The 142,654-nt window shown below is 39.7% G+C and overlaps 13 protein-coding genes across 18 annotated transcripts; 6 read left to right on the top strand and 7 right to left on the bottom strand.

The window, feature by feature from the left end:
• Positions 1-868: 868 nt before the first annotated feature.
• LOC128736979 (sugar transporter SWEET1) lies at positions 869-2,711 on the bottom strand. Its single transcript, XM_053831503.1, has 3 exons — positions 1,997-2,711; positions 1,817-1,936; positions 869-1,639 (listed from the first exon to the last, which is right to left on the bottom strand). Exons 1-3 carry the CDS (start codon positions 2,453-2,455, stop codon positions 1,529-1,531), a joined length of 690 nt encoding a protein of 229 aa, XP_053687478.1. The 5' UTR covers positions 2,456-2,711; the 3' UTR covers positions 869-1,528.
• Positions 2,712-11,315: 8,604 nt separating this feature from the next.
• On the bottom strand, positions 11,316-12,506 carry LOC128736575 (uncharacterized). Its single transcript, XM_053831063.1, has one exon. It carries the CDS (start codon positions 12,504-12,506, stop codon positions 11,316-11,318), a length of 1,191 nt encoding a protein of 396 aa, XP_053687038.1.
• A 1,930-nt stretch (positions 12,507-14,436) lies between these two features.
• On the bottom strand, positions 14,437-16,461 carry LOC128737911 (uncharacterized). Its single transcript, XM_053832681.1, has 3 exons — positions 15,880-16,461; positions 15,704-15,820; positions 14,437-14,857 (listed from the first exon to the last, which is right to left on the bottom strand). The coding sequence occupies exons 1-3, from the start codon at positions 16,324-16,326 to the stop codon at positions 14,768-14,770; spliced, it is 654 nt and encodes a 217-aa protein (XP_053688656.1). The 5' UTR covers positions 16,327-16,461; the 3' UTR covers positions 14,437-14,767.
• Positions 16,462-17,239: 778 nt separating this feature from the next.
• LOC128734645 (mitochondrial inner membrane protein OXA1L) lies at positions 17,240-18,773 on the top strand. The gene is made up of 3 exons (XM_053828930.1): positions 17,240-17,373; positions 17,432-18,485; positions 18,551-18,773. Exons 1-3 carry the CDS (start codon positions 17,308-17,310, stop codon positions 18,712-18,714), a joined length of 1,284 nt encoding a protein of 427 aa, XP_053684905.1. The 5' UTR covers positions 17,240-17,307; the 3' UTR covers positions 18,715-18,773.
• Positions 18,763-19,476, bottom strand: LOC128734646 (MIP18 family protein galla-2). The gene is made up of 2 exons (XM_053828931.1): positions 19,211-19,476; positions 18,763-19,148 (listed from the first exon to the last, which is right to left on the bottom strand). The coding sequence occupies exons 1-2, from the start codon at positions 19,326-19,328 to the stop codon at positions 18,796-18,798; spliced, it is 471 nt and encodes a 156-aa protein (XP_053684906.1). The 5' UTR covers positions 19,329-19,476; the 3' UTR covers positions 18,763-18,795.
• Positions 19,477-20,526: 1,050 nt separating this feature from the next.
• On the top strand, positions 20,527-29,283 carry LOC128738002 (UPF0605 protein GA14893-like). The gene is made up of 6 exons (XM_053832799.1): positions 20,527-20,588; positions 27,319-27,457; positions 27,523-27,816; positions 27,921-28,092; positions 28,808-29,048; positions 29,214-29,283. The coding sequence occupies exons 1-6, from the start codon at positions 20,527-20,529 to the stop codon at positions 29,281-29,283; spliced, it is 978 nt and encodes a 325-aa protein (XP_053688774.1).
• Positions 29,284-36,304: 7,021 nt separating this feature from the next.
• Positions 36,305-41,670, top strand: LOC128733751 (TOM1-like protein 2). 4 transcript variants are annotated; one of them, XR_008411944.1, is made up of 9 exons: positions 36,305-36,900; positions 37,930-38,381; positions 38,440-38,520; positions 38,583-38,758; positions 38,820-39,290; positions 39,366-39,414; positions 40,035-40,085; positions 40,178-40,443; positions 40,544-41,670. XR_008411944.1 is itself a non-coding variant. In XM_053827524.1 (8 exons), exons 1-8 carry the CDS (start codon positions 36,831-36,833, stop codon positions 40,391-40,393), a joined length of 1,560 nt encoding a protein of 519 aa, XP_053683499.1. In that variant the 5' UTR covers positions 36,305-36,830; the 3' UTR covers positions 40,394-41,670. The 4 variants fall into 4 exon arrangements, 3 of the variants coding, with proteins under 3 accessions (XP_053683499.1, XP_053683497.1, XP_053683500.1); XM_053827524.1 differs by having other exon boundaries at positions 38,589-38,758; positions 40,178-41,670; XM_053827522.1 differs by having other exon boundaries at positions 40,178-41,670.
• A 4,556-nt stretch (positions 41,671-46,226) lies between these two features.
• Positions 46,227-57,025, top strand: LOC128734023 (succinyl-CoA:3-ketoacid coenzyme A transferase 1, mitochondrial). Of its 2 annotated transcripts, XM_053827989.1 has the most exons (5): positions 46,227-46,327; positions 46,432-46,645; positions 47,863-48,055; positions 55,396-56,366; positions 56,432-57,025. In XM_053827989.1, the coding sequence occupies exons 2-5, from the start codon at positions 46,571-46,573 to the stop codon at positions 56,744-56,746; spliced, it is 1,554 nt and encodes a 517-aa protein (XP_053683964.1). In that variant the 5' UTR covers positions 46,227-46,327; positions 46,432-46,570; the 3' UTR covers positions 56,747-57,025. The 2 variants fall into 2 exon arrangements, with proteins under 2 accessions (XP_053683964.1, XP_053683963.1); XM_053827988.1 differs by lacking the exon at positions 46,227-46,327 and having other exon boundaries at positions 46,375-46,645.
• Positions 57,026-71,279: 14,254 nt separating this feature from the next.
• Positions 71,280-81,351, top strand: LOC128734127 (cuticle protein CP14.6-like). Its single transcript, XM_053828152.1, has 2 exons — positions 71,280-71,425; positions 80,837-81,351. The coding sequence occupies exons 1-2, from the start codon at positions 71,411-71,413 to the stop codon at positions 81,254-81,256; spliced, it is 435 nt and encodes a 144-aa protein (XP_053684127.1). The 5' UTR covers positions 71,280-71,410; the 3' UTR covers positions 81,257-81,351.
• A 41-nt stretch (positions 81,352-81,392) lies between these two features.
• LOC128734126 (ribosomal protein S6 kinase alpha-5) lies at positions 81,393-125,887 on the bottom strand. 2 transcript variants are annotated; one of them, XM_053828150.1, is made up of 8 exons: positions 125,419-125,887; positions 109,341-110,339; positions 91,275-91,343; positions 91,074-91,207; positions 86,557-86,757; positions 85,892-86,495; positions 85,705-85,820; positions 81,393-85,640 (listed from the first exon to the last, which is right to left on the bottom strand). In XM_053828150.1, exons 2-8 carry the CDS (start codon positions 110,128-110,130, stop codon positions 83,634-83,636), a joined length of 3,921 nt encoding a protein of 1,306 aa, XP_053684125.1. In that variant the 5' UTR covers positions 110,131-110,339; positions 125,419-125,887; the 3' UTR covers positions 81,393-83,633. The 2 variants fall into 2 exon arrangements, with proteins under 2 accessions (XP_053684125.1, XP_053684126.1); XM_053828151.1 differs by lacking the exon at positions 125,419-125,887 and adding an exon at positions 110,915-111,056.
• Positions 125,888-127,576: 1,689 nt separating this feature from the next.
• Positions 127,577-129,611, bottom strand: LOC128737441 (iodotyrosine deiodinase). The gene is made up of 2 exons (XM_053832076.1): positions 129,330-129,611; positions 127,577-128,604 (listed from the first exon to the last, which is right to left on the bottom strand). Exons 1-2 carry the CDS (start codon positions 129,526-129,528, stop codon positions 127,895-127,897), a joined length of 909 nt encoding a protein of 302 aa, XP_053688051.1. The 5' UTR covers positions 129,529-129,611; the 3' UTR covers positions 127,577-127,894.
• Positions 129,612-129,971: 360 nt separating this feature from the next.
• On the bottom strand, positions 129,972-130,631 carry LOC128737731 (CCAAT/enhancer-binding protein homolog 2). The gene is made up of 2 exons (XM_053832429.1): positions 130,459-130,631; positions 129,972-130,369 (listed from the first exon to the last, which is right to left on the bottom strand). The coding sequence occupies exons 1-2, from the start codon at positions 130,534-130,536 to the stop codon at positions 130,046-130,048; spliced, it is 402 nt and encodes a 133-aa protein (XP_053688404.1). The 5' UTR covers positions 130,537-130,631; the 3' UTR covers positions 129,972-130,045.
• A 5,840-nt stretch (positions 130,632-136,471) lies between these two features.
• LOC128734426 (CCAAT/enhancer-binding protein zeta) lies at positions 136,472-139,829 on the top strand. The gene is made up of 4 exons (XM_053828625.1): positions 136,472-136,489; positions 136,560-138,363; positions 138,432-138,681; positions 138,751-139,829. The coding sequence occupies exons 2-4, from the start codon at positions 136,563-136,565 to the stop codon at positions 139,631-139,633; spliced, it is 2,934 nt and encodes a 977-aa protein (XP_053684600.1). The 5' UTR covers positions 136,472-136,489; positions 136,560-136,562; the 3' UTR covers positions 139,634-139,829.
• The last annotated feature ends 2,825 nt before the right edge of the window (positions 139,830-142,654 follow it).

The raw sequence follows: 142,654 nt of genomic DNA, 5'->3' as shown, positions 1-142,654 counted from the left end.
GTGCATAGATGCCAGATACACAGATATTTGTGCATGCTTACATTTGGGACCCACCAAATTATTTCTCAAATTTCTCATTCGGTAATTTGACTACAATAGACGAAAGAAGAGGTACAATTTGTGTCTAATAATAATTCAACCCGCCAGTGCTGGTGGAGTTTGAAATACGTCGGGTTGCGGAGGCTCATTTTTATCCAGTCCGCTGTGGTTCAAAGATTCACCAATATCTGCGATCCACAGAGCCGAAGTGGAGAAGTGGGGTTGAATCCGGTTGTAACTGGCTCCGATTACAGCTTGTGTCCTTTCGCGGATCCGACTAGTTTGAGGAGTAAAGAGAAACGATACACTACTTCTTAAGCGTTGTCTCAATGACCCTCCCTTATCTAATTTTCCACATTTTTCCCTTCACACCTTCTCCCGTTGTGTTTGGAGCTGTAGAATAACAAAAACATATTTCAAAAGTTCTCTTAGAAACAGAAGAATTAGAAACTGTCGCGTAAAATTTTAACTCAGCAAGCTGTCACTATGTAAATTCCATCAAACAAGTACAACGGCAATGGCGTCGGTCCCCAAGGGGTGGAATCCGGGCGATCCCTCGGAACTAAACCCGATTGAAGAATTCTAGTCGGTTATAAGGTGGAATTCGAAAACTAAGGGTAGAGCTAACACTTCTGAAATAATGGATCTCTGGAGGTCACACCTACTCGCGAAAAATCTAAATTGATTCGTCAAGAAATCAACAATTTCTAGCTTCTCAAAGTGGCTCGGAATAAAATTGTTCAAAAGTACAGACAAAGGGTTAAGGGTACTTTCATTACCACACAGTTATGTTAATAGTGTACGTCTTATTAAATCGATCTATTTTTATTTATCTTAACATCCGCGGAACTGTTTTAGATTTTGATCTTCTATACAAGCAAACATAATGAAACATTTCGAAAATTTACTTCACTATGCTACATGATCTACATCGGGTATTGAGCGAAATTATTTTTCATGTTTATTTGCTATATTTATTATCATACACATTGAAGAATAATGAATTAAGATAGTATTTATCAACATGCCATCAAAAGCGGCTGAAGTGAAGTGGATTGTTTGAAAATGCGATAAGAGGTATTCAATAACCAGAACTATAATAACAATTCATTTACTCTACACCGGAATTTTATTTACTTGCATAAACTTTATCACCAAAAATATGTATTCTGCTCCATGCACTTTTAATTATTGTCTTATCTGCCAAAAGTTATTTTTCCTATAAATCTATTATTATTAATAGTACGCTGCAACAATTAGCTATCACTGTTCGGAAGTTTTTTTTTTGAGCTGTAGACAATTACTCTGTAAATTGCCCACAATTTTATTAGACTTTTGGTCTAACTATAACTAGATATATAAAAATGGGTTCAAATTTATTGTCCGCACGGTAACATATTATTGTCAATCGGTTTCATCCAGCTTTTTTCTCTATCACGTTGCCGCAAATAATCAGTCCTTTTATCCAGCATATGCAAGATTGTTTTGCTCAATTTGTCTTCTTTGTTCGCTTCGTCTGTTTCTTAACCGGTGTGTTGGGATAAATGACGAACAACGCAAGCTGCACTGCGCCCAGAGCCAAGGCGAGGAGGTTTTGTATCTGGAATGTTTAAATGTTTGTTGAATATTTATCAATAAATACTGAAATGAAATGGTTATGAAATCTTAAAATCGGATGTCAGTAACTGATTTCACATTAAGTCAGCATGCGCTCAACCAGCGCTCATAAAAACAATGAAAACGAAACACACAAAATAACAATTTACGCTAGACTTACCACGAGAAAGTCACTTCTGAGTACAACACCGTACAGTAGCCATGCAAGCGACACTACCGATCCGGCCAAAATGATTGGAAACGGTAGTCCTTCAGTGCTCTTCTTTCTGATAATTTCCCCCTGAAATGTACCGAAACGTTAGACGGAGCTTAACGGTGACTTACGGTGTGTTTCACTTACCAAGCCCAGCAGCGGCATCCCAACCAACAGCAGCAGCACACCCGTCAGTATGATTCCGAATCGAAACTCGACCACCTTCGGATCCTCGTACTGCACGTAGGAAAGTATTCCGACGGCCACCGCTCCTGCAGCTCCGATTTGTCCCCAAACCTTAGCCTTGCCATAACCGGCCGCCGTGTATATGTAGAAAGCGCACACATACACTACGTTCAATGCAAGTCCGATGAAGTTGACCTTAATCATGGCGTCATCCTGCAGCATCTGACCGAACTGAATGTTCAGCAGGGAAAAAACTGCTCCGCCCAGGAATGGACCAGCAGAAAAACCCTCGGTGTTTCCCTTCTTCCGGATGTCGTTCACCACAAATACTCCACTGAAGAATTGCAGCACCGTAATGATGGCTGCTGTCAGACCCACCGTGTTTTTGTGCGGTTCCAGTGCCACGGCTAAGGCCTCCATTTTCGACACGTTTAAACTAGGTTCGACAAGGAGGATGGGAACAAATCTGGCGAGCTGCGATGCCGCACGATGCAGTGCACTATAAGTATTATGTAATTATTTAACTTTGACACTACTCGTGGTAGACCATGTAATTGAAATGAAATGTATCAGAAACAAAACTATTTCATTCGCGTTGATAAGCGACGGAATGTGAGAGCATGGTGTGGTGGTATTTACACGAGCACGATACGCACCAAACCATAGACTAACCAACTTCTCGTTGGACTGGTGCCGATTTGGCCGAATGTTGAACGTAAGTAGGACGTAAACAATCGTAACCTAGCGAGTGTGAGTGCAGCATTTTAATATTTACGAATGGTGTGTGATCACGTGGTAAATCTTGCAAACTTTTGACTTGGGAGGGTGTGTGGGGTTTCGGTCGGTTTATGCATATGTTTGGAGTACCGCAAGCTTTTGAACATTCACGGTGTAACGGTTGCTAACGGTTGTTGGACCCACGAAGCTTTTTTGGAATTGGATTTTTTTAAAGTTCCTAATCATTGAGTATTTAAAAATTTCTACTAAAAGTTACTTGCAGGTCATTGTAATGCTTCAACAAAAATATGAACGAATACAGTTTGTCAAAATTTTGCCGTAGGGTTTCTAAAAGGATTTTGTGATGCTACTTAAATACTGAAAGTGGTGTCTGTATTCGTAGCAACAAGAGAAAAAATAATCAGCTAAGCATCCGGTTGTCCGAATCTGAATTGCTAGGCCCGGTTGCATTGAAAATATCGCTTTTCAAGCTACCACAAGAACAGATAGCATGCAACACATACATTTCTTAGGGAACTTCAAGCATAGTTTTATATGCTTGAAAATGTCTGCCAGCTTTCCCCGTATAAACCTCCTGCTTGGCCAAGAAGCTGTTTAAAGTCTGTCTTGACGTAGGCTTCATCATCCATCACAACACGCAATTAAACATCTTAACATCGTCGTGTACATCTTCTGGTGTCATGTTTTGGCTTGTTTTGTTTTTCTCCGCGTTTTTCGAGTCACAGCCTTTGCGTTTTTGTACGTTTCTATAACTTTTCAACCAATCTCACTCTCTAGAGCCACAAGGTGCGGAAGCTAGTTATAATTTGTCCTTGGGACAAAACGACTTCATACACTCTTCGAGCCCTGACAAACGGATTTTTATATGTTGTATTGTAATATGGATGCAGTATTCGATATGAAGCATGAATGTGGCCAGAGAATAATCCCACATTAAATGCATTTTCAATAACATTCTTAAATGTCCATCAATCTCAAACATCACTATAGATTCGGATAGGTTATTGAATTTTCTGCAGCAGTTTATGCCTTTCGTTACATAGTGGGTACAAAAACGCTTCTTTGAAGACAAATACTCCTGACGGTACAACGAACGCGGAATTTGCCACTTTTTAAACTTTCTTACAAAGTGTGGAAATGCTTCAATTTCACCGATTTACATCAATTAGAAAGAAAATACAAAGTGTGGAAATAATACTCAATCGGATAACTGATTTGAAAGAATATGAGTCTACTTTTACTGTTTATGGTGTAAGAAAACTTTCACTTTCCAGGTCTGGGACGACAACCATACGCACCTGCAATTCCATTCGTTTCCGTTTCTGAAAAACAATGACAAGGTCTTCCGGCAGTGATGTCAGGTTTTGTTTAAGAAAAATCCGTAGTTTTACCATCTGTGATTTATTACAGAAGAAAGGTACTACTATGGTACTACCACCTGCCTTTGCAGAACATCCGTTCATAGCAATAAGCCTATCATGTCAAAAAGTCTGGTCACGCTTCCCAACTCTTGTATGAAGGGCTAAAAGGGAATCGGTCGATAGGCAACATCACTTACACGTACCAGGGATTTAGAGAAACTCCTTCCAAGGGCTAAGTCGTCTGAGTCAATCGTTGAATAAACCGTCAATGCAGAATGACTCCAGTAGGTGGGGAGAAAAGCTCACTCATTATCCACGAAGTGTTGTTGATCGGGCCAAGATTAACCCTAGAAAGTTGACTGTTTCACTTTCCCTAGGCACACCGCTTCAAACAAGTGCTCTGACGGTCCCTCCCGCTTCCCGATTCTAGTTTATTTATGAAATGTGATATATAGTATATAGGATATATAGTATATAATGTGATATATAGTTAATATTCGTATTGGCCAAAGTTTTCACTATATAGCAGGAGGTGCTTCATAAGCTAAAACGAAAAAAATAATTAAAATAACTTATATTATGCTTACCTATTAACAAGGTCGTATGGCTCCGCCGTCTGCCCAAAACCGCGGTTTTGAGATCAGGCAGCCGGGAACCACCCAGTATCGCACCTCCTAGCTTGGCTACTCAATAGAGCATTACCGGGTATGGCCACGTAGAGGCGCTAGGTAGGAGCTTGGGATAGATAGAGCTATATTATACGCTTCTCATTTGCTTTCCCCATTTCATACCCAGATTCAAATTTGATGTCCTGAAAACAAAAGCGCCAGAAGGATAAAGATCGTGAAGAATTAGAACAATTATTTCGAGCTAATAACACGTGCATGTTTTACGAGAAGCTGAACTATACTGGTAAAGGCTACACACCGAACCCTTACATGTACAGGGACAAGGGATTCTGATCACAAACGAACAAAAGGTGGTCAACATTTCATCGATGAAGACTTCAATAGAGTTTTGCACGGGAGAACCTAACTTCGCTTCTTTAACGTCTATCGGTGGTTTGTTTACATAGACTTAGAATGTGGGTTAACATGATGAAAGTGAATATTGCTTAAGGTTTTAACGGCAAGTCAGAAAAGCACAAAATCTGCCATTACAAGAAGTTTGGAGGGCAACACAGACAAGTTTTGCAAGGTGACGTCACGAATGAACCCGATTCACCCATTTGACATCCACTCGTGATTTTTTTACTAATTGTTAGTCGAATTTTGCAAACGCGGTATGCATAAATTGGAGTTAAACGTCTTAAACGCGTATTGTCCAGCAGTGTCGCCCTCTAAACTTCTTGTAATGGCAGCTTTTGAACTTTTCTGACTTGCTGCTAAAGCTTTAAGCAATATTAACTTAATCATCATGTTAACCCACATTCTAAGTAAACCTCGAAGTAAACAAACCACCGATAGACGTCAAAGAAACGAGGTTATGTTCGTCCGTGCAAAACTCCATGGTGAAGTTGCAGAAGAAGGCGAAACAGAAGTTAACCTAGAAGTGGTCGAAGAATGTAACAATTTCACAGTACATGATCTCTAAAAAGTCGAACGAGAAATCGGGTTGCTGAAGACCATCAAAGCCTCCGGTAAGACCTCCTACCAGCAGAGATTTATAACCATGCCCGAAAAATGCTGGCAACGGCTCTGTACTAGGTTATTTCTAAGATTTGGAAGGAGGAAAAGCTACCGGAGAAAGGATGGAAAGAGTTGTTTGTCCCATCTACAAAAAGGGCGATTGACTCGACTGCTGCAACTACCGTTGATAAACGTCACCTACAGTCAACCAAAAAAGTATTCGGACAGCAGCGCATAAAATTTTCTTTTAGTAATTTTGCACAGTATTTTTGCAAAGAATGGTAACACATATTTTTTAAAACAATGTTTAACTAAAGCATATTCAGATGCACAACAAAAATTCGGGGAAAAGCTTTCCGTTTTGAAGATAGGGTACATATAGTTTGAATTCCTCAAAAATGCAGCCAAAAAAGTATTCGGACAGTTAACTATTAGTTGAAACAAATGTCCTTTCTCGCTCATCTACTACCTCGTAGGACCATTTACAATCTTGATGACCTGTTTTAATCTGTTTGGGATAAAATTAACAATTTTTCAAATATCCCTCTGTGAATTGCTGACCATTTTTTTACAAGAGCTCGGTTTAAGTCATTGTGATAAGAAATCGAATGATTTCTCATTTAGAAATAAAATTATCTAAAAAGATGTTCAAAAGGGTTCAAATTTAGACTGAATGCTGATGTTTCGATAGCTCTAGGACAATTGTATTGTGCCTACCGGTTACAATTATCGACAGTATGTTTAGTTTCAACATCCCGGTACAATATGTATGTACCGCACAATTACAATTTTGCTTTAATTTCACCTGAAATTGTTCAGATAATTGAGTTTACACTTAGTTCTATCCAAAAATATATATCTTTGCTACCTCGGAGCTTTCCAAGCATCCCAACAAGGTATGACACTAACCGCATTGCTTGTTTACTTGCTGACGAGTGATTTTTCACTTGTAACCCGTCTCTTTTAGTTATTCTTGCATAAGGGTTGTTGATGTCATACCTTGTTGGGGTGCTTGGAAAGCTCCGAGGCACCAAAGATATATACTTTTGGATAGAACTAAATGTAAACTCAACTATCTGAATAATTTTAGGTGAAATTAAAGCAAAATTGTAATTGTGTGGTACATACATATTGTACCGGAATGTTGAATCTAAACATACTGTTGATAATTGTAAGCGGTAGGCACCATATAATTGTCCTAGAGCTACCGAAACATCAGCATTCAGTCTAGATTTGAACCCTTTTGAACATCTTTTTAGATAATTTTATTTCTAAATGAGAAATCATTCGATTTCTTATCACAATGACTTAAACCGAGTTCTTGTAAAAAAATGGTCAGCAATTCACAGAGGGATATTTGAAAAATTGTTAATTTTATCCCAAACAGATTAAAACAGGTCATCAAGAATATAAATGGTCCTACAAGGTAGTAGTTGAGCGAGAAAGGACATTTGTTTTAACTAATAGTTAACTGTCCGAATACTTTTTTGGCTGCATTTTTGAGGAATTCAAACTGTATGTACCCTATCTTCAAAACGGAAAGCTTTTCCCCGAATTTTTGTTGTGCATATAAATATGCTTTAGTTAAACATTGTTTTAAAAAATATGTGTTGCCATTCTTTGCAAAAATACTGTGCAAAATTTCTAAAAGAAAATTTTATGCGCTGCTGTCCGAATACTTTTTTGGTTGACTGTATAAGCTACTCTCCCTGATACTGTTACGCTGGCTGTCACCGCTAGTAGATGGTTTCGTAGGGAATTATAAGGTGGGCTTCATGGGGTTTCACGCAACTACGAACCAGATTTTTACCATCCGACAGATCTTGCAAAAATACAACGTGCCCATGCATTACATTCTTATTTACTTTAAAGCAGCATACGGTACAATCGATCGAGACTAGTTATTGCAGATAATGTACAAACACGGGTTTCCGGAGAAATTGACGAGACTGATCAAAGCTACATTGAATTGAGTGATGTGTTTCGTGTGCATCGTTGGGGACACTCTCAAGTGCCTACGAGACGTGGCGGGGATTGAGACAAGCTGGCGGTTTATCCTGCATGCTGTTCAACATCGCTCTTGAGGGGGTAATCCGACGAGCGGATATCGAAACGAGAGGTTCTACTTCAACAAAGGTACTCAACTCCATCTTTGCAGATGACTTTGATTTCATAACCAGAAACTTTACGACGATGGACGCAATCTACGCCAGACGGAAAGTCTAGGAGGGGCTAAAAATAAGCGAGTCGAGGACCAAATACAGGAGAGGAAGGCTCAAAGGAGACCAATACGCGCCTCCCACGGACGGTAACCGTTGACTTCGACGAACTAGGAGTAGTAGTTAAGTTTGTGGTGACCGCGCCATATTGACAACAACACTAGTATTTAAGCGGAAAATGCTGCGCACAATATTTGGCGGAGTACAAACTGAAAGCGGAAAGTGGTGTGTTGTGACGCCGCAGAATAAGAAAACGATCTTTGCAATTCGAGCCTTTTTAGCGTCGATCAAAACTAAAAATATAATTTGACCGTTAGAAGTAATTTTGTCTTCACGTTATTCCTGCTTCCTACTTACATTATTATTTTCTATCTGCCTTTTTTATGCGAACTTATTTCCTGTCTGTCGTACCATTCACGTTGAACCACCCTAATAAAGGTTTTTCCGGCTTTAGTTTTCAATGTTATCGTTATTCATTATACAGTAGACTCTCGGAAAAGTTAACTCTCTAAAAACTTAATTGTTCAGAAAAGTTAAGCGAATATCAGCTCTCATGTAACGCTCTAAAAGGTTAATTTTTACCCTAATTTTTCTGAGAGTTTGAATTTATTAGTTGTCCAAGCGTTCGTACACACACGTGTGTTTACCTTCTATCTTTATTTCTCATTTTTCGGTTTATTGTCGCCTTTCCACAGTCATACAGAGTCATACAGAGTCGCATTATAACTGGGATTAAATAAAACTCTTGTATCGGATAGTTGCAACAATAGTGTATTGAACTATTTGCGTATATGTGTAACTTTAGTTACTTCAGGATTATTGATAACATACTGGAAAAGCGCAAACTCAGATTGAGTTTTAAATGCAAAAGAAGGAACAGCAAGAAACTAAAAATAAGCGCAAACATTATCAAAACGTAGTGGCAGACTATACGAAAAAAACAAAAGCAAACTAGTGTAACCGACTATTTTAAGCTTACTGAAAGGAACTAAGTATTATTTCATAAAGATCTTGCTACATATTTCTTTTCATTACAATTTCAAAATACATAAAAATGTGTGTCCGATATCCCGGAGTACATTTTCCGCTTTTGTATTTATCATTTTCAATGATTTTTAGGACTACTCGGAAAAGTTAATATTTCGGAAAAGTTAATCGACCCATTCCCCAATCGATTAACTTTTCCGAGAGTTTACTGTAATCTACTTACTGTTCCAATATTTTTCAGTATATGTATTTCTACCTATCCGTTTCTAGCTATCCGTATCTTCCCTCGTACTTGTGCTCGTACCTATAGCTTTAAATCAATCGTTTAAACACTTCAAAGCATAACATTGTTTTACATTTGACTTACTCGTAACTATTTTTCTTCCAGCAAACACTTTTCTTGTCACTACGAACAGCTATTTTCCTTCGCGCTATCTTCTAACTCACTCGAGAAATCTTTCCAAACTTTATTCTTCCAAAAACTCTTCAACTTTTACTATCAACACTTTTTTATCCAACTATTTAGCATGACTTTCAATTTTCTATGCTCTATATTTGCTTCTATCACTATGACACCACTTTGTTTATCTTCTTCTGTCAACCTCACCAGTGTGGCCAGAACATTCCCCGGCCCGTAACCCTGCGCCGGAAGTCCAATCCGGATCAGAGTTACCCTCCGAAACCTCTATCACGGTTAGTCATGGCGTCGCTCGCTTGCAACGTCCTTTCTTCGCTTGTATCCACGCCTGTCGTATCCTTCCATCACTAGACCCAATGGGTTCCTCTACGACATCACGAACGCCGCATTTCTGGTTATTCCCATCCACCAAATCTCTGGCTCGCAAAGACTTAGCTTCGCTCAACCACATGGTCCCCTGGTTCAACGCTGGATCTTTTTCCAGCTTCCGTCGAACTGCTTTCATCCTTCGAACGGTCGTCGGATAGCTATCGGTAAACCGGCGTGTATTTCCTCTCCTCAGTAGTCCCGTTTCAAGACGATTTCCTACACTTCTCGTCGTCGCTTCGAGGATTTCACAAGCACGCTGCTCACGAACTGGTTCCGGTGGAGTGAAAGAAGTAACCGCTGCATCTTCCAATACATACTGATCCCGCATCGTGGCCTGCAGCCCCTGATTGCTGACAGTTTGAAACGAATGTAGATTCAAGTGGCTGTGAATATACGGCTTTCGCTTCTCCGAACCATAGACTGACCATCCAAGTTCCGACCGAACTGCGATCGGCTCACGAGGTTTGCCGATTCTTGACTCCAACGGCGCGAACAAATGTAGATTGTCTAAACCGATGAGAATGGTAGGCAACGCTTGTGGATCGTCCTCTACGGGAATTCCAGCCAAATGCTGGTAGCGCTTCACAACATCCACGAAGCGTACGTTCTGCTTCGGCAGCTGCAATTCCGACACGGTTCTGGTGTTATACAGCGGAAACTTTTCCCTCGATCCTCTCGCTGAAATCATCAATTCCACCTTCCTGGAATGATTTTCGACGCGGTTGATATTACCGGTCCACGTGACGATTAGAGGCTCTAGCATACCTTCCGCTCTCAGGAGGCTAGCCACTGAATCGTCCACCAACGTTGCCGAGGACCCTTCATCGAGAAACGCCACAGTATCTAACTGTCGATTTCCCGCATACAGCGTAACCTGCATCGTGCGAAAGATTATCAAGCATCTCTCCCCGTTATTCACGCTATTCTCAGCCTTCTGCAACTGAATCGACTCTTCTACTCGGTGTAACAGAGGATGATGGTTTCCCTGACAATTTTGCACCGTGCACCGCATATTGGACGCGCAACGTCCGCTACCGTGTTTCTGGAGGCAGCGTTCGCATAACCCCTGCCTCTCGACTTCGTGCAGCCGCTCCGCAATGTTCATTCTCCTAAACTCATCACAATACTTCATAAGGTGGCCCGACCGCTCACAGATCCAGCACACATTGCTGTTCAACTCGCTTCGAAACCCATCATTCCACCTTTGCTCCGCTTCGTGAACATGCACAAACTGTCTACTTTTAGGGTGTCCTCTCCCAGAATAGCTAGACTCGCTGATCGACAACCCGGTAAACTCCGCCACCTCAGACACATCAGACACAATTTCGTTCATGAAATTTGTAAACATTCGCAACGGACTCTCTACTTTGTTGCGCTTATACCGCACCCAATCGAGCTTGTAAGAGGGTGGCAGCTTATCAACTAACTCCTGCACCAACATCGGATTATTCAAATGGTCTTGTAGACCGGCGGCTTCGAGATGGTCGCACAATTGCTTGACCGTAATCCCGAACTGGAAGAACGTTTCCAAACGATCTGCTCTTGGTGATGGTGCATTCTTTACCTTTCCCAACAAAGTCTGAGCAACTTCTCCGGCTTTCCGAACAGATTTCGAAGATCTTGAATCACGTCCGGAACAGAGTCTGGCATCACCAGCCGACTCCTAACTGCTTCGAGAGCATCGCCCATCAAGCAGTCCTGTAACCGCTTCAGATTCTCTAGATTAGAAAATCCGCAAGCCTCTGTCGTATACACATAACTACTAATAAACAGGGGCCAAACTTCTGGTTCCCCCCTGAACTTAGGAAGACTATGCGATACCGCCTTCCGAGCGGCCAACTGATCTCTTGAGATTCGACCTACATTTCGCCCCGGCCCATCTATCGTGGTACGAATACTGCCATGTACACTATTTTTCACATTCTTTTCGAATACAGCACTGCATGCACTCCCATCACTATCTACCTCGCTGCCTTCTGTACCCTGCTTTTTTGACTGTGGAACCTCCGTTTGGTTACGCCGCAGTCCTGCTTTTGGAGTAGCACCCCGACTTTTACCTACCATTGACTCGGTAGTCACTTTCTCCTGCAGCCATGTTGTCACCTTCTGCTTCGATTTCTCGTCCGGTACACCACCGACTGCGCCCGCAACATCAGCTGCGTCATCCTTTAGCGCGTGTACCCTCTGAATGCTATCGTCTATCTCTCTTCGAATAGCATTCCTCTTACGCAGGAACTCTTTTTCTGCGGCAAGTTGCTGGTCCAGCACTTTCCGTTCCTGTTCCAGTTGTAACTCCTCCATCTCACGCTGGAACTGGAGCTCCTGCTCACGCATCTCCCACTCTTGCTGCATTTGCAGTTCCAACAGGGCCTTCTTCCTGGCGAGCTGCGCTTTCCGCGCCTCCATTTGCTTTGCAAAGGTCTCTCTCATCAGCTGTTCCTCTTCCGACTGCTGCTCAGACGGATCCTTGGCGGAACCAGCTCCTTGGTCAGACCCTGCATCACTTTTTGCGCCGGATTTCTTGGCCCGCCTTTTTGTAGAAGGCTGCGGAACTCTTAACTGCTGTACATCAGGCCGCACACACTGCGGGCAATGCCAATCCGTTTTGGCTATTTCCTGGTCAACACCAGCACAAGAAAAGTGAGCCCAAAACATACACGCAGAGCATTGTACCCAGTCGATGTCCGTGGATTGAGCCTCCGTTTTCCCGCAGAACAGGCACTGGTCTTCATTTGAACTCGACGAACGCATCTCCGTTGACATCAAATAATTTTTGATTTTGTTGTGACGCCGCAGAATAAGAAAACGATCTTTGCAATTCGAGCCTTTTTAGCGTCGATCAAAACTAAAAATATAATTTGACCGTTAGAAGTAATTTTGTCTTCACGTTATTCCTGCTTCCTACTTACATTATTATTTTCTATCTGCCTTTTTTATGCGAACTTATTTCCTGTCTGTCGTACCATTCACGTTGAACCACCCTAATAAAGGTTTTTCCGGCTTTAGTTTTCAATGTTATCGTTATTCATTATAATCTACTTACTGTTCCAATATTTTTCAGTATATGTATTTCTACCTATCCGTTTCTAGCTATCCGTATCTTCCCTCGTACTTGTGCTCGTACCTATAGCTTTAAATCAATCGTTTAAACACTTCAAAGCATAACATTGTTTTACATTTGACTTACTCGTAACTATTTTTCTTCCAGCAAACACTTTTCTTGTCACTACGAACAGCTATTTTCCTTCGCGCTATCTTCTAACTCACTCGAGAAATCTTTCCAAACTTTATTCTTCCAAAAACTCTTTAACTTTTACTATCAACACTTTTTTATCCAACTATTTAGCATGACTTTCAATTTTCTATGCTCTATATTTGCTTCTATCACTATGACACCACTTTGTTTATCTTCTTCTGTCAACCTCACCAGTGTGGCCAGAACATGGTGAATTACTTGGAAAGATTCCCATCGTACATCTGGCGAAAGTAGGCTAATATAGGCCGGACGCGTCGTATGGATGGCCGGACGTCAGTGCGACGAAAATGGTTCTCTTCAACAACCAAACGGGTACCAGGAACAGAGGGGCTTCGGTAATTGGCAACGTGTAGCCCAAGATCGAGTTGAATAGAGACAACTGCTTGAAACAGAACGAGCAACCCCGGCTCTACGCTGCTGAAGACGACGCTATTTTGAAATTTTAACAGCATTTAACTCGAAGATGATAATTGTTGGAAGAAAAATTGAACGGTCGCTTATTGATACTGAAAAGGAATCGAAGAACCATGAGTTGATTAAATAATAATAGGCATTCTGACGACAACTTCTCATACATACCATGTGGATGTACACCTTCAGGTTTTAGCTTGATGGACGGTTGTAGCTTGTATGCGACATCATGGACGAGAAAGCTGACGTTTCGCTTGAAAACACTGGCCACACTTTGTTGTACCTGCGGTGCGTGACCTTCGATTTCCTCCTACCGATCTGGGTTTGTTGGCTGTTAGAGATGGTCGGGTATGAAAATTTGAATACCCGAACCCGACCCGTACCCGATCAAGAAAAAAATTGAAAACCCGTACCCGACCCGAACCCGCAGGTTTATTATTTTTGATACCCGAACCCGATCGCAACCCGACGGGTACGGGACGGGCCCGGGTACCCGACCATCTTTAGTGTTAAATGTGGTCAATAGAGATACCCGACCCGACCCGTACCCGATTTCGAAAACAAAAATTAAGAACCCGTACCCGACCCGAACCCGCAAATTATTTTTTTTTCAATACCCGAACCCGGCGGCTACCCGACCATCTCTATTGGCTGTCAGCGACTGTTCCCCGAGCACTTTTATTACATGTGTGACAACTAATTTCGCCAAAAGTCAACGTATGCGTATGGAGTAAATGACCGGTTTTTATCTGTAATTCAGATAATGTCGGAATCCTCCAACTCTAATGCATCAAGTCTTGATCCAGTGGATCAAAAGTTACCGTCATGTCACTGTAGAATGAATCCACCATTATTTATTGTGCGAACACACGGTGACACAAATTTGATCAGATTTTTAAGTACTGCACGCTTTGGGTGGAATCTGTGCTGATCGGTTGAGGTGTAATTGTTACATCTAGACGATATTCTCGGGATTTTTTTTTTAACTTTTATTCGTGCGCTTCTCGAAGGCTAATCAATGATTTTTACATAAATGTCAGTCTTATATAAACTCTACTTTACGCTATGCCTACTAAAAATTTCGTTTATAAGAATAATTTCCAAATTTAATAACGTTATTAAATGATGATCTCAACTTTGGATCAGTTGTATAGTTTTCGAGCAATAAAAAAACGTCGCATAAAAGCATTTTTACTGTACACAAAAGCATGCGTAAATGAATAATAAACAATTCGCTCACTCAATAGCGATTGTAGCAAAAAGGCAATACAGGTTTACGGCAAACACTCGAGTGACGATCTCTGTCGTATGATATGGTGCATAAAATAGTTCAACGACTCCAGTTTTACTCCCTCAACCAGCGGAACTCACCGCCATATGGTGAATGTACACTTATAATATACATATAGATGATCATCGCGGACAACTTTTCTGCCTGAAAGATGAACAATAACAGATATTCAATCATTTTTCATTCAACAAATTGTCTTTAAAAACTGCATTGCGTAACATGCGCGACTGTACAAATCGTAGGTCATTATCCTTCTACCATCGCATGAGAAAGGATAAGAAAGTTACTTCAACAGCAACAAATAGTGGAGTAAAATGAACAGAAAATTTTATGTTACGAATCATTAGGGGAGTTGTATTAGCCTTCGCCCCCTCACCAATCTTCGCCCCCCCCCCCCCCCCCCCCCCCCCCCCCCCCCCCCCCAGGTAAAAGTTGCTTTTACTTTATATCTCAACCCAATGACACAGAAAATATGCAACCTGATTCTGTGATAATGACAATGGAAATGTATGGTAGCACTAAGTCAATTGCGGTTCGAAAATCGAATAATATCGCGAAAAAAAGTAACGGCGAGTCTTTTCCATTGATGTTAAAGTCCTGAAATCCTCAACGAAATTAAAGTTGAATATTTAATATTTAAATATAAATATTTCTATGTAAAAACGGCTAACGGCTCGCCTTTCCGCATGGGGGCGAAAATGTAGTACATATGGGGGGCCAAGATTGAATATGGAGGGCAAAGAATCAATTATTTCTGATGATTTTAAATGTCAAATTCCAATAATAAGACGTATTCGATTAATGATATCAATCAATAATACTTGTAGAGAAAAGGTTAACCATAATTAGTAACATAAATTTGGAAAAATCCAAACTAAGCTAGCTACACTCTCAAAATTCCTTGGCAGTTGGGTTCTAGGGGGCGAAATATAATACATTTACCCTAGTTGTTGCATAATAGATTGAAAAAGTAATTATTGCTAGGCATACCACGAGAGTGTGATTCCCGAGTAGTAAGCCATACAGCGCCCATGAAAGCATCGCTACAAATCCGAGCAATAGCGATGGAAACCATAAATCCTCTGCCCTCGCGGGTCTGCCATCTCCCTGAAACGTTAGTAAAATGTTAGACATTTTAAAGTAAGCTATGGTTACATTGCTTGTACAAAGAAAATCATCGGCGTCGCAACTACCAATAATTGCACAATCGTTCGTATAATTCCGAATCGGAACTCGACCTCGGTTGGATCCTCGTATCGTACATAGCAAAGTATCCCGCAGGTTAACGCCACTGCCACTCCGATTATTCTCATATACTTAGCTTTGCCGTATTCTGACGCCGTGTGATAGCAGATAGGACACATTAGGACTATATTGACCAGCAATCCCACAGTGTACACGAGTGTCATTGTACCATCCTGTAACATGTTACCGTACTGCATATACAGCATAGAAGCAACTGCACTGCCCAAAAATGGAATGATAGGGCAAGTTTTACAATAGTCTTCCAACCAGACATCTTTCACTGCATGTAATACAAACGCTTCGCTGGCGAATTGCAAAATAGTCACGACTCCTGCTGTTGTATGCACCACATTCACCCAATTAATCATTTTTAGCTGTTCCTGTGCCACGACTGACGGTAGCGTCCTATAGATGGAAACAAAAGTAACTTAACTGGTAATATAACGAACTTCGGGTACTATGAAATTTATAGAATTATTTAAGTTTGCCGCTCTCAGCATAAACAACAGCTCATCCCATCCATCCCACCGTATTTATTATGTTTTTGCGGTTTTTGTTTTGTTCCCATTTTGACAACTCGAACGCATAAGTAAAGAAGGAAAATAAGCGATCATAAAAACCATAAAAACTAGGCACGGAAAGGAAATGTAACTTTATATTGCACATTTTTTCAAAGGTATGGAATTAGTATTTTGGACCCATCAGCAGCTGTACATAATTTGGACACTTACAGCAAAATCAAATGAAAATGTTCAAATTATGTACACCCTATTACGTACATTGGATACCCTATTATGTTTAATCCATCATGATGGCCCTTGCTACTAAACGAGCTTACGGAGCAACGAGCCAAATTTGAAGAACAGTTTTTTATGGTTGAAACCAAAATTCTGTTCATGAAAATATATTCTCTGTATTCAGATTGCCAAGAAGATGGCAGCAAATACATTTCTAAAACCGAAGCCTCTGTTTTGGGCCCAAAAAATGCTTCCGAAATTGGGCTTCCCGGCGAAAAGTTAATGACTGCTCATTTCTCTTTAAGCGAAAAATTCTGGCTTAGGTTTGAAAAGGTCGTATCACCCATGTAAAAGCCAGCCAGCAAAAAAAACTAAAGCAAGCGAATTGTTTTACAAAAACTATTTTAAATTTTTATCGCTTTTATAATCAACTTAATTTTTTTTCTCAGTGCTTTCCTGTCTATTTTGACCATTTTGACAGTTTTTTTCATACGCACAGTCTTGCGGTCTTGCATTTTGCTTGCTGTTGTTCTGTTGCGTGATTGGTGTATTAATCGCATATTCTCCGAACAATACGTTTTTTAAGTACAATAATTCTATACCTGTGCAAAAATGTTAACGCGCGCTGGACAGTTTCTTTCGAGAAATGCTTTATGCGGGAGACTTCCTTTAACTTCAGTAAGTACGGCACTAGTTTGTGGTTTGGTTTCATAACCGCATTTTCATTGCTTTTTAGGAAAAGCTTGCTTTGCCGGTTGTAAGCTACCGTAATTATCATGTCGGAAGTCAGAATGGCCAGCGTCACACTTTGTACAGCGCACACAATGTCAGATTGCACAGTAAATTTACTGCACCTCTTTCGTCGGCGATCCTGTTGAGGAACATCAGTACCAACGAAGTAGACAAAAGTATACTAGAAACAATTCCGGACCCACCGGCGATTCCAGAGCCTCCGGCCATTCCGGCTGTACAGGATATAACAGACATAGTTGCAGCCGGTGCAGAACCTACTTTCGCTTCTCTCGGCCTGGGAGGTTGGAGTCCAGTTGGAATCGTACAGAACTGCATGGAATTTATGCACATTGGCTGTGATTTACCTTGGTGGGGTTGCATTGCAATTGGTACGCTATGCGTGCGGACATTACTGTTCCCACTGGTCATTGCCAGTCAACGCAACGCTGCCAAAATGAACAATAACATGCCCCAAATGCAACTTTTGCAAATGAGAATGACCGAAGCGCGACAAGCCGGGAATGCAATTGATTCTGCTCGTTATGCCCAGGAAATGGTCCAGTTTATGAAGGAGAAAAAACTTAACCCGTTGAAGAATATGCTGGTTCCTTTGGCACAGGCACCAATTTTCATTTCATTTTTTATGGGACTACGGCAGATGGCGAATGCTCCGGTGGAATCCCTACGGGAGGGAGGCCTGTTCTGGTTCATGGATTTGACCGTATGTGACCAGTTTTATATACTACCGATAATAACCAGTATGACCATGTTTCTGACCATCGAGCTGGGAACGGACAGCGCTCGGATGTCGGGTCCCAACATGCAAACCGTGAAATACGTTCTGCGGGCAATGCCGCTGTTTATATTTCCCTTTACGATCAACTTCCCGGGAGTCATTCTCTGCTACTGGGTGTGCAGCAATTTCTTCTCGCTGGTGCAGGTTGGTTTTCTAAGAATTCCGAAAGTGAGAGATTTCTTCAAAATCGATCGACTGGTACATTTCGCGCCCGAAGCGTTGCCGATCAAGAAGAAAAAGTTTACCGAAGGTGTCAAAGAGTGTAAGATTTATCATTGAATTTTAGAAAAGAAAGTGCATTTATCAAGTTTTTTTTATTGTTTTTAGCATGGTCAAATATGAAAATCACGAGAGAACTTCAAGAGCGAGAACGGATTGACGAAATTAGGTTCCAAAAAGCTGGTAAAGGCCCGCTGGTGAAAACATACAAATATGATCCGACCGCTGCTAGACCTACGCCAGCCAATACGATCAACGCAAAAAAGCGGTAATCGCTTATTTAATGTGAGTTCGGACTGAACACAACCAATGTCTTAATATTTAAATAAAATGATAGTTTATTGTTTATTTCGTTATTGTATTGGAACCGCTATGCATTGATTGATCACCTCAATCAGATGTGTGTTTTCCAGCGCTGCAGCAACTCGCTCTTTGTCGGCCAGTTGTTTGTTGATGGCAAACTCGGATGCGTGTGTCCCTGGATTAACTACGACCGATACTTTAAATCGTGGGGGAAGCGCGCGCAGTAACTTAACCCGAATCGAAAGTCCGATCAGCGTAGCCATGCTACAGTGCGGAATAGTGGGTGTGAAAAGGACTTTCACCGTGTTTTTCTCGTTATCCACCGTTACAAGGCTCTGCTCGAGCACGTGTAACTCTTCCAGAGTCAAAGGGTGCTCTGGGTCGTTTATGTTACGGATAAGATCTGAAAAACAAGTTGAATTATAGGACGAGTGGTTTTCAGAATTAAAGTCCATTCCGACTTACCGAATATTTCCCGTTCATCAAAAGGGTCAACAACGTCGTCATTTTCCTCATCTTTGGTTATTTTGCGATCGTCGCACTTCTGGTACACGTTTGGGTTTATGTTTTCTAACTCACTCATGGTTGTCTAGGTTTTATTTAAGCTGGTTCACGTAACACTAATTCACTGGGATCCAGCAACCCAAGATGCGGCTTACAACTTACAATATTTGTCTCAATCTCAACAATTAAGTTTTTGCGTATTTCACAATCAACCCAATGAATAACAAATCAGACACCAGCCAGTACGCAAACAAGAAACAACTGGATGTATTTGACGTTTGATCGCATACACGTGCTTTTATATTGTTACAACCGTTACAGGTTACAGTAGTACTGAAAGCTTTCTCAATCTTTCAGAAAGCTTTCAGCCAAAAGCATTTAGCGGCGTTACATTTCATCAATGCAACAAGGAAAAGGATCGAAATCGAATTTTCCTGTTTTATTTTTATAACAAATGCCTATTGCTGTTTCAAGATAAAATTTATCAAAAGAAACAAAATGGACGGTGAAATAAATGCTAATAAATTGCTCTCGAAATCAGCTTGATAAAGCTTAAACTAGTCAAAAACCTGCTTGTGAACATAAACGAACGGTGATTGCATGCTAACGAACCATGGAATTGTACTGGTTTTGTTCCTTATTTTGCATTGTGCCATTAAAATACATTACGAAAAGATACCTTTTTACATGTCCCAATGCTTCAAAATCGTATGTCAGCAAGTGGAAGACACTTTGTCAAATATGATAAGGCATAAGTAGGCACTAGGCCTCCGTTGGGGCGGGTTTCGTGTCGACAAATGCAATATCGATGATTTGCATACCGGCGGGAAAAGGTAAACCTGGATTCTCTCTTACCTTGCCGAGTGAAGAACAACACTTCAAGTGCATTATTGTGCATCGGCAATGTTGGCCTACAAATTGAGGTGCGGAGTCAAGGGTTATCACGAAGACAGCTCAAGGACGGTAAACTCCCACTTCCGCCTCCTGTGCCGAAAAGTGTGCTTTTAGCATTCCCAACGAATGGTCTATACGAGTGAGTTTCGGATACCTACCGCAAGCAGGTGAGCAGCTATTCATTCTGAATTTCGAAACCATTAGAATCGCGCGCTCGGTCGCTGGCTCGCCTGTTGACTATATTGGTAGTTGGTAGTTAGAGTATATTCGGTAGTTCATCGTAGTGGGCCGTTAGCTTTATTTAGTTATTTGACGTGAACTTTTACTTTCGCTTCAATTGTTTCTAGCCTAAATTAAAGTGTTTTAAAAATTCTTAAGCAGTGATGAAAATGCCGGCTCTCAATGTAGGACATATAAGTACACCGGAACCACACTATATTCCAGGGTAAGCAGAAGAGAAAATTACATTTTTTTCTGTATTTAAAAGATTACTCGAAAATAAGAACCCACAAAATTAACAAAACACTCAGTAATTCTATGATAAGAAGTGCTTCGATTTTGTTCAAACTTTGTGCGGTTTCTTCCTTTTCTGAAAATTTCAAACCCGTATTTTTATTCAGCTTTCCAAAACGAATAAGTAATTTCATGAAATTACTGAGTATGTAGTACATTTGTACCCGGTGGAACGGGTTATGAGACTTTGACGATCGAAGACATAAATTTTTTTGATGTATTCCCATATAAACTTAAAATTGTATTTGAAATTTGACTTAAATTTAGAGTAATTTGGACTGGAAATTTTACTAGGAATTATAAAGTCAGACTTGTAAACAAAATTTAAAATGTTTATTTGAAATTGGACTTGAAATTGTATTTGAAATCAATCTTGAACTCGAGCTTCAAAATGGAATTGACATGGGTCTTGAAATTGGACATAAATTGGATTCATATTGGACTTGGGATTAGACTTGGACATTTGAAATTAGACTTGAAGTTGGAAATCTAATTTTACTTAAAATTCAGTTTAAAATCAGAATTTTAAATTGACTTAAAATTGAAACTAAAATAGACCTGAAATTGGACTTAAAGTTAGACATGCAAATTAAATTTAACGTTGGACATTATCCCTCTAACGGGCAACATCGTAACAACGTTGCGATCTACCAAGTGACTACCTTGTCATGAAAGCTCAAAAGAAGCTCGAGTGTTGATTTTCATGGAAAAATATTCATCTGGAGAACCGCCAGGTATGAAAAAGTTCAATTTCCCTTTTTTTGTTTTTCATGCCTAACGCTCTACTCAAATATTTTTTCAGTTCAAATATATCACAAAATTGAAATAAAGCATGTAAAGCATTCATAGAAAAAATTTGAGGTCGAACATTTTGCTCTATATGTTCTTTTTCTTCAAAAGTAAAAAAGGGAATATTCGCATAATAATTTTTTGGGAATTCTTGTTTTTGAAAGATGATAACTTTTAAACGCATGGTCAGAATGTTGTGATATTGATATCAAAATGCCAGGAAATCTGTTCTGAATATAGTTTTCATATTGTCAATTCAAGACAAATTTCGTATGTGGCTGGAGCTCCAAAAGCGAAGGTCGTCTACAGACGTTAGAGGTTAAATTAGATTTGAATTTGGATTAATTAGAACTTGTTTGGAAGTTGTATTCCAAATCGGACATGAATACGAAATTAGAGTCATGAAAATTTGCTTAAAATTAAAATCGACATTTTTCGTTTTATTTTCTCACACCTGTTTTCTCTTTTCCAGTCCCATTTTTTCACTTTTTGTTCCATTTTCTTTTTCTACTTCTGTACCGTTTCTTCGGTTTTATTTTGGAAATTGACCACTATCCTTCCATGTTTCCTATTTTTCTCTGGTTTCCCTTTTTTCTGTCCCGTGTTTCCTCTTTAATCCTTTCATTTTTCTCCGTTTGCTGTACCATTTTTTCTTTTCCTTCCCGTTTTTTCTCTTTTTCTGTCCAGTTTATTCTCATTTTCCTTCTCGTTTTTTCCGTTTTTATTATTTTCCTTTTTTCTTAAATTTTTCTTATTTTCTCTTCCATTCTTCAATTTTGCCTCTGCAGTCTTCTAGTTTTTTGCATTGTTTTCTCTCCCGTATCCTTTTTTCCACCTTTTTTATCTTTTTATGTCCTACTCTTCGTTCCATTCTATCACGTATTTGTTCTTTTCCTCGCGTTTCTTTTCTATTTCTAACTCGTTTGGCCATTTTTTATCATGCTTTTTTCCTTTCTCCCGTTTTCCGTATTTTCTTTTCTCTGTCCCTTTTTTCGTTTCCTGTTTTCGTCTTTTTTATCTTTTTTCGTTCCGGTCAACGTCTGTTTCGTACTTTTTCTTTCGTTTTTCGTCGCTTTCAGATTCGTTTCGACTTTCTCTTTTCTTCGGTCCCGGTTTTCGTCTTTTTTCACTTCTTAACTCGTTTTTTCGCTTTCATCTGATATTCGTTCCTTTTTGGTCACTTTCTGTTTTTCTTTCCGTTTTATCCGTTTACATTTCTTTCCATTTTCATTCTGTCCTATCCCGTTTTTTCTGTTCTTCAAATCCATTTGTCCAACTTTTTGTCACGTTTCCGTTTCTTCATTTTCCTGCTGCCGTATTTTCCCCTGTTCGTTTGCACATTTTCTATCTCATTTTTTCTACTCTTTTATTGCTCCAGTTCTCGTTTTCTGTCCAATTTATGCTCATTTCTTCTTGTTTTCTTCCATTTTTCCTTCTTTTCTTTCATTTTTCGAATATCCAAGATATAAAAAAGAAAGAAGTGGAAACGAAGGAAACAGGAGAGAAAACGAAACCAAAAATGAGAAGACAGATAGAACAAAAAAATTTGAACAATGGAAGAGAAAAGAAGAAAAATTTAAGATAAGAAAGAGAAATCATGAAAAAGGAAAGAAAATGAGGATAAACTGCACAGAAAAGGAGAAAAAAATGGGACTAAAAGGAGAAACACGGGATAGAAGTCGTTGAAAAGAACAGGAGAAAATACGGGAGCAATGGAGAGGAGGAGGAAAATGAAGAAACGAAAACGTGACCAAAATTGGACAAATAAGATTAAAAAAGAGGGAAAACGACACAGAGGGCAAAGGAAGGAAAGCATGACCAGACAAAAAGGAGTGAAAAGTGGAAAAAAAGGCGAAAATCAGGACCGAAAAAAAGAAAAAACGAAGAACGAACAGAGGAAAATCAGGAATCAGGAAAAGGGCGAAACGGGACAGAAAAAGAAGGGAAAACAAATAGGGAAACAGAAAATTGGGTAGAAAAAAGGAAAAACGAGAAAGAACAAAAAACAGAAATGAGGGAAAACGAAACAAGATAGGAAAGAGAAATCAGCAAACAAGAGAAACCAACGAGAAAAGAAGAATAACTAGAGAAATAAAAGAAAATCGATAGAGGAAACGAGGAAAAGCAAGAGTTCAAACGGCATCTATCATATTGCAATACACTTAAGGTTTACATTTGTTTAATCAATAAATAGACATAATAAGTCAAAGATGGGGCAAGAAACGGCAGAATGAGACACAAAAAAAAGAGAAGAAAAACGGGAACGAAAAACAAAATTTAAAAAAAGTTAAACGGAAAAGAAAAATACGAAAAACGGTGGATAAAAAAGTTAAACCGGAGAGGGAAGGGAAAAAGGAGTCAAAAACAGAATAAACCTGATAGAAAAAACGGGGCATCAAACAGAGGAAAAATGGAACAGACGGTGACTAAAAACTAGAAGGAAAGCAAATAAAAAGGGTAAGCGAAAGACGAAAACTGAAAACAAAAAAGGTACAAAGAGAAGAGAAAAGACGGAAAAGAAATTAACAAAAAGATAAAACTGAAAACATGAGGAAAGACAGCACTGAAAACAAGAAAAATGAGACAGAAAACGAAGAAAAACGGAATAATTAAGCAGAAAACACGGGAAGAAAAATAGTGACCGAATTGCGGAACTGGGGTACCGAAATTATTATATTTTACACTAAATTTTACAGAGAGGATGGGGCAAGTGTCCCAGTGTGGCTCAGCCTGGACACGCCAGTGTTTGATACTCCTTCCAGGTAACTCCGCATTTCACCGCCAGCAAACAGCATCTTGAATATAATGTTCCGTTGTTCTGTTGATAGTGTGTTGAGTTGAGATACATTCAGAAAAATTTAAATGATCCATTCTTTTTATTCGGGGGAGGGGGGTCGATAATAACCGTCTCAAGGCAGCGGTACTAACTCTGTATCACACGTACCACTCGAGAGGAATCCGTATGCATATCTGGCAAAAGTCAGTGGGTTGTAGTGACTCGGAAGATATCGGAAGAAAATTCGGTTAAAAAGGTTCATTTCAGCAGTAGCAGTAGTAAGCGTCAGAAATGGAGGTGGCAAGGTATACTTATAACCGAGATGAATGGAGACCGTTTCTCGATACAGCGCGAGTCCTTTTCTTGTGGCAGACAGTCTAAACGAACCGTTATCTTTAGCTTGTTTTCCGACACAAACGAGGTCGAATACAGGTATACCTCGATAGTACATACACCTTTGCTTCGTTTAACGTACGTATTATCGAAATGTGCGTACTATCGAATCACAACCTTAGGTTTTGAAGCATTGTTGTATTATGCTTAAAGGAAAGCCGTGGGATTAAACATCCTTCCTAAGACTTGACCCTTATTTATGGACATACTTCGCAGCCGGCTATTGGAGTACAGGGCAGTTACGGGGCTAGTGCAAAAATCCTACTGACTCTATCTAGCACAAAGTGACCAGATTTTTTTTGAATGAATGCGGGACATATTAAATGGCTTATTTGCTAAAACGAACCAAAGATTGCGATAGTAAACATGGGATCATTTAGAAATTGGGCACTTCATTCTGGCGATAGCGGCGCTCCCAGTGGCCGTGGATGCTAGCTTTTGGTAGTATTATGTTATTTATAAACAGTTCTGTTCGGTTTTTTTTTCGCAGTTTCGCAGGTAACGTGGTTTCGAGATATTCATCATACAGGAGGAGAAATGAAAGTAATTGTTTGTGGTCACCTGCAGAATCCATCAGCGTCGGCTCGGGAGCTGGCGGAACTAGCTTGCAGCATCCTAAAAGAGCAGTGGTGTGAGTAATTGAGGGTTGCAAGGCAACTCTCATGACTGTCCGCAAGACGCAGGCTAGACGTTCGAATTGAACTCTTGATCGTCAACTGCGGTCGAGGCTCATTAGGAAAGTCAAGGTTGATCTCAGCATAATCAGCATCAGCATCAGCATGCTTTGGAGAAAATACTGAATACTAACCGCTGTAGTGAATCCGTCTCGGAATGGCTACAAGTGCTACTGAGCAAATGGGGAGCCCAACAGAAGCCTCAAACAATAAACAAAGGCTAGAATCCGGTCTAGCGGGCTACGCGGCCGGGTGATGACGAAACCAGTAGAATCGAGGGCGAAGATGAAGAAGAAAAGAAAAAGTAATGCAACATTTTTATTCCAGTGCGCCACTAGGTCTCACGTGCAGCTGATTCCTCAGGAATTATTTAACTCCCGAGTAAGCTTAGCAGAAAGACGATGTGAGTATGTGCATGCGCGAGTGTGTGGGTAGCAGAATGTCTCCACACAGTACCGGCGACTGTTTCTTTTATGCCTGCCTGTGCGGCGTAAGCGTTGAATGCTATGTTTCTCATACTCTTTCGCGTGTGTGTAGGCATGGTTGACTTCTTGCTCGATTCGCAACATTGGACGAAACGCGATATGTGTCTGACTCGATGATGAATAAACTTCAGAGAAGGTAACATGTAACATAATTTCCTATGTTTCATCCTTAGAAACTGTTTCGATTAAAAGATTAATTAATGCGGAACTTTTTCGCCAAAAAATTTTTTCGCCATTTTTTCAACATTTTTTCCGCCATTTGTCACAACTTTGCACTGTTGAAAATACAGATGAAATGACAAAAACTGACAAATTATATCACACACACATCAGATTGATGTCTTATCTCTCTTGTAGTGATATATTAACAATGCTAACTGTTGAAATTCAGCAGTAAACAGGTTTTGAAGACGAGGTATGATATATCATACGCTGGGTCATAATGGGTTAACTATGCCTGATGTAACCAATGTACCCATGCATATTCCTAAGCAAAGAAACAACCCGTAGAAAGAAAGATTGATGTGAAGAACATGTAAATCTATCAAAAAAAATACTTAAGCGCTCATAACTTTTAAATCTTTTTTCTTGGCGGGCGAGTTTCCAGATTCAAACTTTTACGTGCATGTCCGTAAGACGTCCTGTAAGACGAAATCCTATACAAAAAAAGTTCTCTTGTGTAGCGTTATTAAACCTACCTATGTTGGATTCCATGAACTTGAGCTTTCAGCTGAGTCCTTCCGAACAACACGTATCTTCGAAGTAAAGTAAGGCCACGTCAATCCACGGGCTTCGACGTTTTCGACAGCAAATCGAAAGCCATTGAGCGCGGTTAAACTTGAAAATACGGTGTTGATCGTATATATAAGTAAAGTAAAATATAAGTACTCTATACGTATGTATCATCTGAAGCCAGAGTAACAATTTCTGTTCCCATAAAATACAAATTAACACATCACATGCATCCTGAATGCACCCACAAACCGGTAGGAAAAAGTTTTCGAGACCAATTTGCCTCTGGCAAACTGTGTTATTGCAATCTAGCACATTAGTTAACACCTTCCTGCCGGCGGCTATTTCCGCTTTAGAAAATTAGTTTGCGGCAACATCGTAATGTACAATTTGGTTAGCAATAAAAACCAGGTATGCCTGTACATTTCTTGCTGCATGTAATGAAGCCAGCCCGTCCTTTCGTTGTTCGTAGGTTCTGATGAAACCGACGCTTGTGGATGAAAATGATTTGGAACAAATAGTCACGCAATCTGTTCACAGTCGGAGGGTATGCATAGCAAATAAATGCCATGTTTTGATGTGTATGCAAATGTGTAAATTTTTGTTCGCATGCAGAAAAACCTGTCCCAGTCTCGTGGTGTACCACTTGTGGTGGTTTATCAACGGCAGGTACAATTTATGCCATGGAAGTGTTTATTTATCCCACGTGCGTTCATTGCTAAGATACATGTCCAATAGTTACTTGCAGTTGGAGTTCGTTGATTGAATTCTACAAATGAAAAACTATTTCATGTTTTTTTTCGATTATTGTAGTTACACCGGCTATTGCCCACAATTGATGTATCGAATCGGCAATACGTACTCATCGCTGTCTCACAAATTGCTATTAGATCCGTCAGTGGCTCATTCGGAAAAGTTGATACTATCTAACCGTTCAACCGATGAATACCAGGTAATTTATAAATAAATCAATTTACCTCACCATGATGTTCAAAACTTATATTGCACTTTAAAAAGGTACACCGTCCAACCCTGAAAGAGATTGATGCTACCGGAACTATCATCCCGCGGCACGAGGATGAGGATTTACGTGATACCATCTACCAGAAGCCGCTCATGCCCGGCTACGAGGGTTACATTCCGCGGACGCAAAGTAAATTCGGTCGGCGGTATGCCGTTGTGACTAGCGAAGGTTTGAACGAATTCGAGCGGGATTGTTTGCGCACCCGAGCGCAGATGAAAAAACTGCGGCACCGGGTAGCGCAACCCATTTCGACCATCTCCGAGTTCAGTTTGGGGGACAGAATGCAGGTATGCATGGGTGCGGTTTTAGCTGCATTTTTATTAATGAGCAGATAATCAACAGATTAATCGAGAATGGAATCAATTATATTTGTCTAACGTAATTTTTGCAGTTTCATAAAAATGACTACCGTTTTCCTCTGGAGGCCACTAGGCCCGATGCCATGGGAGTTTGCAAGGAGGTACCCGTAGAAAATCTGCCGCCACTTCCAGCACTGCCATACAGTCAACACACACCACCACTTTTTATGGAAAATGACAACGAGCAAAAGTATACCAAATTAGGTAATTTAGCGTGGTAATTGAAGGTTTTCGTAAATGCCTAACGAACGAGAACTCATAATGGTAACGAATGCAACAGAATAGTGAGCAAGTTTACCAGTTATTCTACGAAGAATAGTTTATGAATCATGCCATATATCAAACTTACATTTAAGGCCATGAATCATTATTAACTTGCTTTTGCAATTTCAGAAGCACTTTTAAGCACAAAAAAGTTTTGTTTTAAAAATTTATTAAATTTTTTGGATTCTTGGCAAAAACATATAACAAAAATTTACTATCGACTATTATCTATTTTAAATTTAGTTCTGATTAGTAGCGTGTTCTGAGGATTTTAAATTTGCTTCACTCAATTTGTGCAATTTGAAAACGAAGGGGGGGGGGGAAATATAACCGTGCCAAAGGTGCCAAACGAATAAGCAGGAATAAGGGAATAACTGTCAACGGATTGTAACCGCTTCTCTTCCGAACAGAAAGTGAAAACAACAAATAACTCTACATTCGCACTCCGCATAACAGAGCACTACTGCACTTCGAGCCAGCAGAAGTAGAGTGTTTGATCGATAAAGAAGGCACATATTTTTTGGGCACAATCGCAATCGGAATGTTCCGCGAACTGTTCCATCGGTTTTAAGATGTCGTATGCAACTCGTCCGTTCCGCTATGTTTTTTAGTCGGACAGCATGTTACTAATCGTCTGGTATCTTTTCCATTACAGGTTACACCGGTCATAAACCGTTTCTGTGGCCACGGTTTGGCGAACCTAACGTTGCGCTGACGAAGAAAGCGTTGTGTGACTTCACTAACAGCTACCAACATCGAAGGAGTACCGAATGGGTACCGATTGCCCCGGCGGGCACTGGAACCTGTCAGCCAAGTGCAGCCATACACGAAATATATTTGAAAAATATTGGACTGGTACCAAGCTACAAGGGCCACGTACCAGGGGCGATGTTCAGGTAAGTGAAATAGCTGCAGTTGCAGCCGACGTATTGATAAAAAGTAGTTATTTTGCAATAGCTACTGTAGGTATTTTATTAGACTTATTTTATGACCATCAAAATAAATGTATAAAAGTAAGTGAACAATTACATGTGATATTTCACATTTCGTGGTCGTTTTAGGTATGGCAAGACATTTGGTAATGATAGTAAAAATGCTAAAAAGTGCTTAAAGAAATGCTATGAGGATTAAATAGACGATGGCTTTACGCAATGTAGCACGAAGGAAAGTATTATTGTTGGAATATCTTTGAGCTGAAATGTAATAAACACTTGTCAAGTTAAAGAACTTTTCTATGATTCCAATAATGAATTTTTCAGTTATTCTTTTTCGTTAGAGTCAGTCTTGGCATATCACTGAGGTGCAACACCAATATGTAAGTGTATTTCTTACACTGCGGAGATCGATACAGTCGCACCGGCGCGCATAAAACGAACGCTTGCTTAAAGGGATTAGCAAACAAAGTGTATAGCTGTGTATGCGTGAAACAACAGCGGTGCAATTTAGAGTCACACACCCAACAAATACGCCACTCAAGAGCCCGTATGTTCTCTCACCACAAATCGCACTGGTGTGCACTACTCTGCAGAGCTTTCACTGGCGCTTCGTTTTCGATGCAGCAGAGCATTCACATTCTGTCTCTGCAGAAAAAATTCAGGTTGTCTGTATGGTGTGTGGTCAATTTGACCGCAAAATTCAAATTGCCATATCTCAGTCAAAACTTAGAAAGGTATTTTAATAGACTGTTTGCATATTTTTTGTACCCAGGTGCCACGACCGCGATAACCATTTCTTTATAAACAATTAATTAAGGACGATAAAAAACTTTGCTATTTTGCTAGATTTTTTTCTAATTCAGGGTGTAAATCAAATTGTATCGCCGATAGGAGTATGAGGTTATGCTGATTTTTGTAAGTTTAAAGTTTTCTCGCGCGCCTATAAAATGCAGTGGAATTTCGATTTTGGCACGGACCGATTTTGGCAACAAAAGTATTCGTTTTTGGCAACAAAACGTATTTCGCTTCCAAAGATATGCTTAAATACCAATCAATTTCCGCATGCATGATGAAAATGACCCAAAATGATGACATCAGTAACTGCGTGAAAAAACAATTGTAGTTGTGGAATGTTTTGAAAGGTAATATTCTTATGGACGTAGGACTACGTCTTACCGCAGGGTGTCAAAAACTTGCTTGCGTCGGCTTGATAGCTTTCGTCGGATTTTTTTAGTATAAAATGGTTGCAATCGTAAAAAATCATTTATGTATTAACTAGTTTTGACCCACTTTTATTAAATTTTTCAATAGGTTTGCACTTCCAAAAAGATGCTGAAATATTTATCAGTTTCCGCATACATGTTCGAAAGGACGAAAAAATGATGCCCTCAGTATATTCTTGAAAACATTTTGTGGTAATAGAGTGTTTCAAATAATATTTTTATTGCCGTAGGACTACGTCTTACTCGAATAGCTCTCGAATAGTTACAATCGTAGAAAAATCGTTGATTATTCATATTTAGTCAATTTCTAACGCATTTATATTCAATTTTTTCATATCAAAAATGGATGTCAACTTTGGCATAGGCATAGGTGACACGCATTTGTTGTCAAATTCTGAATCCCACTGTATTGTCGTACAAAGTTATTGAATATGTACGGAGCCCACCAAAAGGCGGTGGGGAGCACCAGATAGAGAGTTAAAGAAACACGAAGGCTCTGATTTAATCCATCTAATGTAAGAATTTTTATTATGCCACGAATTTCATAAATAAAAATGTAGGATATTGAACTATTATTTTATTTTTATCAAAATCAATATATACAAATAATTGCAATTGCTAATGTGCACCTATTTTATTGAGTTACCAAAAATTTCTTAGAAAGTGAGATCTTTGAAATAGTTTCAATTTAAATCTTATAATTAAATAAGAACAACTCACAAATCGTTTAATCTTCTACGCATACTTGGTATGATGATATATAGGTACAAGTCGTACAAGAATGACAATAAGCCAGTCGTCGTTTTTTCGAACCATAGCTAGAGGAGACTGTTAGAAAGTAATTTTTGGAGCATTGAGATCTCGTAGTCTCAACACTAAGCCCAATGGAATCGGTATGGTATCTCGACCAATTGAATTATTGTTTGTAGGGTGCTAAAATGATTCAAGTTTGAATAAAAATTTCTGTACTAACTTCTGAACGAAACTTGTCGTCCGAAAGGCATGTAATAACCTATAATAACCAGAAAGCTAAGCCATCTGTAAAAAAAGATTTGGCCCTCCTAAAATAATCAATTTTTTTTAATTTAAAAAACTATACTTTTAGATAACTATTAATAATAAAAACTTGAGTCATTTTTATTCACAGAATTGTTATAAGATCCCATGCACTAATATGCATTTGATTTAATTTTACAGTACTTTCAGTTGCAGTTGGCAGTACTTTCTTTCCAAAATGTCATAAAAGTCTTTTTCAAATTTAAGGAATAACTTGCACCGATACTTACATAACTGATATTTTTAACAGTTATAACAGTGTATAATGAAATAAATTACAAATTGCATAAACTGTTAGTTAGGACTCGGCTATTCGGGTGAAAAAAAAATTTAAATGGGTTTTTTGAAATTTGTTTACGTTCAGAACGTGACTAACATTATAAAAAAAAATTTCATCCGAATAATCGAGTCCGTCCTGTAATAATCAAATTAAAGTAATGAAATAAATGGTGCAACAATTATTTCTAATTTTGAGAACTATAAATGAGACATTCGTTTGTATATTTTTCTCAGCTGAAACATTGGAATGATTTGCTTGTACAGTGGACTCTCGGAAAAGTTAACTCTCTAAAAAGTTAATTGTTCAGAAAAGTTAAGCGAATATTAACTCGCATGCAACACTCTAAAAAGCTAATTTTTGGCTTAACCTTTCTGAGAGTTTGAATTTATTGGTTGTCTAAAGCGTTTATTCATACAGGAATGTTACGGGCACATAGTTGCTTCGGGATTTTTGATAACATATTGGAAAAGCGCAAACTCAAATTGAATTTTAAATGCAAAATAAATGAACAGCAGGGAACAAAAAATAAGCGCGAACACTGTCAAAACGTTGTCGTAGACTACAAAAAATCAAAAGTGAACTAGTATAACCGACTATTTTAAATTTACTGAAAGGAACTAAGTATTATTTCATAATATCTTGCTCTCTTTACATTACAGCTTTCAGATACTTAAAAATGTGTATCCGAGAATATATTTTTCGCTTTTGTATTTATCATTTTCAAAGACTCTTAGGACTACTCAGAAAAGTTAATATTTCGGAAAAGTTAATCGACCCATTCCCCAATCGATTGACTTTTCTGAGAGTCCACTGTATAACCTTTATGCATGCATTGTTAAATTTTATGTGTAGGCTATTCATTTTATAAATCCATAGTTTGTTTCAAATTTGGCTTTCTGCGTATTTAAAATTGTCAAATGTTGCTACAAAACACGACTGATTTATTAAATGCATCAATAAGGTATACCATTCAACAATGCTTAGAGGACTATCAAATTGCAGTTTTTGCTTGCTTGCTTATTTCGCAGAAGTGCTCACTGCGGTGCGATCAAAGCAGAGTTATTCTCCCTCGTTATTCCGCTCACTGGTGATTCAAAGCAAGGGTGTGTGTTGAAAGTAGGCAATCCAAACTTCAGTGCACATGCGGGACGTTAGACAGTGGTGTATACGCCATCGCACGCTCTGCTGTCGCTAGGAATGGAAGTGTGTGGTGATTTTTGCGCGCGCCTCTTGCATACACTGAGGGGAATGCCAAGACTGAACGATTACACAATCAGTCCGAAATAAAGTGTACAATATTTCCCAACCACATTTTCTTAAGTAAAGCATCGAAGCAGCGTTGTCTAAGTATGACATAACACTCTGGGTAAATACTGAATTACTTGTGGCATAGCCGGTAAATGAAACATAATTTTAAGCTTTTTTTGTTATCTAATTTATCTTAAAAGAAACTGCAGGAAATGTTGATTTTATGAAATTATACATTCATGCCAACTGCCAAGCTTCATCCTATGACTCTACCTAGCTCTACCTACCTATAAGCTAACTAATACATCATTTTTAAAAGAAATTCGGACCAAAACAATCGGAATGGAGCTTGTTAAGATAGGCCCAGAAAAACTGGCCTCTTTTTCTACCCATGTAAGAATATAGGAAACAGAACAATCTGAGTAATGGAACGATGAGGTTATCTGCCCGACTTATAAGAATATAAGAAAGGCGTTAAACTGGACTGTGAGAATTATCGTGCGATCACCGTTCTAAAAATGATCTAAATCATTTTCCATCGATCCTTACCGGATATATGGGAAGTTCTCTCTGGTCGGCTTCATTGAAGGGCGGTCAACGATGGACCAAATCTTTATGCACTACAGCATATTCTCTAAAAGGCCATGAATACAGAGTCCCCACGTACCAAATGTTCATCGACTACAAAGCTGTATATGATAACATCGACCGCAAAGAGCGGTGAATATTATGGACGAGAACGGTTTTTCCGAAAGTCTGATCAAACTACGGTCGGCCCCCGTACAAAGTGCACCTGGTACGAGCAGTATATAGCATATAGGCTGGTAAACGGCTTAATAATGCGTACGGTCGGTGCCATACGCACCTGTATGCATAAAATAGACCTTACAATGGTTCACAGCCTCTTATTCAGCAACTCCTATCCCTACCTCCTTGATCCTCCGGAGATCGGGTCATCAACCCCGGTGGAAGCAAAGGTCATGTGCTGACAGGGAAGGAGGCTCTTTCGAGTTTCGTTGGTCCTCCGGCAAACAGAGGGTTGGCGTTGCAGGTCCATCAACCTTCGAGTTCGAAAACAGACACTGATGAAGCTTGCAAGTCGTAGGCGAAATACGTATTTGTCGCGAATAAATAAAAATAGTAGAATTCAATGTGGAAAATTTGCGTATTCTACTAAGACGCTCCAAAAAAACTTCAGTCAAAATGCGCAGTGCCACACGTCAGAGCGTGGAAAGACACAAACAGAAGAAGATGCAGCGAAACCAAATCTATCGGGAGAAAAAGCGCTACCAGGAATATGCAGAGTTAGAGCGACTGCATCGTTCTCAAGAAACGCGAAAGTTCTACCCGAAACTAAACGAATCCTGCAAAGGCTTTGTGCCGCGAACTGAAGAAATGTGTCGGGATAACAATAGCAGTGTTTTGACGGACGATCATAAGGTGATCGAAAGGTGAAAGCAGCACTTCGATGAACACCTGAATTCGAACCCAGGCGGTGAACTATATGGTGGCGGGCTATTTCGACGGTGCAACAAACGGGGAAGTGGTCCCAGCCCCAACGATATGCGGCGTTAGGTCTCTTATGCCTGCTGTTCAACATAGCGCTACAAGGTGTTATGAACCGAGCGGACTACTTTGCCGATGACATGGATATTATCTGCAGAACATCTATGGCGGTGGCTGACTAAAGCGTAAAGCAGAAAAGATTGGGTTAAAGGTAAATACGTCTAAAACAAAGTGCATGCTGACCAGCGGAACCGATGCCGCTTGGACTGTATAGTATAATCATCGAACGACGATGAGTTTAAGGTAGTCGCAGAGTTTGTCTACCTTGCTCACTGGTAACGACGGACAATGATACCAGCCGTGAGATTCGGAGGCGTATTATCAGCGCAAGTCATCCTTATTATGAGCTTCATAAACCTAACCCAAGGAACTTTTTTGTTGTATAGCAGCTTATCAAGCGGTTGTTCCATTGGTTTTAGCTATACAAAAGTTGAAAAAGCTACTCTTAAATAAAAATGTTTGTTGGGAAGTCCTCGTACATAATGTACCCTGTACAAGACGCTTATTAAACCGGTTCTCTACGGGCATGAAACATGGACAATGCTTGAGAAGAACCTGCGAGTGCTCGGAGTATTCGAAAGACGAGCACTAAGAACGATCTTCAATGGCACACAGGAGAACGGAGTATGGAGACGGAGCATGAACCATGAAATTGCATAGCTCTATGGCGAACCCAGTATCCAAAGGGAGGCTAAAGCTAGACGGATACGATGGGCAGGACATGTTGCAAGAATGCCGGAAAACTACCCTGCAAAGATGGTGTTTGCCTCAAACCCGATAGGAACAACACCGGCCAGGAGCGCAGGGAGCAAGATGGTTAGACCAGGTGGAGCGAGATCTGGCGGAGAACACTCGAGGAATTGGACAGCGGTAGCCCAAAACCGAGTTAACTGGAGAAACCTTGTTCAACCGGTTTTGTCTTTGGGACGGAAAGCCACTTAAGTAAGTAAAGTAAGTTTTCATCTACCGAACTTCCCTGAAAGCGGAGAGTGGCGGAGACGTATGAATCACGAGCCACAGGCACTGCTTGGGGAGACTCCCATCGTACATCTAGCGAAAGTTAGCAAGCTACGGTGGCCGGACACGTCGTAAGGATGCCGGACGACAGTGCGACGAAAATAGTCCTCCTCAACAACCCCACCGGCATCAGGAACAGAGGACCTAACGTGCACGATGGACCAGGTCGAAAGCGATTTGCGACTTCTGAGACGACTTCGAAATTGGTGACGAGTGGCCCAAGACCGAGTTGAATGGAGACGAGTACATAATAGCCTAGATAATAGCGATACGATCGACGCGGAAGAGGCGTGCGAAGAATGTGGCCCAAAAAACATTGTTAAGGATACCGAATGAGGAGATTGAATAAAACATGTGACGATGGCTTATTTCAAATAATATGATTGATATTTTAAGTATAAATATATTTTTAAAACAATCTGAAAAATTGTTTTTTCGAAATGAATTTGCATTTGAACCATAAAAATGACAGTTTTTAATTAAAAATAGTATTAATTAGAATTTCACATTGATATAATAATATATATTTTTATTTCAATCGTGTATTTTAGTTGAAAACAAAATTAAATTTCTTTTTATACCCAAAACACCCATAAATATTCTCGAAGATACAATTTTTTTCTCCGTGAAGTTATCCACTGATGGCGCCGCTCTACAGAATTACAGGCTCCCTAGTGATATCGATTTTTTTTTTTCAGTGACATCAAAATGTTTCGATCCCGCAGGGATTTCGATCATTTAGACAGATCTGTCACAACAAGAAAATTTTCTGCTGAATCCTCGCAACATTCGTCGTCGTCGTTTAGTAGTCTTTTCAGTGCCATCGTCCGTGTTTAATGTTGGTGGTTCGACCGATGAAACCATCGTAAATGAAGCTATCATGCTAGATTTGGCCTTTTTGTTTCCATAGTTTAAGTAAACATACTCGACAGGTTATTCGAACGCGATACTCGGTCCCTCAGGTTCTGGCAAAATTCTTCGATTTTTAAGGTGCAAGCTGCTGAACAAAAGAAAAACATTGAACCACTAGTGAAGACTACTGTAGTTTACGTCGGATTACGGATGATTCATAGCCATTCCTGAGTTAGTGGAAGTTTAGTGTCAGTTTTCTTTATATGTATGCCGATAGTGTGAATTAGTGTATTTTTGTTGCGTAAAAAATAAGCAAAACGTATTTATTGCGGTTGGAAGAAAAACGTTTTAAGGGTGTAATTTGAGCAGTTCCATAAACTCACTGCGGAGAATAAGTGCAATTGCGAAATCAGTTTCGTAACAAGCAAGCAAATCTAGATCAACAGTGAAATTATTGGAAAAAAATAACATTCTCATCCTCCGGTTAAGACCAGCAACGCTATGACCTCTTTTTTTAATGTTAGTGCCCTAGGAGGCAATCCTTTCTCCACGCCAGTTGGACAGAGGATAGGTAAGTGCAGTGGTTTTCTGCTTAGGCAAGCTAATCCGTGCGGTGTTGATATGAATTTTAAAAATAATCTGTCACTGGCTCTGCTGATAAGATTTACCTTCCTCGTACCTACTATACTATTGATAATACAAAAGTAGATACATGCTGTTGCAAGTACTGCTACATGCCCAATTATGAATATTAAAATTGCACAAGCAGCCTTTCAGTTTTACGCTATACGTACAAACATTGATCAGAGAAAGCAGTGCAAGCTTAGACAACTTAGTTCAAGTTCATGCTTTAATCTAGTTGCGATCGATTCACTGTTAGGATTTTGCCTTATGTTTCTGTGTCAGGTGTGCCGCCCATGCCTCGGTATTTGGGTAAAATTTGTCTGCATAAACATGAAAAAACAAACAAAGTAGGAAAATGAACAAAGCAGAGCTTGCAGCTGGTCAATACGTTTATGTCTTTGGAAGCTTCAAGGAAAAAAGCCCAATTTTACAGCGATTTTGTTGCTTTTCTTCGCTTAAGCCACTAGTAACATAGGCTCGATGATTTCATTATGAATCAGAGCATCGTCTCTTTTTCATATAATTTGTTTACGAATACCGGTGTATGGTTCCACAACGATAGTTTTGATTTCTTTGCGTGAGGTTATCGGTCTATAAATTGCAAGACTTGTGTTGAAGCAACTGCAATATTGCCATCGCGATGAAAGCTTTTTGATATCCAAGCTGACTGGGATCTGATCACAAGGAATTATTTAAGGCAAACGGTAGTTAAATTTGTAGAAATACTGAACACATACTTAGACTTAGAATTTATTTGTTCGAAAACTATCAATTGAAAACAATGTTGCAACGATTACCGAAAGTTTCAAGAACATCAGCTTAGAAGTAAAAACATTCGAGGTTTCATATATGTATTCTTCAAACACATGATAACAGCATGGAACATTATCTTATCGTATATTGAAAAATTCGGAAACCGCTTTAAAATGACTCATCAAATGAAACCAATCACCAAAAACTTTTCTCTCTACAACAGAACAAGCCACCGATGGCACTTTGGCGTCAGAAAATTGGGCCCTCAACATGGAGATATGTGACATGATCAATGAATCTTCCGACGGAGCACGGGATGCGATGAAGGCAATTCGTAAGCGCCTCACACAGAACGCCGGCAAGAATTACACCATCATAATGTACACATTAACCGTACTAGAGACGTGCGTGAAAAATTGCGGCAAAGCATTTCATGTACTGGTTGCTAATAAAGAATTTATCCAAGAGCTGGTCAAACTGATCGGACCGAAGAATGATCCTCCGCCTATCGTTCAGGAGAAAGTGTTAAGCCTCATTCAAATTTGGGCCGATGCTTTCCGCTCGCAGCCGGATCTAAATGGCGTTGTCCTGGTGTACCAAGAGCTGAAAAACAAAGGCATCGAGTTCCCCGCTACCGATTTGGACTCATTGGCACCGATATATACACCACAACGGGTAAAGCCAACAAGGATGAATCGCTTAACAATGTCAAGATCATATTCTTCTTTTCTAGAGTGTACCAGATGGTGCCGCTACTGAGAGCAGTATATCACTTTCGCCTCATCATGTATCGCAAACGCCTAACTCCCCCGCTGTTAGCTAACATTTGCATTTAAGTTTTGGTTTAGCGAATTCTATTATTTATATTCCAATCAGTTACAGATGCCTCCACCATCATCGATGTCACAGGAACAAATCGCCAAACTACAGTCCGAGCTGGATATCGTCACAATGAATATGACTGTTTTAGGTGACATGTTAACGGAGCTCAAACCTGGCCAGGAGGATCCAGCCGATTATCAGTTACTATCCGAGTTGGTAGCAACTTGCCGGTATGAGGGTGATTGTTGTAAATTTCCAGACAACGTTATAATCTGTCGATTCGTTTTTCAGTGAAATGCAAAACCGCATTTTCGAGTTGATCGGCAAGGTCAGCCACGATGAATTGACGGCTGAATTGCTACGGCTCAATGACGAATTAAACAATCTCTTTCTGAGGCATGCTCGGTTCGAAAAGAGCCGCGATCCCAAAACAGCATCTTTGACTACTCCGTCAGCAATTCTAGGTGCCGCTATGGGCGTTCCCCCGTCGGGTGATCTAGGACCGGCAGCTGCTTCCACCGACAAGAAAGAATCGCTGATCGATCTTAGCGATGAAGCTAGTGGTGGCGGTGGCACGACCGCTCTCAGCTCACAGCTGGCTGGCCTCAGCGTTGGGAAGGGGGCCACCGCCACTTCACAGCTATCTCAGCTAAACAGTGTATCAGCCCAGTCGGGAGGAGCCGCAAATACGAAGAAAGTAATTCCACCGGACGTCGTATCCGATGAGTTTGATATATTCGCGCAATCGCGCAATACTACCGGGTAGGACACAACTCAGCGCAAGCGCTCGCGAAGTGTTGTTTTTTTTATTGTTGGCTATTTTTCGTTATGTTCTAGCGACGGCGTTAAAGATTCTCCTAAGATGGATGTACTGGGACCAAACAAGGTATGTACGCGTAGCAGATAAATATTGTTTGTTCTGTTGTTTTCCCAAGTTTGTGTTTGTATATCTTGTATTGCGTGTAATCATAAGAGTTAAAGAGGGATAACCTAGTACGTACAGGGATATAACTTAAGTAATAAGTATAGAAGTTTAAGTTTTGGAGTATAGAATTACGGGTTTTCATCGTATTATTCGTAAATTATAAAATTATGCAATTTGCAAAAATTATTAGCGAGTTTTTGCTAATCTAACATTCCATTTTTATTGTACTAACTAAACAGTGAGTGTAAACATGTTTCTGTTTTTACATTAATATAAGGCTTATTGCTTATGCCGGGTTTAAATCGCTTTAATTTTTATATCTGGAAAAACACAAGTCTTCAAAAATATACACGCAACTAGAACACAAACATAACACGTACACTCTACAGAAAGCAACATATGATCAGCCGAGTAATTGTAAATACTCATCATGACGCTTTTCGTTTTCTACCTCTTTGTTGGCATATTCGGTATTGCACCTACTGTCGAATATCCCATGTTCGCTCTTCTATCCGATCATGCCAATCGTACGCTCTCATCCCAACATTACTCGGTTAATCTGACACCCACTAAAAACTCAGAACACACGCGACACCGAGTTTGATGAAATGGAGAAGTGGCTCGGTAATCCGGTGAGTCAAAATAATTTATGATCGCTTATTACTATGGTTGGTAGGTGCACTTCTCCAGAACAAATGTACTTATCTTCTATCGTATTCCCCAGGAGGACATTGACTCGGTGGAGCCAACCGAAAATGGTGGCAACATTGGCGGTGCGGAAGAAAGTCTAACCAGCAAGGAGTTTGAGAAATTCTTAGCGGAACGAGCGGCAGTCGCCGATAACCTGCCGTCAATTTCCAGTCAGATCGGCAGTGGTAACACCAATGCAACGAAGGATCGTAAAAAGAAAGACGACGACGAAGGACTACTGGCACTGTGAACGGTGGGCGCGTCGATGGTTTTACTTTTCTTCAATGGACGGGGCTTATTGTATGTGATAGATGTTTGTTTTATTAGCAACTCAGAGATAGAAGACATTTTCATCAGATATATATTATTTATTTTCGATGGACATTGTGACGCTGCACAGTATGGACCCGCCCATTGTGACAGCTGTATTCCTGGGCCTTAACTGCAAGCATGCGCCATACTCTATACGATGTACGATGATTGTATTTATATTCTTTACATTTTACTTTTTTAGTATAGTGATTATCGTAACAAATTTAACCTTTTTATTCTATAAGCAGATATCTATATAGTTGTGCTTACCAGTGGTTAAAAGATTAACAAGTGTAACTTGCCGTCAAAGATGAAGATAACTTGCATTCTAGCATTTCCTTCACCCTGAACATTACTAGAGTCACAAGTTATTAACCTATTGTAACACATTAACAAATGAGCTATTGATTCAACACAAAAACGCTAGTATAAGCATATTTTAGGCCAAAAAATATTAAACATTTTTAGTCATCTTGTTGATACAAACAAAAATGCTTGAAAAACATCAATCAAGAACGTCAGAAAACCAACCCAATGATTGGTGTTACTTAAATCATGCAGTTTCTTACGTAAAAGAAAGTTATGTTTAGTCATTCTCAAGAGAGGATTGAAATATTTTAAACCAAAAACAATTATTCTAATACTGTGTTTTTCACTAATTTATGTAAGATCAAGCCATTCTACTTTTTGGTAGCAGTGCAGCCATATTAAGGTCATAAAATTTATAAAATTTATACATTTTAGCTTTAAGCCTGCGGTTGAACTTCTTTATTCTTTATAAATTGTTGCCAATATTTCAGTTATTTGGAATGAACAGTAATCGAAAGTAAACAATTTGTAAAAAAAACATTCGTAAGCTTTGTCAAGCGTCAAGTTCTGATTCAACCTTTAGAAGAATATTTAAGCAAACATTGTATAGAAGCTACAACTAACATCTGTTCAAAGCCTTACAGATAAGCAAGTACCTATATTTCTTTAATCCCAAAAATAGCAGAGCAGTTTTGATTCGTTAAAGATTCTGCATATTCTGGCATGTATCATCAGTAAAGTACGTTACGCAATGTAGCTGCCACGTACCTAACATTTGATTTGTGACAAACATGGGTTAAACGACTTTTAACGTTTTGGGATAAATTCTTCAACTGGGTTACGAGGGTTACGAGAGACGGTATCTTACTAAATGCAAAATGAAAATAATAATGAAAACCCCATTATGATGAGATTGGCTAGGCTTATATATTTTTGCTGGAAGTATCACAATTTCCATCCTATGTTAAGATATTTGTGCAAATGCAGTTGAAAGTCTCTGCCGTGTGGATGACATCGATTAGAATACGGCAACAGGTTAATACATAGGGCCACGACAAGCTCGCCAAGTCACGCGAAGTTCACGTAGTTAAGTCGGATGAATCTTTTTGGTGGGATACACAAATTTCAAATCAACTGATGTGGAAACCAAACCAAATTGCAATTTTCCAGTAATGGACAAACCAGAGAGAAATAAATATTTTTCATAAAGTGAGAAGCCTTAAAATGACGGGAAATATTGGAGATGAAACAAAGCAGCGTGTTGTAAGTGCAATGTGAGCCTAGAGTCCAGAACAACACCAAGATCACTCTCTCTAGCTTCGGTCCGTCGAGAGTACGGTGAATCGTCATGCTCATCAGCCTTCGAAATTATTTAATAAGGCCAATACGACGGCGGTCATTCTTGGTTCCAAATACCATGTTAGATCGTCACAATACTCTAATTTGTGGGTATGAAATGAGGAAGGCAAAAAAAGCGACCAACATAGCTCTTGTCATCTCAAGCCCCTACCTAGTGCCTCCACGCGGCCGTACCCGGTAATGCTCTATTGAGTAGCTAAGCTAGGAGGTGAGATGCTGCGTGGTTCCCGGCTGCCTGATCTCAAAACTACAATTTTGGGCAGACGGCTGAGCTACAGGGCCTTATTGGCAGGTAAGCCTAAATATGTTATTATAATTATTTGTTTCGTTTTAGCTCATCAAGCACCTACTGCACAATGAAAACTATGGCCGTAATAAGTGTAAATAATGCACATGGATATCAGAAGGAAAAATTAAACTAATAATTGGATATAAGATGCACCGATGGAAAATCAAATGACGCAATTATATTTCATTCGAAGGGTTCCAGGTGAGATTGTTCTATTTTTGCCCATATATGCTCCATTTCATTTCACTTTTTACGCTTATATATTCATATTATATTTATTTTACTTGAATTATTGTTCGTTTTACATAACCAAATATCAATCTAGTTAGGTCAATTAGGCATATACGGTGCAAGAGATCAGGGGTGTTAAACTAATGAAGAGCTGAAGGACGGATGTGTGTGATCTGCCTGAATCACCTGGGAGAGGGTTCCTCCTAAAGTCCCGATAGCTAGTAATAGTTTGAGGTCGTTGAAGAACAGCACGATTAATACGGGACCCATATTACTTACTTGTGGAACTTATGAATTATCGGTAAATTTCAAAGAATAATGCCGAGCATAAGGCTCAAAACTTAACTTAACCTTTCAATGAATCGAGAAGCTTCAATTCTTGAAATTTTTCATCATTGTTCCATGATCAACACGATCGAAGGCCGCTTTTTAGAACAGTGCAAAGTTGAATTTCCTAATTCATTTTCGAAATATATGACGAAGTGACCTTCAGCTAGTTAACACAAAAGCAGCAAGCTGGCACGAATCAATTTCGAAGATTTAATTCTTCGTACGAGAAAGGATGATGATACGATCATTTCTGACGTACTGACGGTGCTCAGATTTTAATAACAAACATAAAAGACTATGTACTATATTTCCGGAAAACCGGTCACGGTGGCCATACAGACAAATTTTCGAACGGGAATATAAAATACGTAATTCATCAGAATATATAATTATATTTGAAATCAGCAGGTCTACCTATAGCCCAAGCCTTGAATTTATGATAACTTTAATTACCCGTATTTATCCAATAATTAACCCTGCTAACTTCAATGAACTATATCTACTTGCTGATTACCATAAATGGGATTAGAGATCGTAGAGAATGTTATTAACCTTTTTCCAATCTTTGCGGTATGTAGTGAATCGGCTGCATTGATATTGATTTAAATACATTGCTGCAATACTAGTAATTAGTTAAAGGCCTATCACATCCAGATTTTGTTTCATAGTAATTATTTTTCTGATCCAGGACGTAATATAAATATTTATGCTTTCCTTCCTTCTATAGTAGCATAGACCCAGGGTGCCGTACAAACATTTCTCTCCACTGTACTCGGACCTGGGCTACTCACCGCCAATTCGTTGAGCGCAAGTCGGCTTCAACCTGGTCCAACCATCCAGCACGTTGGGTTCCTCTATTTCTGGGGCAGTGGGGTTCTTGAAAAGAATGGATTTCACTACACAGTAGGCCGGCATTCTTGCGACGTGGCCGGTCCACCGTAGTCTCCCAACTTTCGCCAGGTGTACGATGGGAATCTCTCCAAGTACTGCCTGCAACTCATGGTTCAAACGCTATTGCCACTCTCCGCTTTCCATTCATACTCTGCCAAAAATAACCCGCAACAACTTTTGCTTAAATACGGCAAGTGCACGTATGTCTTCCGTAAGCATAGTTACTGTCTCAAGTCCGTAGAGGACTACCGGTTTGATTAGCATTTTGTACATCGTCAGCTTTGTTTGTTGGTGTATGCTCCTTGATCGAAGCGTCTTGTGGCGACAGAAGTAGGCTCTACTTGCCCCAATATATTTGTTTTTCTACGCATTGACTTTTAACCCAATCTACCTAGCCTCCGTTTTTAGTGTGGCGTAGATTACTTCCGCCGTCCCGAGGTTTTTAGTAATAATATCGAGGTCGTCTGCGAAAGCTACTTTTGCCGAAGATTGTTCCTCTCGTTTCGATGCCCGCCCACCGGATCACACCTTTAATAGCAATATTGAATAACATAAAGGACAGCCCTTGCCGCAATCCTCTGCGCGATTCGAAAGGCCTCGAGAGTGACCCCGAAACGCGCACGTAGCACATCACTCGCTTTAGAGTAGCTTTGATCACCCGCGTCAGTTTGTCCGGAAAACCTTATTCGTATATTAGCTGCCATAGCTTTCAACATAGCTCGCGTTCAACTGTATCATATGCTGCTCTGGAGCTATAAAATCCGCCTGCCCTACGAATTCTCTTGCTATTGAGGATAGACCACGCAGCAAAATCTGGGAGAGCACCTTGTAGGCGACGTTGACCAACGTGATGCTGCGGTAATTACAGCAATCTAGCCGGTCGCCCTTTTTGTAGATGAGACAGACTGCAACTTCCATCCACTCCTCCGATAGTTTCTTTTCCTCCCAAATCCTAGAAATTACCCAATGAAGTGCCATGGCTAGTGGTTCTTGGCTTTTTTTGAAGAGCTCTGCCGGAGCCGGTACTTTCCGGCGGTTCTATTATTCTTCAGCTGACGAATTTCTCGCCAGATCTCTTGGAGATCGGGAGCCGGCACGCTGTTCTCATTTGTAGGCACTTCGAGGTTAACTTTCGTTGCGTCTCCTTGTGCTATATTGCCGTTGAGGTGCTCATCGAAATACTGCTTCTACCTGTCGACCAGCTCGCGCTTGTTTGTGATTAGATCCCCTCCCTCGTCTCTACACATGTCAGGTTTAGGTGTGTAGCCCTTACGAGTTTGGTTCACCTTCTCGTAAAACTTGCGCGTGTCATTAGCCCGGAAGAGTTGTTCCAGCTCCTCACGATCTCTGTCCACCTTCTAACACTTTTTCCTCCTCAGGATCGTGGTCATCTCATTCCACGCTCGTCGATACTTGGCCAAGTTTTCTCTCGTGGATATGCTTTTTTCCAAGCTCTTTTTTGCCTTTCTATCGCTTGTTGGTATTCCCTGTCAAACCAATCATTTCATGCACTCAAGGTTTCCACACCTAGGAAGGCAGAGCTTCATCCAGTACGCACGCGTAGTTTTCGGCAACTGGCGGGTTGTTTAATTGCCGAATGTTTAACCGAGGAGAGCGGCTTTGTCGCGAGGTAATAAACCGTCGATAGTTTTGGGTGCGCATGTACTGCTGCTATATAATGATCGGCACCCGTATATAGCGCACCCGGTATATAGCGTACGTTAGTGATGTTCGAAAAAAACCGGCCCTCGATGAGAATATGGTCGATTTGGTTCGATGTTCGTTGGTCAGGCTAACTCCAGGTGGCTTTGTGGAAATATCTTTGAGGGGAAAGAAAGTGCTTTTGATCACCAAGCCTCGGGAAGCTGTAAAGTTGAAACATTGCTGGCCGTTATTGTTCGTGTCGGTGTGCATGCTATGGGGTCTAGTTTTGAGCGCAATTGTGCTACTAATAGGCAATGATCCGAGTCGATATTACCCCGTAGAGGGTCCCTATAGCAGTTAAATTCATTTCTATGTGAAATCCTTCCAAAACAAACATGAAAGAGCCTTCATTTTACGATTTTATCCCCCTGTATCATCGCGATGATTGGAATTCTACTTCTGATCTGTGGTTGAATTACACATTCAATCCACCAGAGTGCTAAACTTTCAAATCAAATCCATAGTTCGTGTATTACGACCTTTTTGGAAGTGAAGTTTGAATCATCGCAAACGGAAACCTGACAAAAACATCGCACGTTAAATGTCAAAACAAACCAAATTACTATCGAGCTGCTGCTTGTGCTTGTGTTCCATCTCATCAGTATCAGTAAAATATTTCCTTAATGTGTAAATTCTACGCAAGTCGCAAGTGATTACTAAACCGACTAAAGCCAAGAATCGCGATTAGAGTTGCGGATTTTCACATTACCTTCGTATGCATATTAGTGTGTGCTGCTCGCCGGAATTGTATAAGATAAGGTACGGCTCCCCCGTGTATTGAGCACTCGGATGGGTTTAGCATACCATTCCAGATGGTCGGCAGTCGGCACGGACGAAATATTTTTTACTCATTCTCGTTGCAGACCAGTTTCTGACTACACGCGCTTCGGACGTCATCAGTCGTTACGTTGAGGCTCGGCCGAATACAGCTCGAATAGCCCCTATCTTGGAAAAGTAGGAATTCGGTGTTTAGTGTGCCTTATCAATTGAAGATCTACTAGAATGGCTCTCTCGCAGTGCACCAGTAAGGTATTCACTACCTTTCGAATCAACCAGCGGACGTTCGAAATCACAAAGGTAGGTGGCGATTTAATGTTATCCAAAATAGTTTTAGTTTCGTTCTAGAGAAAGAAAAATGTTCGCTAAATGTAACATTTTTTGTGGCAGTATAAACAAGCTAAATATTTTCTTAATTGAATCAGTGCTCGTTAGCGAATTACTGATCAAACCGACTGGGACTCGCTTCTAAATTTGCGCACGCATGTAATTGAGAAAATAACTCAATTGACTCTAGTTCCTCTGCACCTAATGTTGATGTGTTAAAATACCCATTGAAAAGAATGACCAACGTGTGTGATATATGCAAATTTGCACATTTTAACTCATTACTTGCCGAGAGGAAGCAGTTTTTTCTAAAATAACTTGAGGATCTCGCTATACATTCACTATAAGTCGCGTTCTAAAAAACACACTCGATGGTCAGTTAGTCGGTTAAGTAAATTGTATTGAGAATCAACTAAAATATCCTATATAGATTCGTCATGTCACATAAGAGCGATTGCTTCGCGTCACACTGTAAGAATTTTCATTGCTGACGTGCGTAGACCAGCCTTTTGTCGTTTTTTGTGCCTTCTCTGCTCGCGCGTGTTTTTTTAGTATGCAGCAAGGTCACGCATACAGGAAGAAACTTTATCCACCTAATACCAAATAAAGCGGGCTACCTGATCAGAAATAGATGTTTAAATATTTTAGACGTAATAAAAGGTAAAAGCAAAATGTCAAATTGCGGTTTATTTGACGAAAGTTATGCTATAATTGCAAAAGAGATCTTTTTCTTAGCCATTTTTTTCTCTTTATTTTCGAGATTTTCAGCCGTGGGCTTAATATTGTTTAAAAAAAGGTCTGAACATACGAAACTGATTTAAGATTGTACCTACTTTATTTCGATTTATTCAAAACTGCATTAACAAGATAGATTGCGTCATCTAGTGATGTGTCATTTTTCCTAATAAAATCATACTCTAGAAGTTTAAATCAGTAAACAAGCAGAATTGCAAAACAACTTTGTTTTGATCGGAAACAATTCAGCGTCAGCAACAGCATCGCTTTGAACAGGAGAATATAGTTGAGCCAGGCCCCTCTTATAAACTAGTGTATAAATAAATATACACCATACGATGGAATAATAAAAACAAAATGCCAAGCCCTCGTTGAACGTGTCGTTAACGCCAGCTTGTTATCAAATCAGCAAGTGAATCTAACGATAAATTGGCTTTCATTTACTTTCTGCGTAGGTTTTGGCCTGTAGGTATTCCACCAAGAAGCGATCGAAAATCTATGATAGCGCAGACGAAGCAATTGCCGATATACCGAACGGGGCCAAGCTACTAGTCGGCGGATTTGGTTTGTGCGGAGTTCCTGAAAATCTCATCGGTGCATGCGTGAAAAAGGGGGTTAAAGATCTGACGGTTGTGTCCAACAATGCCGGTAAGTGGAAATTATAAATCGGTCAATCATTACAGTCATTAAAGCAAAAGATTAACGGGGTCCCCATTTTCTTGCAATGGAGGCAAGGTTAGTGATAGGGTCAAGAACTGTAAACAGCAGATTTTTTTAATCAACCGCATGATACTCACGTGTGTGACTTTTATTGCTCGCTCATATGGTTCAACGGTGAAGTTGCGAAGCGGTTTCCGCGAGTCAGTAGATTATGCTAGTGTGCGAATCGCAATCGCTCTTCGCTACCACACCGTTGGTCGAAATGAAACAGACGTGTGTATCAGGTCGTTGTCGGCTGGTTTTACAGTGCTTGCATTGAGAAAGGTATTGAGTTTGATTGGATCACGCACAGAGGAGATAAATTTTATCAGCAACAGAAGGTGCACTGCATAATGTTCATTTTTTCTGATTCGTATTTTTTACAGGCGGTGGTACGTAATTGGCGAATTTTTTTTTTGGCTGGTCAAAATTGATAAGATGATAAGATTATTTTCTATTTTTCTGTCATAGCTTTGCTTTCACATTCAAGCCATGCTGTTGAATTCTCTACAAATTAGAAACATTTTTGAGACAATTTTGAATGATTTGTAGTTTTTTCTCAGCAAGTCGATACGCGGTGGTGGGCTTTTTTCAAAAACTTTATTTTCATGTTTATATACTTAGTCTATCGGCACAGGCAATTTAAACATCCCATGATTTCTCATCATTTTATGTTGAATTTTAGTTTTACAATTCGACGATTCTCTATAAAAAAGCAATAGGAGGTACATCATAAAAATACAAGTTTGTTGCGAATCACTTCTAATTGAATAGATCGAAAAACATGCCACCCGGCTGTCGGCAACAGTCTCCCGTACAAAGGTGTACCACGTCTGCGCGGGAGCTTTGGCAGTGATATAACTATGTGTTTGCGCAGTTAAGCCACTCGGAAGCGGCAACTTTGGAAAAATCTGGTTTACTTAAATTTATATAATATTATCTTGTTAAGGATGTATTGGACTCGACGCCCAAATTTCGATTTCTATGTGAAAAGCATACAAGTTGAATAGGGCGCAAGTGCTAGTTAGTTAGTTAGTTAGTTAGACTTCATTAGTGAGACTGTCCACTATGAGCTGCTGCGCCACTATTTTTGAAGATTTATTTCACCGCAGATTGCATTCACAATCACATCGCAGGTCTGTCTGGTGATAACAGGTTTATCGCTCACGGTATCCTGTCGTGATAATGAAATGGTTGTCCGTTATCATTAGCTTGTCACTTGAATATGGTCATACCATACAAAATACGCATGATAACAGTTATTGAACGAAAAAAATGGAATCATGAATGAACTGGAAAGATTCGTCACACCACCCGGAATACGCATGATAAGAACTTTTGGAGGAAAGTAATACATCATATGATTGAACCGGAAAAATCCGCTTTGCTGATCTTTGCTATATTTATTTTTCAGTAGCAAACATTACCACATCTATCGGTTTAAACCAGCTCATATGAGCACGAACTTAGTAGGTGCTAAACATTGTAGATCTGCGACAGAAGCCAAAAATATTATATATTCAAACAGCAAATATTTGGTTCATCGACCGCTTTCGCGACAGACGGGTTCTCTTTTACAGTTGGCCACAGACGATGTTTGTGTGCTAATTGAATAATTGCTTAAACAAGGTGTCAAATTACATACAGGTTTGTGAATTTGGGCTTCTGTTTTATTCCAATGATTGCATCGAAGATGACGAATATCTGCTACCTATGTTGGTTTAAAAGTTGAGAATCCAATCAATTTGTTGGCATCGACAATTAGTTAAAGCTCAATCAATTGAAATATGCTTATAATCCAAATTAATTACTTGATGACAAGCTAGGCTATAACCGTTTGATAATCAATTTATTATGATGATCAAAGTTTGCAAAAAATAATTGGGCCGAAATATTAAAATACAAATGAGGTGTCCCACGCGCATTCGCAAAGCGTATCGAAACTACCTTTGATTTGGCAAAAAAAAATTGTCATTGTTATTTTAATTTATTAGTGCCATTTTTAATTTCGAAACCAGTATACCTAACTGTTGACCACAAATTAAAATGGGCTTATTTTTTTTTGTTTTTAGATGTTAATAAAAAGTCTCAAGTCTAAGTACAAATATATTTATTATTGGCGAGAGAATCTTCGTTATAAAGCATCGGAAGTCGAATTAGTCCCCTCTGTCCTAGGGGTTTTTGGTCATCTGAAAGAGTTGTGCTTCAACAATGCTCATTTTGAGGTAGAAATGACCTTGTTTCAATGCCTTAAAAAATGTAATTGGCTGATTTTAGTATCCGAAGTCATGGTTAAGTAAGCTGCACCGTTCTTCATACGACGGTATGTTTCTGAAATGACGCCGTAGAAAATTGCGCAGAGCATAACAAAACTTTTTTTCTGGCCAGATTTGATTCTCGTGATTCAAATTTATTCATAAAAAGGATACCAGATAGTAGCACCGAGTTCCAAAATAAACTGTACCAGTGAACAGTACAATGAGCTGAGGAATAATTGATCACGCATATGATAGACAAATTGCAAAAAATGTTGTAGCCAAACGTGATAGACTTATTTTTTCGGTGGTAGTGGGAGAAGGTAATGTAGCACTTCGAGAGATATTGGTAAACATGTCTCTCAAGCACAAATCTTCAATCTTGTTTATTAGGCGGAACAGTTGCACACAGTTGGAGTTCGTTCTAATTACTTTAAACATCGTCGTCTACTATGTCGGCATCAAGTGATCGACAAGCAGATGGCAGAACAGCTGACAGTTCGTTTATATAAAGAGTATGCGCTTTACTGTTCAAGGTTGCTCCCTTGCAGTACGACGGAGATTACTCACAGAAATTACGAACGCTGCAGGAGTGCAGGCTAACGCTCGTTGAATCCGAACTCCATGCCTCGCAATGTTCACTATAGGTTTGCTTCAAAACATATTGACTTATCCATCAAAATGTTGTGGCACAGGCAATACGGAGATTTATCAACAAGAATGTTTGCTACCTTTCATCAATCAACGTGCAGTTGTTCTAGCCAGATTAAGCCAATTGCCATCATACTAAAGACACAATTGCTTGCTATAAACAAAATAACACTATTTACGTGCAATGACTCTAATTCACCTAATTTTCCACAACTCCGGACTCAAAAATACTGGTCGATTGTGAAGGGAAACCAGAACTTCGATCTAAGTGGCTCAACACCTCAAAAAAGTTGGCAAGGACACTGTGCTAAGACTCTTGCATATAAATACAAATGCAGTTAATTAGTTACTTATCCTAGTGCGATGTCCCTCAGGATTCGACATGCATAATAATGTTCCGGCAGCAAACTCGGTCTCCAATTTCTCGACTGTCCCACACCATTCAGGTTGTACTCCACTTGGTCTAATCATCTACCAAGCTGCGCCCCTCTGCGTCTGGTACCAACCGAATTTGCGGGGTGTACCCATTGTAGCCTTCCAGCTTTAGTAACTTTCTGGATACTAGGTTAACTGAAGAGCTGCGCCAGCTCGTGGTTCATCCTTCTCCATACACCATTCTCACCTACCCAAAGATGGTCCTAAGCATATGACATTAAAAAAAGAACAGTGCTTTCATGCCCCGTCGGGCATGTTTCGTGCCCGTAGAGGTCTACCGATGTTATTAGCGTTTTGTACATGGTACAGTGGTGAAGCTTACCAGACCTCAGGGTCTTGTGGAGTCCGTAGTAAACACGACTTCCGGCAAGAATAAGTCTGCGTATTTCTCTGCTGCAGTTGTAAATGGAAATTCACTAGATCTACAGAAGGTCGTACCCCGCATATTAAAATCCGCACGTTTCATAACACCTTTTAGCGCGATGTTAAATAGGAGACAGGAAATATCATCGCCTTGTCAAAGTCTCTTGCATGTTTCAAACGGGCTTGACAAGATAACGCACCCGAAATTCTCAGCACCGAACCCCATCCGTAATGGCCTTAATCAGTCTTGTCAGCTTTCTAGGAAAGCCGTTTTCGTTCATAATTTTCCATAGCTCTTCACGGTCGATAGTATCGTAGGTGGCCTTGAAATATATGTATGTCCCTACGCACCACGGACTTGGTATTCGCGACACTTTTGGAGGATATGTCGCAGCACAAAGATTTGGTCCGTTGTTGATCGCCTGTCCACAAAAACGGCTTGACAAATTCCCACGAATCTACTTACTAGAGATGATAGATGCCAAAATGATCTGAGAAGGCACTTTATAGGCAGTGTTCAGAACGGTGACCACTCGATAGTTTTCCCATTCTACCTTCTTGACAAGAAGTTCTTGTATATTGGGCATATTACTCCCTCCTTCGCTCCTTCGGTAGCTGTTCTGTTTCCCAGATCCTGGCTACCAGCCGGTGCAAACAGGTAGCCAACCTATCCGAGCCTATCTTGATAAGCTCCGCTACGAGCTGCCTTATTGTTCTTGAGCCGCTTGATGACTTTGATCACTTCACTTATTGTGAGCGTCGCCACATCACCATCATCCGCCGTACTGATGTTGTCATTTCCTCCGCTGTCTTAGTATTCCGTCAACGCATTATTCAGGTACTCATTGTAGTGCTTTTGATCACCCCTCGTTCATCCAACAAGATGTCTTTATCTTTATCTCGACATGTTTCGGCTCCCGGCACGAATCTTCTGCGAGATACGTTCAGTTTATTTATTTATTTATTTATTTAATATACTTGTAGATTAAGAATACATTCTTATCAATTTCTACAATCGGAATTGACAACCACATTCATCACTTGCTTGTTACTCTCTTGTTTACTGTTTCTTGTAAAATTTTCGCGTTTCCTGAGAACGATACATCTGTTCCATGTCCTCGCACTCCTTTTCTTCCAAGCGGCGCTTCTTATCCCGGAAAAAGTGGGTTAAGGTATCGCTTGGTGACTTAACAGCGAGATCTTTAAAATGGGCACAGATATTGCACGTTTCAATCGACAAAGACGCGCGTTTTCCCACTGAGGATTGCAAGCAGGTCAGCGCATGGAAACATATTCGGCAATTAAAGTATTCATATTGCGTTTCGAATGATTCATAGATCGGGAAAAGGTCGTTAGAGCAACTCAATTTGCTAGAGACGGTGATCAACACTTCCTCGCCATGCGATTTTCTGCTGTTCGACGTTCGGCTACGACCACAAATGCTTTCGAATCAAACTGTCGAGATTGAAACTTTTCACCAAGCCAAGTTTCCATCAAAACGCAATAAAAAATAATAGAAGTCCACGCACGTTCTGGCCGTAAATCGGCGGCGGATTTGAACAGTTCGCTAGCCGTAGACGTAGAAGGAATAATGGGAACCGACGTTATCATTTGAATTGTTATAAGAGTTGTTACATTTCTCTTCCTCTGTGAACACATCAGTATTTTGCCGGTAAGGATTCTAGAGGCTACAGGGGCGGAGGCAATCTATTTCACTTTTTTGGAAAGCTGATCTATTTGCTTGCTATTGACAAAATGGCCTGCTTTAAATAACTTATAATATCGCCATCAGTGGCGGAAATTGATGAAGCTGCATGACCGGTCGACTATAACGCTCTTTTAAAGTAAGTCGTATTCATCAAGTCGACGCACTGGTCGCACATCCAGAAAAGATTACTGCGCTCTTGGAATATTTTCACAACAGACGTATTCAACCGTACGCATTTTCCATAAAAAATATACTCGCATTAGCCCATGATCCCCATCATCCCCTCTAACCCCTTTAACCTAATGAGTGCAGGTAATCTCCATGATGAGCAACCTTTTACCGCCTTAATCTAGGATGATTATTATCGTTAATAAACCACCTATTCAATCTACTTTGCCGCTGTGGCGCTAGTAGAAAAAAATTTTAACGCATGGGTAATTCTAAAGTTTCTTTAGAATTCTGGATAAAATTAACAACCAAACACCAATTATATTCTTAAGTTAACGTGGCTCATACTCCACTGTTTGTAGGCTGAGTGTGATCTTACTTACTGGCTTTTTCGCAGGAAATTTAATCTGATTCATTTTGTCACTAAAAATTCTCTGATTGCTTTTGATTAAACAAATATTGTCAAATTAGCTTACTTTCAAATGCTAAAGAGTAAAAATTTTGAAAAAAAATACACAGGAAAGTTGCCCATAAAAGCCCAAGCCGTGTCATACACAAGAGAACCGTTAGTACCGGTTTTGAGATACGATTTTTTGAAATTATGATGTTTCATGGTTTATTTGCGAATTTAACTTGTTTTATAATAAAAATGGCCGAACAGACCCAATTTTTGTTATGAATCGCGGTATTATTATTACGTTACGAAATTGGTAATTGCACCTTTTTCGTCGTTTCCCTAATTATTTTCCAACATCTCTAGTGTTTGCGATTAGAGGTGGGCAAAACGGCTCTTTTGTGTGAGCGGCTCCGAACCGTTCATTTGCTGCTGCGAACCGATTCAAATGAGCGGCTCATGGCTCACAGTTCGTTGTTCGGCAGGTTGACAGTTCGGTAAATTACGATTCCCGAACCAAACTTCGTGTCGCCTTGGGGTGCGTTTGAGGAACCGTGGTTCTTTTTCAAGAGCCGTTCGTTTGAACGTTCTTTTTTGTGAACCGGTTCATTTGAACGGCTCGTGAGCCGTTCGCCCATCTCTATTTGCGATGGTGGAATCAATAACAATAAGCCTAGTGCCTAGATAACGAACGCCATATGCCCATTTCGTCATGGGGGTCAAATATTTCTATTATTACTGAGCGTACAATATTCTAGTTCACAGAATATGTTATCAACTATAGTTGAGCACGCCTCATATCGACTAATTGTTTTGCCAAAATATATCTTTATTGCAGTCGATAACTCCTTTCAATTTGATGAACTGAAAAAATATCGTTTTTTTTTAATTTTTCTTTTACGAAAACTTTTTACTTTTACGAAATTCTCTCGTTGAATTGCATGTTTTTTCAAAAGAAAAATCATGAAATAAAAGGATGTTATTTTTTTCAACAAAAATGAGTTTTGTTACTACGTGGCTGTACTATGATTTAAATACGAATTTTTATGCCCATTTCTATCATTCATCGTTATTGCATCAGTGTTAACTGCTAACCTCTCGAATTCACTTCGTTGTTGTCTATTCTTCGACCTATCTCCATCTGTGTTCTTACCGATATCGTTTGGAGAGCTTCATATCTATGTATGTTGTACACCATTCTCACCAAATAAATTCATTATTGCTTCTAAAAACCGCTACTGGTATTAACATAAAAGAAGAAAACGCTTCAATAATTTATGTTTGTCCTGCTGCTTACTCCCCAACATGACACCAGGTATCGACGCATTCGGACTCGGGCTGTTCCTGAAGCAACGTATGATTAAACGTATGATTGCCTCGTACGTCGGTGAAAATGCTGAATTCGAACGGCAGTACCTGACCGGTGAGCTGGAATTGGAGCTCACGCCTCAGGGTACTCTGGCAGAAAGGCTCCGTGCCGGTGGTGCTGGCGTTCCGGCTTTCTTCACCCCAACCGCGTACGGTACGTTGATTCACGAGGGCGGCGCCCCAATCAAATATGGCAAAGACGGCTCGGTAGAGATTGCTAGCGAACCACGCCCCATGCAGATGTTCAATGGAAAGCCGTACATCATGGAAGAAGCCATCGTAGGAGATTACGCCCTGATAAAAGCCCACGTTGCAGATGAATCGGGAAATCTGATCTTCAACAAATCCGCCCGAAATTTCAATCCAACTATGTGCAAAGCAGCTAAAACAACCATCGTCGAGGTGGAAAATATTGTGCCCGTTGGCTCGCTAGATCCGGACCAAATCCATATTCCTAGTGTTTTCGTACACCGCATCATCAAAGGTGCCAAATACGAAAAACCCATCGAACGGTTACGAATTCGCGATACTAAGAAGGCAGGATCTGTTGTAGCATCAACACCGGCTGCAAAGCAGCGCGAGCGAATTGTTCGCCGCGTAGCGTTGGAATACAAAGACGGAATGCATATTAATTTGGGCATTGGTATACCGGTATTGTCATCCAACTACATCAAGGGTATTAATGTGTTACTACAGTCGGAGAATGGCATTCTTGGACTCGGGCCATTCCCAGAGAAACACGAAGTTGACCCAGATCTGATCAATGCCGGAAAGGAAAGTGTAACCGTTCTTCCAGGTGCATCGTTCTTCTCGTCCGATGACAGTTTCTCGATGATTCGTGGTGGACACATTGATATCACCGTGCTCGGTGCAATGCAGGTGTCGCAGTTTGGGGATCTAGCTAACTGGATGATTCCCGTGAGTGTTATTTTAATCTACTGTTTGATTCACCATTCATTTTATTTTTTCTATTTACCACACAGGGAAAGCTAGTGAAAGGAATGGGAGGAGCGATGGATTTAGTTTCCGCTCCGGATACCAAATGTATTGTGACAATGGAGCATAATGCCAAGGACGGTTCCCATAAGATTCTTGCCGATTGCTCTCTGCCAGTGACGGGCAGGAACTGTGTCGACATGATCATAACCGAGAAGGCAGTCTTTAACGTAGACAAGGAGCGAGGTTTAACACTGATGGAGGTTGCCGACGGTGTGACAGTGGAAGAAGTAATCACCAGTACCGGGTGTAACTTTGAAGTTTCGCCCGATTTAAAACCGATGGGACAGGTTGAGGAGTAGACTTTGGTACCTTGCAATGTAAAGCGATAGAGAGCGGAAAAATATGCATCATAAGTATCTCAGGAAAGGGCACATTTTTCTCTTTGCAGTTGTCTTTGCTTTTCGGTTGCCGCATTAAGATTACTAGCATTAGTTTACACTATCGTGTAAGTGTATAAAGCAGTTGTTTTGTTAAAGCGATGTTGCATCGCGTGCAGAATAAGTCGTATGAATCGAGTCAATTTTAATCTGAGTATACAATTTATGTCGAACGTAATGAATAAATAAAACTTTAGTTTCAAGCACAAAATCGCAATTCTTATAATTGGTATATACGCATATTTTGCCAAATTAGTTTTTAAGTAGCATTTAAGGTGACTTAAATGCCTATTGCTGATGCATTTTAATTTTTTGAAAAACTCGATTAAATTGTGATGAACCTCGAATACGTCAGGCTGCCGTCAAAAGAGTGAACATGTGCAAATCTACTACCTCTGTCCATCTATCTTATTCTCCACCCGGGTGTCTGGGGATGGGATACGCAACGGTGCATGTCGTATGGACATAGGAAAGGAGAACTATTCTCCTCGGATAGTGCAGTTTATTCGAGCGTCGGTTTGCCAGGTTAAGCGTCTCTCAAACAGCGCCTCTCTGGGAGCGCAAGGTTGAATACGAAACTCGGTTCCGCCCACTCCATCTAGGGTTCAGGTCCACCTGCGATATAAGGACTTCTGGCCAACATCCTACTACACCTGATAACTTTATTGCAACAGAAAATGAAATCGATCTGGATTTTTGGAGACGACCTTTAGCATGAAAACACGGACAAGAATCGGAACATGGAATGTCTTAACACTTTTCCCCTAGCCGAACAAGTTCTGGGCTTAAACGTCTTTCTAAGAGTTGATCCTCCTTTGTCAACAGACTTCGCAGTCAGCTGTTACAGTACAATTACGGAGCTAGTTCAACGAGCCTACTGAATCTATAAGCAGTCCCGACCAGCTGAGATTCATACGACGACTGGCTTGTTAAGACCAGCATTGTACCTCGAAGCAAACTGGGCGTTTGCAGTTTTCCCCTGGCCGAACTCTGTTGGATACAAGACACTAGCTGGCAAGTTCCAGTTGTGAACTCCATCGATGTCACCGGGGCTTGGTAAAAACTGAGATTCGAGGGCGCAGGAGGAGATGAAGCAGACACATCTTGAGAAAATGCGAAACTCAGAGCTCAGAGCTTCAAGGTTGCGTGGTAGCCTATCCAACTAGACCAACCTCGTGCTCGACCTTTAATGCGATTAGTCATTTGAATTAAATTTAAAATTTTTATAACGGTAGTTTTTACAATCGACAGAGGGCATGGCAAAAGAAAGCAATGGAACAAATGCGATTATAGTATCCAAACAGAGTAGGTACCTAGGTAATAGTGGGTCATTTAAGTAACGCTTGTTCTATTCTATTGCTTCACTATGTTCTTCTACCGGCCCCTCCGTCGATTGTAAAAACAAACGTTATAAAAAAATGATATTCAATACAAATGCTTCTTATCGGTGTATCGGTAAATGGCTTAGACACATTCAAACCGTATGCCATGTGATTAAAACGTTCAAGGAGCTGCAAGCTACCGAGAAGAATGGTAGCGGCAGGAAACGCGGCACCACAGATTCGAAGAATCCCAGGATTGTAGATGACTAATTTAAGCGTCAACCGATTCAGAACCTAGCAAAAAAGGCGCAACCATTTGAATCGTTTGTTTGAGAAACCCGAGAAACCACACAAGTGCCATTTGACATGAGTCTATTTTCATTGCTTTTTGGTAGCTCGACAGTTTTCTCAAATGTTCCACCGTGACATAGATATGAAATGAAACACACTACATTGCAGTACGTAAAGTGGCGGATATTGGCGGCACATACCTGCGCCCTTTTAAAATAAAGCTCCTTAAAACTTGATTGAAAATTAGACAAAATCTGGAATACTTCGGAAACCCAGAAGAGTAGAGTTACACTTCTTTCAGCAAAAAGGTGTATTTTCATAGTATGTTACACTGCGTGAAACATGAAAACTGCGTAGGAAGGAAAATAACCAAAAAAATTAGAAAAACTGGTATTAAGAGGATACATTAGTTTGTAGCACTATTACTTCTTTCCCTTAAGAGATAGAAGTTTCCTCTTTTCGACAAAAATTGCTTAAATAACATTTTGTACAACTTTTTTTAGGCTTTGTTTATTTTTGGCTTTAAATAAAAAAGTTAAATTGATTATTTATTGATCCACCCCCTTAATGCAATTTTTTTTATATAAGAGAAAAGTATTTAGAAAATCCCTACAATAAAACTGAACCTTGTCGTGGTGTAGGGCTTTTTAACTAATCAGTCAGTGAACATCGGTCACGTTTACTTCTGAATGTGGGTATATATCAAAATACTTTTGTGATTTCAAGTGGGACTCGGGGTAAACATTTATCAAATGTGATTGTTGCGTTGTTCAGAAAGTGCTTTTATTCCGCTTAAGAATAATGCCAGTATGGGGATCTCTGATAATTAATAGATGAATGTTTCTGGGATTCATCCCTATTTATCACAGCTATCACAAATATTTCCGAAAAATGTCGGATTGATTGGGTCGGTCGGGGGTTTAGGGTTAGTAGCGGGGTGGTAAGCGGGATACCAGATCCAGTTGAATGCCGAAGGACCACTCTACAATTACTTGTAATAAAAGAAGTGCTTAGATAGCAGATGGGAAAATTAGGTCAATCCGTGTCGTGTGTTCGAGTCTCGGCTGGGCGGTGCTGCTAGATAGAGTCGAAGGATTTTTGCACTGGCCCCGTGGCTGTCCTGTGATCTGGCCGCGGGGTCTGTCGATGGGAAGGGGTCGAGTCTTAGAGAGACGTTTAAGCCCACAGCTTTATTGCACTAGCTCATTGGTCTCGGGGGTTGGAAGGCGGGTCCGTCTCTATATTTTAAAGCTGCTGTCGACTACCGCGAACGTCCAGCTTGTGCTGCGTTCAATATACTTTGCATCTTGGAACAGTGCATAAATGCTAGGGAATGAAAGATCAAATTTTCCCTGATAAATTGATAACCACTAATGCTCCGAAATTTGTCTTTCCTATTAGCTCATTTGTGGTTGTTTGTGTTGGAAAATTGATAGGGGTGCGCGGTTGAGGACCAGTGCTAGTGCCTGAAAACCTTCTGCTTCTGCTTAGTGCTAGGCGGGGATGCCGAATTCTCCACTTCTTCACTACTCAAGTAGTACAAAAAGTCCAAAGCACATTTACAAATTCGATCTGCCATTTTTCTTCTTATCATCATCATTATCATCATCATCATCATTATATTTAAAATGTGACATTCCGACGTTTGGCAGAGAGATCTTAGAGTAGGCTGACCAGACGTCCCGGATTATGCGGGACTGTCCCGGATCCGGATGACTTGTCCCGGATTACTAAGCGTCCCGGAAAGTGTCCCGCATTGATTAATTTTTGAATCGAAACAATTTCTAACTTAACTTACTGCTGACACCACGTGTCAGCTGGCACCCTTCCCAGTCACGGCCCCGGCCAGCCGGCACCTCGAAGTCTTCATCTGAACAATGTCGCTGACAACTGTACTCTTCATCTTCAGCTTTCGCTTCATTATCCCCCCGTATTTCAATACTGGACAAACTCGGGGATAATTTGGTGCACTCAGCTCTTTCGAGATGGACTCAAGTCCATTGTAGCATGCATGCTGAAACTGCGGCAGGCTATCATGGGACTTAATGAAGGGCAAAATCCACCTGGTGAGGCATCTACCTCTGTGTATCTCCGAATTCCTTTCCGTCACAAAACACTGGTTTTCACACGGATGCCAATGAAATAGATCCCTTGCCAAGTCATGAGCTTTTATCACGAACCCATCCCCAAAGCCAATCTCGAATCTGCTACAAATCCTACCGCCAGTCAAAGCACCCCTGGATTTGGTTAAAATCGACCTTCGCTAAAGCTTATTCATCATCGAGTCAGACACATGCATCGTGTTTCTTCACCATCCGGCCGCACAGCCCACGAGACCGCATTTTGGCCTTTGTTTATTGTTTGAGGCTTCAGTTGGGATCCCCATTTGCTCGTTAACGCTTGTAGTCATTCCGAGTCGGATTCGTCGTTCGTTTTCGCCAAAGCGCTATGCCGTGACCCTCAACCGCAGTAGACGATCAAGAGTTCAACTCCAACGTCTGGCCTCCACCTTGCGGATAGCCCTAAGTTTCCTTGCACCCCTCAATTACTCACACCACAGCTTTTTTTAGGATAATCCGTCAATCCCACCAGCTCCCGAGCCGACGCTGATGGATTCTGCAGGTGACCGCACACAATTACTTTCATTTCTCCTCCTGCACGATGAATATCTCCAAACCACGTTACCTTTATACTGCGAACAAAATATACCCAGCAGAACCGTTTACAAATAACACAACGCTACCAAAAGTTAGCATCCATGACCACTGGGAGCGCCGCTAGTGCCAAAATGAAGTGCTCAATTTCTAAATGAACCCATCTTTACTACTGAATCAATTTAGTAAATAAGCTATTCAATATGTCCCGCATTCATTCAAGAAAAATCTGGTCACTTTATCTTAGAGTCAGTTCGTGGAGTCCGCGCAAGACCGGAACGCCTTCGCCTGCGGGCATAGGCATGACGGCTATGCTTGGGGCTCTGCCTGTGTTTTAGTGGGCGACATTGCCTGTGTCGTCAGGTAGAACTGCGTTTGAGGTCTCCCTGATACTTTGTTGACATCTCAAAAGGGCCCAGCGCAAAGTTTTATACGCTATTAAGCGACCAGTTGGATAACCCGAAAAAAGGAAAAGAAAAGTTAACTAATGTTTATTTGAGCGTCTTAGTAGAATACCTGAAACAATAAAAAAAGAAAACAAAAAGTTATTTATATCCTTTAATTCTACTACTGTGTGCACACAGTAGTAGAATTAAAGGATATAAATAACTTTTTGTTTTCTTTTTTTATTGTAAAAGAAAAGTATTTAGATTAATAAGCTAATAACAACAACAACAAGTTTGTTGATTTTCTAAGCACTTTTTCTGTTATACCAAAAATCAACAAACTTTTGTTATGACACAAATGCAGAAAACTTAGTAGTTTCTACGCAAAAAATGAACTTGAATTAAATAAAATGTGAAGAAGAGGTTTAATTAAGCTACAATATCAAAACGTAACCATATAGTGTTACTTAGTTTCCAGAGAATTGAATTTTAGTAAAATGTATTGTAACCTGGTTTGTGCGTCTATTGTTTTTCGGAATACGGTTATTATTCACTTATGAAGAAACCACCATTAGTATCTAGAATTACATTCAAAATTGACCTAGTGATTTTGACTGACGACTAACTCCATCCTGCAGCCACTATAACCAGGAAGAGAGAACTACTAAGTGGTACTAAGGGAAGGGGGCAAAGGCTCCCTGAGAGAGATATAGCCGCCCTTATAAATCGTTCTCATCCTCTCTGCCAATTTGATGGAAATAATTGTAAATTGAAAAGTTATTAAATATCATTATAATGCTTACCTAATAGTTGAATAGTTGTCTTATCCTTCCAATATCCAATATCCTTCGCCTCACTGGCCGGCTTTGTCGCTGCTCTTCAAATTCTTCGGTTCCATAGGTCGCTTCATTTTTATAAATGAAATACATATTTGAGTGGAAAGAAAACAGAAAATAAATATGAATATTAGTTCGTATTTAATGCGGCATGTATGGAAGTCTAGTTTTATTAGTGCGTTTAGGGATAAAGTATAACCAGGGCGTGACCTGGATAATGATGATGATGATGACGATGGTCCCACCTCATACCCCTACAACGGTTTGAGCGAGACGATTTATCTATTAAGGTGAAATTAGTCGTCATCGATTCTACCAATTTCAAAAGCATTTTTTTTTTGTTTGAAACAAAAATTCTGTTCATGAAAATGTTCATGTTCAGATTGGCAAGGAGAATGCAGTAGGTATTTACATTTTTATGAGCAGAATCCCGCTTTTGGACCCAAATACTGCTTCCGAAATTGAGCTTTCCGACGAAAAGTTAATGACTGCTAGTTTGCCGTTAAGATATTTATGTAATAACAATGTAGCCAGATGTAAAATCAAATAACGAACTGGTTTGTAATACAGACATATCAAACTTTCAAGCAGGGATGGTTCGATCACTTTGACTCAATTTTGATTCATTTGACACTACCGTCTCAGCCGAGCAAAATTTGTCAATTTGATGTATGGGACATTTGTAGATAATAACTAGATCTACAATTTTGCTGAATAAAGTGTTGCTGTATCTTTTTTAGTTACGGTGCTACAATGCTAGTACCTCATTAGTAACTAAATGAACGTTCATTTAGTTACTAATGAGGTACTAGCATTGTAGCACCGTAACTATAAAAGATACAGCAACACTTTATTCAGCAAAATTGTAGATCTAGTTATTATCTACAAATGTCCCATACATCAATTTGTCAAGTTTTGCTCGGTTAGGACGCTACTGTCAAATGAATCAAAATTGAGTCAAAGTGATAGAACCATCCCTGCTTTCAAGTGAATAACAAAATATCAAACAATGTCCAAGGCTCGTCCAAAACGTTTCCAACCCGAAAATTATCTGGATTTGATTAGGAATTGAACCTAATATTTAGGAGCTCAAGCTAGTCAGAATTGGTTCTAGATGACGATCTAGAACTACGAGGGAGATCCTGCAGAACTTTGGTGCTCGATATACAACTCGGCAACAAAGCGATGGTAAAAAAATAAGTGGAAAAGACTGCAGAATCAAAACCTGAGATAAAAAAATAATGATTTTTTCAAAAATTTTAGACGTTCATGTCCCCTTAACTTGTCATCAGTGATTACTCCAAGATACTTCAGTTCATATACGCGATCATAGTCTCACCATCAATTTCAATGTTTACGTCTGGCTTGGAATTGGCTGAAAAAATTGAAGATTTTGTCTTGCTAATGTTGAGCTTAAGCTGTTTAAATTTTAACCAATTCGAAAGATAATGTAAATCTTGGATTAAATGTGTGACAATTTCATTAGGGAAGGACCCTGCCGCAATGAATAGAACAGTGTCGTCCGCAATAAAATTTATGTCGCTTTCAAACCATTTAAATGCCATCCCTACAATACCAAATCGCTTCAAGGTTTGCAACTATAAGGGCGTAGAGATTGTTTTAAACGCGCGTTTTAGATCCAAAAATACAGCAAAATTTTTTTTTAACTTCCATTTTGCTAGCCTACCAGATTTAATGCAATTTCACGAGAGTGTCCCTCTCGATAGCCTGATTGCTCTAGAATTAACAAATTCCAGTGTAGCAGGCTTTGCGGGCCGTCACCACCAAAAACACTAAAGCACGGAACGAAGAACAAATACATTCTTACTGGAACAATCGGAATAGACCCACGCGACGAAAAAGGACTATGGATTGGAAACTCGGGACGTGGAACTGCCGATTTCTCAACTTCCAAGGGAGCACTCGAGTGCTCTCCGACGTATTGAAGAGCCGCAAGTTCGACGTCGTAGCGCTGCAGGAGGTGTGCTGGAAGAGCTCAACGGTACGTACGTTCAGAGATGGACATACCATCTACCAGAGCTGCGGCAACACACACGAGCTGGGTACAGCTTTCATAGTGATGGGCGAGATGCGGAAACGGGTGATTGGGTGGTGGCCAATCAATCCTCGAATGTGTAGGTTGAGAATCAAGGGCCGATTCTTCAACATACGCATTATCAACGTGCACAGCCCTCACCTCAGAAGTACCGATGACGACAAGAATGAATTCTACGCGCAGTTGGAGAGTGAATACGACCGCTGCCCAAAACATGATATCAAGATCGTCATCGGAGATTTCAATACTCAGGTCGGCCAGGAGGAGGAATACAAACCGGTGATTGGAAGGTTCAGTGCACACCAGCGAACCAATGAAATGGGCCTAAGACTTATCGACTTTGCCGCCTCCAAGAATATGGCCGTACGTAGTACCTTTTTCCAGCACAGAATCCACCATAAGTACACCTGAAGGTCACCAAATCGGACAGAATCACAGATCGACCACGTTTTGATCGACAGTCGGCACTTCTCAGACATTATCGACGTCAGATCCTATCGAAGCGCTAACGTTGACTCGGACCACTACCTAGTTATGGTTAAGATGCGCCCAAGACTCTCCGTTGTGAACAACATTCGGTACCGACGCCAGCCTCGGTTAGATCTCGCGCGGCTGAAGCAGCCAGACGTCGCCGCAAACTACGCGCATTCACTCGAAGCTGCGCTGCCGGAAGAGGACGAGCTGGACGAAGCCCCTCTCGAGGACTGTTGGAACACTATCAAAACAGCCATCAGCAGTGTAGCGGAAAGCACCATCGGGCATGTGGCCCGGAATCAGCGGAACAATTGGTTTGACGATGAATGTAGGAGGGTGATGGATGAGGAGAACGCTGCGCGGGCGGCCAAGATGCGCAGTGCCACACGTCAGAACGTGGAAAGACACAAACAGAAGAAGATGCAGCGAAACCAAATCTTTCGGGAGAAAAAGCGCACCCTGGAAGAGCAGGAATATGCAGAGTTGGAGCGGCTGCATCGTTCTCAGGAAACGCGAAAGTTCTACCAGAAACTGAACGGATCCCGCAAAGGCTTTGTGCCGCGAGCCGAAATGTGTCGGGATAAGACTGGCAGTATTCTGACGGACGATCGTGAGGTGACGGATAGGTGGAAGCAGCACTTCGAAGAACACCTGAATGGCGCCCAGGCGGAAAACCATGGCGGCGGGGAAAGCGATTTCGACGGTGCAGCAAACGGGGAAGAGGTGCCAGCCCCAACGATAGGCGAAGTTAAGGAGTGAAGTTTTTGGAGCGTCTTAGTAGAATACGAAACCTAAAAATAAAAAAATAAGAAAACTTATCCAATTTAATTCTACTATGTGTATTTTATTCAATGACAGATACGTATTTCGCCTACGACTTGCAGGCTTCCTCAGTGTCTGTTTTCGAACTTCGTTCTCTGTTCGTGTCTGTTCGAAAACAGACACTGAGGAAGCCTGCAAGTCGTAGGCGAAATACGTATCTGTCATTGAATAAAATACACATAGTAGAATTAAATTGGATAAGTTTTCTTATTTTTTATTTTTAGAAGTTAAGGAGGCCATCATGCAGCTAAAGAACAACAAGTCAGCTGGAAAAGATGGCATCGGAGCGGAGCTTATTAAAATGGGACCAGAAAAGCTGGCCGTTTGTCTGCACCGACTAATTGTTAGAATTTGGGATACGGAACAGCTACCGGAGGAGTGGAAAGATGGGGTTATCTGCCCGATCTACAAAAAGGCCGACAAGTTGGACTGTGAGAACTATCGAGCGATCACCGTTCTCAATGCCGCTTATAAAGTGCTGTCCCAAATCATTTTCCGCCGTCTATCACCAATTGCGAATAGATTTGTGGGAACTTATCAAGCCGGCTTCGTCGAAGGTCGGTCTACAACGGATCAAATATTTACACTGCGGCAAATCCTCCAAAAGGGCCGTGAATACAGAGTTCCCACGCATCATTTATTCGTTGACTTCAAAGCCGCATATGATACCATCGATCGGAAAGAGCTATGGAAAATCATGGACGAGAACAGCTTCCCCAGGAAGCTCATCAAACTGATTAAATCTACGTTGGATGGTACACAGTGCTGTGTTCGGATTTCGGGTGGATTGTCAAGTTCATTCGAATCACACAGAGGGCTTCGTCAAGGTGATGGTCTTTCATGCCTGCTGTTCAACATAGCGCTACAAGGTGTTATGAACCGAGCGGATATCAACACGCGGGGCACGATATTCAACAAATCTAGTCAATTCGTCTGCTTTGCCGATGACATGGATATTATCGGCAGAACATCTGTGGCGGTGGCTGAACAGTACACCACTAAAGCGCGAAGCAGAAAAGATTGGGTTAAAGGTAAATACGTCTAAAACAAAGTACATGCTGGCCAGCGGAACCGAGGCCGAACGACACCGCTTGGGCAGTAGTATATTGATCGACGGCGATGAGTTTGAGGTAGTCGATGAATTTGTCTACCTTGGCTCACTGGTAACGGCGCACAATGATACCAGCCGTGAGATTCGGAGGCGTATTATCAGCGGAAGTCGTGCTTACTATGGGCTCCACAAGCAATTGCGGTCGAGCAGACTAAGTCCCCGTACAAAGTGCACCCTGTACAAGACGCTTATTAGACCGGTTGTTCTCTACGGGCATGAAACATGCTCGAGGAGGACCTGCGGGTGCTCGGAGTTTTCGAACGACGAGTGCTAAGAACGATCTTCGGCGGCGTACAGGAGAACGGAGTATAGAGGCGGAGGATGAACCATGAACTCGCACAGCTCTATGGCGAACCCAGTATTCAGAAGGTAGCTAAAGCTGGACGGATGCGATGGGCAGGGCATGTTGCAAGAATGCCGGACAACTACCCTGCAAAGATGGTGTTCGCCTCAAATCCGGTAGGAACAAGACGACCAGGAGCGCAGCGAGCAAGATGGTTAGACCAGGTGGAGCGAGATCTGGCGGAGAGTACTCGGTGTCCGAGGAATTGGAGAGCGGTAGCCCTTAACCGAGTTACATGGAGAAATTTTGTTCAACAGGCTTTGTCTTAGGACGGCAAGCCACCTAAAGAAAGAAGAAGATGTGCAATATGTTAATAGGACGGTACTCTTCGGCTTTATCCGTTTCATTAACTGGAATCACAAGTGACTCTTTCCAAACTTTAGGCACGTGCCCAGTTTCCAACGATTCATTAACAAAGTCCAGTAAGTCGTGTCCAATGACATGAAAGCATTCTTGTATTACTTTTGCGTTGACATTGTCGATACCAGCCGATCTCTCTAAAGAAAAACAAATATCTTTCAACTCTGCAAAAGTAATTGGCCGGAAATCAGCAAATCTAATATTATTAGGGATCGGTTGTATTATTTCGTGAGGTTCACTGACCAAATCAATACCTTGATTGATCAGCTGAACACTATCAACGAAATAACTTAAATTTATTTGCTATAACTTGCGTCAATTGTTCTTCAATACCTGGAACATCTGAAAACGTCAGGAAATTGCCTGTTTAGAACAGGAAAATCAGGTATTAACAAATAGGATCAGTAAAATTATAGTCACATGATAAACTTGAACATATAATAAAAGATTTAGTTATGAAAAAGCCGAATGATTTCATTAAACCATTTTTCAAAAATTTAGATAAGATACGTTAATTTGCATGAAATTATCGTCATTTGTATACTTCTTTGATGTTGTGAAAATTTCTCTAAATTTGAAAAACCTATTACCAGTTGCTCCAATGGCTATTGATTAATAGCATCGGGTTTTAATGTTACGCATTCACTGTTGACTTAACTTCCATTCTAAAAATTAAATATCTATTTTGCAACGGGGCTTAAAAAAGTTGGAATTTTTCTTAGATTTTTTGCAAACAATCAATGCTTTTGAAGTATGTTTAGTTTGCTTGGCATCCGTTGTCATTTTGTATCTTTAAAAACAACATAAGCATAACATAATAAACATCATCGTTAATAAGGTAATCTACTAGGCACTGCGGCTTAGCTGTTTTTAATGTGTTTTATGATTTTTAATATGTAGTTTTTTACGTTCCAGCCTGTTAAACGAATAACGAACTAAAGGTCGAAATAGTGGCGTCAAGATTCGCTCAACATTGGGCCAATGAACAAAGCTACCATTCTCCGGTTGATCACAGACACATTAAAAAGGCAAGCCGATTAAACTAATTTAACGAAGCCAACCATTTTCCGATTTGTTTTGATTCGCGCCAACATAAATTAAAAGATTATTCAGTTACAGTATGTGGTCTGAATCGCCATGGATTAAGCGGTTATAAACAGTTAGGATGTCGAAAAAAGTAGATTTTTGTAGAGAAAATCATTCAATTATTTAAAATGAATATTTCTATACATCTTATGGCAATTTTAAACTAGGTTTTAACATATTTTATTTGTAAAATAGTTATTTGAAATAGCGGCTAAAGCTGATCTGCTGACACACTGGCGTCTTGCGGTAAGCGCGATATCTATGAACCGGAATCATTGGAAATCAGAAAACCAAAAAGAAATCGGTAAAATAATACATTATCTTGTAGGACTTGATCACAGGAATAAGCAAAATAATAATTTTTTTTACAAAATGGTTGCTTCTCATACATAAAAAAATGACATAAATTGTGTTCATAAATTGTCTACAAAATTGGAAATATTAATCGGTGAGGAAAAACCTTCGATTAATTACTAGAAAATGTACTTAGAAAGCATGTGTTGAAATGTTAAGTGGAACGGTTTAGGACGTTTTCTCGAAATTTAGTTCACCGACCTTGAAAAGACAGCTTTGAGAAACACGCGTTCAAAGTTTCACGTTGTTTCTTCAATCGCTCTGACACGTCGTTGCAACTGAGCCGTTCCGGATTTGCTTCCGAATTTGAGCCGTCTATAGAATTATAGGTCTATTGACCATTTTTATCAAAAAAGAGATTTTTGCATAAAGCATATCTTTTTGCATAGATGCACTCTGCAAACAATTAAAATTTCAAAAAATGAGGTTTCCGACCTCCTTTTTTCATATTGCATTTTTGGTTTGGAAAAGAATGGCGCATTATAGTGGTCTATGTACATAAAAAAGCAAAGTCTGGGTGCTAATTCCGTTATCGAAATTTGAACTTCTGTTCTTTTTTATACGACAGACTTCGCAGCTGTTATAGAATACAGGACAGTGCGGTGTCAGTGCTACGATCCTATTGACTCTGACAGCCTCTCCCAGTCGAGATTCGAACATACAACGACTGACTTATTAGGCCAGCGTCATACCTCGTAGCCAACTGGGAGGCAACTAACTGCATATAAAGTTTAAAATAGCACTACATTGCATTTAGACCGGAAAGATTACCTAATAAAGGTGGTAATTTGGACTATATAATTGAATATTTGTAATTATAAATAAGCTGAAAGTCGCAGGTACGATTATATCAGTGGGAATTTTGCAAAATTTTAGCGCAAAATGGGCTGAAGAGTCAAAGTATCACATGAAACTTTGTACGTGGGCAAAAAAATCAACGGATTTTACAATTTCTTTTCAGAGAACTCGACAAAAAATAGACATCCATAACTCATAAAGTCAAGCCCCGTAGACTAAGCAAATGTAAGCAAATTTTCCCAGCAATGCAGGAAAAATATTTTGTGAAAACAAAATCGCATAATAAATTTTCAAAATATTTACTTCTTATTTATCAGTTCATTTTTTGTTGTTCGGCGGCCAAACAAACACGATTTTCCATAATATTTTAATGGGGAAATCTGTAAGTGAATTAAATTATTTCTATTTATTGATTTCAATTTTAATTCAATTGGAAATTAACTTTTTTCTAAATTTTCCGTACTGGTTGAATTTGGTTTATCATTTTTTTATGCTCACTCAAAGTGCTTGTCGGTTTTATCTAAATTTTCTAAAGAGCATTTTAGTTGTGACCTGACTATGCCGGTAAAATATGAATAAAATATTATACCTTTCCAGTTGAGAGCAACACATGAAAAGTAAAAGTTTGGAAGACGAGTTTCATTCAAATAAGACAAGCTCGAGACACGAATGGATGGTAGTTTATCGATTATTTGGAATTGATTAATATTCCTTACATGAGATGTTTCGAAAAGAACTTCATCGATTGATTGACCACTTTTAGGTGCGGAATGATGAAATTATGTTTAACATGGGCGTCTACAAACGGCGGCTTCACCCGTCTTCTTAAACCGGCGGTTCAATATGATAAGCTCTTTGACCCTCGGTTGCCCAAAAATCACTTTTGTCTTCGGTCATTTATTTTGGGCAGAATCCATAGACTGAACGTTGGTTTTAAAGTAACGGAACAAACGAACTTAAAACACACTAGGTTTAGCCCAACTTCAAATATGAATTATGGTTGGAATAAAAAATTGATTTTCTGCTGCTAAGCTGCTACACCCGCGACAAACAATGACGCTATCTGCAAAGATTGCATACAATCATCGATCGTCTTTAAGGTTTTAGCATCACAAATTTTTCAGGCACCGTCGTCCGTTAGTTAATCTGACTTTCTGGATACGATGAGTGGCCTTTTTACATAACAAGCGGCAAAACGCACCGTGTCTGACCTTGAACTAGTAACTGAGGAAAAATGCCACCTACTGCAACACATAGATGCGATGGAATTTATTTTCTCCGTCAATATGCTAATCTATTCCGAATGCTAAACGTGGTGTAAAAAATTCATATCATCAAAGCTAATAGTGGCAAGCGATTTGAAACCAGACACCTAGCGAACCAGGTTGAAGTTGAATGTCTTTTCTTGCACCTTTTCAACTGGACCACGACAAAGGTTCACAAGATATTATTAATCTATGCTATGTTGTAGTATCTTGTATGTATCGACCCGATAGCGGGAGGGGACCATGTAGAAGATACATTTGCACATTGGACATGGCCCAAAAACAGGGGAAGGATCATCATTCGTAAAGAAGATTCGCTCAGATAAAATGCCAAAAACGGACAGCAAACCGAAAGTTTACAACAGTCCGTGACTGAACGAGTGCCCGAACCTTTCTAGTCCTAGCTAGAAAACATCAATTTTGTGAAAATGTACAGACTAACGGTGAGTTTAATATTCTTCGGTTGTAAAGGTACCTTCTCGTAACAGAAGTGAAGTTTTTTGCAAACAAGTGGAGTTTTTTAGATTTTGAGTGGTTAGACTAGTGTGATTAAATTATTCTACTGTGAAAGCTAGAGTGCTACTAAAAATGGACATTTTAAATTTAAAAAAAATCCAGTAAAAACGTTTATTATTTCGAAAAAATCCCGAATTTTAGTGAATTTGCACCGCAATTGAAGCGAGCATGTTGAATGACAATCTTAAATAGAAGCTTTGGAAAAATACAAATTGAACGAAATGATTTAAAAGTGAAATTTGCTTCATAGCTATTTATGTGAGAATAAAAACATTTTAAAAATATAACATTTGATACTAAATGATTGGAAATACGAGCTAGCAGTCACAGGCTGAGGCACATTGGATTTGGAGCACATCCTTCAGCTTCTTTATAAAATTTGATGTGAAAATATTTAATTCCCCAAGATGCAATCCTGAAGTTCAATATTTTAAACTTTATCGTTCGGTAGTTTTTCAATAAGAATGGCGTAAGAATAAATACATCGTCTTTCGATTGACTGATTTTCTGAACACGCCAATTTATTGATGTTTATTTATTCTTATACTTAAAGTAGCATTTAAAAAATAGATTTTTCAAGCACATGGTAACTTCTTCTTAGCCATTAAAATATAGAACAAAAAATTAGTCAACAAAAAATCGCTTAGAGTTATACACATAAGAACATACGAAGTATTGCCAAATTTTTATGACAAAATTTTGCCAAAATTTGTTTCGTAGAGGTGAACAGTAAAATGTGAGGTATTTATAGTTATAGGGTATTAGTAGGGAGGGTATTAGAGGGTATTAATTTTATAATTTTCCGGTAAATTCATAACCATTACGCGAACATTTCATGGTCTTTTTGTCTATCTGAAAATGATCGAAGCACCTAAGGATGACTCTAAAATTGGACATTTCAAATTACAATTAGGCTAAAGTTCTATAAAATAATGTTTAACGCAGAAATTTTAGAATTTAGAATTCAAAAAAATCTATGCGAATGTTCAGCTTACAATTAGTTGGCATTGTACAAAGAACTCAAGGCGGCAGATGAATCAGCTGTATGGCGTAATTCAGAAAAAAAGCTGGTTTAAGAGTTACGAAACGAGAAAAATCCGTCGTTATTCGGAAATCATTCTTAGTTTACAGCTTTAATCAGTAGGTTTTTGTTTTAGGTTTAAATTTCAAATTTGAACTAAAAAAGCGCAAAAAGGCATAAATTAATTTTGCTTATAAATTCATTATCGCGAAAAAAATTTAAAGAAGAATTTAATCGTGAAAAAAGTTTTCTTTCAATTAGTGAATATTTCTTATCTATAAGCACAGACATAATTCTTGGAAGAAAAATCAACAAAAATTATCGTCAGGCACATTTTGCCTGAACACCAGAACCATCCTGAACACTATCTTCCAAAATGTATGATCGATATTCCCAAATATTACCGTACAACAGGAGTATCTCTTGAACAAGGAAGTATTTTTCATGTGGAATTTCCTTTCTCTCTTAAAAAGCGTCACTTTGACGGTAAGAAGACATTCGCAATCAACAATAAATTTGAAATGACTGTAACGAATGGGAAAGTGAGGGCTATAACTGTTTGTCTGTGATGTAAGCCTAAAACAAATACTAATCGTTGGTCTGTAGAATACGGTGCGGGAGGAGGCATTTTCAATCTTGTAGTTCGTTTTCAATAGTAATAATTTTTCAACAGTGAACTTGACTTTGTGGAGTCTTGTACTACCTTAGTGAGAAGCAACATCCCTCTTCGCCAGGGACGGACGTTTTTTCACGGTCAAGCAAATCTATACGATATGCCTTATTGAGTGTTACCCATACCAAATATTCTGGACTTTTCTGATGTTCCTCAGAGAACAATTCTGAACAGAGTAAAAGATCAGAGTCAATTTGAGTTTTGAGTTTACCAATCAAACACATGAACCAGTCTACATTTACCGCATGAAAAATCTGCATTTCTCGAAACGGCCACATATGAAAACGTTCCCAACTGATGCACCGGTTCTCATTATTACGAGAAGTGAAAAATTGCGTTTTGTGCACAATGAGTGACGGAAACAATATTCAAATAAATCGAGATTTTCTATTTACCAATAAAACCTCAATGCAAATTATTTAATTTTCTCAAGTATCGCTTATTTAAAAAAATCTTGCCTCTTGAACCAATTACTGTAAAATAAATAATTTAGGTTGTATAACATTTCCCCGAATGTACCAATTCCCCGAAGATTATTTTACCGAATGAAATTTCTTCTAATGTATAAATTCCCCGAATGCATCACTGGCCAGAAAAGTATTTCCCGAATGTTACAATTCCCCCATAAAAAATTTCCGAATGTATCATTTTCCCGAAAATTGTTTAGGTAGGGTAGATGATCCATTAGTTGCGCCACTAAGCACAATATAACTTCATTTGGCTTGTTATTGAGGTATATGCTTCAATTAATGCTTGTGGGATATAAATTTATCAAATACAAGATATTTGTCACGAGGCAAGACAATTGCTTTCGTTGTACGAGAAGCTTTATAAAGAAAAAATGAATTTTCCGATTCAATTATATTGTACCAACAGTTGCGCTAATGTTTCCTTAATTAAGTTTGATGTTCCTTTAATTGTGTTATTCCATATACATTGCTAGGTTGCTAAGTGAAAAAACATCGTAGCAAAACTATAGATGAGCGCCTATAGTTGTGCGCTCCAACTGCCACAACTCCAACGTTAGATTTTGAAAAATTGGCATTTTAGCAAATAATGCTTTAATTTTAAATGGTGTAGTCTAACTACCAATACTTCTAAAAACCTGTTTTATATAATAAATGTAATTGTTTTATCTAAAATGCTACGGTGACGAAAATATGCATTGATAATGAATAGTAGCGCAACCATTGGTACTACCACAACTATTGGATCAACTACCCTATACTGATTTCTACGAGTAAAATTCATGAACTAATAAATCGCAAAAAAACTCACTTCCAAGTTTTTTCAAAGTAGAAATCTGCGTATGATTATACTTTTTCCGAAAGGCCCGCTGTGACGAAAACAGTTTTTGTTCCTAAAAGAAGATTTTCTGAAAAATGCTTTTAGAAAGTACTGGGTCCCCGAATGTACTGAATTCGAAAGTTAGTTTCCTCGATAGTACTATAGATTCCCAAAATACAGTTTATGAAGAGCATTAGCCTTCCGAAAACTAGTTTCTCGAATGCCGCCTCCCGCAGAAATATGTTTTTCAAAATGTGTCATTACTTTCACAGAACAGCATTATGTTCGTCCTGAAACCTGAAAAGCTGAAGGACAAACGGCTGAAAACCACAGAAGACTACAAATTGAAAAGCAAAAAAAATTAAAACCTCAAAGAGACTTTCGACGTAACATATACCTATCTTAACATTTAGCATTACAAAACAAAACCAGTTGTCCCACAGTGTTACCCACAAAACAGTTGCTGCTCGTGCGGAATTAATTGAAGATTGGTTACTTTGACTGAGTATGCGGAAATTCGCAAACTTGCTGTCAAACGGAGGATTTGGCTATCTTTTTTCTTGGTGAACAGAGATAACTTTGACCTTCTTTGGTCCGTTAGTATAATTTCTTCTATATTAAAAAATCTTTTTTGGATCATGAAGATTGGGCTATTGCGTTATAGTTTTCGAATAAAAGTTCATTGGAAATAATGTTAAAAGTTAAAATATTAGTTTTCAAAAATCAGTCAAGCAGTCGCAAAGTGGCAATTTATTTTTATTTTATTTAACTGTTGCAGTTGAAAATTTTTGATTGTGTGTCACAGAAAACATTCGCAGCCTTCGGCATACTTCGTTATTGGATATATGCTGTCCTTACGCACTATCGCTCGTTTGGACTCAACTAAGGATCGCCCCTAGTTGTCAGTAAAATTTTGGAAAATGCATAATGTTCTGGGAAATAATTTTCAGGAAAATGTTGTACAATCGTATTTTCTCACGAGAATGCAAGTAATTTTTCTCGGAAATCTAGAAAAAAAACCGTTTGTCAAGAAGCACACCTTCACCTGTTCTTTAAGGTCGCTAGCCGATAACGAGCAATTAAACAATTAAACAACAGCATGGTGTTCAAAATACCGTTATTAAAAAATAAAATAGGCCATTTAAACGGAAAATGCCAGTTTGTTTGTATTGCCGTCCTACACCTCTGAGCCAATTTTTGAAAAAATCGATCGACGTATTTTTGAGTTACGCCCTTTTGAAGTTTTATAGGGCAGATTGCTCATATAAAGTAAATAAAAATCTTCAATGACACTTCCAAAATGAACGTAAATCACAGCCGGTATTGATTTTTATGCAACATATGACCATTGCCGACCATTTTAGGAGCTTTACGCTGCATTGGGACTAACCGGAAATGTTCCGGATTAAGCTATTGCTGTGGAAAATAGTCAGTATCGAAAATGAATAAATACTTATCATGCGACACCGCAAATTACGCCAGAATTTAAAAACTAGATTACTGACAGTCAGATCAACTATTTAGCACTACGTTGGTTATATCTGGACAAGTTCCAGGGACTTCCGGGAACACCCAGACGAGTGGCCAATTTCGTTCATGAGCAAAAACTTATGCGATACATTAAATCACACTAGAATTCAATAACTAGATCAATGGAAGCCAAATCTGCTATCTAGGATCAGATTTGGTCATATCTGGACATATTCGAGGGACTCCGGGAACCCCTGGGAAGTCAATAACACAATGTGGTAATTTTTGATAATAAAGACATGTTTGGAATTGGCCATTGTAGTGCTTGGTACTCAATTTGGCTTACTTGAATCTATTTTAAAAGTTTTAGTGTGATTTAAGGTGTCGTATGATGAGTTTTTGTTCATGTTCGAAATTGGTCATTTCCTAGGGGTTTCCGGAGCCCCCCCAAATATGTCCAGATATGAGCAAACCTGACCCTAGATAGCAGATTTGGCTTCAATTGATCTAGTTATTGAATTCTAGTGTGATTTAAGGTGCCGCACGATAAGCTTTTGTTTATGGACGAAATTGGCCACTCGTCTGGGTGTTCCCGGAAGACCCCCGAACTTGTCCAGATATAACCAACGTAGTGCTAGGTAGTTGATCTGACTGTCAGTGATCTAGTTTTAAAATTCTGGCGTAATTTGCGGTGTCGCATGATAAGTATTTGCTCATGTTCGATACTGGCCATTTTCCACAGCAATAACTTAATCCGGAACATTTCCGGTTAATCCCAATACAGCGTAAAACCTTTAAAATGGTCGGCAATGAGCATATGTTGCATAAAAAGTCAATACCGGCTGTGATTTACGTTCATTTTGGAAGTGTCATTGAAGATTTTTATTTACTTTATATGAGCAATCTGCCCTTTAAAACTTCAAAAGGGCGTAACTCAAAAAATCGTCGATCGATTTTTTTAAAAATTGGCTCAGAGGTGTAGGATGGCAATACAAACCAACTGGCATTTTCCGTTTAAATGGTCTATTTTATTTTTTAATAACGGTATTTTGAACACCGTGAACAGACAAACAGACATAACCCTTTGAAGAAAATCCTGTGAAAAATATCGTCACGCATCTGGTCTAACCATCTTGCTCGCTGCACCACTGGTCGTTTTGTTCCTAGCGGATTTGAAGCAACATTCAATGCTCATCGTATCCGTTCAGATTTAGTAACCTGTTGAAAACTGGATTCGCCATAGAGCTGTACGAGTTCATGGTTCATCCTTTGCCTTCATACTCCATTCTAGTGTACGCCGTCGAAGATCGTTCTTAATACTAGCCTTTCGTTACGAGCACTCGCAAGTGCTCCTCGAGCATTGTTTACGTTTCATGCCTGTAGAGCCTAATAAACCTCTTAATAAGAAGTTCTCATACAGGGTACACCTTGAACAAGAACTTAGTCTGTTCGATCGCATTTGCTTGTAAAACCCGTAGTAAGCACGATCTCCGTTAATAATACGTCTCCGAATCTCACAGCTGGTGCAAATGTCCGCCTTTAGCAGTGTGCCAAGATAGACAAATTCATCAACTACCTCAAACTCGTCGACGTCGACCGTTACACTGTTCCCCAAACGGCGTCCATCGGCCTCGGTTCCGCCGGCCAACATATACTTTCTTTTAGCTATTTATCCTAGCGTATTATTGTGCCACTGCAACAGATAATCTGCGGATAAGGTCCAAGTCACCAGAAAGAGGACGAATTGACCAGATTTGTTGAAGAGCGGGTACCGCGTGTTAATATGCGCTCGATTCATAACACCCTCTTGTAGCGCTATGTTGATCAGTAGACATGAGGCCTTTCCCATGACAAAGCCCTCTGTGTGATTCGAAGGAACTTGACAATCCAGCCGAAATCCGAACACAACACTGTGCACCATTCATTGTAGATTGAACCAGTTTGATGAGCTTCTTGGGAAAGTCGGTCCATAGCTCTTTTCAGTCGATAGTATCATATGTAGCTTCAACGTCAACGAACAAATGACGCGTGGGAATGCTGTATTCAGGCGTTTTTGGAGGCGCAGTGTAAATAGTTGATCCCTTGTTGACCGTCCTTCAACTAAGCCGAATTGACAAAATTTCACAAATATTTTTGCAATTGGTGATACCCTGGGAAAAATTATTTGGGTCAGCACTTTGTAGGCGGCATTGACAACGGTGATCGCAATCCAACGTATCGCCCTTCTCGTAGATCGGGTTGATAACCCCATCTTTCCATTTCCCCGGTAACTGTTCTGTGTCCCAAATTCTAATTATTAGCCGGTGGACTAGAGGCCATCTTTTCTGGTCCCATTTGAATAATCTCTGCTCCGATACCATCTTTCCCCATTAGTCATTTACTTACTACCTACGTCGCCAGTTCGTTGCGCGTCTCGACACACGTAAGTCGGCTTCAACCTGATCGAGCCATCTAGCACGTTGGGCCCCTCCATTCATGGTGCCGGTGGGGTTCTCCCAAATTTCGCCAGGTGTACGATGGGGATCTCTCTAAGCAGCGCCTGTAGCATGTGATTCATGCGCCTCCGCCATTTTTCGCTTTCCGTTTGTATTCTACCAAAAATAGTCCGCAACATCTTTCGTTCAAATACGACTAGTGCACGTATGCCTTCCGTAAGCAAAGTTACTGTCTCAAGTCCGTAGAGGACTACCGGCTGATTAACGCTTTGTACATCGTCACTTTGTACGGCGGCGTATGCTTCTAGATCGAAGCGTCTTACAGAGGGAAAAGTGGGCTCGATTTCCAGCTTGAATGCGTCGTTGGATCTCCTTACTTGTATTATTGTCGGTGGTGACCAGAAATCCCAAATATACGAACTCATCAACCACTTCCAGTTCATCGTCGTCAATAGTCACTGTCCGTGCGAGGCAAACATTGCTTTCTCTGGAGCCTCTTCCTACCATATACTTGGTTTTTGACGCATTAATTTGTAACGCTGTCCTCCGTTTTAAATCTGGTGTAGATCGCCTCTACTATCCTAAGGTTTCTAGTAATGGTGTCGAGGTCGTCTGCGAAGGCTAAGTGTTGGCTACTCTTGCTAAAGATTGTTCCTCTAATTTCGATATCCACTCGCCGGATCACACCTTCAATAGCGATATTGAATACCCTACAGGACAGTCCATCCCCTTGCCACAACCCTCTGCTCGATTCGAAAGGACTCGACCGAAACGCGCACGTAGCACATAACTCGCTCCACAGTAGCTTTTATCAGCCGCGTCAGTATGTCCGGAAAACCGTACTCGTTCAACTGTATCATATGCTGCTCTGAAATCCACGACAATATGAAGCATGGGCACGTTTTACTCTCGACATAACTGGAGGATTTGTCGGAGTAAAAATTTGAACCGTAGCAGCACGAGCCCCCATAGAGCTAGCTTGATACTGCCTTACGAATCCTCTTGCTATTGGGGATAGACGACGCAACAAAATCTAGGAGAGCACCTTGATGCGGCGTTGACTAACATGATGCCGCGGTAATTACAGCAATCTAGCCGGTCGCCCTTTTTGTAGATGGGACAGAATACACGACTCAACGACTATCATCCGCGGGAGCCTATCTTGCTTTCATGGATTTCATCTTCGATGTATTTATTTTAAGCTTAATTCTCCTAGACTACGCTTTCAGTCCGGTGTAGATTACTTCCTTCGTCGTAAAGTTCTTGAATATGATAGCAAAGTATTCTAATGAAAAATCAATGTGTTTGTATACCATAACTTTGGAACGCCTGGACGGTTCATCATCAAACTTGGCATACTTGACCGAGTTAGCGAAGTGTCCTTGAGATGATGGGGCGGTTCAAATAAGCAAAAGAGGCGCTATATCTCTAGTGTTCTTGTGAATTTCCGCGTCGATAATAGATATATAAGTGGCTGAGAGACAAAGGACAGATATAAAAGCTTTGTTCTTTTTCCATTATATGTACCACGAATTTTCGAAAAAAGATTGGATTACAAGTGGCTGAGTGGGAGATGGCAAGAAAAGAGAAATTTTTAAATGAGAAAAAACTGGTTTGTGTCTTACATTATGAAAATTTCTACAGTGCAGGCCTATCCTTGTTTTTGTGCGCCGTTTTTCCTCCTTATTTATGACTCTTTCAGCCGTGGGCTGGTTCATATTAGTAAGTTCAAGTTTCGAAAAGCGAAAGATAGCATCAATGCTTTGTTTGGCAAATGGTTAACCCTCTGTTTATATGTGAAATTTATTAATACTGAAACAAATATCTTTTCAAATTCTTAGCACAATAATATTTGGAGCAGACAGTTTGCATTGACAATAAACGATGAGACATATCGGAATCTATTATTTCCCGGAAGAAACATATGGGTCTCAGAAAATTAGTAACAACAATACCTCTGATAAAGCAATAAATTATCCACTTCATATTTATTTATCAGAATAGATTACCCCCTATATAGCTCATCATAGTCACGTGACAACTGTCACTAAACTATAGCACCGAAATGTGATAGATGCGGGCATCATATGTTTATCGCCCAATATAAACGAAATAAACAAAGATATCTACTTGAACCTTGCCGCAGAGGTTGATTACCTATGTGATAGCAACCTAAAAAAATGTTTGACGTATTCACTGGGCTGCTTTTTAAATTTGTGTTTAAAAAATAATCTTTCGATCACACTAATTCTGATCAGAAATCAGAACTACGGTTTCTGATCAAAATCGGTTTGTAGAATCGAGACGGTTGTAACACCCAAGGCTTGTGTCTAACTACATGATTTTAAAATCTAGCTAATTCACTTCCACTTTACACCAATAGCTAATTTCACTGTTTGAAAAAAACAAAACAAAAAAATTAACCAAATTAAAACCTTCGTTCTCGGTGCAGTTCTTCGTCCTGCTGATAGTTGGAGCAATTTCAGCCGCTCGGATAGAACGATCACCGGACGGTGCCGACGCAGACGCAACCGTTCTCAGCCAGGATTTGATCCTCAACGGTGACGGCAGCTACGCTTTCAATTACGAAACCAGCAACGGGATCAAAGCGATGCAGCGTAGCAGTGACGGCATCAATGCAAACGGCGAGTTCTCCTACCTCGGTCCGGACGGCAAGGAGTACCAGGTTAGCTACGTAGCCGACGAGAGGGGATTCCAACCGAAGGGAGCCCATCTGCCGCTGGAGCCGCCGGCACCGGACTACGTGATCGAAATGTTGGAAGACTTGCGGGCAACCAACAACGAGGACTTCGATCTGGCTGCCCTGGATGCGGCAATAGCGAGGTTGAAAGCTACGCATAGTTCAGCGTGATGAGGGCGTCTAGTTTGTTAGGATAGTTTTAGTTTTAATTATCTGCCGCGAGCTCTGCAATTTTAGGGCTCGATTGTATTGAAGAACACATTGTTGCCTATTTTTTAATTAAAACAAATACATTTTTTACATTCGATTTTTTATTTTCCATTGTTTATACTCTTGTCCTAAATTGCTACTTGTTGCTAGTTTCAATAATCGAAAACAGAGAAAAACATACGAGTGCATATTAAAACTAAGCAAGAATAAACAATTCCATTCAACTAAAACATTTGTTCAATTAATTTACTTTAGTTGCTACAGTAAACGATACTAGACTGATCTACACAAATTTCCTTAATGTTCCACTCCACAATGCCTACAGATACTTGGTTTCTTGATATATTTAAATTATATTTTTTTCTGCCTGGTGACCTACACCTCAATTCTTATATATGCTCGGCGGATTTAACTGTGGAATACGGCTAAAATGATTACACGATGATAATAGTCAGTGTATTTTTTTACTCAACGCTAATAGTACAAATCAATCGCTTTACCTCTTGACTACCTTAGCCTAGTACTTAGCACTAGTTTTGTCGCTTGTTGTCTGGTCACTTTACTCAATTGAACTAACTAGCTAATAATTTACCTTTACTCTCTAATATTTATGTATATATATATATAATATGTGAGTGGTATTACGAATGATTTTATGTTCAAGATTTATAAAGTTTATTGTTTTTTCAATATCGTTTAGCGTTTAACTCGCGCTAAACTAATTTCTACCAGTTTATTTTGTAGTGTTGATTATTCTTATACTAAACACTCCTATTTGTTATGAGATAAATCCGCCAAATCGGCTTCGCTACTATTTTACACGATCATTCCACTGTTACCCGTTGCGAAACAAACACACAAACATTCGATTTCGCTTTTTTTTGTTTTTGACATAATTTTTAGGACATTCCATCGCGCAATCTTGCATCAAAAATTCGCGTTACTTTTTCAGGTTAAATTGGTCACACGGCGCTAATGGAATACACAGTTTATTAGGTTGGCGTTTTCTTTGCACAATGGTTTTGTTCAAATGTTTATTGCATTAGAACATGACTTAATAAAAACCGTTAACTTTGTTGGTTTAATTAAAACGGTTAACGCACACGAAGGTCACCTGCTATTTGTTCACACTTGTTTTTCGACTTTTTTTTGTTTTGTTCAACTCCTAAGGTTCTCCTTGAGCTACGCTGCAAGCCACATTCCAGATCCTAGCGTAGCAACAATCACGAATCACAATGATTTGCTGTCGCTTTACGTTTGAACAAAATTTTTCTCTTTGTCTACTCGGTTGATATGGTTTAAGGCATATTCCTTTCGGAAGGCTATTTATTAATTGTTTTAATGAATGTGTTCCGTGCGACTCTCTTAAAACATCGTTAAAATTAGCGCATACGATGATATTTCATCGGTACCTATTACAATTTCTGTGTCGTTATAATTTTTCGACGCGACGTGAATTGGTAGTTTAAGGGTCAAGCAATCCAGAGTGATTCTTTGGATTTTAGAAGCAATTTTTATTCTCAAAACGATAATTCTATTCATGAAAATGAATTCACTATCTTCTTTCTGTCTGTTTTTCTATTCATTCGTTACCCCAATCTCTTTTGAGTAAGATCTACTTTTACTAAAAGATGAAGACTACTTTTAAAATCCAAAATTCAATAATGACTACTTGAACCTTAGTTGGAAGAAATAGGGGTTAGTACAAGAGATGGTTTACCAGAGATTATGCTTTTGATAAACAAATTGGTTGAATTAAAAAGAAAACAAAGTTTTAAACTATTCCAGTATCTTCCTGCCAGTAACTTGGTTCGCCTAAACTGGAATAGCAAAGTTTCAGAAAAACAGTCACTGTCAATTTGTGTTCCGCATTTCTAAAATAGAAACAAAATGAAATACTTCTTTCTATAACAGAACTAGGTATGTCGAAACGGACAACTCTGTACAATCAAGAAGATCAGAAAGGCGCTCACCGATTGTCATACATTCAAAAACATGCCATTCCACTTTACGTTCCTTTGCATTATTCTATTATACGTTGCTGCGAGGGGATAAAATTGGTGCATTGTTCACTAAACAATTTGGAATTTATCCTCTCTTGTTTGACTACGCGTGCACAGTGTGAATGTATGTATATTTTATATAACAAGTCTAATAAGTGCACTTAACGGCATAATTTTGTCTTGTTGATTTCTCTTTGCTTCAAGAGATGAGCATTCAAAAATTGAACGAAACAATAAAAGTCCATGTTTAATGCTACATAAATATGTATATAAAAATCAATAGAGTCCGAGAGAAGGTTGGACATTATAAAACGTTAGCTTATAAAACAGAATACCTAGTAAACATAGCTGACGGCCGGTCGCATCCGTTTGGGCCGCCGGTGCGAGCTATCCTCATCGATCCTTCGCTTCCGTACGTTTTCAACTGAACTGATGGCCAAACTTATACTGATTTCCGGAGGTTGTGGATGAAGCTGCTCGGATTCTTCAAACCCACAGAAATAGTAGATATCGTCCTGGTCGAATCCAATTTCGATTGTTTCGGCATCTATTGATGCGCGTAGACCGGCGACTAGGGATTCTTCCGAACAGGACGACATAAGATGAACGTATGAATCTTCACTTGACGTCACGTCCATTTCCTCCGAAGCATGGTTCTCTGCCTGTCGTATAACCGTAGGCTCATCGAGAACGAAAGGAACTGTAGTGCTACTGCTTTCACTACTGCACGAATCATTTCTTCGCAACTGATTCGAAGGTTCCAATTGCGCTTGCTTGGCCTCCTCCTCGTCGACTATATCCTCAACATCCTGCAGAATCTGATCGACTAAAAATTCATCTACTTCCCCATTTTGCTCTTCCTCCTCCTCCTCTTCCACCTCTTCTTCATCTTCCTCTTCCTGTTCCTCATTGGTAGCTTCGGTTTCGAGCTTTTCAACACGATTGTTATTACTCTCCGCGGCACTTTCCTGATTTATTTCGTTATTTTGCTTTTCCTCTTCCTCTTCCTCAAGGTCAACGTCCTGTTCAACGTGATCACTTTCCACGTCTTCATCTATGATGACGACTTCCGAATTGTTAGTGGATACACTAGCCGTCCGGTGGTTATGATCCGATATGGAACTACTCTTGCTGGATTTGCTGCGTCCAATACCACTGGAAGTACTTTCCTCCATCGAACTGCTATACTGGCTTTCGGTTGACTTCTTCGATTTGGTTCCATTCGAACGCCGCTGGTTGGTATTGTTCGGTCTACTAACCTCTCGGAGTCGGAAACCTTCCTCATGGGCTCGTTTAAATGCGTCGTACGTGTTTCGCACATTTTGCTCTAATCTTCGTAAACTCTGCTGTGGATAAACCAACTTTAGCTGTCTCCGCACACCGGCCGTTCGATTGAGATCAAGCCATTCGTGCACTAGGAGTTGTTCCATCGTTATCCGCCGATCCGGATCGACTGTCAGTAAACGCTTCACTAAGTCTTTGGCCTCTTCGCTTACACACACCCAAGCCGAGGACGCCAGATCGAACGAACCTCGACGAATCTTGTCCATAATGATTTCCATCTGCTTGGCGGATGATGCAAGATTCGCGTGACCGAAGAACTGCCGCGGCGTAAACGGAGCCTGTCCGCAAAGCATCGTGTACAATATCACTCCAAGAGACCACAAATCACTCGACTCTAGCGCATATGATCGACCCTCGAATACCTCCGGCGCGGAGTAACCGAACGTTCCTGCAGTGACACTCGGCGACGATAGCAAGCAATTGTTATTCTCTATACTTTTGGCAAAACCAAAATCTATCAGTTTTAGATGTTCGGAATTCGGTGCCTCAAAAAGCATATTCTCCGGTTTGAGATCACAGTGGGCAATGCCTTTGTGGTGCATGAAAGCAACCGCTTGCACCATCTGGCGAAAATAGTGCCGCGCTTGGCTTTCAGTAAAACTTTTGCTCTGGTTTATCCGATTTAACAACTCGTTTCCTTCCAGCAACTCGAGCACAATATACACGTGATGCGAGTCCTTTAGTGTTTCTACAAATCTGACCACATTTGCGTGGCCTTGGCAGGCTTTGAGGGCGTCCACTTCTTGTCGGGCGTAGGCAGCTGTTTCCGGATTGTTGAAGAGTATTTTTACGGCGTAGTATTTGCTAGTACTACTACAACTAGTATTGTTGCTATTGTGTCCATTATTGGTGCTGCCACTACTGCTACTACTACTGTTGAAACTATTACTAGTACTGGAAGAGGTGGATAAACGACGACACTTGAGGCAGGTTGAGAAAAGTCCATCGCCGATAGCTGGTTCGCTCGTGAGTTCATACTTTTTGTGAAACGGGGAACTCTGAAAAGCAAAAATGTGACAGGTTGCAAAACCAAATAATGATAAAATAATTCTAGGTACTCACCTTACTGACGAACCGCCGGATAGAAGTCTCGCTCGGTCGAGTATTTTTGTTCCTCATGTATTTGTTTCTATCGACGACTTTACCCGACAGTAAACTAGGTGAAACATACGAATAACCTGCCGTGGAAGAAAGAACATTTTTGTTAGATTTTTTACTGTTAGATGCTTCAGCTGAAAAAAAAACATACCTCTGAACAACCGCTCCGAATTGGGCGGCGCTGATGCTGGTGTGTCCACGGGTGTTTGTCGTGTGAATTCGTCACTAAAGTTGTTTGTATCCAGCTCGTCCTCGATCACCGGCTTGAACGGAGCAGCGACCTTTTTCTCTGCCAGCAGCCGCCAGTTGATCGACTTGAAAAACGTGTGCGATTTGAGCTCCGAAGCGTCTGCCGTCCCGCCACCTAATCGTCTGCGCGGATCTTTGACTAGCAGTTTACGGATAAAATCTTTCGCCTCACGAGAAAGGTGCTCCGGAATGATTGCTTCTGTGTTGGTAATTTTCTTTGAGATTTCGGTCTGAGTTGCCGGTTCATCCGAGCTGAATGGTGAACTGCCAGTCAGCAACTCAAAGGTAAGCACCCCGACTGACCACCAATCCACTGACGCATCGTGTCCGTTTTGGTTGGATTTCACGATTTCCGGTGCCATATACTCGATGGTACCACAGAAACTATGCGCTCGCTCATTCTCATACACCAGTTCCCTCGAGAGCCCAAAGTCGGTTAGCACGATGTGGCCATCAGCATCGATTAGAATGTTCTCGAGTTTTATGTCACGGTAGATTATTCCGAGCTGAAACAAAATACAATGCTGTACTGCATGTTATACCAATTTGCTATTAATGTTAACCCACTTTATGAAGCTGTTCCAGAGCCACGATAATCTCGGCGATGTAGATCCTCACCTCCTCCTCAGTAAAGTGCTCTTTATTATATAAATGGGTAAATAGTTCACCGCCGCTCACGTAATCCAGGATAATATGCAGTTTAGAATCTGTTTGAAAGGCATAGTGCATTGTCACCAAGAATGGTGATCGCTTTATCGATTCTAAAACCTGTACAAGAGAGAAAAAAACAATGTTAATATTTTTTTTATGCTTCCCTAAGTAGGCACAGCAAATTAATCAACAAATTCAGAGTTTGATATATCGGTTTGTTTAATATATATTTTTAAATTGATTGAAGAAAACTTTAAATGTCTATCAGTCCGCAAGTTTCCACTGTATCACTTTGGTAAATAGAAATCATTTTCTTTGACATCAAATAACAACATTCCTTTTTTTGGCAGCAATTGCCCCATATGCATGGAACCAGTGCTAGACCGGCAGAAATATTTAGCTTGCACGCATCTTTTTCATGCACCATGTATCGACCAATGGCTGACCGTGAAGGAGGTTTGTCCGGTCTGTAGAATGGATCAGACTGCATCGAACACAAGTTCTACAAATTTACCACAAGAATGGTTGCTTTATTTGGAGTCTATAATACATCCGGATGTTAGATCGCGTCAAGAGTCTGTGCGAGACCGTCGAAGACAAAGACGTGCGCAGCTTTACAGAAATAGAACTCGATCTCGTTCTCGGCGGAATTGAAAATGCAGCTAAACATATTTAATCAAAATTATAAATGAGGCTTTACTACAACTAAAATGAAATATTAATTACTATTTCTGAAAACAAAACTTCCCACCGGTTTTGAAAAATCTTACTAGAACATCATTTTATTAAATTGATATGACTGATACTTTAAGTTTCTATTTAATATCAACTGAAAATTAATCCGCTTCTGGTGTGTCTACAAAAGCTCGTGGTCTTAATTTGCGTCAAGTTCCAATGGACATGACAAAACCTCATTAAGCATCTCAGTTAGGGGAAGGGCGGTAAAGACGGACACCTTAAGGTTAAGACTCAATATCTACTCAAATATAACTGTATTGATCGCAATTTTCATACAAATTGAACCTTTAAGTCTCTGTCTAATATAGTTACAACGTGCGCTAGTCGTCGAATTATCAGAATTAAGAAAGATTAACATATTTATCATGTATTTAGGAAAGAATTGGTTTTGGGAAATCCCCCCTTTGAGCGAGGAAATAAAATAGTTCCCTTCAATATTTTAATTAGTGACTACTATAATTTCTGGCGAAGGGTCTCGGAAAATCATGAAATTTTGCACACAGGTATAGTTCTATGAACTTCTCCAAAGGACAAATTGGTAGTGCCCCGACGCGATGAGTTCTTTCGCCCCGTTATAGATAGAGAAAGCCTCCATCCATATAAAAATGGCTATCTGTAGAACCGATTATGCGCGACAGAATATTCGGAAGCATACTTGGAAGCAACACCCTAATGGTCGCTTCTCAGATCGATCACATCCTGGTTGATGACCGGTACTTTCTGGATGTCGCAGATGTTCCGGGGACCAAACATCGACTTGAACCTGGATCTAGATTTCGTAGTAAGCAAGATTTGCAAACTGTTGTCCAATGTATTCAAATCGAGACCAACGGGGGAGAGGTAGGACTGAACATTCGGCGAATATCAGTGTAAGGAGTTGCTGCAGACTACTCTCAGAAAACTGGTGCTCGTATTGGTGAACAAGTTTGGAGAGAACCTGAACAACCAGTGGAAACACATCCCCGATTCGATCGCTTCCAGTGAGTGGTTCAACGCAGAGTGCTAGTGTTTTATTGCGAGAAGATCGATTGATTGATCCAGCGCTCACATATTGACTTCACCACCGTAAGAAACGCCATCACTTGGTTCGCGTTTTGGCGGAGGCGGACAATTCTTTCGAGAGGCATGCCATGAGAAGCTTCTTTAAAACGATCAACGGAATCAGGAACCGGATCGTACCAACTCCTGTTATGTGCAACGGCTTAGAGGGAAACCTGATTACCGAAAGATCGGCTGTTTACAGGAACAGGATAACGATTAAGGTTATTGCCCAAGTAGCACACTTTAGGTCCATTTAGTTGAAGCAACCGGATTACGACTAAAATTAGTCATAATTCGGTTACCACAACTACTTTGTAACAACCGTGCTAGTAGGGTGGTCAAACTGAGAATTCATCGACTTTGGACGAGGCTAAAAAGCAGCTGGAGAGCCGTTAGCTGAAAAACGGCAAAGCAACTGGATAGGACGGCATCCCTCCCGAACTTTGGAATTTCGGGAGTGAAAGGCTGTATTGCGCAATCCATCAAGTTTAAGACTAAAGGTATGAACTGAGAAGGAGCTACCAACGAACTGGAACTAGAATGTCTCATATGCCTATTTACAAAAATAGCCATCGACTCGAATGCAGCAATCATTGTGGCATTACTCTCCTCAACTCTGCATACAAAATTCTCTGTTGCATCTTGTTTCATAGACTGCGGCTGTTGCAGGAAACCAAAACAAAGCCATGGGTATAATCGTCCTTAAGAATTTGACCCTTCTTTATCGACAGACTTTCCAGCCGGTTATTCGAGTACAGGACAACTACGGAGTTAGTGTAAAGATCCTATTGACTCAATAGCGGTACCATACGCTCCACCGGCCGATGGTAATTATTTTTATATGAGTGCTCTTTCTGGTGTGTGCATACGAATGGTTAGGCTGCAATGATCGAAACTAGATGTGAGATTATCTAATATAGGGTGTCGTGTACTGATAGTTTAATTGTCAAAACACTTGGGCGCAAACCGAGAGGGTGTGGGTTAGAGCTCCACTCAGTAATTGAACTACGTAATATATTTTTGGCCCCACATCGAAGTTTCGCAATATCATCCTGTCTACCATTCGTCCTTACCAAACGCTCCCCCACCTTTAATAAAAAAAACACAATACTGACAAACAAGGCGACGGCTCCTAAATTCGGCACTTCATTCCGCGCCTTAGACCGGGAGGTCGGAGTAACCAGCCAAATGGTGAAGAAATACCCGGTTAAAATGGACATTTCTATGCGGAAGCTTCAGTGGAAGCCGGCAGTGGATGAACAGCGGACAATCACCCAGAAAGAGTGGCTGAAGGTGCTGGTAAGAAAAAAACATTTTTCCGGTGAAGCGCGACGTCGTGGTTATAATGGATGACAACACCTTCTTAACGCAGGACGGCAACGACTAGCAGGGGACGTCTCCCACCCAGGAGCTAAGCGATGATGTCAAATATATCTTTCACACCAAGTTCTTGAAGGAAGTCCTTCTATGGCTGACAGTCAACGAGAGGGGAATATGTAACCCCTCGTGCTTTCCTACGAGGTTTGCGGTGAACGGGGGGATATACAGCAATACAGTATTATCTGCCGGAATTTGCCGCCTTCATCATAAAATATCACGCGAAGGAGGATGTGGCCAGACCTGGTCTTCAATAATTTCGTAATCAAAATGACCACAGCTGAAGAATATGCAGACATCTATCTTAGCCATGGCTGCCTTCCCGGCCGTCGAAGCATTTTTGTAGAAAACTTAATAAATATCTCTTTTTATTTTTTTTCCATGGTCATCCGCAATTGATCCATTTTTTGAATGCATGCGTTATGGCCATTTCCGAGAAATTACTCAAGTAACGTTTACCTATATCGTAATTTCGAGACATAATGGAAAAGACATGAGTATGGTAGTCAACATTCAAGATTTTACGAGCCACTGACATTTTCCAGCTCTGCTCCGGCTTTTCCAGGTCCGCAGCTCACCATGGCCACCCAATAGTTAGTGCTGCATATCCCAAACGGAAGTGGTCATTTGAGGACATGTCCGGAAAACATGTCAGAAAAGGTGTAAGGTTTCCAGATTTTGAATCTCCGTAAAAACTAGATCTTCCAGACTTTCAATCCTTCAACAAGTCGACTGGAAATTGCTTCTTCATAAATGTAAATGAATTTTCATACGAGAAAAAAAATTAGGTCATGAAAATTATCAGTTTTTGACATTCATTCCGATGAAACGGAACATCTCCGTTGTCTTCTGGCCACCACAATACTCCGAGTAGTTGCGGCTTTTTTCTGGCAGATTCATAATTCTTTTTGACACGACAACCGCCTTTATGCGGGCCGTCATTATCACAATTAACGTTTACCTAGGGTAATATACAAACTAGGTCAAGTCGGTATACTTTCCATAATCTTCATCAGCAATGGAGAAGATTGAATTTCGAGTACTTTTAAAATTGTCAGCAAAATTTATTCGTTTGGGGTAAATTGAAGAGATTGAAGATTGAAATGAGTTTTTTCTTACGGCATTCATGCTGAATGTACCAAATCTTGATAGTGAAATGTTCTTGACTAATCATTAACGAACGGAGATTGTTATATCTGTGCATCTGTTCTTTTTTCACCTAAGTGGTTTAGTAAATCATAAACCCAAATTTGCTTGTTAAGCTCAACAAAACCTACCTGTCGCTCGGTTTTCGTGTGCTCTGCTGTCTTTTTCTTTTGACATATCGTCGCCTTTTTCAGCACCTTCATCGCGTACAGCTTGTTGTGATCAACGCCGCCAAGCTTGCGCACCAAAAACACCTTGCCATATGCTGTAAGATAGCGAGAGAAAAAAAAACGTCGGGCATCGTCAAATAATTCAGATCGAAGTGCACTTACCACCAGTCCCAAGTACTTTAAGCAGTTTAAAGTCATCGATGGTAACCTTGTCCTCTTCGCAGAGTTTTACTGAAAGAAAAAAGAGAAGAAAAAAATCATTAGGAACATTTTATACAAAATCAGATTATAATCGAAAAAGTGGGATTAAGGTTTGGTTTACAATACATATTGAATATTTTCCAGTTCTATATTTTTTTCGATACGCAAAAACTAGAACATTGCAAAACAAATCCTTGTTAAGTAGGTATTAGTATCGCGAATCTATGTTCGTCAGCACCAATGAATACTAGAGAGAAATAAATCATTCATATTTTTTACAGATAACATTCCTATTCCAAACATTGCTTCGACACCCAAAGAAAATTTAGGTAAGTCGATCGTACAAATTTCGGGCGCATGTAAGGTCGCAGTACCAGAACTGGGCCATGGATTGCGGTCGTCATAAATATCATATCACGCAAGAAACAAAACCCCGGTTTATTCGTTTCGAGTTCCATACAGAACGTCGCGACACAATTAACACAAGTTAGTTGACCTACATTTCACCGTGCCCGCTAGTAGGCCGTCAAACACAGCACGAGCGCGCCGCTGGTTTCTGTTTATCTCTCTGTTTCTGTGCCTACGGTAGTGTCACGAAGGTACATAGGCGGCAGGCGGCTTGTAACATATGAATAAATTATAACTCACCCACCACCGCCACCAACTAAAGGCTCTAAGCCGAACGTCTTCTTTTTTTGCTAAATTCTTCTGCTTGGCGAAGCATGTTGCCAGCATAAACCCACCAAAGCGAAAACGCTCACAGAACATATGATTCTGATAAACACATACAACGGGACCTGTGCTAGTATTCTCTATCTCATGTTGTACCGAAGGTATTAGTGGGAGGCCTGTTTGAGATCGAGAAGGAAACCACTACTACCAGAGTCAATGAATTTCCTCATAGTGATTTGCCGGTTTGGCGGCCTTCGCCTGTGTGTGCTAGACGTTCATGTACATCCTGATGTATTGGAGCGCTGGGGGGTTTGGCGCCCGGTCTAAGGTGTAATCGTATTCGTAACATCAAGCATACAATGTCTACATTGACTAAGTTTTTTTTCGTACGGATCACGAGATGAAAACAGACTGGCTACAAGTATTGCCGTTTTATATAACTGCACTTTCTCACTGTGCATTCCACTACATGCTTGGTCGGTCGGTCGGTCGGCCGCCCAGCCAACCATCTATCAGACCCAATTGCCAGTAAAGAGGGATTCCCTAGCAATCCACTCACTTGACACCTGTGGAAGTAAAGCGCTTTTCCTCTCCATGGTATGCAATGCAATGCAATACAATGCCGTCGCAGGTCCGGCTAGTTTGCGTTTGTAGCTTTTTTCTCTATTTATTGGTAGCTTGAATGGCCTTACGAATAATAAATTGTACAATAAAAAATATGGGAAACTGTTAATGTGACTGCGACTATGTTTAAAGTGAAGCAAATCTAAAAAGTAAACCTTCCTCATGGGAGAAGGAAAGTTTTCTGAAGAACCAAACTTGAAAGAACTGGGAAAATGATATGCAAACTGTGATAAATAAAGGATTGGACATGTGGTACTTGAACCCACAACTTTTAATCTCCGGTCGAGCGCGTCATAGAATTACACCATCGGCTTGCTTATCGCCACGGTCTTTTATATCCAGCTTTCTTTTCGCTCTACCAAGTCCTAATATCCAACTCCCTGGTGCTAAACTGGCTGGTGGTTGTTATTGGATAGCGTACTCGACCGAGGATTGAAAATTACGGCTTCAAGGCAACTTTTTTTTGCAATCTACATATCATTTTTTTAGTTCATTCAATTTCCCTTCCAATTTATCCCTCGCATCAAAAAGTAAAAATAGCTTGACCGATACTACAGTCGATAAAAAATTAAAAAGTTAAAAAGAATAACTTTATATGGAATTTTCTGTCAGCGTAAAAAATTGTGCAGAGAACTTTTTGCATATACCTAAGACTGCTAAGAATTTTACTGGATTGTCGAGAAAATTTGCGAATGAAATATGTTTCATGGTAGCGAAGGTGATCCATGATTTCCGATAATAAAATCGGCCAATAAAATTTCTAAGGCATTGCTGCTTCATATGAATCAGCTGAACTTGGAAATTAAATAAAAAGAAAACTTATCCAATTTAATTCCACTATGTATATTTTAATTTTGACAGATACGTATTTCGCCTACGACTTGCAGGCTTCCTCAGTGTCTGTTTTCGAACAGGAAGCCTGCAACTCGTAGGCGAAATACGTATCTGTCAAGAATAAAACATAGTAGAATTAAATTGGATAAGTTTTCTTTTTATTTAATTTCCAGGTTTCGTATTCTACTAAGACGCTCCAAAAACTTCAGTCAGCTGAACTGGTAGACAAAAAAAATATATATCCTCAGCTCAGCATGGTTTTATGCCTCGAACTATGTTTCTCAAATAGTGAATAAGAAGCACGTTGGCAGCTTTTGACCGGACGAACCATGTTAGTATATTGTGCAGACTTTACGGCCTCTGTGTATCTCAACTACAGTTCTCAGGTAATTTTTCAAATAGACCTATGTGACAATGAGACATTCTCTTCGTGTCTCCTCTCTTCAGTTTTTTTACTGCGATACTAATGCATTTTAATACATCCGCTTTGCATGAATCAGTTTCCGGACTCTCTAGTTAGCTATATGTTTTGAAAAGTCTCTTTTCTATGCATTTATGTAGCCGTGAAAAGCAGAAGAGAGAAGACGCGAAGAGAATTGTCACATAGATCTATTTGAAAAATTACCCGAGAAATAGCGCAATGGCTGAGCCCGTACGTGCGAGGCAGGGTAATGCACGTGAAATTTCAATACCTCTGATGTCTCGCAAGGAAGCAATATGGGACTATTGCTGTTTTCACTGTTCTTCAACAGCTGATGATCTGCAACTGTTTCTGGCTAAAGTTTCAATGAGCGTCTTAGCGGAATATGAAAATTAAATGAAAAAAAACTAAATAGGTGAAACTCGTGTTTGTCGTGAATGAAATTAATAGTGGAATTTAATCGTGAAAAAGTGTTTCTTGCCGTTGAAAAGCTGGATGGCTGTCGCCGTCTGTAAGCTATACTCGATATGTTTGTCGACTGGTATAAACGAAACTGGTTAACGTTAGGTGTCGCAAACTGTGAGGTTAAGAGTTTTTATTAGGATCGTTAAATGTACAGGTTGGTGACAAAAATTTGAAGACCTTTGCTATTTTTTCTTGTGACCAGTCTTGCGGCATGCACACTAGTAAACAAGCACCGGAAAGAAACGCTAGAACAGTGAGAACATTTCTTGTTCTTCGTGTCGTACATCCTTCGGTATGCTAGAGAACTTGTCATCACTTGCTAGACTCTTTATTCGTATTCTTTTGGGTATACTCTTTTGCTGTTGCGCACGTAAGCACAACATACAGCATTCCTCCGAACAACGCGGTTTCAAATAAGAACGGCCCGATAAGGACGGCTTCGAGCAATTCCACTACAGCGGTTAGTTTTCTAAAAACGAGCTCTACTGCATCTATGCTTAGCAGATCCTAAAAGCGGTGATTAACCGAAAAATCGTGCAAAAATGAAATAGTTTTCAATACATAATTGCGAAGCCAGAACTACTTCAATAAATGCACTTTATTCTCTATCGCTTGTCCATATTATTCCAACTATAATTGTAAACCAAAAGCGGAGAATGCAAACCATTTCTATATGACATTTTGTGTGACTGATCATCGCACATAAGAGAATGTTTGCTTATTATATGTACGTATTCGGGCTTGTTTCGACTCTTACAAGAGATAGTCAGTTCTTAACCTTACACGATATTACGTACAACCACACGATATTATTGAAATTAATTCTTTCGATAGACGGTTTTAATATTTTCGGTTAACTAATCTCCGGAGTGATTCGTGATTAGGGCGCAACTAGCAAAATGTCAACAATGAGGAATATTGCGCTCTTTACTATCGCCTGTTTACAAAACGGTTTCCAAATAAACCTGTTACTTCATAACCTCACCTCGCCTGACAGGCCCCATTTGATTTGTACGGTCATCCAGGTGAGCGGAGTCCCCTAGGTGACTCTCAGAATCGCAAATGTGCTCTTACCCAAAAAATTTAGGTGAGGCAACTGTGAGAACTGTGAGGGCCCCAAATCTCGGCCGGGAGAGGCTGTTAGAGTCAATAGAATCGTAGCAACTAGTTATGCAATTATCCTGTACTCTAACAGCTGGCTGCGAAGTCTGTTGTATAAAAACAGAAAGTCATGTTTCGATAACGGAATGTAGCACCCAGGCTTTCCTTTTTTACTCCCAACGACTGTAAATAAATTATTATATATAGGGGAAACGCCTGGTACGGGAGGTCCACGCTTTCTTCCTTCTCCTTGATTTCAAGGAGTTTAATGGATATAGGTACATGCTGTGCAGTTGGTCTGGTCTGATTCAAGCAATTGTCATTTTTCCGGATGTTTTCAAGATTTGGCTGCATTAGTGTGAGATTAGATTAGATTAGATTACAAGAGATAAGCACTGTCAATACAGAGACAGTATGGAGCGATAGTATTAGTTAAGAGTCTGACATGTAAATGTCCCTAGTTTTAACCGCATGGTGAGCTTTATTCGTTTTAACTACAAGAACGATAGGACTGAACTGTGTACGGTGGATTATGTTATGGATCTTGTTGGCGTTATGCTCGACACCAAACTGACATTTGACCTACATCGCGAGTCGATAATTTCGAACTCAATGCGTCAACTCGGCTTCATTTCAAAAATTGGACGAAACTTTAATGATTGGGAACCATTGCGTCAATTGTGTCAAATTCTTGCATTGCGCTCAGGTTCGGCCGCTGCTAAAAAATTGTAGCATTGTATGGTGTCCTCAGCAATTCGCGTGGAACTTGCGCATCAAACGAGCACCAAGAAAATTCGTCCGGCTTGCTCTGCGACATGTACTTTGGCGTAATCCGGTAAGTTCGTCTGGACTCGCTAGATTCCCGACGAAAAACTCACCAGGCAGCATTCGTGGCTAAAATCATCATCGGCGAAATCGATTCCCTTAGACTTTTGCCTGTATTGGATTTTCATGCAAAATGGTTGCAATCGTAGAAAAATCGTTGAATAATGATATTTAGCCCATTTTTGACGTATTTTTTCCATATCAAACAAAGGGTCTCGATTTTGGCAACATGGGCAGCAACACGAATTGGTTTCCAAATTCGAAATCCTACTGTACATACAAAATTATGTTTTATTAACATTTATCGATGGTGGTTGAGAAGTACAAACCAGAAAATATTCAAGTATGCCATTTACTGAAAATAGTTAATACATATTCCGGCTTGTCAACAGGTTTTTCCGTCATTCAGCTATTACGCCATGCTATAGCAGACGGATAACATTTGTCTGCTCTCCTAGTGGCACAATCAGTGGCACTATTCCGGTCGGTTGAAAATTTCGGTTGAATCATCACGGTCGACTTTCCTGCTTCCACCAAATAATGCAGGACGGAAGCCAGCGGCAGCAGTAGTATATTATGTCATACCGAAAGTGCACCACCAGTAGACAATAAAAATTACGAAAAAAAAATCGGATGAAAGTAGCTAAATCAACGGCGCACCACAATTCCACCTTCGTCCGTCCGTATCGTAACAACGTAACGAATTTGAAGGTGGCGACCGAGTGCTACCAGAACCGGCACTGCTTTTTGCTATTCCTTTTTCAGCCATGTTTGTCATACATAGTTTCAAGGCGCAACCGGTAGAGTGAATACGATATACTTCGCTGCGCGAAAATGCTATTCGAATGCGGATAGTGTGGATATTTGTGAATTGGATTATCTGTGTTCCGATGCATTATGCGTATTTTATTTGGATCGTGATTTTTATAGGTTAAAATGCGTTTACAACTTACAAAGGTAAAATAGATGCTTAAGAACAAATGTTCCGATCATCCACAAAACAAAAAGACGAACGTTTTGAGTTACCGACCAAAGTAGCTCAAGGTTTTCGCAATATTGAGGAAACTCACAGAGTTGCTCATGCACTCAGCTATAGCACCTTATACGACCGCACACTTTTGCTAGAAACCAGTAATGTCCAAAAATGAGCAATTACCTTAGGGGAAACTGATGCTAGTGTAGTAGTAGTGCACAAAAAAAAAGTTCAAGTAATAATTGTTCACCTGGTAGAGTAATGCTTTTGGAACAGAAGTGATAAGTGCACAATGCAACGCCACAGACTACCATATGGATGGGTACGCTGAGGAAACTCATTTGATGATGTATGCACGTAGAAGGTGACTGTGTGCAAATAAATTAAAGAACAATGTGTATACATCAAATCTGCTACGATATAAAACTGTGCAAATGTAAACATTTTCTCACACAAATTATTTCGTTGGTGGTCTTATTTGTGCATGACAATTGCAACTGTGCGGTGTTGTCTTAGTATAATATCTTCTCTTAGTAACCCGCAGCTGGGTGGTGCATTTCATGGTACAGGAGCATATTTCTAGGTGGTTCATGTGATAAATTATCCAGTGAAAATAAGTGCACTGGAGGTTTTCTTGACTCTGTAGTTAGCTGGTCGAAGATGATAAAAAGAAGGGTTTCATAATTTTTTAGAGACAGTAGTTGACTCTCGGTCTAAATTATGTTTCATTTTTAAAATGTACAATAGACCAGCGTTTTATATAGGCAGTTGAAATTGTCCGGTTGATTTCCGTTTATTTCAAAATTACAAGTACCTACAAGTTAACGCACTTCAAAATTCAACAATTGAACTAAATGAAAAATGTAAGATGCATTATCGAAAAAAAAAAGACATGAAAATAGTATTTGCAGTCGAAAAGAATTAACCTATTGTCACAGAATGGTGAGATAAATAGAGGTTGCGGACACAAACGGGAAGCAGAAAGTGCTACAAGTGTGTGAGCCATGAGCTTCAGGCACTATTTGGAGAGATTACTATCGTACATCTGGCGAAAGTAGGGAGCCTACGGTAGTAAGCCACGGCCACGTAGCAAGGAAGCCGCCACACTAATCGACGAGTACGAAGTACAGCGCGCATAATCTATGCAGTTCGAAACACATGACCACAAGTACGTTTCTATACTGAGGGTTTAGCAGGCAGAGGATAATAGATAGATAGGCACTTTCAGTCGGGAGCTTACGGTAGGCAAAAGCCACGTCGCAAGGATGCCGAACGACTTTGCACTTGAAATCTGTTATCTTCAAGAACCCCAACGACACCAGGAATACAGAAGCCTAACGTACTAGGTTAACGCTGTCTTGCGAGTGTCAAGACACTCAACGAATTGGCGACGAGTTGCCCAGGAGCGAGTACTATGAATACAATGAAGACAAGTTCTTGATACAGCACAGGCCACCCCAGCTTTATAGTGCTAGAAAGATTTTATGAGGATTTACGGCAGCCCAAACAAATCGGCGTCAAAGAAAGATTTATCTATCGCACCGTAAAAACGTACAAATAAACTGGTAGGTATAAAATCAATCAAAGATATGTCAATACGAGATAGGGAGTGAATTAGCTGAAATCTTGGTACAATACTGGATTTCCGGATAAACTAACGCGATTGGTCAAGGCGACGATGGATCGAGTAATGTGTGTTGTACGAGTATCAGGGACAGTCTCGAGTCTCTTTGAATCTCAAAGAGGGTTACGGCAAGGTAATGGACTTTCATGTTTGCTGCTCAACATCGCTTTGGAGGGTGTGATAAGAAGAGCGGGGATAGACACGAGTGGCACGATATTCACGAAGTCCGTCCAGCTTCTTGGTTTCGCTGACGATGTTGACATCATTACACGTACCTTTGAGAGGATGGCAGACACGTACATCGGACTGAAAGCTGAAGCCAAACGAATTGGACTTGTCATTAATGTATCGAAAACAAAATACATGAAAGGAAGAGGTTCTAGAGAAGTGAATTCTGACCTCCCTCCCCGGATTTATTTAGACGATGTTGAAATCGAGGTGGTAGAAGAGTTCGTGTATCTGGGCTCACTGGTTACCGCAGACAACGACACCAGCAGAGAAATACAAAGACGCATTATGGCAGGGAATCGTGTCTACTTTGAACTCCGTAGGACGCTGCGATCGGACAAAATTCGCATGGACCATGCTCGTGGAGGACCAACGCGCCCTTAGTGTTTTCTAACAGAAAGTGTTGCGCACCATCTACTGCGGAGTGCAGATGGAAGACGGAACGTGGAGGAGGCCAACGAACCATGAATTGCATCAGCTGCTAAGGGAACCACCCATCGCTCACACCGCAAAAATCGGTCGCCTGCGATGGACTGGGCACGTCGCGAGGATGTCGGACGACAGTCCGGTTAAAAAAGTTCTCAATAACGATCTGACTGGAACGAGACGGCGGGGCGCGCAGCGAGCAAGATCGATGAAGTCGAAGGCGACCTGCGGATCCCACGCAGGCTACGTGGCTGGCGAATTGCGGCCATGGATCGAGTGGAATGGAGACGACTTCTTCGTACAGCAGAGGAAACCACGGCCTGGAGCTAATTAAGTAAGTAAGTTGTACAATACTGGCGATTAAATATTGCCAAAAATTTGAATGTGTCTTGAGGGAAAACCGAAAATGGCTCAAAGATGGCTGAATAAATGGCTACCGTTCGATGCATGTACACTGAAGTCGCTTTTTACGCGGTTTTTACGCGACTATTTTTACGCGGTTTTCGGAATTTACGCGGTTTTCGGAATTTACGCGGGACGTATCCTGCGCGTAAAAAGCGACTTGAGTGTATTGTTTTTGTGCCTTAAAATGTATATGTATTGGCATAGCACGTAATCAGTGCTCCCAGTGCTGTTAGAATTTTCTAAATCTTGTCATTCCATTTATCGACCCGGTATATTTCAACAAACAGTCAGCAAAACATAATTGCTAATGGAAAATAAATTCAACGGATCATATAGATCATTACGTGTTCATAAAACGTATAATCTGGAATTGGTTAATAGATATTTGGTTGCGCACATATTTCGTTGCATATTTCGTTTCGTGCGCTTTCTGAAAAAACAGCACTACGGTCTCAAAGTTTCGCCACATCAATGAGCCTTTAAAGAGTTTTTTGGTTTTACCTCATTGATAAGCTTAGTGAATGTAAATAAACTAACAGCTAACCAGCAATCAAAAACTCACCTTCAATGCAAACGGATTAATTAGCCATCCTATTAAATGCATAGGATCAATAGGATTGCTGCTGCAAATCTTAGATCAATCGGAATGTCTTGATAAAGAAAATAAACCATATTTCGGGATGTTCGTAGTCGGTGCGGTTGGCTGCGGATCAGCTGTGTTTATGTTTGCAAGCTCTGCCTTTTTGACATATGTTACCAAGACTAATGCAACACTCAAATAAACGTTTAGGTTTTTAACGAACACATGAGATGTACAGTACAGTGTGTGTCGCTTTAACACAATAACGTTAGCCACTTTCGGTGTCTCCTTATCGTCGATCACGAATATCATTATATATGATTTGAAGCTCAAAGCATACAGAAAGTAGCGAGTTCACAATCTGAAACCATTTTTTTCGAATGAAGAAATGTTTTCGTTACCAGATACTTTACTGGTATTTACGAAGATAAGTTCAAGATAGTTTTAAAATGTGAGAGTGACCACTTAGGGTACAATTTCATGGAATGTCGAACTACCGCAACTTGTCATCGAAGCGGGAGTTAAAATCAACACAAATTCATTTGCTAGTTTATTGCTATAAAATAAATCTCAGATGCAATAAGCCATAAAATTCTTCATCTTCTCACAAAAAACCCGATTTAATTCACCTGTTGGTGAAAGGAACCTTTGTTATACCATCTCATTTGTCATTTGAGTTAGAATTCGACACGCCTTCGGAACGCAACTTTTTGATAACACTATGATAGTTATCATCAATACATATGCATGTCTATGTAATATACTGATAAATTTGTATAATATTCAAAAGCTATCAAAAAATGTCTTTCTTTTATTTGTATAATTTGTTATTTGGAGTTAATAGCGTTGTGACATTCTGGGGTTTGGTTTAAGTGAGCAACTGTCCGTTTTCCTGGATGTATTCGGAACGTTCCTAGAATGTGTCCAGCTGTGGCCAATGTAACCCTGGACACTTTATATGTCAACAAATGAGCTACTTTTGCAATTTTGAGTACTTAAAGAGGTCATATGTTGTACTTTAGCTGAATTCAGAAACTGAAGCGGGACCCTCACTGGAAAATCGAAAAATTCTGCATTTTCAGAAGACTTTTATCTTTAGAAATGTTGAGCTCGTAGTATTTTTCGGTACGTGGTCTCGTTGTGAATTTACAGTAAAACTGTTGAATCACTTGAAGGGAAGTCCAGTGTTGTACAATAGTTTAAACGCGCTCTCCTCGAAATCATATGTTTTCAGCATCTGTGCGTGTATCGCAGTATCTTAGAGGATCGATTTGAGTGAATTTTTTTTGACGTGTAAAAATTACTTATCTAAATAAATTGTAACGTAACCGCTTTTCGATATCTCAACTTTTTTAATTTTCGCAGCATTTTTAAAAAAATCGTTACACTTCGCAACCAGTAAGAAATAGATAGTGACTATGTACAGCAAAGTTGCTTATTTTATTGTGTTCTACAACTTTTGTGGAGACACTGTACTTTTTTGGACGCATTTAAAAAAACAAAAATTTGTATCACCCTAATAGGTAGATTTACGGTCACCATAATAGTGCAAAAAGTTGCGCCAGATTTTTTAAATAAACTTTTCCAAAGAAACACTACCTGGAAAATTAAGCATTTTTACGCTAGAGCACATGATCGCTTTTTTTTTATTTGGTTCATATCAGTAAAGTTTGCTTAAATAATTTCATCAATGTTTTTCAAATAACTTTTGACTGGTAAGGCCAATTCTAATAAGATTTAGCATATATGTTCACAGCGTTAAGGCCTCCTGTTTGATACTAAAATAATTGAAATCTGATTAATTATCTGGTTAAAATCGTTATAAATAATTGTAACTTTTATTATGCTGTACACGACTGCTCATAACTTTCAAATTAAACATACAATCAAAAAACAAATCAATAGTGATCTATGAGACTATATTACCTACCAAATGAGACTAACAGCGCATAAATCGGTTTGGCCATCTCTGAGAAACGTTCGACTAATTGACACCTTAAAAAGCACATTTTTAAGCATAACTTTTGAACCGCTTGATTGTTTGCGATAAAACTCTCCCAAAAAATTTGCAGTAGCAAGAGCCTTCATTTGATACTAAAATGGTTGAAATCGGTTGAGTGGTTCCGGAGAAAAACATGTCACGTAATTTTTACATTTTTGCTTATAACTTTTAAACAAAATGTCGGACGACAAAACCATTCAATAGTGATCTACAAGGTGATAACATCTTTCAAATAAGCGTAATAGCAAACGAATCGGTTCAGTCATCTCCGAGAAACAGACGACTAAAGTCAAGCGTCACACACACACAGACATTGCTCAATTCGTCGAACCTTATCTATTGGTATTGGGCCTCGGATCAACTTCGTGTTTTTCGACCAATTTTTAAACCTTTGTTATAGTATAAAAGGTAAAAACACACAAAAGTGGTGTCATCAGAATTTATCTTTTTTATATTATCACAAGAATGGCCTGCATTAACACGGAATCTCCCGGAATTGTTTATTTTACATGGGGATACAACCTGGAAGCATACAATACTGCACTTTGGAATTATTGAAACAACTTTTGGTTATCGTTTGGGACGAAATTCCTCAATCCCTTTGAATAGTAATTTATGAAAAACGAGAAAGAACGAGGGGTTATGGAGGGGGTTCCTTCAAAGAGTGCAATATGGAAAAGCTTTGTTTCGTTTACGTTATTGAGATTGTTAGAGAGCAAACAGATGCATAATTAGCTACGTGGTAGAGAGGGGGGAAGCTGACTGGGAAGGAGCCAACAGGCAGGACGAAGAACATGAGTACGAACGTATGTTCCGCTATGAGTCCGGACCGCCTGGACGGTTCTTCATTAGATTTGGCAAATATGTTTTTTTCTCATAAAATAATCAACGTGGGGGGTTGATAAAAAAGGAAAGCGATCTCTTGCAAGTGGGGAGTAAAGGTCATATAGTTAAGGGATTCGTTTCTCTGGCATTTGGAATGATAGCAGTTTTACGTCAAGAAGAGATTTCTGAAAAGAGGAATAGGGTGGCATTGACAAGGAGGAGGTTTAAAAACGTAAAAATGTCTTATGGCTTTATAGAAATTGCCAAAAATAAGACAGATTTACAAGTGGCTGGGGACAACAGGAGGGGGAGCTGACAAAGGGCATATACATTCAAATGGAGAAAAAGGGCTTTGTTTTTTGCATTATGAGAATTTTCGTTACAATAACAGATGTACAAGTAGCTGAGACAGCTGATAATGAAAGTACCAGAATGATCTATGGTCGGATTTCTATTGAGCCCATGCTGGGTCATCATACATTGTGCACAACGCAAAAAAGCAGCACGAACAAGAAAGTTGCCCAGCAAGTACGCAACACACCCTCCCAGAGCGAAATTGCAGCTCCCGACGCACGACGGCACGGCAACGAGAGAATTCAAAATCCAAACGAGGTCGTGCCAATTTTGGTTTCGAAACAAAACAGAACTGCGTGTGCAATTTAAAACACCACCACCGCCTCCGGACTGAATTTTCGTCATATTGACGTAGTTGGTTCGTACGCCATCGGAATTAGCGCGACCGCAGCGTCGCGTCGCGTCCTCCGGGTTTGACTGTTTCAAACATACATATATGGCAGAATGTTCAGCTGTATTGGCAGACAACGCCACGGAAACGTCTAGGGAAATTCGCAATATTTGCATACTGGCTGTGGTCATTCATACGGGTGGGTTTAGTGAAAAAACTATATCAACTCAAATATGGTTCCTGAAAAGGCTTATTGCTGGATGATTCATTACGATGTGTGATGCAAATGTGTTTGTATTGCTTAGAAGTCATTCAAGAGTAATAACGCAGTCACAAAAGGAAATCGAATCAAGGGTAATGGATGGAGAATTCGGCAAGAAGTTGAAACATATAATTCGTTCGAAATATTATTACGAATTGTTTTGCTGTCCACGCAGTCTACCAACGTCTAACGACTAATCTTGTGTAGTGAGAAACCGACACGACTTCCGTATAGGATACGATTACACAAACAACTGATTTTAGACAAGCAGCATAGCCTAACATATGTGTATTTAAAACGGAACGATACTTGTATTGGTTTTAAGCAAAAAGTGCAAATCGATGCAAAATGCTTCAAAAACATTATTTGCAAGGCGCCACACTAATCGACAGGTACGAAGAAGTACAGCGCACGTGGCCTGTGCAGCTCGAAACACCTGACCACAAGTGCGTTTGTGTACCGAGGGCCTAGCAGGCAGAGGATAAGTTGACGGTAGATAGGCGCCTTCAGTTGATAAACAGTCAGCTTGTTTATAATATTTGAAGGTCGATACCACCGGACCATCAGGGACTGAGCATGTCCCGTTCACTCTCACTATGCCTTTGCTGTGACTACAGGAATTCGCTGCCTTTGAGCGTGTGTGGTTTGCATTACACTCTAAGTAAGCATCAACACACTTAGTTGTTTTTGTTTACTGCAATTTCAGAGGTTTCACTGTGGATTGTTTCGACACGTACGTGAATGTGTTTATGCTTGCAGTCAAGTTCATTGGAAAGTTTTTTTTTTGTCTTTGCAATATAGGTATCGCTCTAATCGACAGTGCCGAAAACACCACTGTGAAACATTTGAATTACAACGTGAGACTTAACGATAGCCTTCGCATGGATAAAGTGTAGTAGACAACGATAGGAAATTGTCTCGGTAGATTTCGATGTACGACACTAATACCTACAAGCATTTTTTTCTAATGCAGACCAGAATGAGAAAAAAAAATCAGAATTGTCTAACGTTCTCGGATATTGGCGTCAACACCACCGCTCTTATCGTTTGCGGTTGATGAACGGCCTCGAACTTGCCGCAGGTTCCGCTTTTTAAGCAGCCGAACAGTTACTAAGGCGGAAACGATGGCATTGATTTTGTCATATACTTAGCATTAAAAACTGTAACAAAACATGCGGTTCACTTCAAATTTTATATTGTAATCTATTGCAATTGGAAAAATAATATGAAATAAAATGCCTAACTATCACATTTGCTATTATTCTTTTCATAATATTTCAAGAAACATAAACCGATTTGTTTATTTGTCCATATAAATCATCTGACATTTAATGTCTTAATGAGTGTGCTAGTGTAAAACGTAAAACCTTAATTTACAACATGGTAGATCTAGAAATCTTACAGAAAAACTCAACATATGTTCAATGCAACAGCATATTTGGCGTGGAAGTTAGGAGCTTTACTTTATAAGCAAGAAAGTTTCTTCCCATTTAAAATATTACCGAAGACAAAACTGATTGACAGAAATGCTATAGAAGCTTTTCGGTCGTGAAAATGTGCTATGACAATAGATTCTCCAACACAGTCAGGAAAAATCTGTGCGTGCACGGCACGTAGATTGATCATTCACGTGGCGTAACAGTCTCGGACAGTAGTGTAACAACAGCGGCACAGACAGACAGACAGCAGTACCAAGCCAGCCAAGACCGCCTCTCCTATCGGTTTGGTGGGAGAGCTCAGTTCCCTTCGGAACGGCCGCGATTACACACAAACAGTCGCAACAACTGGCAACTCCAACACAGCAATCAAATCGACTCGACACAACAACGGGCGGAGGCCCGCCGATGATCGCTCGCAGCGTGTTCAATCGCGAATCGTGGAAAGTGGTATTTATAAAAATAACAGTTATTTTCACTTTAAATTCACTCGGAAGCAGCTTCAGTTTCATGACTGTTGTTTGGCGATGGTTTTCAGGTTTTGGCAGTTACCTATTTTATTTCCTCGAGATCCGGTTGCCGGTGAACGAAATATGAACCCAGTGGCAGCAGGAAAGATACTTGTTTTACAAAATTGGAATTTCAATTAAATGGAGGGTAATTATAATTATTTTAAATTAAGTCTGCAGTACAATCTCATAGACATCTACATAGCTCATCAATAAGGCCATTGCAAATCGTATTAAAAGTTTTTGTCACTCCCCCCCCCCCTCCCCTTGAAAATTGGCTTGAAAAATCGGGGGGCAAACAAATAATTTGTAGGATATGAGTTAATTTTTTTTATAAAATCAATTGTCTGTGGGCTCTACAGCCTGAAAAACTTGAAAAACGAGTGTACGAGTTGAGTTAACGCTTCTAGCATGAAATAGAAATGGAAATTCAAACAGTGAAATTTCCGAAAATCGGCCAAAAAATTTTCTTTCGTTTTTGTCTTTTTTTTGTAGATTTTTGCATGGAAATTAACAACGTATATATTAAAAGCAAGAATAGATTTGGTTTTCATGTTCGAACTTAAAATAAAAATGCCTAAAATCCATATTTTTTTTGCTCGATTAAAAAATTCACTTTGTTTTTTTCGCCCCCCCCCCCCTTCAGTGGTCCAACACCGGAGGGACAAAAACTTTTTTAAATATTTGTAATGGCCTAACTATATTAAACCATAGATATATGAAATTTTTTCAAAATCACAGTATAGTTTTGGGCCAAAGACTCTAAGGGCCTGGTTAATAAATAAGGTTATGAACGAAAACAATATTTCCTAAAGGTCCGAAACAACAATTCCGAAAGGTTATGTTACGGACATGTCCGCATGGTTGATGTAAGACTGCGTTAGGCATATTTTTGCTATAAAACCATGAATAAGAAAACTTTTTCACGACTTTGACCCATAGAGTTTTCATTTCTCGATTTCCAAATTTTGCATATTTTAAAATAAAAAAATCGAGAAAAAAAAGTTCCAACTTTGAAAATATTGCAATTGTTTATAAAAATGCACTATTCAACTATTGAAAAACAATCGAGAGGAGGTATGGTATACCAATTTTGAAAGCTTGTGGAATAGTGAACTCATCTGGTAGAAAGTCATTTTTTGATATTACAAACTATGTTTACAATCAGTATTTAAAAAATAGTGATTTTTTCGAATTACAATACTTTAAAAAATCATATCTTACGAACAGTAACATCGAAATACAAAAATACGTGTCGATTTTTTTCGAACAAAGAACGTAAAAAAAGTATTCCGAAGAGAAAAAAAATTTTGACTGTAAATTTCCCGTGGAATGACCCATATGTTAAAAAATATTGGCATTAATGGCAAAGGAATACTTTTTCTAGAAACAAAATCGGAGACTCCAAATTTTATAATTAAACTTTTAAAAGCGACAAAAATTAATTTACTTTTCATTACATGTACAAACAGCTTTCCAACTATCCAATGCTGTTTCATTCCGTCCGAACATGTTTTGTCCTATTTCCTGAGCTTCCAATCTCAAAACTTGCCTCACAATAGTCTGAATAAACGCCTGTAACATGTATATCGTCCGTGCTTGCGAAGTTGAGAAATCCCCGGAGAAAAAGCTATTAAAGCAGCGTACGTTTGTCTGCAGCTGCAATAACAGTGATTAAACTGATGTCTGTACTAGAAAAACGGCTCATTTTCATAGCATATGATTTGACGATTTTTAATAGCGCGCACAAAATAAAAACGAGCATAAATCAGGAACAAAAAATATCGTTTCTATGAATTTCATAATATCGTGAAACAAGACATATTTTAAAAAAAGTATGCAGATCTGTGCTTAGGAGCATGAACAAGGAGCGCACGTAGAACTTCGAATACAGGTACAATTCGACAATGCTTGACATTTTGCAAATGTTCGGCAGTTTGTTAGGCAAATATGTAAATATTGTAATAAATTCCTTGAAACATTCCTATACATGTCAATCCCGGCGTAGTGGTTAGCATTCACGCCGAGGACTCGGGTTCAAATCCCAACTCCGCAGAAGTCACGAATGACCTAAGCTGTTAAAGTGACTATAATCAAACAAAAAAAATCCTATACATAAGATAATATGAAGTCTAAATATTGTACATGCCCGTGCTCTGTATATGATTTTTTCCGTTTTTTAGAGTTTTAGATCTTTGCTTGTCATGCGATTCAATGATTAGATTTTTTAATCGATCGGTGCAAAAGTATTGAAAATCGCTGAGTGATTAACGCTCAAATCCTGGCCACTTTTCGGGTTTAGATTTTTTGGCACAAAAGTTCGTGAAATTCAGCAACCCTTTTTACCATTTTGTACGACAATTTGGAAGTGCACATTCACAACTATGTATTTCAAATTTGTCACTTTTGAATAAGTCAAAAAATCGCTGGCCTCACTGGCAATGGCAGCGAGTGGAATGGCATAACTTGTCTTCGCTCGCATATCTTCGTCTAAATTCCATAACATTTTTTGTCTTCTTTCGGAGCTGATTCGCCTTTTCCTTAGCTTCGGTCCCGGGTTACGAATGAACACAAATGTAATCGTAGCGGTTCGTTTAATTTCCTGATTCGATTTGCGTATATGCTTCCTCGCCCCTACTGTTTACTGAATATGTATCGCAAGAGATCTCAGTAAGTAGCAGCGAGCAAACGTTCGTCGTGAACGGACGAAGAAAGGTTTTGCCTTAAAGCAACAATGCCCGTTTCAGCAGGTTTTCAACCAAACACCTCTCCATAACGGAACGAAACGAAGACGAGAGCTTTCGGTTGAAAGTGTAAGCGATGTTTTTCTTCGGTTTCGCTTTGCTCGATCGTAAATGAAACTCCCAGCGAAGCTATTTTTAGTTGGTCTTTCAGAATATGTATGGATTTTTATGGGCACTTTATGTCTACCGTATGTTGTGAGATGAAAACAAACGGATTGAATATAACGGAGCTTTAAACTCTTTTGCATACCTACTATCTATTTCGTTTGCTTTTTTGTATTGGAAAAAAAATACCTGTTAAGCGAAATTTCACCATGCTATGCGTAATAGAGAACAACTCATCAATTTGTTTTAATATTATCTCAACATCCTTATGACTCACTTACCTTTGGTGTTAATGGTAGAAATTTTTATCATCTCCAGGTTGTCCTTATCGATGATGGTTCCGTTGTAGATAACGCTGCTACCACTTTTTTCGCTGCGTTTCTTCGGTGAATCCTGTTGATTCTGCTTTTGTTCTTCCACTTCCTCTTCCTCATCGTCTTCTTCCTCTTCATCCTCCACACCATTCTCATTTTTCTGTGAAGGATGCTGTTGACCTTTGCCAGCATGAGTATGAGAGTGAATTTGTTGACAATGTTGATGGTCATCGCTGCCACTCTCGTTACCGCTGGCTGCGCCAGTATCGGATTCTTCCGATTCCATTATAGCCGCTGTTTCCCGAACCTGGTGATACTTAGTGTTGTGACTATGTCCACTGCTGCTGCTAACAGCCGAATGCTGTTCCAGCTGTTTTTTCCTGGCCGCTGCTTGTTGCTGTAACTTCCGTTGCTGGTCTGCCACAATCTGGTTGATCAGATCTGGGGGTTCAATGGAACCACAAGCATCCTTGCGTTTCTGTTCTAATGATTGTTGCTGATAGAACTTAAGATTTTCGTAGTACGTCGGATAATCCGTTTTCAACGGACGATGTTGATGCCTGGAGGAGTGTTTGTTGAAACTGCTGCTACTGCTGCTGCCAGATCCGTTACTATTACCCGAGGTAATCTTTAAATCTTTCAACAGGCTATGGTTGTTTGCGGAAGGGACCGCGGCAGAGGAAGTTAAAAAGTATTCCTCGTGATGTTTTTTCGATGTGGACGTCGTCGCGCCAGCTTTGGCGCGATTACGACTCATTGTCACTACAAACTTACGTGATTCTTAATCTTCTAAAGAATTTACGTACGGCACTATGCACTGAGAACACTATGTTTTCACTATCTCTCACGAGGGAATCATTCGAACACTTCAGAGCACTATCATTATATGCAATATTTATTATTAGATTACTAGAATTTTCACCACAATTTTCAAGTATATGTAATTATAATCCGCTGCAATGAAATCTGCAAAAAAATCAGATAAAAACAAATATTAGTTTAAAGAAGCATTGGTTTTCGATTAGATAAATGCATGTTGTCAAAAATGGGTACTTTTTATTTTTACAGGTCTTGAAAACTCTTATGCTTAGCTGATAAGCAACAAAACGCGTTCCACTTGTTAGAAAGCTAATTCACTTCTACGTCCATGCTTGGCAGTAATGCTCTAACGTCATCCAAAATGTAGGTAGGTACACACATATGGTGAAAAAGAATCTTCTAATACACACCGCGGTCAGACAACAAGGGGTTCGCAATATGTTCGACGAAAAATACCAAACAGCTTGGCTACGATCCGCTTGTTGTATTGTCTGCTATGAAGAAATTTAGGACATGACATTCGAGAGTGATACAGTTATATTATAGCGTTGTTCTCTCAGTTCAGTGCGAAAAGTGGCTTTAGGTAAAACCTTTTGTTGCTGTTAAAATACATTCCCTAATAATAGATAAAATGGCAATCATGAATAGAAATTCGAATGACGTTAAAATTTATGCGCGACTGTCAAATCGACTGACACTATGACACTAGCCTGATTACCTACCAATCATCACAGAAAGAGTCGTACTTCTAACAAAATTCCTGGATAATTTTCAACAATGCAATTATTTTCCACTAAAAACTAGTCTTTATTTTCTCGTTGAATGGTAAGTAATCCCACAGTAACTTTATGCGTCCCTTGCACAACACTTTTTTAAAACCGCGCGCGTGGCACCCGACAAATAAACAAGAGAACCGTCTCGTCGAATGTAGTAAATGCGAATAACTGGTAGTGGCCCCATCCCAGGGCCATCGTGATTGTAGTGTGCTGTCTGTGTTTGTGTGTGTATGTGCATAGGTACTGCGTACCGTCTGTAGGTGTGACGACGTGTACCGATGTGTCTGTCAGCACGTCAGCATGCGTCCCAATTATGTACCGACCGAGGTAGAGAGGAAAAGTTGCTGGCGTGTGTGCGTCTAGGCAAACAAGTTACATTCACCAATACACCAAGTGGGAGCCAGTCTCACCACCCCCTGTGAGTTATTCCATTCACGAGTTGTTAGTATACACGCACCAGACTTTAGCACTGTGCTTGTTGCCATCGTTACAAATGAAGTTGAATAGTTTAAAACCGAAAGCAATAAAATCAATGAAAGAAGAGCACGAAAGCGAACGTGGTGACAAAATATGGTAGACTGATTACTCATAGTTTATCACTAAAGACATACCAAAGCATCAATTCGGCAATGTATTTCCTTCCTTCACAGAGAAAAGTTTAAAATTATTTTAGAGCGATGAAAATGAGATTTTCAATTTGTGTTTACATCTTCCAATCGACTCAAGTCTCACATAAAATTGCACCACGGAAGAAACTCTGTAGCAAATTACCTAATTGACCGATCCTTTTCAAACTTTCAGACAATAAAATATAATCCATTAGTGAGTTTTTGGTACATTTATTTCATTCAACTTCACCCTAACACCCTAACCGTATGCTCGCACATTATGCTTAACTCCACTCGTAAGGTTTTGTACAACATCTGGCTGCAGCTACTTCTGCACAAAAACCCACTTTTCTTCATGTCTTTCTCAGGTTTGACCTCCTTGGGATGCTTCCGTAGTGTTTGCTTCATAATAGCCCAGTATTTTTCGGCGGGCCGTAGTTCCGGTTCGTTGGAGGAGTTCATGTCTTTGGTTACGAAAGTAACCCCGTTGGCTTCGTACCACTTCAGGACATCCTTTGAATAGTGGCACGAAGCTAGATCCGACCAGAAGATCGTAGGGCCGTCGTGTTGCTCCAACAGAGGAAGCAGACGCTTCTGTAGGCACTCCTTGAGGTAGATCTGCCCGTTTACAGTCCCGGTAGTCACGAAAGGTGCATTCCGTTTGCCACATGAGCGGTCGCTTGCCAAATCATGTACTTTTTGGCAAACTTTTTTGCTTCGTTATTTCCTCCGGAACATCAAACTTGTGCTGGGAGGTGAAGAACAGTAGTCCCGGAAGCTGCCGGAAGTCCATCTTGATGTAAGCCTCATCATTCATGATGAGACAATAAAGTTTCGTTAGCATCTGGCTGTACAGTTTCCGGGCCCGTGAATATCCCACCGTATTTTGCCGTTCGTCATGGTTTGGAGCCTTCTGTACTTTGTACGTATGCAGTCCCTCCCGTTCCTTGGCTCTCTGAACGAAAGACTTGGACAGATTAAACTTTTTAGCCAAATCTCTAACCGAAACAATACACCCTAAACTACTTCTACCCAAATTTTCAAGAGAAAATACCTAATGGGTAATTTTCTACAGCGTTTCTTCCGTGGTGCAATTTGATGTGCGACACCCTTTAGCAAAGCAAAGGTGATACATTCCGTTATCGAAGCTTGACCTTCTGTTTTTGTACGACAGACTTCGCAGCCAGCTGTTAGAGTACATGACAATTGCAGGGCCACTTGCTACCCTTGCAGTTGCAGTTGGGACACCCTTCATTAGTGTTATTTCCAATGTGTAACATTTTGGTTTCCGGTCGCAACACTAGAACAAAAACATCACTATTGTGAATTTTCACCATTGAAAAAAACGGTGTACGAGAAAAAAAAATTCAAAAATTTTGCATGCAGTAAAACGCAATTATTTTAATATTTTTTGAAACGGTTCCCCTACCGTCCCTTCATCAATTGTAACCACCGCAAGGTTATCGAGTCTGCTTTGACAAGCGAGTGGTCGTGAGTTCGAGTCTTAGTAGAATCAAGCCATTCCTTGTCAAGTGACTTTAGCATGGGTTCATTTTCAGGCCCCTCATTTATCCTTCCTTCATGCTGAATTCTATATTTACCCTCTGAAGCCTCCTGACAGCAAAAAGAAATGCAGTGCAGGTCATACAGCCAGGGCCTTAAATTATCACCGAATTTCAAACAAAACAGAAAATCTTTTTTCTCAGCATACATTGTTTTTTATGCCTCTGAGTTTCGTATGTACAACTGCACAGCGATTTTCATCATAGTATACAAGTTCAATTTATCGTGAAAATACAACAGGAGAAAGTGATTTTCAAATCTAGAAGGTGATATTCACTTCAGGTAAAAAATAATTTTAAATGCAGTTAATGAAAAGAAAAATTTTATGTCCAACAGCTGAACGCAATAGATGCTAAACCACAAAATAAATTTTTTTTATTGATTTTCACTGCTCCAACGTGAATATCAGTTTGTTACAATATCACAGGGCACTGATATTCTATATTCTCGTGCATGAAGTTCATGCTTGCTGCATTTAGTTATTATGTATGTTTGATCACAGCCAGCAGATTTTCAGTGCAAGTTAGACTGATAATCCAGAAGTTTGAACGTTATGCTGATGAATATTAACAGCACTGCATACAGCAAACACCCGGGCGATATCACAATAGATCAACTATACTGGTCGCAGTGATGAGTCCACACAAGGAAAAAAAACCACCGTTTCAAAATATATTAATATATGCTAACCGCATTTCAAGGTCAAGACCAGGGCTTCGACCGATCCTTTTTTTTTCTACCGCAGTCACACCAACGCGCATTCAAGTTCACACCGTCCGTTTAGAGGTGGAATACGAACGCTATGCATAACACAACTGGCAGTTTGCTCAGTCAAACGCCGATTGCAGGCAGCAGAACGACCGCGTTCTAAAATTTTTGACATTTTCGTTTCGATCAAGTTGCCTTTACCGTTTGGAGCAGCGAATGACTGCAAAACAGTCAAATGACTGGTAATCACCACGCTAACGAAAAGCAACCGCACAATCGTATGATTCAATACTACAAAAAAACAACCACTACATGTGCATGGAAGAAGTCGGTCGGACTCCGTCCAATACAAACGAATATTTTGCTTGCGTCGGACCGACGTCCGGGAGACAAACTATTACTGTGAGCAGCCGATTTGGAGACAAAAAGAGAAACGAAAAAATACGTCACCGTATGCTTCCAGTCAGTTTGCAGTTTATATTCTCAAAGCGCAAAGCAAAACGGGAGATCGACTGTTTGCTTTTGCTGAGATGCCGCATGAATTGTAAGACGGCAGCAGCGCAAGCGGCAGATTGACTGGATTAAAAAAACAGTCAAATGATCGTTCAAAAAACGGCGTTTGAATGCGGAAAGTTCGCATTCACGGCAGTCACATTCAACTTGCGATCCCTTTTCAAGCCCTGGTCAAGACTAAAAAAACACGAGGTTTGGTCTACAATTATTTTGTTTCCATATAATAGGAATACTGAGAAAATTCACTTACATTATCATAAAAAAAATGCTTGCACTACGATGCACGATTTCTGAGAAATGAATTTTTGAAGCAGCCAAATATTCAGGAAAATCTAGTTAAAAGCTATCATGAAATTTCTATTAAAGTGGTGAATGACCCTCGGGGTAAAACCACTCTAAAAAAATTTCTATTACAGCCCGTACTCGATTATCCGGGTGTTCACTATTATTTTCAGCCCGGATAATCGAATCATATTTTTTGGTATTTTTTTGTATGTCAAAGTGTGTATGTTTTTGACTGGTATCATAAATATTTTTTATCGATCTATCTCCATAAAAGTCAGGAAAATTCCTTTCTTACGATTTTTCCAGATGATTCAAAATTATTTTTTTTTGTTATTTTCAATATTTAGGTTTTATAAATGTTTTTTTTTTAATTAATATTGATCAATCTCCCCAAAAATCAGAAAATTCCTTTTTTTACTGATGATGATGATGATTTTTAAATAAAAAAATTGATGTCATTATCGCAGGATTTATTTTTGTTTTGTTCACTGATTATCATGTAGCGTGAAAACTATTACATTTATTTAGGTTTAAAATAAATCATTGAAAAACAAAATAGTTTTTTTTCTCACAATGATAATCGAGTCCGGACTTTACTACGAATTGACAAGAGATAAAAATATCTTGTAATTTTTTCATGAACCTTTAGAACATAGTTTTTCGAATTGCTAAAATCATATATGTATTAGATTCTAGATCTCTTTAGGTTCATTCATTTTTCGTGATTTCTTTTTACATCCAATATTTGAATTAACGTCCTCTTTTCTTTCGTTTCAAAAAGTATTTCCAAACCAGAGCTGCGCCCAACATATAATTCTCTGGTTTTTCCAGGTGTGTGTAATTCCATTAACATTACATTGTACACAAAATTAGTCAGATTTTATTTCCCTGTTATAAAAATTAAAAAATTGGTGAGGTCATTCATAGTTGAATTATTTTTCCACGTTTTAGTGAAATTCCCGAATCTACAAGGAAGTGAGAAATGTTTTACCTAGGTACGGTTTTGATTCCAACTTTATTTATTTGTTAAAAAAGTCAACAGATTTCTTGATCCTAATAACTAATAAAAACTACTAGCTAATATTCTGAAGCGAGATTCCAGCACGTTGCGGCTAACCAAAAAGTCAAAACAAAGTCCAAAACAGGATATAAAACTTTGAACAGATTCAAGCCTCGAACACTTCGCAGTAATAGAAAAAATCTAACACTTATTATACACTGTCGTGTTTGTTGAAATGTTCTTTACGCGATAAGCGTAAGATTTTATCTTATTGGCAAGATTAACGAGCATTTTATTCAGAAGTGTTCGAAGTTTGAATCAAAACGGTGGTTACCGAAAATTGTATGTATGTATGTATGGATGGATGGGAACTACCACCTATCTTGGGAGAACAACCGTTCATAACAATGGGCCTATCTTGACAAGGGGAATTGTAAAAACATAACGATTGATCACGATTAACAGCTCTTGTATGAATGGTCAAAAGGGAATCGGTCGGCAAGCAACATCACTTGCACGTACCAAGGATAATTAAGAATCTCCTTCCAGAAACTAGATCACCTGAGTCAATCGTTAAGTAAGACCTCCCAATGCAGAATGACCCTAATAGCTGGGGAGAAGGGCCCGCTCATTATACACAATGTGTTGTTAGCCGGGCCAAGGTTAACCTTAGGAAGTTGACCACTTCACTCTTCCTAAGCACACTGCTTCAAACAAGTACCCTGATGGACCCTCCCATTCATTGATGTTATTGTTTTTGTGTATTTTAAAAATATGATTTTTTAAGTGATTTTCTTTAATTACTTCTGTCTATATCGGCTATCCCCAGTAGCTATGGCTGTCAAACGTCGTTTTTAAATGGGAATCAATCGATTTCGAAGTGTAGATAATCATTACGATTATGGTCTTTCCAACGAATGTTTCATTCCCATACGAATTTGACACCTTGTACTCATGCGGTTAAATATATGTTATAAATTTCAAAATTTCGTTTCACAAGTTTCCCGATTCTATTAAAAACTGCCTTGTAATTTCAGCTCCAAGTTATTTAAAATTGCCTGATTATTTCAAGTTTTTACAGGCAATGGCCACCGTGAAACTATGTTATTCGAAAAATTCGAATGAATAAACGGTGATCTTGGCTGTGAGTGAGCAACGTTCTTCAAAAATATCTAGCTAGAAACTAAACCCTCCTCACATAGAAAATTTCTAAGAGCGGCCTTTGTTTGCAATTTTAAACTACCGTGGAGAATTAGAAAACAAACTTTTTCCAGATAACTGAACTGTTGAGTTCATTTAAAAAAAATCTGCAATACTACAAGAGTTATGAATTTTTGAAATTAACGATGTCTGAGAAATTCGGAACATTTCTTTTAGAGTTCTGTGGAAAAATCGAAGACTTAAAATTGTTTAAATACTGTTTTCGATCACAACAAAGCAAACAAAGCAATCTGCGCTTTCAACAGTGTAATGTTTGGAAGTGGTTTCAGGAAATCATGTCAGTTCGTCGTTTTTAACTACAGATATACATAGTAGGCAATCAGCAACCCAGTCAACAAACTAATATTTTATGTAAATTACATACCCCAAATATTAATCTTGCTGTTATATTACTTTCATTATAAGGACGTTAAGAATTTTTCAGTTACTCAGAATTCCTACAACTCAATAAACAATCGTTACAGAAGAAGAGTAAGAATTCTGAAAAATGAAAGATTTCTCGTTTGTTCTGCATCTGTTTAATTTGGCAACACTGCCAACACGTACACCATACTCCGTTGAACCGAATTCCCACCCCTAAACGGACATAGCGAGCTTACCTACTCCGCAAACATATCATATCTGCCGCGTACATACTATCGAGAAGAGTAAATGAAACAATCGCTTAGCCGTCTGCTATAGGTATGCGGTTCGCACCAACTTGTTCGCAACGCTGCTGTCTTGTTTTGATCCAATACACTGACAGTGCTGAATGCCATCGATTTGGCACACCAACTGTGCCGCTCACATTCATGCCGACGAGGCGATCACCGCCGAAGGCCTATAGGTAGTACTGGCAGTACTAAGACCAACTAGCGGACCACCGTATACATTCGATGTTGCACTACCAATGACATTGTCAGTTCAGTTTTTCATTTCGAAATAAATTTTACTCAACGGAAGCACTTTAAAAACATGCCATAAAACTCGGATTTTTCTCGAGTGAGAATTGAAAGCTGACATAAGCTACTACCTAATCGGGAAGTTAGTTTGAGAAACTTAACAGTTTGAATGAGAAATCTGATCTAAGTTTCTGAACATAATGATTCCCCTATTGTCACTACATTTAAATGCGTTATTTTCAAACTTAGTTGATGTAATTATGCTACCATGAACGCATTCTCCTAAAAACAGTTTCTAGAGAAGTGTGCAATACTCTAACCAATCGACACACGATTTGCATATTTCGTCGATGAGCCTTAAATAAGGTTCGATTATCTATCATTAAAATTCAAGAGCAGGAAATTGATCGAGAGAAACTGTGTTCTTTGCAAAAGCCAACTTGATTATGTCGCGTTCCTCCCATGTTAATGATTGGTTAATATCGCAAACATGATGACAATTAAAAATAGTCTTTGGTTTACTCTTCGTCAACGAGGAGTAAAACAGCACTTTGAAATAAAATGCCATAATTATTTTCCGCGGTTTAAGCGTTTTTTCATATCGGGAAAAGAAACGTAAGATTTTTTTATGAAGAAATGATAGACAAAGCGAAACTCTTTGAATCGCAATTCATAAAAGCGACAAGTACTAAGAAAATCATTAATTTTTGTGCAATGTAATGTACAGTAGGACTTAGATTTTGGCATGTATATTTCTTGGCAACACGAAACGGTTCACTTCCAAAGTTACAATAAAATATGAATCATTTTTGGCATACATGATCTAAGTGACAAAAGGGTTCCCGATTTTACTATGTTCGCGGATTTGCTTTTCAAGTAAAATGATTTTACAATGTTTGCACTTTGCATGCTTCTTTTCGCGTGGGTTGGTAAACATTACTCAGTACTCACTAGCCGTTATGTTAAAGATGGAAAAACAAGGAAAGCAGTTGATGATCAACTCTTCAACGAAAACAGAAGAGGTTCGATGAAATGCATAAAAAATTGTTGATTTTTATTCAAGGCAATTTTTCAAACATCTTTAGTTAACAACTATGCAAACGAAAAAGAATTTTAAACATTTTAACATTTTTTTATTTTAGAAATATAAGCCTTGAATTGGTAAAGGTTGGTAAACGGCTGGATAATGCGGAATATAGACCCCATAGTGGTCGTTAGCCTCTTATCCAGCCACTCCGATCCCGACCTCCTCGTGGTACCAGCCGGAATACGAGCAACCTTAGCGGAGATCGGGTAACCAACCCCGGTGGAAACTAAGGTCGTATACTAACCGGGAAGGAGGTATAGTGAGTCTCGGCACTATAAGATGGCAGCCCCATCACGAGACTCGGTAGTGTTGCCCCAGTACGGCTACACACCTAAACAACACAAACTAACAACATTCAAGCATATACGGAGCGGAATATTCGGCATCGACCTAGGCGACAGAATAAGGACGACGAATGGAGACTCGGGACCTGGAACTTGGAACTGCAGATCGCTAAATTTCGCAGGTTGCGAGCGGATGCTGATTGAACAGCTGGAACCCCGCAAACTCGGCATCGTAGCTCTGCAGGAAATCTGTCGCAAAGGAGAGAAGGTATGGAAGATCCGTGGCGGAAAGGCCCAGTTTTACCAGAGCGGTTGCGCTACCAACGAACTGGGGACGGGCTTTGTAGTGCTGGGCGGAATGCAGGATCGCGTGATTGATTGGAAGGCGATCAACGAGAGAATGTGTGTATTGAGGATAAAGGGCCGTTTCTTCAATTATAGCATCATTAACGTGCACTGCCCGCACGAAGGTAGACCCGACGATGAGAAAGAAGCGTTCTACGCGAGGCTGGAGGCAACGTACGACAGCTGCTCGTCACGGGACATCAAGATCGTCATCGGGGATATGAACGCCCAGGTCGGTAGGGAAGAAATGTATAGACCGGTGGTAGGACCCCATAGCCTGCACACCGACACAAACGATAACGGCCAACGATGTATAAACTTCGCAGCTTCCCGAGGCCTGGTGATCCGAAGCACCTTTTTCCCGCGCAAGGATATCCACAAAGCCACCTGGAGATCACCTGACCAACGTACAATGAGCTCACACTCACAACTCATAGAGGGCCGGTTCTTCTCTAACATCACGAACGTACGCTCCCGTCGGGGTGCGATATTGATTCTGATCATTACCTAGTAGCAGTACATGTGCGCTCAAAGCTGTCCACCGTATACCGGACACGTCAAAGCCGCCCTCCTCGACTGAACATCAGGCAGCTAGATAACCCACAAGCTGCCGAGAACTACGCGCGAGTACTGAATGAGGCACTACCTTCTTCCGAGGAGTTAGGTGCTTCAAACGTCCAAGACGGTTGGGGCAGAATACGCTCGGCCATTGGAGAGGCCGCTACCGCGGCACTAGATATTGAGCCTCGGAGTACACAAAATGATTGGTTTGATGGGGAATGCCAACAACCGGTGGAGGAGAAAAAGAATGCTTGGAGAAATTATCTAAGTATTGCCACTAGAGAGAACCTGGCCAAGTACCGACGAGCTAGGAACCAGTTGACCACGATCCTGAGGAGAAAAAAGCGCCAAAAGGAGGACAGAGATCGTGAAGAATTAGAGCAACTATTCCGAGCTAATGACACGCGCAAGTTTTATAAGGTGAACCAAACTCGAAAGGGCTACACACCGAAACCTGACATGTGTAGGGACGAGGGAGGGAATCTAATTACAAACGAGCGCGAGGTTGGCGACAGGTGGAAGCAGTTCTTCGATGAACACCTCAATGGCGAAGTCGCAGAAGGAGGCGGAACGGAAATTAACCTAGGAGCGCCCATGGAAGATAGTGATGTCCTAGCACCTGATCTCCAAGAAGTCAAACGAGAAATCAGGCTGCTGAAGACCAATAAAGCCGCTGGGAAGGACCGCCAACCGGCAGAGCTTTATAAACATGGCGGAGAAACGCTAGCAAAGGCTCTACACTGGGTTATTTCTAGAATTTGGGAGGAGAAAAAGCTACCGGAGGAATGGATGGAAGGAGTGGTTTGTCCCATCTACAAAAAGGGTGATCGGCTAGACTGCTGCAACTATCGTGGTATAACGCTGGTAAACGCCGCCTACAAGGTACTCTCCCAGATCCTGTTACGCCGGCTGTCACCGATAGCACAAGGTTTCGTAGGGAATTATCAGGCGGGTTTCATGGGGGCTCGCGCAACTACGGACCAAATTTTTACTATCCGACAGATCTTGCAGAAATGTCGGGAGTACAACGTGGCCACGCATCACATCTTTCTTGATTTCAAAGCAGCATACGATACAGTCGATCGAGACAAGCTATGGCAGATAATGCACGAATACGGTTTTCCGGACAAACTGACGCGACTGATCAGAGCTACATTGGATCGAGTGATGTGTTTCGTACGCATCTCTGGGACACTCTCGAGTCCCTTCGAGACGCGACGAGGGTTGAGACAAGGTGACGGTCTATCCTGCATGCTGTTCAACATCGCTCTTGAGGGGGTGATCCGACGAGCGGGCATCGAAACGAGAGGCACGATTTTTACCAAGAGTAGCCAACTTCTAGGCTTTGCAGATGACTTCGATATTATTGCCAGGAACTTTGCGACGGCGGAGGCAATCTACGCTAGACTGAAAGTGGAGTATAGGAGAATTGGGCTAAAAATAAATGCGTCGAAGACCAAATACATGAAAGGAAGAGGCTCAAAGGAAACAAATGCGTGCCTCCCACGGACGGTAACCGTTGACGGCGACGAACTAGAAGTGGTAGAGGAGTTCGTGTATTTGGGATCGCTGGTGACCGCGGACAACAACACTAGTAAGGAGATCCAGCGGCGCATCCAAGCGGGAAATCGGGCCTACTTTGCCCTTCGTTAAACGCTACGATCAGGAAGCATACGCCGCCGCACGAAGCTAACAATGTACAAAACCATTATTAGACCGGTAGTTCTTTATGGACTTGAAGCCGTGACGCTACTTACGGAGGACATACGCGCCCTTGCCGTGTTTGAGCGGAAAGTGCTGCGGACGATATTTGGCGGAGTACAAACTGAAAGCGGAGAGTGGCGGAGGCGTATGAATCACGAGCTACAGGCACTGCTTGGAGAGACTCCCATCGTACATCTAGCGAAAGTTAGCAGGCTACGGTGGGCCGGACACGTCGTAAGGATGCCGGACGACAGTGCGACGAAAATAGTCCTCTTCAACAACCCCACCGGCACCAGGAACAGGGGGCCCAACGCGCACGATGGCTCGACCAGGTCGAAAGCGATTTGCGACTTCTGAGACGACTAGGAAATTGGCGACGAGTGGTCCAAGACCGAGTTGAATGGAGACGAGTGCTTGAAACAGCACGAGCCACCCCGGCTCTATGCTGCTGAAGAAGAAGAAGCCTTGAATTGGTTTATTTTTCTATTAAGTCTCCGGTACTAGCAGACACAATTTTTAGGTAATGATGTTTATCAATTTCTCATATGGATTCTTAAATGGTTCATTGGTAATTTTTATTGGAAAATAGTCTTCTAAATTACTCTTGCAGTGAATAAAAATTGAAGTTATACTAAGTGTTGATATTATATATGTGAAAATCCTTAGATGTCTGGTATTGGGGAACTTTCCGCTACTGACGAATACTCACTGTACAGTTCATGATCATAACAACGCGGTTGCGATTTTTTTAATAACAATATGAAATTGCGGGCTTTCCAAAGACTCTTCTGCAAACAACGGTTATTGAATAATGAATATTAATTATACGGAAACTAGCGATAGCCACGGCATCCTAAGAAAAATGATAGTTTTGTAAGAAATCTAGCAAATTTTACTGAATCAGACGTTGTTATTTTTTGTTCGACAGCTTTCGTGTAATACACAGTTAGTGAAGGCGTGGCTAGTGCTTCGATCTTATTGACTCGAATAATCCCTCTCAGGGCCAGTATCGCAAAGTTTTAAACAGTTACCTTACAAATAATAAGTTTTTGAAACTGGCAAAAAAGGGGCGATCGTTTACCTGTGCGACAAAAACTGATATCCTTTGGGGGAAGACCGTAATCAAATTTTGTTATTGGGTTTGCTCCTCAACCGATCTGCAAGACGCCGTCATATCAAAGGTATTATTAATGTACGTCGCTATATAATTTGACTAAATCGGTTAGCCGGTTTTGGAAATATAACTAGAATAATTTCTAGTGAATATGGAAGTGAAATTAATTTTAGATTGCCCGATAATGCGACACCACGAATCATACTAGAAATATGTAATGCGGAACATAATAACCACGTAAATTTTGAATACTTTTGGGGAAGTGGAAGTCTTCTGGCTCAAACCAAAACCCGTTATATGGCAGCTTTGATCCCACTAGATTTTGAATTAGAATTTAAATCATCTAGTTAGGACTAGGATCACATTACATTAGTTACATCCAGATGAATGTGTCCAGTTTTATAACTTGGACTAAACCCGTCATGCGACCGGATATAAAATGAGAAAGGTGATTGGGATAAGTACCCAACATAGCTCTGGCTATCTTAGGTCTCTATATAGCCCCTTCATGTACCCATACCTGGGAATATTTGCAATTGAGTAGCTGCAGCTGGGCTGAGAAATGCAGTATCTCATCGTTTTCAGTTTTTAATCTGACAACTAAGCAGGTTTAAGCAAAATGTTGTGCCGCACGACCAAGTGTTATCTGCATATTATTTATATGTATTATTATTTTGGAACTTGGTGTGTTTAACCTATTTCCAGAGAGCGCTACATACTTGGACTATGGCAGCCAGATTGGTCTGATACTGTGAATTCATCCCCAAGTAGCCGGCGCCCGAGTACCACTTGACCTTTATGAGCAAAGATATTTTCAGCGATATTATATAGAAAGTGTTTCGAACAGGAGTCCGCCCAGTTAGCTCCGGGATACGATGCTGGCCTAACAAACCAGTCGTCGTATATGTTCGAATCTCGTCTGGAAGGTGCAGGTGCTGCTATAGAGTCAGTAAAAGATCGTTGCACTAACCCATTGTCATGAACTCTAATAACCGGTTGCAAAGTCTGTCGATAAAGAAGGGTCAAGTTCTCAAGGACGTTTAACACCCGGACGAGTTATTTAGACAGGTTTCGCAAGGGTTAACTATTAAATTGACACTGGCAGATGTATAGAAGCATAATTCTATTTGGCCCTTTATTCGCACTATTCGTAACCACTAATATCACAAGTATCAAACGACATGAACACTACATCCATAAAATGTTGCTTAATATGACGTCCAGTAGAAATTAAATTTAAGAATAAAAAACAGTTTGCATTTAGGGGTATGAAATGGGGAAGGCAATTGAGAAGAAGCGTCAAGCATGGCCATCCCAAATCCCTACCTAGCGTTTCCACGCGGCCTTACCCGATAATTCTCGAAAATGAATAGCTAAGCTAGGGGGCACCGATACAGTGGTGAGATAAGTGAATCCGGAAGGTATAAAATGCTTAAAATTTGATTCTAAATTCGTTTAATATCCATATATAGCCATCCTAATAGGTATTATATATTCATGTCATAAATTTAATAACTCATTCTTATTATTAATCACACATATTTCTATTGTATATCTATAGTGAATGGGAGAGCATCAGGGTATCGAATGAATCGAAGACGGGATGAGCGATGTGGTAACCTACCCAAACCATATAGGGTCGGAGGATTTTAATGCGCCCTTCTATCACACGAATGATCAAGCAAGTTAAGTTTGTAAGGCAAAGTTATTTAGCGAGTAACCGAATGTAGGAATGCGGGATGCTGGAAGGAGTGTCGTACATTCCTGTGGAATCTTGTAAGCGATTTTGCGTATAGGTCCACCGAATCCCTTTTGGTCCTTCACGAACAGTAATAGCGTTAAAGTTGCTAGATAATTCGATTCTGCGGTAATTCTACTTGCATACATATAGAAACCCCTATGCACACATACAAAAAAACAGATTGCTATTAGAGTACAACTGGGGGGTTATTGCTACGATCCTTTTAATTCTAAGATTTTACCAGTGATGCCTAATTGAGATTTGAACGTTTGATAATGATTAGTTTGCCTTGACGTAAAAAATTTAAATTAAAAAAGACTTCATCAGGCATCCTGTTACCTAGTTATTAATGATGTTAGTAGGTATCGTTCAGGGTTTCATTACTTTAGATTTTTCCAGTTTAGTTCAGATATTCCACGTGTTTATTACAAATTTTTTTTTTGTTTTCTTGCTGAAGGCATATAAAACCGCGTAAAGTAAATGTCAGTGTTAACTAACCTTCTTAGATTTTTCAACAGTTCCCGAAATAGGATTCGTCCGGATTCGTGCTAGCTAGAAATTCAACTAATTATATGACCAGATAACAAATTTGATGGCGTATCTAAACTATCCAATTTGCTACAATACTTTGCAAACTGTATTCAACTGCGTAAGAAAAACTGACATTGTTATAAAGAACATCCAGCTCTCCTTTCTGTCAGATGAGCAGATAACATTTGTAAACATCGCATAACCTCACATATGCGACGGGCAAAACGGAATCGATCTGGGAAACCCTGGATTCGGTTCTAAGAAATAATCACTAATTCACGCAGTACAATCATGCGAAACTTACCTAATCGTACACTTGGTCGCCCAAATTTACCTAGAAATGGTTTTTTCTAACCAAAAGCACACCAACGCTGCTATTTTCACTGAAGTTTTCCCAAACAAGATTGCGTGAACACGTCCAAAAATGGCGATTGCATTGCCGTTTTTATTTTCCACGGAAAGAAGGCATTTCCTGCGAAAACAATACTGCTTACTCGTACACTATCTAGTCATTGGTAAACGCACTTCACGAATCACAGATTTTGAATATCTGTACCGAAATATATCTTCCTTGGGCCGTAAAATATGGAAAAGTCACAAAACTTCGAACTCACTTCTAACCGTAACCGTAGTCAATAAAATACAACGGAGTGGGAAAAAGTTTAACCTTTTTCGTTTCGTATACTGCTTGTACGGCTTTTACCTACAGTATATGCTTCTGCACTGCGGGTAGCAGTTTATTTCGCTTCGACACGTTCGCTACCCCGTTACTGGCTGCAAGCGTACAATGTTTTCTGTCTTTCCCGTTTTCCCTTGCACTCGCGCTTGTGAATGGTGATAGCATAAATCAAGATGGCGAGCAAAACTATGACAGTATGTTGTTTGCTATAAAATGCTGGCACTTCACAGCATACAACGTTGCCAGTTTGCTGGAATTGAAGTTGACTTGAATCTTATAACGTTTTTGTTTTTGCTTAGGTCTAACCCAGGTTCGGCCTGGTTCTAATCGAACGGCTGTCAAAACGTTTGTTTTTTTTCCGTTTTTCCACTAAGGTTGAACTTGGTTTCGCGTTTTGAAAACATTTCAAAAATAACCGCGAATTCTGAACGTCCTCATAAGGTTTTGCAAGGTAACGTCACGAATGAACGCAATTCATACATTTGACATTCACTCGTGGTTTGTTTACTATTTGTTAGGTCACAAACACAAACACAATATGCATAAACTAAAGTTAAACGTTTTAAAAGTGTATTGTCCAGCAGTGTCACCCTCTAAACTACTCAGAATGATAGTTTTTGTGCTTTTCTGACCTGCCGCAGACGCCCTTAACAATATTCACTTTAATCATTTTAACCCGCATTCTAAGTCGATGTAAACAAACCACTGATAGACGTCAAAAAAGCGAGGTTATGCTCGCCCGTGCAAAACCTTATTGTACAGAAGAGGAAATTGGCTCGGCAGTTTTTCTACTAAACTGGTCTATTTTGGATGCTGAAGAGAAGTAAGTTGCATATGAGCTATATTGCCAAAGGTGTGCCAAGCGAGCTGAACTTTGCTTTATCGATCATGAAACCTCTACTTAGCCGCGGTTAGTTATACTTATAAGAATGGTACTTGCTCGAGGTGCGGATAAAGCCTCTTGCCAAGGGCAAAGTGTATAACAACTAACAAGTCTCCACACTTCCTGGCTCTACACTGAGAAAACTTTTCGTATAGTTTCTATGGGTCCCACACATAGATTTTTGCAATGTGCCCAGTTAATGAACTTTATATGCCAAACAGTTATAATTTATGGATACACGAAACTTTTGCACATACTATTCATATGCGTATATTTTTTATGTGTATAATTGCACATACTATTCATATGCGTATAATTTTTATGTGTATTTCTGGGAGGATTGTGTTTATATGCGGCTCATGATAACTATAGGGAATTTCATATGGAAATTTACTATTAGTTATGTGCAGAATATTTTGAGTGTAGAGAGCGAGATTGGTTGAAAAGTAGTATAGTAAGAACCCTAAAAGGTAAAAAGGGGTGAAAACACCGACACTTAAGCACGGATAGAAAGCAGTTTGCTTACTTTATAGCGATACTGAAAAAAGAATGAAATGCGGAATACAACACCTGGATGATATTACAATACATCAAAATACTGGTCGTAGTGATAATATTCATACAAAAAACTTAAAAATACACCAATCACACATATAAACCAAGTTGATGTCCTAAAAGTAAACAATCTTGTAAAGGTGTAAAACTGTGCTGTAAGTAAACAATTTTGTTGAAGTTTATAACTATCCCTTCCGTTCAATCAATTGACCATTTGAATATTAAACCTAGACGAACTTGATGTCCTGAAACTTAAGAAATTAATAACAATGATACACTAGGCAGAGGTATTTGGAAAAATTTAATCTTGACCTCACTTAACAAACATTTTAAATTTTCGTAACAAACTGTTGAACATTTGATAAATCTCCAGCATTATCTAATAGAATATCTACTTTTGTAATTTTACGTCAGGCCAGCGTTCGTGTTCCTAGGCACAGACCCTCATACTTTTGAATGAAAGCTAAACTAAGTTAAGGAATAGAATGAAATTTCCTGAATAGCGTATATATTCAATCTTTTATTAATCGTTAAATATTTGTCAGTAGAAGTAGTATGGACCGACTTAAGATTGCCAACTTCTAAGTATGGTGTGATGGCATAACATATTTCACCAATAGATTAGTTAAATCAGATTTTATTCATAGTATCCATCACTAACATTTACTTGTATTTAATCGAAATCTGATCTAGGGATTTGCGCTTTAGATCAGGTACAGTGCAATCTTCCGCTGCATACCCGACGGGAAGTAATACCAATAATTTCTCGTTTACCGGTCGTCCAAGCAGATTCCTCAACGCAGGACCGCAATTTAAGGGCGTGGTCACGAGCGAATTCAAGCCAGCGGCCTGCAATGCACAAAGTAAAATTCCAACGGCGATCGAGGTTGAAATTTCATTATAGTAATGTTGTTTCTTGCTCCCATCTGCCTTGAAGCCATAGGTTTGCTTAAAAATTAGAATTAAACAGGGTGCATCACTGAGGTATTTTTTCACATGGTTCGTTCGAAGGGGTTTCAAATCTGTGGTCCATTGTTTGGACATTCGCTGCTGGTAGTTCACGAATTCTTCTGCCTCGATGATTTCTCGTATCTCTTCCTTCAGGGTTTGCTTGGTGACTAAACAAAAGGTCCATGGCTCTGTGTGTGCCCCACTGGGACTGGTACCGGCTGCATGGAGGCATTTCTCAACGACGGTAATATCGATCGGACGCGTACTGAAAGAACGAACACTTCGTCTATCGTTAACAATTTCATAAAATTGGTCCGCCGCTTTCCGAGGATTGGAGTCGAGCGTGACCGTAGCCCCCTTGAAAGGAATATGTTCCTTCTCTTCCAATACTGGAGTTGGATCAAACTCGTACGACTCGATTTCTGGCAACAGAAAGTACAAATTGAAATAACGTTATTTAATAAAAACTATTCATAATAGTAACAATACATTAGTCTTTCGATTTTTTTAATGTTCAGCTTGTATATACACATATAGAAAGCTTACACCTACAAATAAAACATATTAAAATGACAGATTTCTTAAATTTTGGTTATTTTCGAATCCATCGAATTTGGTTAGCTCAGATTAGATAAGATTAGCAAGATTAGACCTTGCTTAAGTAACCACGCAGTGATTAATAAAAATTGACATAAGTGCATACTTTGTACGATCCCAGTCATCACATTAACACTGACATTTCTTTGGATTAGTGGCAATGTTTATGTTGAATATTTAGCTACAGCACATTTTTTTAAATAAACTACATGTGTTATATATTATAACAGCCCAACGTAAATAATTCATAACTCATAGATAACGTGTTAATATCACAATCACAAAAAATACTATATTGTGTTGAGGATTAAGTTTGATTCTTACCAAGGTCGAGAATAGTTTAAACTGAAATCTGAAAGTTTACACTTCTAACATCTATGTAATACCATTCAAAAACTTTTGCGCACAAGGCTATGCCCCTTGTTCGGTTGCCCATGCAAACTGATAGGCAATAGACATGCTCATGCCAAAGCTACTTAAATTGATCCCTATGCTTGTTTTAAGCATACAATATAATGAACTAACGATAGATGAACCATTTTTTCCGTACCTCCAACATATTCGATACCATCCAATTTTTGCTTCGATTCGACAACAGGAACTTTTTTCGATTTTCCTCCGCCATAGAGATGTTTATCGTAAAGGAAAATGATAAGATAACATACCACTAGTATTGGAAATATATATTTCCAGCAGTTTACAATAAGTGACTTATCCACACTGTGAATTATTTCTTCTATAAATCCCATTATTGCAAAATCTTCCGATTCAGTTAAACAAGAAACACTTCGTTCACCGTAACTGCAAACACCAGCCAGATTGTAATGATAAGTGGCGAGACGACCGCAAGTTGTCTGTCAGTAATGCCTTCACTTCGTATGCATGCGAAGACTTATTCTATATCTCGTTAAATATGAAACTAGTATTAAAATCGTATGCATGATTATTGAAGATTCGCCCACCTTACTGTTAGTGGATTTGATCAACCGGTTCCCAGTATTCGTATACAAGAGATATGAATATACAAATGAACAAATGTGATGAGCTTGTGAAGATAAGAAAATTGCGCGCGGATGACCTCTGACCATATTGTTTGCGTAAGTAGGTTATTGGAGGCCAACGTTGCTTATTGATTTAAAGGGATTTTCGAAACAAGATTTTAACCAAGTTTTAATTTAAATTAGACATTAATACTAGGGACACAAAATCTACATACATATTTTAAATTTACTTTAACGAGCAAGGCTCACATTTAACGTAATTACATCAACTTTTGCTGGAATTTCCAGCCTTACGGCTGCCACCAACAGACCTGCCACTTCCGCTAGACTTTTTCTTGTTGCTGCCTTTGCTATCTGCTTCGTCAGCTTCATCGTCGGAGCTCTTCAGTAACTCTGCAAGATTGACTCCACCCAGTTTATCCGATTTGGCTTGGGCTTGTGCAAGAAACAATTCTTTTAGGAATTTCAGGTCCTTTGTCTGGTTTTTTATTTTATCCTCTAAGACTTTGTTTTTCACCCGCAGTTCATTGACCGTCTGTTGGGTTTCCTCAGTACGTTGTTTGGATTTCACCCGACTTCGTTTTACTGCCTAGAGCGAATGATACAATATTTAATATCTTTTTAATATTCAAAATTCCACTTTCTTGTACTGTATTTTTTTTGTTTACAATATTATACCTGATTGTTCCGGTCACGTTTTTTCCGATACTCATCGTCATCTTCATCTGTCGTAGGAGCTTTACGTTTCGGAGGCATACCGACACGATTTCAACAATGACAAATTAACGAAAAACGTACAAACTTTACAATAATTGTAATAATTATTCACGTACCATAAGAAATTAAATATATAAACATTGCGTCCAATGACAAATGGGAAGGAAAGAGCAAAAAATTTCATTTAATGATGCAATATTTGGAATGCTTCGAAAGCGAAACTGTCACTTGTTTTCATGTTACCCTACGGAATCCGATAACACGAATGAACATTGGTAACGCGGATTAAGGGGTTATTTATTTATCGCGTCAACGCGTCCGTCAGCGTTATTCTGACAGTTTTCCCGTGGGTTTACTGTCAAATTAACGCTGACGGATGCGTTAACGCTGTATTCTGTTTGGGCCTTAACGCATCATGCAGGCTCCCAAGTAACAACAGTAGCTGAATTGCAAGAGCAATTGCTGTTTACTGGCAGCTTGAAGGCTATCAAAGCTGTATAAAGTAAGCACTTAAATGGTGGTGTGAACAAGCGATGTTTAAACTATACTTTAAGTTCTTCAAACCAGCTCTCTCTCAAAAGCTGATAAACAAGCTTAATACCCAAGTACAGTACCATCCCGCTAATCCGACAAATTCATGGCCGGATTAACGAATTTAGACTCGATAATCCGGCAGTCAAACTAATGTCAGTGAGGGTTTGAAATGTCGTGTTGTTTACATCCAGACGTATAAACAACTCCGGAAATTTTCGAAAAAAATTGTCGTAAATACGCAATTGAGTTGTGTTCTGTTAAGCAATGCACAATTTAAAGTATAAAATACTTTTTAATACATGGTTAGCTTCGAAATAAGCACAAGAACGTTAATCTATTGATAAGAGTGACGAATAAATAGAGCTCTTGGCAAAACTGAAGACAGTTATAAGGAGCACCATTTACCATTTCAACTTAGTTCGAATAAATATACGCATATGGACAGTATGTGCAAAAGTTTCGTGTACCCATAAATTATAACTGTTTGGCATATAAAGTTCCTTGACTGGGCACATTGCAAAAATCTATGTGTGGGATACTTAGAAACTATACGAACAGGTTTCTCAGTATATGCTGGTCCAGCAAAAAATAACTCTCAGCCGTTTTGTTTACATTTGCCCTTTTGTTAATTCTATCTAGATATAACAATCTGTTAGACAAATTAAGAAAAACCAGTATAATCAATATATATAGAATGCCAGTGTCGCTGCAGTGCGCGTGGTAAACATCACACATGTTCAGATAATGTATTTACATTCTATATACATATGTGTGTGTGAAATTCATCAAAAGGGGAATCTCATTGTCAAACTTTGACAACCAGTTTAAAATTTGGCTGCCAAGTAATGTGATTAGAAACTTCGTTTGCTTCAAATTTCTGAAAAAATCGGTGCAAAAGGGCGCAGTAGTGGGATTCAATTCATCCAGACGAAAAGAAAAGGAACGTTTAAAAACATATCACTGGCATAAAAACACAGCGGTGAGCGCGCTGTTGACAGCACCAACTAGCACACAGATAAAGAACAGATAAATAACAATGAGCAACTTTGAAAATGAAGTTCCCGATTCACAGACTTGATACAGATTGTTAGCATCATGTTTACCACAATGAGTCCTGTAGAAAAAACAGCGACACTGGCATTCTATATATTGATTCTACTGAAAAACCCCACCCCCTGCTGGTTATGTAATATTTGACGGCTTCTTAGGCGTTAGGCCTTTATTATCCTGATTATCCTTGATCAATTTCTACCACGGGAATGACACTTCCAATACCAACCTGTACAAAAAAAACGTAGCCAACATAGAGCGGGCCCAAGCTGACAGCTTCATAGATGGGCTCAAGCTGACAACCAAGTCAGATGTGTAAATTGTTAAATTTTGTTAGTTTTAGTTTGATTTTAGTCAAGGTTTTAGCATCACATAGCCAATGCCAGGCAGGCAATAGGCGTTTTTGACAAGCTATCGCCCGCTTGGAGGCGCTGCATAAAAAAGTGATGAAAAGTAAAATCGCTGTCAAACTCCATACATTTTTGAAAAAAGCTGAAATAAAATACAGTTTCTGCATTGGCGGAACTAGGGGGGGGCTAGGGGGGGCTAAGCCCTCCCTAGAAAAGATTTAGCCCCCCCTAGAAAAGTTGACTAAGTTTTTTAATTTTTGAAAAACCAATAGTTAGATAACTAAAGGTACGAAAAACTTCAGAGTAAAGTTTATTTGCATAACTGTTATAAGATTCCAGGCATTAATGTGCATTAAATTTTAATATGCCGACGAAATAAAACGGTTGAAAAAAATTCCGGGGGCTATAGCCCCCCCTAGAAATGAGCGCTAGTTCCGCCAATGAGTTTCTGATGAACCTTTTCAATTGCCAGGATGTTAGATAGTGAAATATTGGAAGAAATTTGTTTATCTACGCTAAGGTAAGTGATAGTATTCGAATTAATTAACTACATGGCAGAAAAATGTTAATGTTTGATTTTGTTCCGGATGAAACAAAAGTACATAGGATCAGCTGTAAAATTTACATATCCTGCATAGGGAATCACCAATTATTTTTAGTCTTCAATGTATTCCAATGTGTTTTTAAATGTTAACGGATTTATTTTCGTGATTAGCATCATCTGCGCAAAGAACCAAACATATAACCTATCAGTTCGTAAACGTAAATACACTTACGAAGCTCTAATAATCTCCCGAATCAGAAACAATATATATCAAATGAAAGGAAATGCATTTTCTAACCTTTATTATCCATTTTCATCATTCCCACTGTTGTTAATTCAGTAAAATATTACTTTGAAAGTTGAGCTACATATAGGTGCCAGCAAGCATTTTGGGAATTGCACTTTTTTTGTAGTTCCAATAATCACAACCAGGTAGCGAACGGTTGCTATTAGTTTTGCTCGAATTCGCCTATCCAGCTTTCCACGAGCGATAATGGCGGTTATTGAGCACAAGTGGGCACAATCTTTTGACATTCATTGGAGGAGCGTCGAGTTCGCCCTGACGGAGTTACTATGGAAACATCCATGATTGTTTGTTGTTCGAATCAAGGTTCGAATATAAAAATGTAAACATTGTTCAATTTTGCAGATCAGCTAAAGAGGAACATAATTGAACGGACAACAAGTTTTATTAATTTGTTTCTTCGTAGTTTTCGGATATTTCAGGGAGAATGGCCAAATATGCAGCGGAAAGTTTCTTATTAAAACGAGACACTGTTCGAGAGCAAACTTGGCAACGGCTCGACTAATATGAAGTTCAATGTTCACGTTTGCCTCTGAGTGCATTCGAATGTTTAATTCGCACGATTGTAGAAAGTATCCTGAGCCGGTGCTTTCAGGAAATTATGGCCACAAACCACTACAAAAGTTTGAATCCGTTCAAATATGTTCCACTTCAGCTGATCTGCAAAATGAAACAATGTTTATATTTTTACACTCGAACAACAAACAACCATGGATGTTTCCATAGTAATTCCGTCAGGGCGAACTCGACGCTCCTCCAATGAATGTCAAAAGATTGTGCTCACTTGTGCTCAATAACCGCCATTATCGCTCGTGGAAAGCTGGATTGATGCGAAATACATGAAACTGTGAAAATGGTTAGTTAAATTCGTTTTTTGAAATCGCTTTGCGTTTGCCGCCTTTTACATGTGAGCAACGAAAATGTGACGTCATATCAGCCCCCTGATTTCTACCACAGGGATATCATAGAGCTTTCTGACAGCTCAACCACCCACACAGCGAACACGAAAAACGCATGTATATACATGATATTTGCCTCATTTTGGCAAAGGGCTGATGCCAAAGTAAATTGATATATACCAGGTATGTGACCATCGAGGGTTGCATTAGTGTGTGTAGAAAGAAGAAGAAATAGTTCTGAAATATGGTGGAACTTGCATGAAAATTAAAAAATAAGCAATATATTTTAAAGTCATTTGCACTTGTAGCCTTCTTTATTAGGCGTAAAAAATTTGAGAACATGGGTGACTAACTATTTCGATGTGCAATTGAAAAATGAATTAATGTTTCTAATACTTCACGATCAATACGGTATACGGTTGCTTAAATTAAAACACGTTCCATCCAACATTTTGCTTGGATGATGCTCTTAAATATGCCTTTGATGTCTTCTTTTAAAAAATAGTTTTATTCGAATAGATGCTTGTGCTACTGCTTGAAAATCCTTAAGTTGAAGTCACTGTTCCAAGATGATACCTTTTTATCATAAATTTACCCGTCTCAACACTACGTAGAAAACCATAAAAAGTAATCTTAGATTGCTACAAAACGGTCTTAGAAGATAATTAACACTTTAAAAGCTTACCAGAAATCAGACGAAAAATATCGCGGGCGGATAACAATGTTGCTCATGCTGCTTATTGAACAATCATGTTCTAGCATTTTAAAAAAAATCTTTTTTTTTTACTACTTGTAGGAAAGCGATATAACGACATTTCTTTGAGACATCTTGATACCGTTTTGACGAAAAAATCTCCGCTTGCAATTTGGAATGTTGCACTTCATTGTATTCATGAAAATACATAGTAGAAATAATGTTCTAAGCATAAACATAAAAACTGTGAGAAAAAAAATAGACAAATCTTGCGTATCCAACGATTTTTTTAAAAAATTAACTAATTTTCCTTATAAAATGCTCGAAATCTCAGAACTAGTGTAGATGTGTTAGTGCAAAGTGTATATGACAGCTCGCATTGTCATATACCTGGTATATATCAATTTACTTTGGGCTGATGCTTGTTTGCCTCATTTTCAAGCACCAACACATACAAGAATGGAAAGGTCTGTAGCTGAGAGAGAGTCGCAGAGACGGTCTTCTTTTTCTTATGCTTTGGCTGTTCTTCTTCTTCCTATTACGTTTGCTTTCATTTTCGGGCAAATAAATGAAACTTGTGCGTGAACATCTCATTGGACGTGTGAAGTGTGCATTTTATAATAACATATTTTGGTGTTAATTGTCACACGGGCATTTCAGTTTTTGCAAAAATGTTAATTTACAATTGAGACAAACAAGACTAATTCAATTTCGAATGTGTTTTTCACAAAAACACCGGCAGAAAACTTATGAGAATTAACAATACTTTTCCATTTTGGGACAACGATAACGACTGGCTGCATTTGACAGATCGTACTGGCTGCATTTGACGTTAGAATTTTTCCTCTTCGCGAATCTCTCTCAGGTCTGTAGTATAGAGCTTGCTAATTTGCGGTTGTGTTGGTGGTTTGTTTTCCCCCAGTTTGAAAAACGACATGGAAAAACCAACAGCAGCAGCAACAAATCACGTGTACGTATACGCGGCAAAGTGTGCGTACGGCAGCTGTCAGCAATCTCAATTACCTAAAGTGTTACCTGTGTTACCCGTGCTTGTAACGCTCCATTCCCGTCAAACTTAAAACAGAGCTGCCAATTATTTAGAGCATTTAGAGTTTTCAAAGTTTTTTTTATTGAAATACAATGTAGCTTGCATTTCGATTTTTCGGTTTAAATACAAATTTGAGCTGACTCATCGCTGTCGTATAAAAAAATTGATTGCTAGGTATTGTCAATTGCAAGGAAAATTGTACCATCCAAAGTGCGATATCGCTCATAAAAGTGCTATTTTGCATTAGATCGTTTCGATATCTTCGGCGCACTTATTGCTTGGAAGATAACGAAAAAGTGCGCCGAAGATACCGAAACGATTTAATGCAAAATAGCACTTTTATGAGCGATATCGCACTTTGGATGGTACAATTTTCCTTGCAATTGACAATATATTTAAAATTCTCGATCGAATATAATATAAATATCAGACGCACATCAGGCACATCAGACACTAACACAAGATAATGAAAAAAAAACAATCTAACAACACTGCTCGTAAACAAAACTGTTCACGACGAAAAATCCATATTAAAGTTTGTTTTTCATTCTCGGTGCCGCGCACATGTGGTAACATATTTCAATTTAAAAAACGTTTTAATAAGGCTAAGTTGTCTAAATATTGCCAATTTATTTACAGAAAATGGCTATTAATAAACAGAAGACTAATAATCAAAAAGATAAGGTGGGTAAGCAGCTCACACTTAAGAAACAGCACGGAAATCAAAAAGAGAAACAGAAGAAGAAAATTGTTTTTAACGAAGACGGAGAACAATGTGAAGTTCCGGTAGAATTACCGGAATCCAAAGAGGTGGAGTCACATATCGGTAAGACAGATAAAACAAAGAAAAAAGGTCATCGCCGACCGGCAGATAGCGTACAGGAAAGCAGTGATAAAATTGAAAAGCGCTGGTATGATTATTTTGATGGTTACAACACAATCGGTGAGCTGGTTGAGCTAAAAGATGCTGGAATAGTCGAATTGCGGAAGCTTTGTCAAAGCGCGTTCGACAGTGAATGCCGTAATCTTTCAAAGAATGATCCGTCCGATGCGAAATGGTTGCGAACGGCGCTGGAAAAAGGTACTTCGCGTGATCGGGCAAATGCTGGCGCGTTGTTGGTACAAACGAATCCGCTGTGTAACGTACAAGCGCTGGAAACAGTGATTGCTATGGTAAAATTGTCCAATAAAGGCCACCTCGATGTTGTTGAAATATTGACGGAGCTGATGCTAAATTCTTTGATGCCATCGTTCAGAAAGCTGATTTCTATTCCGCTGCGCGGAGCTGACTGGAAGAATATTAGAAAGCTAGATTTGGAGAAAGCTTTACGGGACCAAATTTTTGCTTATTGGCATTTCGAGGATGCTTTGAGAGACATCTACTTCACTTTTCTAAATAATATGTCGGCTTTGATTCAAACGGGCCAGGATAACAGTAAAATGAAAGTTGTTCAGTTTTCTTCTAAACTGTTTATGATGATTCCGGAAAAGGAAGCATACCTGCTGTCAATGTTGGTTAACAAACTTGGAGATCCAGGAAAAAAGGTCGCAGTAAAAGCCATGTATCATTTGTCTGAAGTGGTTAAAAAGCATTCAGCTATGTGTCCAATTATTGTTACTGAAACTGAAAAACTACTGTTTCGAAACAACATATCGCCAAGCGCTCAACACTACGGACTAAGCTTTCTAGCAGCCATAAGCAGATATGGCGATTTTGAATCCTGTGAAAAAATGATCAACATATGTTTTTCCTTTTTCAAAATTTTAACTGAAAAGGGTGAGGTTAACTCAAGAACCATGCAAGCGATTCTTGCATGCTTGCGAAAAGCGATTGGAAATATTAAGCGTGACGTCGATATAGCGGATTTCGTAAAACCAGAAGTACTTGATACGGTTTATCGGTTGATCCATTTAGCGGATATATCTATCGCTTGCCAGGCCCTCTCCCTGTTGCTTGAAATCACTGAAAAGAGAGGACCAGAACAGAATCGATTCTACAATGCGCTCTATCGAAAACTGTTGGATCCTCAATTGGCCACTATAGGACCTCGGATATCAAACATTTTTTTCTACATCCTTCATCGTGCGATACAGAACGATCCATTACCAGACAGAGGACAAGCCTTCATCAAACGGTTACTGCAAATCGCATTTTATTTTCCACCATCTCGAGTCTGTGGTGTTTTGATAATTATCAATAAAGTGCTTCGAAAACGTAAACATCTTAACCAGGACGGATGCGAGCCCTCTGACGAGCTCGAGCCCGAAAGTGAAGATAAAACTCAAATCAAGACGGAATCAAATCGTGAAGTGAAGGAGTACGATCCGTTTCATCGAGCGTCGGAATACGCTGGAGCTAAATATACGCTTAAATTCGAATTATCTCGTTATCTACAATATTTTCATCCAACGGTTCAAAACTTTGCTCAAAGCATAATCGATGGTAAGTTCTAACTTCTTTGAGGTTTAAAATTCAAAACCGATTAATCTAATGAGCTTTTTTTTTTCTAGGAACTGCACTTACATACTATGGTGACCCGTTGAGGGATTTTTCGTTAGGTCACTTTTTGGATCGATTCGCGTTTAAAAATCCTAAAAAACCAAAGACGGAACTGGCTGAAGATGGAACCCAAATACCTCGAAAAAGACCGCTGGGAGTTGCTCAGCGAAAGGGTGATTACGTACCGAGCGGTTCCCGCGGTTTGCCCGTTCATTCGCTTACCAGCCAACACTGCACTGAGGATGAGCGGTACATTTTTCGGTAGGAATAATTTCCTTATAAAATAAGACTGGTATATTAGACTGAGTAAATGTATTTTCTTTTGTTTAGCTTTTTGGAACAGAAACGTGAAAAAATTGCAGCCGCAAAAGAGTATGCTAAAGCGAAAAAGGCTGAAGCAGGAATCGTTGATGATGAGAATGTCGATTCGGACGCAGAATCTTTGGATGACGACGAATTTGAGTCTTATCTGGATCGTTTGGGTGTGCCCGGCGGAGACGATGGAGCGGCTGATTTGGATAAAGAGGTGGACTTTATCCGTGAGTTTGAACAGGATCTGGCTAAACAGAGCGAGAAAAATAAACGTAAAAAGGCAGCATCGTGCGAGGATGAGGATGTTGATGATGACGATGACTTTGGCGACTGGGATGATACGCAAGACCAAGATGATGATGATTTAGATGAAGACGACTCTGCTGTTGATGATGATGGTGAAGCTGATGAGTTTAGCGATGGCGGTAGTATATCTTTGGATGAAGATGACGGCAGTGATGAGAAAGATTCGGACATTGACGACGACGACGACGAGGACATATCTGAAAGGCCTCGAAAGCGGAAGAAGACTTCTGGAATTAACGACAGAGAGTTCCAGAAGAAATTGAAGTCAAATGATTTTAACTCATTATTCGCTGCGGCTGACGATTTCTCGGAAATGTTGGAGCAAAATGTCACTTCGAAAGATAAATCACACGGCACGCTTGGAGAGGTTTTCAATAAGGACAATGCATCCGTGAAGCAAATGGCTTGGGAGCAGTCACGTTTTAGCGGTAAAAATCGAATGCAAAGCGGCAAGAAGCGCTTTGTTAGTAAGAAGCAAGGTCGTTCCGGAAAGGCGGAGAAGACATTTTCGAAAGGTGGCGCCAGTAAGCAAAAATCGTTTGGCAAATCGATTAAAAAAGGGGCTAAGGTAGGTGGGGGTAAACGAAAGAAATAGTTTGATAGATTTTTCGTTATCTGTTTTATATTTTTTGTGAATAATTTTCGCTGTAGTGTAAAACCAAAAAATTTTACCTTGGATTATTTCCGAAATTCCAGAGATAGACTACCGCATGGCAACTAATTACCATGAATAGTCTGCTTCAGAAACGCATTAAGATAGTTTTCCATGAGCGGAAATGGCGGAAAACGAAAATGGTGGTGCCAAAATCAATTGACAACGTGCCGCCATTCTCGCTCATGGAAAGTTCGATATGAAAACTATCTTTCATATTTTCGGCCAACCCCATATTCTCGACAATTTAACAAACCTACCGATTTGAATGAAATAACTCAAATCCAATATAAATTAGCTCCTTCAATATGAACTATTTTTTTTTATTTACACATTGACTTTCCTTAGTGCGGCGAACACAATTAACGTTCAGCACGAGCTATTCGCTATCCAGATAAAATGAAATGAAGTACAAGAAGACGAAGATTTGAATTGATCCGAATGGAAATTGGAACCCAGATTGATGATACCCAGCAACGACAGAAGAAGAGATAGACCCAGAGGCTCATGGCGATGCAGCTTAGCTAATGACATCCGGGCTGTAGACGAGAACCTGTCCTGACGACAGGTAAAAGCCATGGCGGGTAACCGTCGGCAGTGGAGATGTCTGATTTCATTCCTTTGTTCTGCCGGACCGGCGGACATGGACACATAAGCAAAATTGGTGAAACCCACTTTTGAACTTTACGGAATTGATGATCCGCGATAACTTAACTAGTGCCCGGTGGATATCATACCAAAAATAGAGCAGCGCATTGTTTGTTGATGTTGAAGTGGTTCATTGCAGTAGTTGAATATTTTAAAAAAGGTAAGTAAAAAAGGCAGCTTTGAAAGCTATTTGTAAAAAAAGAGTGGTTTGGGGATTAATTCCTCTAAAAACGAGATAATCTTTTTTCCCTCCCATGGGTAGGTGGTTTGACGCGTACTTCGGCCAAACGACCTAAAAATTCTTAGTTCCGCATGTAGAATGTTTATAGTTTAAGTTGGATATATGTGTAGTATGTAGTATTGCATAATTTAGCTTTATGTGTAGCATGTGTCTCGTAAAGCGGAATGGAGCGAAATCGAACGGATCTGATTTTAAATTCAATCCGTTTGGGCCGAAGTACCGGGAGGGCTTAATCGGTTCCCTAGATGAATTGCTGGTATGCACAGAAATTTCTCTAGAAAACTGAAACCAAATCCTACCCACCATTCATGAGATTTTGACTTACTCATGAAAATTAAAATGTATCGCTAGTTAGAACGAACGAGTGTTCAAAAATGATGTGATGTCTTTATTTGCGTAATCGAGACATTTTCTATGAGATTGCCATAGAATTTGTGGCTGTTATGCGATTATGGACAGCACAGCACTGAAAAATATACACACACGTACATGTATACATGTGTATGCATGTATGAGTGTGCATGGGTGTATAGTATAGTTACTATATATATATAGTTCGGCGGATAGAAAATCGGGAGCCAAATAATCGTCAAAAGCGGAGCCAAAAGCTTTTCAAAATCCAAAATGCAGGAGTAATGTTAAAAAAATACACTTTATTTTCATAGAACTAGTCATTTTCAACACCCGCCAGTGAATATTTTTCGTAAAAACCTGCACATTTCACCATAATTTCAAATTTAATTTCATAAATCAGGGATGCCAATTCGCCTGGTTTTCTATCCGCCGAACTATATATATAGTAACTATAGTGTATAGGTACGAATGAATATATGTTTGAGTGTTCTATGATGAGTCGGAAATTCTTCTTATACCTATGCTGCCAAATTACAATTATTAATGGGCAGGAAGTTATAGTCAGTAGCTGTGTTTCCTGTATCAGTTTCCTATGCTATTACTATTATTACTAATATTGCTATCGTTGCTGTTACTGTCACCTCTATTGTATTGTTTTGGATGTAATTATAATTTTTTTTTTTTTCTTAGAATGATTTGCATGTCTTGTGACTAACCGCGTTAACGGTATTCAACTAACAACATAAAATGATCATGTATGACGCTGTTTGTCTCCCAAGGGCCTTCCTAATGCTGATGAGCCTCTGTCGGAGAGTCCATCAAGTCGAACGGTGGCAACTCACCGGCGGCCTGCTCCTCTCCATTCTTGCGGCTGTCGTCGCGGTCGGACTTAGTGGATCACTCGAAAAGATTTATAGCCTCGATATATATCTTGTTCTGTCCATTGCCCAATGCTGGCATACTTCAACTGAAATTCCATTTCTAACTAAATCTTTTTAGAGTTAAAACTTCTTCAAGTAAAAACAGGTATTCGATTCTCTGGCTGATTCAAGCGATAGCGAAGGGCTGTCCTCAATCATTTCCACTTCCTAAAATGGGGTCATAGTACATAATATATGGCCGTGGTATGAGGATTTATTTTTCGATTCAATACCATCCTCACAGAATTATCAACGTTGTTAACATCTTATTAAGTCTTGCTTTAGTGACAGCTTGCACTTAAGACCTAACACGGCATATATACATATCTCCAAGTGAAGTTCTTTTTGATCCACCTCATCCCTTCTTAGTTACAGAATCATTTCAATTGACCACGGTCTGAAGAGCATACCGACAAATCGGTTGACTACCGCTACAAATATGCAATTAATGCCACCGGGAATAATACGAGCGAGTACCAGTCCCCATTACATCGCATCTGCTCTATTTTTCGGAAGTTCAAGTAGTTTTTCGATAGTTCTGAGCGATAATATTGCTCTTGAATAATATTCCGCACAAAATATTCGAAAATTTACGCCATCAGCTACAATACTGCAAAGATGGTAGATAAAGAGGCGGCTGTGGTTTTTAATGAGCATAGGTTGTGGAACAGCGCTGGGTCAATCGTGATGACATGGGTATTTGGGAGATGAGTAGCGTCCAGCCTAGCGAGTAGTTAGTCGGTAGTAGCATAGGTGATGGACAGACATAGAATTCTCGTGATATTACTAACTTGAAAATTG

This window comes from Sabethes cyaneus, chromosome 2 (genome assembly GCF_943734655.1).
Source record: "Sabethes cyaneus chromosome 2, idSabCyanKW18_F2, whole genome shotgun sequence".
Taxonomy (NCBI): domain Eukaryota; kingdom Metazoa; phylum Arthropoda; class Insecta; order Diptera; family Culicidae; genus Sabethes; species Sabethes cyaneus.
This window is presented reverse-complemented; position numbering and strand designations above follow the sequence as displayed.

Bases quoted from the DNA above. Each gene is read 5' to 3' on its own strand.
- LOC128736575 (XM_053831063.1), bottom strand. From the start codon at position 12,506: ATGCGTTCGTCGAGTTCAAATGAAGACCAGTGCCTGTTCTGCGGGAAA.
- LOC128736979 (XM_053831503.1), bottom strand. From the start codon at position 2,455: ATGGAGGCCTTAGCCGTGGCACTGGAACCGCACAAAAACACGGTGGGT. The intron at 1,937-1,996 runs GTAAGTGAAACA...GGTACATTTCAG, and splicing joins GGATGCCGCTGCTGGGCTTG to GGGGAAATTATCAGAAAGAA. The intron at 1,640-1,816 runs GTAAGTCTAGCG...TAAACATTCCAG, and splicing joins TCAGAAGTGACTTTCTCGTG to ATACAAAACCTCCTCGCCTT.
- LOC128737731 (XM_053832429.1), bottom strand. From the start codon at position 130,536: ATGCCTCCGAAACGTAAAGCTCCTACGACAGATGAAGATGACGATGAG. The intron at 130,370-130,458 runs GTATAATATTGT...CATTCGCTCTAG, and splicing joins AACGTGACCGGAACAATCAG to GCAGTAAAACGAAGTCGGGT.
- LOC128734126 (XM_053828150.1), bottom strand. From the start codon at position 110,130: ATGAGTCGTAATCGCGCCAAAGCTGGCGCGACGACGTCCACATCGAAA. The intron at 86,758-91,073 runs GTAGGTTTTGTT...TCTCTTGTACAG, and splicing joins ACACGAAAACCGAGCGACAG to GTTTTAGAATCGATAAAGCG. The intron at 85,821-85,891 runs GTATGTTTTTTT...CTTCCACGGCAG, and splicing joins TTCGGAGCGGTTGTTCAGAG to GTTATTCGTATGTTTCACCT.
- LOC128737911 (XM_053832681.1), bottom strand. From the start codon at position 16,326: ATGATTAATTGGGTGAATGTGGTGCATACAACAGCAGGAGTCGTGACT. The intron at 15,821-15,879 runs GTACAAGCAATG...CTAACGTTTCAG, and splicing joins CGACGCCGATGATTTTCTTT to GGAGATGGCAGACCCGCGAG. The intron at 14,858-15,703 runs GTATGCCTAGCA...TTCATCTTTCAG, and splicing joins TCGGGAATCACACTCTCGTG to GCAGAAAAGTTGTCCGCGAT.
- LOC128734646 (XM_053828931.1), bottom strand. From the start codon at position 19,328: ATGAGTGAGTTAGAAAACATAAACCCAAACGTGTACCAGAAGTGCGAC. The intron at 19,149-19,210 runs GTAAGTCGGAAT...CTTGTTTTTCAG, and splicing joins TGATGAACGGGAAATATTCG to ATCTTATCCGTAACATAAAC.
- LOC128737441 (XM_053832076.1), bottom strand. From the start codon at position 129,528: ATGGGATTTATAGAAGAAATAATTCACAGTGTGGATAAGTCACTTATT. The intron at 128,605-129,329 runs GTACGGAAAAAA...TTCTGTTGCCAG, and splicing joins TGGTATCGAATATGTTGGAG to AAATCGAGTCGTACGAGTTT.
- LOC128734426 (XM_053828625.1), top strand. From the start codon at position 136,563: ATGGCTATTAATAAACAGAAGACTAATAATCAAAAAGATAAGGTGGGT. The intron at 138,364-138,431 runs GTAAGTTCTAAC...TTTTTTTTCTAG, and splicing joins TGCTCAAAGCATAATCGATG to GAACTGCACTTACATACTAT. The intron at 138,682-138,750 runs GTAGGAATAATT...TCTTTTGTTTAG, and splicing joins GATGAGCGGTACATTTTTCG to CTTTTTGGAACAGAAACGTG.
- LOC128733751 (XM_053827522.1), top strand. From the start codon at position 36,831: ATGACCTCTTTTTTTAATGTTAGTGCCCTAGGAGGCAATCCTTTCTCC. The intron at 36,901-37,929 runs GTAAGTGCAGTG...TCTCTACAACAG, and splicing joins GCCAGTTGGACAGAGGATAG to AACAAGCCACCGATGGCACT. The intron at 38,382-38,439 runs GTAAAGCCAACA...CTTCTTTTCTAG, and splicing joins CGATATATACACCACAACGG to AGTGTACCAGATGGTGCCGC.
- LOC128738002 (XM_053832799.1), top strand. From the start codon at position 20,527: ATGAAAATGCCGGCTCTCAATGTAGGACATATAAGTACACCGGAACCA. The intron at 27,458-27,522 runs GTAATTTATAAA...CACTTTAAAAAG, and splicing joins GTTCAACCGATGAATACCAG to GTACACCGTCCAACCCTGAA. The intron at 28,093-28,807 runs GTAATTTAGCGT...TTTCCATTACAG, and splicing joins GCAAAAGTATACCAAATTAG to GTTACACCGGTCATAAACCG.
- LOC128734645 (XM_053828930.1), top strand. From the start codon at position 17,308: ATGTTAACGCGCGCTGGACAGTTTCTTTCGAGAAATGCTTTATGCGGG. The intron at 17,374-17,431 runs GTAAGTACGGCA...ATTGCTTTTTAG, and splicing joins GGAGACTTCCTTTAACTTCA to GAAAAGCTTGCTTTGCCGGT. The intron at 18,486-18,550 runs GTAAGATTTATC...TATTGTTTTTAG, and splicing joins TACCGAAGGTGTCAAAGAGT to CATGGTCAAATATGAAAATC.
- LOC128734023 (XM_053827989.1), top strand. From the start codon at position 46,571: ATGGCTCTCTCGCAGTGCACCAGTAAGGTATTCACTACCTTTCGAATC. The intron at 46,646-47,862 runs GTAGGTGGCGAT...CTTTCTGCGTAG, and splicing joins GGACGTTCGAAATCACAAAG to GTTTTGGCCTGTAGGTATTC. The intron at 48,056-55,395 runs GTAAGTGGAAAT...ACATGACACCAG, and splicing joins GGTTGTGTCCAACAATGCCG to GTATCGACGCATTCGGACTC.